This window comes from Anopheles nili, chromosome 3 (genome assembly GCF_943737925.1).
Source record: "Anopheles nili chromosome 3, idAnoNiliSN_F5_01, whole genome shotgun sequence".
Classification (NCBI taxonomy): Eukaryota; Metazoa; Arthropoda; class Insecta; order Diptera; family Culicidae; genus Anopheles; species Anopheles nili.
The window spans coordinates 12,333,191-12,473,471 of NC_071292.1; the positions used below are offsets into that span (position 1 = coordinate 12,333,191).

The 140,281-nt window shown below is 45.2% G+C and overlaps 12 protein-coding genes and 1 long non-coding RNA gene across 14 annotated transcripts; 4 read left to right on the forward strand and 9 right to left on the reverse strand.

The window, feature by feature from the left end:
* The first annotated feature begins 218 nt into the window (after positions 1 to 218).
* Positions 219 to 1,842, forward strand: LOC128726769 (dynein assembly factor with WDR repeat domains 1). The gene is made up of 6 exons (XM_053820594.1): positions 219 to 258; positions 325 to 397; positions 488 to 691; positions 762 to 884; positions 960 to 1,277; positions 1,347 to 1,842. Exons 1-6 carry the CDS (start codon positions 219 to 221, stop codon positions 1,840 to 1,842), a joined length of 1,254 nt encoding a protein of 417 aa, XP_053676569.1.
* Positions 1,843 to 9,511: 7,669 nt separating this feature from the next.
* Positions 9,512 to 10,796, reverse strand: LOC128722764 (glycosyltransferase-like domain-containing protein 1-like). The gene is made up of 4 exons (XM_053816443.1): positions 10,724 to 10,796; positions 10,177 to 10,663; positions 9,834 to 10,118; positions 9,512 to 9,761 (listed from the first exon to the last, which is right to left on the reverse strand). Exons 1-4 carry the CDS (start codon positions 10,794 to 10,796, stop codon positions 9,512 to 9,514), a joined length of 1,095 nt encoding a protein of 364 aa, XP_053672418.1.
* A 611-nt stretch (positions 10,797 to 11,407) lies between these two features.
* On the reverse strand, positions 11,408 to 12,049 carry LOC128727241 (40S ribosomal protein S15Aa). The gene has a single exon (XM_053821129.1). The coding sequence runs from the start codon at positions 11,981 to 11,983 to the stop codon at positions 11,591 to 11,593; it is 393 nt and encodes a 130-aa protein (XP_053677104.1). The 5' UTR covers positions 11,984 to 12,049; the 3' UTR covers positions 11,408 to 11,590.
* Positions 12,050 to 12,641: 592 nt separating this feature from the next.
* LOC128725204 (importin-13) lies at positions 12,642 to 16,619 on the forward strand. The gene is made up of 8 exons (XM_053818928.1): positions 12,642 to 12,959; positions 13,030 to 13,509; positions 13,572 to 15,116; positions 15,304 to 15,396; positions 15,463 to 15,595; positions 15,669 to 15,824; positions 15,909 to 16,080; positions 16,154 to 16,619. Exons 1-8 carry the CDS (start codon positions 12,642 to 12,644, stop codon positions 16,239 to 16,241), a joined length of 2,985 nt encoding a protein of 994 aa, XP_053674903.1. The 3' UTR covers positions 16,242 to 16,619.
* Positions 16,620 to 16,663: 44 nt separating this feature from the next.
* Positions 16,664 to 18,501, reverse strand: LOC128723413 (RNA-binding protein with serine-rich domain 1-A). The gene is made up of 3 exons (XM_053817149.1): positions 18,380 to 18,501; positions 18,186 to 18,302; positions 16,664 to 17,890 (listed from the first exon to the last, which is right to left on the reverse strand). Coding segments are annotated over exons 1-3 (966 nt in total). The 5' UTR covers positions 18,382 to 18,501; the 3' UTR covers positions 16,664 to 17,043.
* A 250-nt stretch (positions 18,502 to 18,751) lies between these two features.
* On the forward strand, positions 18,752 to 20,885 carry LOC128723289 (syntenin-1-like). Its single transcript, XM_053817012.1, has 4 exons — positions 18,752 to 18,876; positions 19,331 to 19,785; positions 19,866 to 20,101; positions 20,183 to 20,885. The coding sequence occupies exons 2-4, from the start codon at positions 19,339 to 19,341 to the stop codon at positions 20,499 to 20,501; spliced, it is 1,002 nt and encodes a 333-aa protein (XP_053672987.1). The 5' UTR covers positions 18,752 to 18,876; positions 19,331 to 19,338; the 3' UTR covers positions 20,502 to 20,885.
* Positions 20,886 to 21,008: 123 nt separating this feature from the next.
* LOC128725114 (dynein axonemal heavy chain 7) lies at positions 21,009 to 34,854 on the reverse strand. Its single transcript, XM_053818834.1, has 19 exons — positions 34,554 to 34,854; positions 33,901 to 34,484; positions 33,594 to 33,827; positions 33,325 to 33,516; positions 32,167 to 33,261; positions 31,686 to 32,098; positions 27,401 to 31,604; positions 27,035 to 27,331; positions 26,598 to 26,944; positions 25,800 to 26,535; positions 25,235 to 25,704; positions 23,870 to 25,134; positions 22,799 to 23,793; positions 22,700 to 22,708; positions 22,554 to 22,571; positions 22,415 to 22,432; positions 22,070 to 22,204; positions 21,455 to 21,985; positions 21,009 to 21,374 (listed from the first exon to the last, which is right to left on the reverse strand). Exons 1-19 carry the CDS (start codon positions 34,852 to 34,854, stop codon positions 21,162 to 21,164), a joined length of 12,057 nt encoding a protein of 4,018 aa, XP_053674809.1. The 3' UTR covers positions 21,009 to 21,161.
* Positions 34,855 to 37,830: 2,976 nt separating this feature from the next.
* LOC128725948 (mitochondrial inner membrane protease ATP23 homolog) lies at positions 37,831 to 38,785 on the reverse strand. The gene is made up of 3 exons (XM_053819722.1): positions 38,496 to 38,785; positions 38,118 to 38,424; positions 37,831 to 38,036 (listed from the first exon to the last, which is right to left on the reverse strand). The coding sequence occupies exons 1-3, from the start codon at positions 38,783 to 38,785 to the stop codon at positions 37,836 to 37,838; spliced, it is 798 nt and encodes a 265-aa protein (XP_053675697.1). The 3' UTR covers positions 37,831 to 37,835.
* Positions 38,786 to 50,808: 12,023 nt separating this feature from the next.
* LOC128722769 (zinc finger protein 271-like) lies at positions 50,809 to 85,296 on the reverse strand. Its single transcript, XM_053816449.1, has 20 exons — positions 85,007 to 85,296; positions 83,727 to 83,907; positions 82,269 to 82,352; positions 80,339 to 80,422; positions 78,723 to 78,806; positions 76,705 to 76,788; positions 73,297 to 73,380; positions 68,841 to 68,924; positions 68,344 to 68,427; positions 67,677 to 67,760; positions 64,779 to 64,862; positions 64,278 to 64,361; positions 63,237 to 63,320; positions 61,009 to 61,092; positions 57,542 to 57,625; positions 54,879 to 55,046; positions 54,403 to 54,743; positions 51,571 to 51,842; positions 51,270 to 51,465; positions 50,809 to 51,044 (listed from the first exon to the last, which is right to left on the reverse strand). The coding sequence occupies exons 1-20, from the start codon at positions 85,248 to 85,250 to the stop codon at positions 50,809 to 50,811; spliced, it is 2,730 nt and encodes a 909-aa protein (XP_053672424.1). The 5' UTR covers positions 85,251 to 85,296.
* A 184-nt stretch (positions 85,297 to 85,480) lies between these two features.
* On the reverse strand, positions 85,481 to 86,077 carry LOC128727118 (uncharacterized). Its single transcript, XR_008410834.1, has 3 exons — positions 85,941 to 86,077; positions 85,655 to 85,752; positions 85,481 to 85,545 (listed from the first exon to the last, which is right to left on the reverse strand). It is a non-coding gene; the product is annotated as an uncharacterized LOC128727118 (long non-coding RNA).
* A 21,552-nt stretch (positions 86,078 to 107,629) lies between these two features.
* LOC128725207 (inhibitor of nuclear factor kappa-B kinase subunit epsilon) lies at positions 107,630 to 110,311 on the reverse strand. Its single transcript, XM_053818932.1, has 5 exons — positions 109,198 to 110,311; positions 108,854 to 109,133; positions 108,690 to 108,765; positions 107,924 to 108,607; positions 107,630 to 107,842 (listed from the first exon to the last, which is right to left on the reverse strand). The coding sequence occupies exons 1-5, from the start codon at positions 110,309 to 110,311 to the stop codon at positions 107,732 to 107,734; spliced, it is 2,265 nt and encodes a 754-aa protein (XP_053674907.1). The 3' UTR covers positions 107,630 to 107,731.
* Positions 110,312 to 111,432: 1,121 nt separating this feature from the next.
* On the forward strand, positions 111,433 to 114,111 carry LOC128722472 (myotubularin-related protein 2). Of its 2 annotated transcripts, none has more exons than XM_053816137.1 (5): positions 111,433 to 111,760; positions 111,847 to 112,860; positions 113,044 to 113,214; positions 113,291 to 113,498; positions 113,573 to 114,111. In XM_053816137.1, the coding sequence occupies exons 1-5, from the start codon at positions 111,653 to 111,655 to the stop codon at positions 113,863 to 113,865; spliced, it is 1,794 nt and encodes a 597-aa protein (XP_053672112.1). In that variant the 5' UTR covers positions 111,433 to 111,652; the 3' UTR covers positions 113,866 to 114,111. The 2 variants fall into 2 exon arrangements, with proteins under 2 accessions (XP_053672112.1, XP_053672111.1); XM_053816136.1 differs by having other exon boundaries at positions 111,433 to 111,751; positions 111,835 to 112,860.
* Positions 114,112 to 114,266: 155 nt separating this feature from the next.
* On the reverse strand, positions 114,267 to 129,965 carry LOC128722471 (beta-1,3-glucosyltransferase). Its single transcript, XM_053816135.1, has 7 exons — positions 129,884 to 129,965; positions 121,133 to 121,242; positions 119,457 to 119,675; positions 118,236 to 118,607; positions 117,227 to 117,365; positions 116,975 to 117,137; positions 114,267 to 115,455 (listed from the first exon to the last, which is right to left on the reverse strand). Exons 1-7 carry the CDS (start codon positions 129,963 to 129,965, stop codon positions 114,591 to 114,593), a joined length of 1,950 nt encoding a protein of 649 aa, XP_053672110.1. The 3' UTR covers positions 114,267 to 114,590.
* Positions 129,966 to 140,281: the final 10,316 nt, after the last annotated feature.

Consider the following 140,281-nt stretch of genomic DNA (forward strand, 5'->3'; position numbering starts at 1 on the left):
CCAAAATTCAGAGTTCCACCAGGTCGTCCGTTACCTTGGACGGTCTGCATCGATACGCTGCGCTTATCGATCCAACGGGCTGGACAAAAAATTTTCAGTTCAGTTCCAGTTCTCCCTCGGTTCGGATGTTATTTTTCTGTTACTCGAGCCAGCTTTGTTCCGTCGTCTTAATTTTGCCAGCTAACCAGTGAACGAACTAGAACTCTCCCCCGGTTCCGATGAGGCTGATCAAGATCTACCTACGTTACTATCCGCCAGGTGAGAAACCGCCACGGAAGGGTACGTTTGGCGATGGTTAACCCACTTTACACAATGAAACTACAGGAATTGCCCTTAACTACCAGAAGAAAGGCATCGAGGGAACCAAAATGATAGATTTGTTCGATCTTACCCCAAGGTTAGTGTAGCCAGCGCTGATCATTTCATGCAAATTCAACTGACAGCTAATCAAATTGCTCGCTGGAATATCAATCCTTCCCTCTTCAAGCTGTGATCTCCAAGTGCTAACGAAGCAAATTGCCTCCACCGAACCGTTAATTACGCAAGAAGTGTTCCCCCAGGTCACGGAAATACTCGAGAAGCTGCAGAAGAAGCTGAAGGAACCGGTTAAGACAAAGTTTTACCTCTTCAAAACGCTGCAAACGCACATTTTACCGCTGACGAACGTGTGCTTCGACAAATCCGGGAAGAAGTAAGCGTAAAGCATCTCCAATATTTCTGGGGTGGTGGCTAATCGGCTTCCTGGGAGTCCTTTTTTCTAGATGCATCACGGGCTCGTACGATCGAACCTGCCGTATATGGAACGTGGAAAGCGGTGATGAAGAGAAGGTACTCAAAGGACACGAGAACGTGGTGTTCTCGGTGGCTTACAACTATCCACGATGGTGCGTGTTTGCTTGGGTTTCTACGCTCCAGCGGTTCACGTAACTTCTCATCCTTCGTCCTTGTTTGCCCCCTAGCGATCGAATACTCACCGGATCGTTCGATAAAACCGCCAAAATATGGAACCCCGTCTCAGGGAACTGCGTCACCACGCTGTGGGGCCATACGGCGGAGATCGTCGGTGCCGAATTCAACCCAAACCAGTGCGAGCTGCTGGCTACCTGCAGTATGGACAACACGGCGCGTGTCTTCCACTCCGAAACCGGCCAGGAAGTGAACCTATTTGCGGACCACACGGCCGAGGTTGTTTCGGCACGGTTCAACAAGGACGGGAACCTTCTGCTGACGGCTTCATTCGACGAAACGGCCACCGTTTGGGACATGCGATCGAAAGAGTAAGTATCCATGTATCAGGTCACATGGCAATGTGTCATTTTTTCTCCTTTTTCGCTTTGGAAACGCAGACACGTCGTCGTCATCCGTGGACACGATGCGGAACTGAGCAACGCCGTGTGGAACTTCCAGTGTAACTTGATCGCGACAAGTTCGCTCGATCGGACGGCCAAAATTTGGGATCTCCGACGGTTGGATGATGCTCAGGCAACTGCCAGCCACAAGGACGAAGTGCTCGACGTCACGTTCAACTGTACCGGCACACGGATGGCCACGGGTAGTGCCGATTGTACCGCAAAGGTGTGGGATGTCACCGGGAACTTCGAACTGGTCACCATAATGGCGGGTCACGCGGACGAGGTGTCGAAGGTGACATTCAGCCCACCAGGTGGGCTTCTGCTAACAGCATCCGCGGACAAAACGGCTCGCATCTGGAACTCGGGCACAGGCACCTGCACACAAACGCTAACCGGGCACGATGGTGAGGTGTTTTCTTGCTCGTTCAACTACTCCGGGGATGCCATCATCACCGCGTCGAAGGACAACACGTGTAAGATATGGAGATGATACGACTGGTTCTCCGGGCAGGCCTTTAAAGTATGTAACTGTATGAACGTCATTTCCAATTTCAAGCATCTCAAACTGTAGCCCTTTAGCCCGTAGCAGCAGTAGAATCGCGTAGTACGTAACTGCCATACTAACACACTCAGCCATTATTGTCTCGCTCGCCGTGCATCAGGATTCCATCCAGGGGAACGTATTGGGGATTGCAAATAGTCCCTCACCCTCAGCCCCAGCCACGGCACATACACACACACACTGCCATTCCCCTTGTTGCCAGTAGTTGTATTTTAGAGCGATCCTGTTTAGCTGCCCCACGAAAACGCGCCTCTCCCGTAGCTGGTTTCGAAGGGGTCACAAAAAGGTGCTGTGCCGTTTTGAAAAAAGTGCAATAAAAATACTCGCCCATCGTTTCGCTTGTCGTAGAGAATATGCATTTTTCGATGCTCAGCTGATTTGCATTTCAATTTCATCTCATTTGCGCTCTAACCCACATGGGGTTTGTTTTTTTTTCAACCTCCTCATTTTTAGTGTCTTCATCCCTCCCATTACCCATTAACCCCCATTGTGGGTGTTTGCTTTTCGTTCGTTCGTTTGTTGAGTGTTTTTTTTTTGCCATTTTCCCGCCCCACTTGCTCTATTGCTTGTTCTCTTCGCTCACTAATTTCGGTAACAACTGCTAACCTTCCGCCGGCGCCCACTCGCGGTCAAAAGGGCCCACCCAAGAAGCAGAAGCCGCGGTACAGTGTGGCATATAGCAACCGGGAGGCCGAACACTGGACCAAGTTTTTACTGCGAAGCTGAGCACTTCTTGCAGCAGTAGCAACAGCAACAGCAGCATCAGCAGGAACAGCGCTGGATGTAGGAGGTGGTGGTTCACTCGAACCGATAGGTGGTAGAGGTCCTTCTTCAGGCCATGGAATGGGCGGATGGGGTGTTTTTTTTTTGTATCCTCCCGCGTGGAAAGCTCGTTACACGTTCCAGCGGTGATTAGAAACATGAGAAGCTGATTAATGAAAATACGGAACGGCGCTGTGCATTTAATGAAACTCGCGAGGGGATCGAATTTTCACAACCCATTTGGTGGTAAAACGGGAGTTTTCTGCTGCAGATATAGCTGACCAGTAGATGTCGTAGAGCTTGTGCAAAGTACATGCCGTTGATTAGGTTGCACAAGGCGCGTAGAGAAATAGCATAGCCCAGAGCCCATGTATTGTTCGCTAAAAGAGAGCAACAAAAATTCCTCGTAGACTGTGAGTGTTACCTAACATAATAACATATGATTGTGTTGTTTTTAAGTGCTTGTTCAACATTTTCACCATCTATGTTTAACAGAACTAACTCAACTAATAATACATCATACTGAAAACCCCATTAAACAATAGAATCATAACGAATGTTTTTTTTTCAAATCAAGGATTTGATCTTTTTTTTTGCAAGGTCGCAAGCTGTTTTAATATTTTCATGAAAATCATCTACGTATAACATTTTTTTACATTTTGTTTTAATTTTTACAAACAGCAAATCGACCACATTCACTCAGAAAAGATTTCGAATGTTTTTTTGGAATGAAAACACGTTCACAAATTGCTGGAAGCAACGTTTTTCGATAAGACCTTTTATTTGACCCTTAGCATATTTTGTGTTGGCAAAGATTGTTTTTTTCAAAGCAAACAAAAAAGAGAGAGAGATACCACCGATAAATGAATAAACAATTGGTTTTTTTTGTCGTTGTTGTTCAAAGGTTTAACAAATTGAAATGCGTTGTTTTCATTGCGAAATACATTCGAAACTCTAGGTGTCATGAACGCATTTTAACTTAAGAGGAATCAAATCACCTGCCCTGAAGAAACGGATGCTGTTAGCTTACATATATGTGCACCTATGCATTCTTCTGCATTTTTCTGCATCTGTTTTGTCATGCTTTCTTCTCTCCCTATCGCATTAGTTTAGTGTACTTGCGCTTCTTCAACCACATAGCTGAAGCAGTTAGAACCACGAAACAAAAAGCTACAAACATACGAACGGTTATTAAAACATTCCTCGTACTATTCCATCCATCCCAACCCTCAGGTCGACGTGGTCCAATTCATACAACCAATTTACGCAAAACCGCCGCACGCTGGCAAAAGCGGTGACAAACATTAGCATTAGCCGAACAAAAAATATATAAATCAATTTTTCGCATAAACTAAATCTGACTTTTAAAGCATAAAAAAACAAAGCAAAAAAAAATGTTAAACAAATCGAACCACCCACACATAAACTGCGCCTAACACCGCGATCGATCTCGCGCTCATTTGTCCGACTCGAAAGAACTCGAATTTCAAACACACACAACCCCACGGAAAGTGAGTATTGCCATCGATTGTAATCGCATCCTTGCATTTGCAACATCCTTTCCATCCTACATTCCCATCTCACCCCATTCACGGATCACTCGCGGGCGTGGGAGCGGCAACATAAGCGTAGCATACGGTTTGGTCCCATTTCCCCCGGACGAAAATGCAAACTAAAATGACCTACTGCCATCGTCAAGGACCTCTTTTTCGTTTCTGGCGCTCGTCAACCGACCTTTTCGCTTCTAAATTGTGCGTTTTTGTCCCCGCAGTAGTAGCATTGGAACCTTAACCACCCTAACATTACTTCTTTGCCCCGGTAATATCCTGCGCCTCCCCGTCCCCCCCAGCGAATGGTAGTTCACTCTTCTAGTTGGCATTTTACGGTTTGGTTGGTTGGTTTTTTTTTTTCGTTACCATCTCTCTTCATCGTCGTCCATCCCACGCAAAAGCTAAATTTAAAAAGGCACCAATCCTTGTGCCCTGTACTCCTATGCGCTTAATCCACATCCTGGATGGATCCTGGTTTTTTTTTTTTGCAGATTCTGCTGCGCCAAAAGTGCATCAAAATACTGGACTAGCCTGCGGAGTGGCCATCCGGGAGATGGCGTGCAGCTTTCGAGTAATGATGGCCTGAGTGAAACGTGGAGCTGTTGTTGTACACGGAAACGGAAATCATGTGCAATTATGTTGCAGCTCTGCTGGCAGAAGGATAACGAAGCGCGTTTAGAAGTGTTTGAAACGATATTTATTATACGTTCACGTTACCGTACGTTAGTTTACACGTTTTCAAGAGAATTTATGCAGGCGTTGTTAGTTAGTTAGTTTGTTGAATGTTACAATTTACATCTTTAAACGTATCTCCTGTTTCCTTCGTTACGTTTTGCTGTTGTTCGTGTGTAATAAGAGATAGAATTTGCTAGGGTTCAAAAGGAGTGTCAGATTTATAACGATCGTTGATGTATAGGTATATTTTAGAGGTAGCATTTAGTGAAAAGACGGTGTTCATATAGTACGTAATTCTGTTATAAGCCCAACGAAAGCTGAAAGTTGTACACGTCAACTGGTCTTTCACAATAAATTGCTCTCAAGGATAATCGACCCGTGTGTGTGTTTTGCTTCAACGATGACATCGGACCTTTTGATCTGTTCGCCTTATTGCCCCCCTGCAATGGGTTTGTTTGCCGAATGTTTCTTGAAATCGATTCTTTCGTCGATAAGGACACCCACCCCATCGCGGGCACATAAATCCTGCAAAGCACACATCCCACGCCAGGAAGGATGAGACCAGCGACACAAATTGCTCGCCTACACGAATGGCAGCAGAACCGGTCCCAAAAACTCCGGCACAAGCGCCATCATCCTTGGCGTACCGTACACCTCGCTCAAAGCAAATAAACAATCCATGTTTGATTTCGTTTCTTACGGCTTCTTGTTCTTTTCGCTGGCTCCTCCTGGTGTCCTCGGAGCTGTTGGGGATTCGCCAACCGCGCCAGCAAGGAGCATGTCCTTTTTGGCTGGCTGGCATCCTTCGATCAGTTTGGCAATCGCTTTCTCTCTCTCTCTCTCTCTCTCGATTGTTGGCGAAACATCTGTCTGGGGCTCACACGGCTCGCTTCACACGGATCTCTGGATGGACGGGAGGATCGTCAGGACACCTTCAAACCATCCACATCTGGGAGGGTGGGAAACTGAGACATTTGGCTGGGCTTTTCATCCCCATGGCACGCGAGAACCGTTTTCCCGAATGACGTGGTTGCTTAGCCGTTTTATTTATCAATTTTCCCTCTCGTGGATCAGGGAAAGCCGTCGTCGTATCCTGGCCCTTTGGCGAGCATAATAATAATATCACAGTTCATATATTCCATCGAAAGTAAGCTAAAGGTGTAATAAAACGACTAGAAAGAAATATTTCTGCGTATTTGATATACCACTCCCTATACTGGGCCAAAGAAAACGCGCGCGCTTCAAAAACGCGCACGAATTCGCAGCATCTCCGTCGACGTCCCAAAATCGCTAAAATCAGTCGCCGCCGAAAACGAAGTTTGCGCACCGCCAGAAACCATAAAGTACTAGGAGAACATGCGTTCAGCAGGTAACACGGGCATTCCAAAATTGCCCGATATTCCTTCCCGCTCTAACGTATTGCCGCAAACGGCGCATTGCTAGCTGTTTCCTTCAACCAGTTTCGCAACACTATCGGCAGCTCTTTCTGGCACGTGATCGCCCGCGATCCGTCTCCTTCTGACTCGATCGCCGGTAATCCGCGTGCACTATGGGATATCGATATCCAACGCAATGGGAATATACTTTTGCACATCAGCAAAATATGTGATACGAAAATTAATATCTGGCGCTTTTTCAGCGCCGCCAGATAATTTGAATAACGCGTTTTTGTGATATGTGATTTTTGTGATATGTAATAACCAGCTTGTGTGGCCATAAGCATCTCAATACACAAATTGAAACAAAATAAAACAACAAAGTTTAAATTATGGCCCCTCAATCTGGGGCAGTCCCGTAGTGCGGCATTGATTTATTGACCCAATCACGTCCGTCGGTTCATGAGAGAGTAAGCTGTCTTCCTTCTCGTTTTGGAGCACTCGCGATAAAGTGTGATGAGCTGGTGTGCAGATAACGGCACTGCCGATGGATATCGTGCGTTTGCGAAAAAGCCCCCGTCGCGTTCGCATGGCTTCAACATCGTAGGGGGCATCGGTAGTACCAGGCGATCATGTGAGGAGGTACCTCGAATATATCGAGCCAGGGTGCTATTTTACTCGCTCTAACTCTTGAGACGAGCTGGTGATCTCTCGCTGCGCCGATAAGCCGATCTACCATCGCATTTTTCTTCATGGTGGTGTGTGACATATTTGTAATGGCCAAAGTGCAAAAATGAACCTCAACTCATGGGAGGGACTACAGCGACCTGAATACTAATGGAGTCTCGTTAACAATTCTGCCTTTCAACTCTAACCTAAGTTGGAACGGTGAGCCTATATCTAAAAAAACGCTATCAGTTTCCGCGATAAATGATAATTACTTGTATCATTTGATGTGCAAACTAAACCGGCATCGAAACTAACGAAATTTGCTGCTGAGTAGACACACTCTTCTCGAACCATGCCTTATGCCACTCGATCTTTCGATGTGCTTCGTTCATTCGCCGGCATCTTTCCATCGCTCACTATTGCTGGCCGTTTTCTCGAAAACGCTCCAGCGCACGCAAGGACCCACCTAAAGGGCCTGCCTATCTCGCCTGGAAAAGCAAATGATGCTTTCGTTTTGTTTTTGATTTTCTTCCCCGCTGCTCGTCTCCTGCGGGTCAGTCAAGCGTACGGTCAGATAGCCCACCGGTTGACCATCCTGGCTGAGAGCCGGCATCATTTCTTTTGCGCCTTAACGTAGCTTTTCCGCTCTTGTACACACACACACACACACACACACATTAGAGCAAAGCGGGCATAATGCGCTCTATCGGTCTGCCCTAAGGACAACGCCACGGGACTGTCTGTTTCCGCAGAACGAGTCCTTGTCCGTGCCGGACATTCTGATTCGAACTTATTCATTCGAAAGTTGCGCTATGTGATACGCTCCGTTGAGCTGATCGGACTTCAGAGAGATGGTTTTTTTATTTTGGTTCTTCCTCTTCTCCCCTATGACTGACGAAAGACGTCCTTTCTTAGATGTTCGCTGTGAAACGCTGCTGGTGCTTCTTGGTAGGACCACCCGACACTTCCCTGGCGGCTGGCGTGGGACAATCCCGGCTGTTTCTGCTAAGACATACACTACCACCCACGGCCACGTCGTTTAGGATTAGTCAAAATGGTCATTGCAAAGGCGTTCGGTCAGCTGGAGCGGGATGTTTCTGAGAACGGCTTGACCAGCCTCCTAACAGGAAGAGCTGAGATTAAAAGGATGCATTCGTGCATACATCGGTCGTTTCAATGGACGCAAGTCTTAATAAACAATTATCGTAGCGTAATATAAATGAAACAAAACATACTAAAAATCCTTTCACTAAACTAAACAAACTATCTGAACGGCATTTAAGTTATAGCAGCAAACGATGGTGCCATTTGTTTAAGAAATAGTCAACCTTATCTACAATTTTCACACTTTTGCTTCTTCAATTATTCCGCTCACCATCCAACGAAAGGAACGATCAAATGTTTTGCTTTCGAGCGGCTTTCTATCGCCTACGTATCAAACAAAAACCGCCATTCTGGGATAGGCATCCTAGCTCGGGATTAAAAACAACTGTTTCGCCTCTCTAACCCCACGCCACTGGCACGGGGAAAAACATCCGAAAAGGATAAGGAATATAAACGATCAAACGAAACAAATGCCTACCGTACTAGGGCCCTCGCCACCCCACCGGTTGCCACAAACGAAAGGAGTAAAAGTCTCCGAGAGCAGGAATTATACTCGAGTCACTGAAGCGTAAAAGCACGTCCGAGAATCGCCCTCACGGGAGTGCCGAGGGAGGCCGAGGGCAGCCACATTTCTTCACTTTTGTGACCGACAAATCTGACGCACCCGCCATAGGGAGAGGACCGAGTGCCGTCGGGTTCGGGGTCCGGTCTTTCGATGTGGTTTCGTTTTCTTGTGTTTATTTACACTGACACCGTGCAGCAGCTGGATGGATCGGCCGGAAGACGAGTGAAGGGGGCACGGTGCACACTTCGGTCTAAGACCAACGACTTGATATTTAATGCGACATGTTAGCGCCTCGATTCAAGGGCCTCGTTCTCGCACGTTTCCGTAGGTTTTGGCGGAGGTAGAGTTCCGTTTGGTCGTGCCGAAGAGAATATCTTCTCCGTTCGCCCCGTTAAGCAAATTGCAAATATCAACACTGTCGGCACCCTGGGAAGCTGGCTCGTTTGACGTGGACGAAGACCGGCCGCTTGAGGCAGTGAGAAAGGGGATGTTTTCTTAAGCCTAGTGCTATTTGTTTCTTAAGGCTTTTGAACTTCTCTGGCAAAGGTTTTTTTTCTTTTCGCCTCAGCATCTCCATTTGTCCCTTTATATTGGAATAATGAAGGCTGGGATCGAAAACGTCTGTAGAAAACAAAAGGCAAAAAAAAGTAAGAAATAGCCGCTGGTTATGTATGAAACTTTCTGATAGGATAATCAATACTTACGGTTTAATGGGGATAATTGGGGATAATCATGAATCCCTTTATATCGGCTAACAAGTCCAAATTGTTTTTACAGTTTTATGAAAGCTGCATTTAGTAGCTAAATTTGCATATGCTCGGATAGATTTAAAGCATGTGCCATACAGTCAAATTCTCCATGAGCATGTTTTTCTTTATCTACTCGATTGTCTACGACTACGTAGACTCTTTTCGAATCAATGAGACAAACTTTGGAACTAGCTCTTCTGAAGAGTAAATATCCAGCTTGATTTCGCTGAAAAATGCATCTCGATGTCTTCGGAAAAGTGCTTGATTTCGGCACCAATTGTACAATTGTTTAACTAACTGCGCTGTCGTGTTAAACAGTTTGTCCTTTGGATATAGCTCCGGATACACCAGACGATTCGGTGCCAGTGGGACACATCCACTGTAAACAGCTTCGAGCCTTAGAAAGAGAAATTGAAACAAAAAGTGGCATTATTATGAACTTTAAACTAGATATTGATTTTCGACCTACATTGCTACACCGTAGAACTCGTGCAGTGCCGTAGAAAGGACTACGTCTCCGTCAACTAACGTTTTGTGATATTCTTCTTTAGACAGGGGACCAAAATTGATCACCTTGCCTTGTAATCGGTCCTGCAGATTTAGGAAACATTCCGGGATAGTTTCAAACCGTTCACCCAGTATAGAAACTTGAAAATTTACGCCTTTCTCTTGCAAAGTTAACAAGGCATCCACAAGCTGTTGTGGATTTTTGTCATGCTCCCATCGGTGAGGCCATATTATGTGCAGAGGTTTTCTAAAAAAAAGCACCTCATTAGTGTTTGCATTAGCGATCGTTAAATAAATTGCCCTACTGTTTGGCTGCCTCTTGCTCCATAGATCTCGTCGGGATGTTCCGAAATAGAATCGGAAAGTACAGCACGTCGCATTTGGGAGCAATTTTCTCGCGCAGTGCTTTAAAACTCATGTTTGGCACGATATTCAAAAATGTTGAAATACTTTCCAAAAACGAGCGCAAATTGTACCACGAGTTGAAAAGAACGATATCAGCACTCATGCATGCTGTAATCTGGTTGATTCCGTACTGAACGTCCCGTTGTTTCACATCCCTCACCGGATAGCACAGCTGATTTTCGTGAAAGTAAATTACTTTGCGGCACCTTACTAAATCTGGTCGTATTCCAATCAGCTCCGAAAGGTTAAGAACGGAACTGCAGAAAAGAGTGTTGTATCGATGTGCGGTAGGAATCCGTTCGGCAAAGTGCAAAGCACTCATCCTTGCACACCAGTGCCATTTTTTCGCAGGAATGGTAAATAAATCGTACTCCTCTGCATTGAAATCTGCAATAAACCATGTATCATTTAATCTGAATGCACACTTTAACAAATATGTTTCCATACTTTCCAACAGAAGATCAATCAATTGTTTGTGCGATCCACCATAGAATGGCTCCAGGAAAAGGATGCGCGCCATGTGATGGCCAAATATCAATCTCACTTATGAAAAACGTGCACTACACTTTCGTTCGCTATAATTTTATATTATTTCGTGCGAACATCGCTGGCTGTCTATAGTAGCGCTTGTATTTACGTGAAATATAATGTTGATTCATCATTATTTCCATTTGAACTGTTGAACGGTAGCGGTTAATGCAACAATATTACCTTCGAATCGCTTTTACCGTGTGCTTTCGCGTTTGTTTTCATCCAAATCCGTTTTCCTCTCGAATGTCATATTTACCGGTGTGTTTATCATTCTGTATTCGAAGTTTGATTTCAGCCAGCTGTCGATGAAATTTTAGAGGTTATGTGTGCCTATACAGTGCAAATATGTGTACACATTTGCTCATGTTAGCTTTAATTGTTTATCCTTTAGTCAGAGATGTTTAATGCAATTGCTTACCGATTCAACCCACTTTACTAAAATGTATGAAATGTGAATTAATATAATCTACTGGCGACCACAGGGCTGCAATCACATTGATTGATTCAGACATATTAGCCCCGAATGGCAAGCATTACAGTGACGCTTTTTCGAATTTTCTCGATATCCTGAACATAATTAAACTTCTAACACGATGCATAGACGTTCATTTTGGACATTTCCTTTTATTTACTTCCGCATTTTCTCGCTTATAACTAAGCTTTTCCGATCATCCGGTGAGGTTGTTTACATTCCAAATATCGGTGCAGAATGCGTATGTTTATAAAACAATTTTTCCTGAAGATGAACCAGGTTTTCTTCAATTTTCCGCCCCATGCTTACGCTTAGAAGAAATATCCCAGAATCTTGCCACCGAGATGCTTCCGACGGGCTTCTTCGTGATCCATAATGCCACCGCTAGTGGTGAGCACGACGTAGCCGAACTGACGGGAAGGCAGCAGGTTGTTGGTCCAGCGTTCAAGATCGTTCACCTTAGTGTCGAACCGGGGCGAGATGATTCCAGCCTTGTTCAGACGGCCAGTAAGATTGACGACAACTTTTCCGCTACGGTGGTCATCCACGATCTCGAACTCACCGATGTAGCCATGCTTCATCATCACGGTCAGGAAACGGATGACGACCTTTGAGTTGGGGCGGATCAGGACCTGGCGCTTGCCGCGCTTCTCCGCGTTGTTGATGCACTTCAGCGCATCGGCTAGGACGCTGATTCGGACCATTGTTTTAATGAATTAACAACGTTCACGTGTAATTCGAGCGCAAGCACAATGTACTTCGGCCAAGCCTCGTTTTCAAAAGAAGGAGGAAAAGGAGGAACGTCAATTTTCTCGTCTTGACAGCCACGCGACAGCTAAAATCTACAAGATTTATATAGCAAAGATATTTGACCGAATTACACATAGTTTTGATATTTTTAGACCTGCAAAAGGGCATAGTTTGTAATAATTTTGAAATTGTTTTAACTGTACTATTTTTTAGATATCTGGTCATTTTACTTGCATGTTTAGTTTTGTTAAAAGAAAACAAAAGCAAAACTCTATTAGAAATTATTTGAACAGATTATGCCTATAGCATCCTTGTGCCTTTTGACATCATCCACCCACACAAAACTGTCAGTGCTAGGAAACCGAAACAACACAACTTTTCTGCTCCTGTGACGACTGTGTAAAATTATTTCAATTTTACACTGCAGTGTTGTGCAAACAAGCAACATAACTTGCTACATGCAGCGCAAAAATCATGGGCTGTAGATGAATATCAACAAAAATACCCTGGTGCTCTGTACACGGAATATATCGACACGTTGAGCACTCTTCCGTAGAGCATTGAACGTAAGGCACAGCAAGATTCGTCACTGGCACAGAAAATCATATAAAAATGGACGAAGTTCAAACGATCGAAGCCGCAGTTTTGTCATTTTACCGGGGTGGATCAGAACAGCAAAAGGAAACGCATAAATGGCTTCAGCAAGTGCAGCACAGCCCGCAAGCTTGGTCCTTCTGTTGGGAGCTTATGCAGCTGAACAAATCGTCCGAGATACAGTTCTTCGGTGCAATCACGCTCAATTCCAAGCTACGCAACGATTGGGCAGAAGTGCCCAAGGAAGCGCACCATGAGTTAAAACAGAAGCTGCTAGAAACGATCGTAGTTTTTGGTAATGGTCCGAAAATCGTTCTCAATAGGTTATGTATATCGGTAAGTCCTATTACACTGCACAGTTATGTCCGTTATAAAACATTTCACTGACGTTAAACTGGTTTTTCAGCTTGGCCTCTTCATCGTACACATGCTGCGCCACCCAACCGTCATCGAGGAAGTAACCAATATGTTCTTGAACGAGCAGCTAGCAAACCTTGCAAAGGTCACCCAGATAGAGATTCTGATGGCCGTGCTGGAAGTTATTCCGGAGGAAGTTAAAAGCATACGCACCCAGATTCCCCGTCCGGTGGTTTGTGAAGAACTGAATCGCAATGCAGAATTCGTCATGCAAACCGTCGTCACGTACCTGAACGATAAGTTGAACCATAGCGCAGTGGAACCGCACGATATGAACGGATTGATCAATGCTGCCAAATGCACCGGCACTTGGGTTGCTCATGGTAACGTGCACCTAAACGACCGTGAAGCCATGATACAAACATTACTAAAGGCCGTCCACTACTGCTACTGGAAGGAACCGAAAGACGAAGGCTGCTTGATGCCAGAAGAGAACGAGCTAGCCGAAACGGCTTTAAAGTCGTTGGCGGTAGGATCATGTTTCTTCATCGTTCAAAGTGCTCGTTTAAAAACCTTTTCATACATTTACAGAACATCATCTCTTCGTATGCGACGCAAAATGCAAAATACTCATTCACCATCATAAACTACATGAAGCTGTTTCTTGACGTACTCGTTCCGATTCTCGATGCCGAATATAAAGAGAACAATGAGAATGAAAATCTTGCCCTTATGATTTATGCTCTCTTTATCTCGACGCTCGAGTGCTTTTCCTCGGCCATATTTGCCGGCATCGTCACGGATTCGGACGAAGTTGCTAAGGTGTATACGCGTACCGTCGACATGCTGATCAAGTGTACCGACAAACCGGGAACCTACCCGGTGGACGAATCGTGTAGTACGTATGCGATGGAGTTTTGGTACATGCTGCAGGAAGAGGTCCTTTCGATGGACAACGGAGAGCACAAGAAACGGTGCCTGGAGGCAATCAAGCCGGTCTATGCACACGTGGTTAAAGTATTGGTAAGGAAATCGCAACTACCGGCCGAATCCTCGCTACACAAGTGGAACGATGACGACCTGGAAGCGTTCCGATGTTACCGGCAGGACATTGGTGATACCCTTCTGTCCTGCCACGACGTCCTGAATGATCTTATGCTGGACGTGCTGTCGGAGGCACTGGACGAATCGATCATGTACCTCAGCTATGATCCGCAATCAACGGAAAGCTGGACTCTTCTCGAAGCGACCATTCACGCCTTCTGTTCAATCGCACAAAAGATCGAATATACCGAACACCAACAGATCGTGAAGCTGCTCAAGGTACTGAACGAGATACCGTACGAGAAGTACAACGACCGGCTGTTCGGAATGGCACTCGAAACAGTTGGGGCGTATAGCGAGTGGATCGGAGACAATCCCAAATACCTACCGTCCGCCATCACGCTGCTAGTGAAGGGCCTCAACTCGACAAAGGCTTCCCAGGCGACCCTTGGCCTGAAGGATCTCACGTCCGAGTGTCAAAAGGAAGTCATTCCGTACGCACTACCCTTGCTAGACGCCTGCCGGACGGCGCTACAGGAAGGTCACCTGAAAAATGCGGAAATGATCCGCCTAATGTATACGGTCGGCAACATACTTAGTGTGATTTCGTACGAAAACATCATCCTCTACCTAGACGTTATGGTTTCTCCCTGCTTCGAAGAACTGCAAATGCACGTACAAAACAACGATCTTAGCGAATCGACAAAAGCACGCGTTGTGTTGCGACTCGAAATGATTTCGAAGCTGTTTTCCTCCCTCAACATTCGCAAACCGACGGAAAATGAAGAGGAAAAAGTCCTCGGCACCGTAGCACCGCCCGGTGGCCAAAAGCTCGCCTTTCCCGGGTCCTCACCGGTCGGGCCCGTGCAACCCATACTGCTGATACTGGAAAAAACTATGGGTTTATTGAAGAACCTATGCACTCTGTGGATCCACGATGAAACGGTTATCGATACGTTGTGCAAAGCGTTGCAACAGGCTTTGACGAATCTGATGGACGACATTAAACCCCTGCTCACGGAGATGTGCTGTTTGGTGCTGTCGATTCTCAACACCAACTGCGTCGTATCCGCGGCGGATATTGCAGGCAACGTAAGTGGGGCAGATTACTTATTAATCTCATTATCCGGCCCCCTACAACCGCTTAATGGTCTTGGTTTTTTAACTTTATCTCGATATAAACTTACCACGTGGTATCTAACCACGTGGGCGACCTAAGAGGGCTTTACGAAGTGGCGAATGGCTCTCAGTATTTATTGGGCGTTTCTTATTCTTGCAGTTCATACTCATGTTCTACAAAGATCAGGACTGCCGGCAGCTCATGGTTCAGCTGTTTACCGCAATCATGGACTACAACTTTAACCAGATGCAGGTTTGTGTGGTTTGTCCATAGAATGAGCTATGAATGTGTTTGACTGACCACTTGTGGCCCTTCCAGATGAACCTGGGTAAGCTGTCGCGGATAGCGGACCTGATAGAAACTTTCTACGCGTTCAACACGAGAATATCGAAAAAGATTCCGATCTGCTACAGTGAGGTGCAAGTCGACTGCATGAAACTGGTGGATTATGGTACGAATTGCTAAATGTGTTTCATTTCTCAAAGAAGTAGTTCGAAAACTAACACCACACTTCCTTTTTCCAGCCACAAAATGTATGATGCTTCCGGAAACGGGTCCGATGAAGAAGAGCGTCGCATTCATCACGATGTTTGTGAAGGAATCCGTCAATCACCCGGTTATGATGGGTGTTATCCTGGCGCAGGGTGAGAACATCGTTCGATCCACGTTTTTGTGCATTGGTAAGTGTCGTAATATCGCAGTTTTCTTCTCTCTCCAACATTGTGCTCGAACCTTTGCAACCGATCATTTGTTTTTTATTTCAGGAGGGACAGCGCTTCGAACGCAGGTGGAGATCTTCGCGGAAATTTTCCTCGCCCTCAACTTCCGATATCCCACCGAGTTCATCCAGTGGATTAAGTTGCTGGAAATGCCAAACTTCCCTACCGCATACGTGAATGCCGCAGACAAGGAACAATTTATGCGCAAAATTATCAGGTAAATATGTTTGCCAGATGGTTAGGGATGGTATTGTTTTTCTGAACAATCATTTTTTCCCCCCACTCACCAGGGAACGCGTCAACAAACGTCTCGTGCAAGATCACGTGCGAAAGTTTGCTGCTCTTTGCCGAAACATTGTTGAATATGAAAGCAAATAAACATAAAGTTGCCGCTAAGTGAAGAGATATAGAGCGAGAGAGAGAGAGAGAGAGAGAGAGAGAGAGAGAGAGAGAGAGAGAGAGTATCTTTCGATCTAACCAATGTGATTTTTAGCCTGTAGTGGAGAAAAATGTATGTACAAATATTCCTCCATATAAGAGAAATGGCCGACGTAACCGGGGGAAGCAGCAGACAGGAAAATCGTTTAGCTTTCCCAACCGGCATATCCTTACCGGCTCGTGGACTCTTCGTACTAATGAGTCCTGCGATTGCGTGTGTCCACGTGTTTGCGTGCCAACAGAGATCGATGGCCAATCTTTGAAGCCATTCAAAATTACGTGCACATGGCTTGCACTTTTCTCTTGAAACACGAATAAAGTGACAGCGATTTTATTTTACTCCATTGTGTATTATTCTATGTTTAATGGGGGAGGGTTTACATGTAAATGAACAGGATACACATCGTCAACGGTATTGCAGTCCTTATCCTGTCGGTATCGTGTAGCTCCTGGCTGGTGAAGGTGGTTCTTCCAGCGTCGACCATGAACAGATAAAATCAATTCGTATCGATGCGAATCGAAAAAAATTACAACTGTTCGTGCCACATGGGCAAATGAAAACGTAAAGGAAAACGAGACGATGATTTGGTTGGGGTTTGGTGCTGCAATTCACACGCAAACGCAATAAAATACGGTTTCCTTTAGTGCAGAGTTCGGTTGACAATTCAAGCATCAACCCAAATAAGACAAGTCGATTAATCCTACGGGCTAGCAGCATGTGGGTGTGGCCCTTGTTATGTCCCTAACGAGAACTATCCGAGCTGTTGCTCTGGCGCCGTCTTCGGATCGGGCTGCGGGAACGTCTACGTCGCGGGCTGCGCCGGATGGACGGACGACGTCGGTAACGCATCGGGGACGCTCGCCAACGGGGCATGGGCCGATTGTTGCGCATGATTGGTGACGGACGCCTCGGTGGTGGCCGCGTTTTCGGTACCAACACAGGCGAGGCCGTAATTTCTTGCCCATCGATCTGCCCACCGTCCATGTGCTTCATTGCGTTTTCCGCTCCATCCGGGTCGACATACTCGACGTAGCAAAACCCGCGCCCAAACGGCTGGAAGCGATCCATCGGGAAGTCGACCTTGCTTATATCCCCGTACGAGCTGAAAATTTCCATTATGTGATCCCGGTTGACGTTACGCGTTAGCCGCCCGATGTGGATGCGAATCGGGCGCGGCGTAACGGACCGTTCCCGGCGTTTCCTCTTCGATGAGCCGGACCGCGAACGGCGACTGCGTGACTCTTTGTTGGATTTCTCGGCCGACGATGCGCGGCCCTGTTTGTTCTCCTTGTCGTTATCCCGCGGTTCGGAGCTACGACGTTCCACCTTTTCCTTCGACTTAGCTCGCACATTTGGACCTCCCTTCGGTGGTGCTTCCTTGTTGTTCAGTGGGGATTCTTTCTCCCAGTTCTGAGCCGCCACGGGACTCTTGCTGCGCGATCGCGAACGAGTGTTGGTTTTGCGCTTCGTTCGGGACCGCTCCGCCTCGCTGCTGGACGACGAGGACGAGCTCGAGGACGATGAGCTGCTGCTGGATGAGCTCGAACGTGACCCCGAACTGCTGCGAGACGAGCTACTGTCGGAAGAGCTGTAAACGGCGAAAGTAGGTTGAGATAATCCGTCAACTTGTATTTCATACACCCCCAAGGATCCGAAGGAAACAACGCGCATGCACACATCCTCGTGAGACATCAAGAGAACGTGCCACTAGCAAGCATTGCTGGCTTTCCAACATTGCCGGTTCCGCCGCTAGAAGCACTCACGCATACACACACACACACTCACACGCACGGCAAACAGGCTTGCTTCATCGATCGAAACATCCTTTCTAGAGCCACTCTCGAAATAAAGGATTGCTGCGTTTATCTAATAACTGTGCATACCTTCCACTGCTATCGCTGCTGGTGGAACTCCGCTTTTTACGTTCCTTATCCCGGCCGCGTTGCTTTTTGTCGGCCTTTTCCGATTCCTCCGACTCGGAGCGATTCTTCGAGCGTGTCCTGTCAGGGTAAAAACAAAATTAAGCACCATAAAACGTGAGAACCGCACCGTGCGCGTTTGTGCTGCCTTTACTTACATGACAGTAGAAATGCGACGATCGTGTTTTTCCTTTCAGCGAGATTAAATTCCCTATTCGTTTGTAAATTCGCTACAGACGCTTCTCGGGAGCAAGCTGCTTAGCTTTTTTTTCCACTCTGCTGCCGAAGTTGTCAAAAATGGGGTTGGCCCAAGGTGCGTACAGTTTGCTACATAAGCCCCGGCTTTGAGAGCCTTTGACGTTTGCGCTTGGCAATAGTGGTAGTGTTGGGATCTAAGCAATCCGGCACTCGCTGCACTCACACGCTCTCTGTGCGGAGTAAATAAACATTCCCCATGTGTTTGTTTGCTTCGCCAAGCGGGGGTGATTCATATTTCGCTGCTGGGGACTGCATTCAGCTTAACACGCAGATCACGCGTTAAATTTAGTTTTCCGCAGCATCAACATATTCGCACATTGTGTCCGTGGTGCCCAAAGTAAACGGTCCTTAATTTCAAGCATCACTCCTGAATAACACACGAGCCACAACAAAAACTGTAAGTAACAACGTGCAGCACTGCCAAGAACATAATGCGCCGTAGTGCATCGAAGGGATTTTGGGACGTAGAGAAAAAAGAAGGGTTTCTTCTTATCTTTATCATCTGGTTCTTGGCAGGAGCATTCCAGCCAACAAAGAACTAAAACAAAGAGTTGCGCTGCCACGTCAGAGTGTCCTTAAGTGTGCAGGCTACTCGATGCAAGGATTCTTTCTTGTCTGACGACAGTAGTTTGAGTTTTTCTTCGGTGGCAAGCTACAGCTTTGGTGGTGCTACATTCCTAGTCACGTTTTCCAGCACGCGTCTTGGTGATTCACATTTGATTGTCTGACTCACCATCAGCAATCTTCATCAAGAGAGTTTTTGATAACCGCTGCTGCTTTCAAGCCTACCCTTATCAGTCGTTTCACTCTAGCCGCTTTCACTTATTCTCGATCCGTTTTTGCTTGTGCAGTGCCCACGATGTCGCTGTATCCGTCGCTTGAGGACATGCTTGTGGATAAGATGGTGCAATCCCAGAATAATATGGTGGCCACCGTCGCAGCTCAACAGCAGCAGCAGCTTAATTACGCTCCGTCAGCACCGAACAGCGCCGCAAAGGGACCGCCCGAGTACAGCCTGTATCCTACCTTCACGAACGGGCATGATACGAAGCAGACCGATGTCCACCACTCTGGAGGTGCTGGTTTCATGTATCCGAACCTGTACGAGTACATGGGGCTAGAGTTGTCGAAGGAAATGATCGAGGCAAACCTGCCCCAGTTCATGCCCCAACCATCCGGTGGTGCTACTGCCATCGTCCCCCAGCAGTCGACGGTGGCCATCGTGAACAATGCAAACATGGTGGCACCCGTCTCCGGGCACTCTGTCGGGCTGCAGCGTGGCCAGGTGACCAATGGAATTCGTGAGGTAATGCAATGGTGGGCAGGGCAATTGGTGCGATGACGTCGTTTAGCTAAACTCGATTTCTTCATCTACTTCCTACACAGCTGATATTGTGCAAGGGCGCGGACAAGAAAGTAGGCCTTCGTGTTCAAGCCATCAACAAGGGCGTTTTTGTGTGTCTGGTCATCAAGAACAGCCCGGCGGCCTTGGTGGGTTTGCGGTTTGGCGATCAGATTTTACAGATCAACGGTACACTCGTGGCGGGATTTTCCACCGATGACGTCCACAAGCTGCTGAAGAAGAGCGACAAGAACAACATTTCGGTGGTGGTGCGCGACCGGTAAATATGCTCGCAATTTTACTGAAAAATTGCATCATTTAACCTTCCAATTGATCATACTATCTTTGACCCACGAATTAGACCGTTCGAGAGGGCCGTTACCCTGCACAAGGACTCGTCCGGGACCTTCGGATTCCAGTTTAGCGACGGCACTATCACGGCCATTGTGAAGGACTCGTCGGCTGCCCGCAACGGGCTGCTGGTCGATCAGCAGTTGCTGGAGATAAACGGTCAGAACGTCATCGCCATGAAGGACAAGGAGATTCGACAGCTGCTCAGCCAGTCCGAGTCGGTAACGACGATCACGATCGTGCCGAAGGTTATCTACGACGTGATGATAAAGAAGCTTTCCACCTCATGGCTGCGGGGAATTATGGATCACTCGGTGCCGGATTTTTAAACCCGTAGATCGCTCTCGTGCAATATCAAATTGCAACAACAAAACACCCAGTCTTACAAAGTTAAACAGTTTTCCAATTAAAAAAAAAGAAAGTTAAAGAAGAACCTCAACAGAGTAGTGAACCAAAAAGACCTAAACCACTTTACAATCCTATCAAATTACGCCCAGATAAATCTGACAGAGGAAGTCTCAGTTGGTCGTACGTCGCGAAGAATCTGCGCTGGCGACTCGAACATATATGTTTCATTAATTGTTAATCTAAACTAAAACTATTCAACCGTATCTGCCATCTATGATTGCAAATCATGTATTATCGTATATTATTATACTATTCCACCCCCTATATATTATCGGTGCACTTTTATATACTATGTTTTAATAATAAATAAAAAAAAGCAAAATTTATGATTTTCTACAATTTTTTGAAAAGCCCCTTTTTGACTGCACAAGACTCGCCAAATCGTACTCGATTTCCAACACTTATGTTTATTCGTTTCTTTTATTTGTTCGAAAAAGGGTATATTTGACTACTGGAAATTTGTTTACGCTACTTTTACTACAATTTTCTCTTAAACACTCCCATCCTCTCTGTCGCAAAACGTCGTGACTAATCGAGAGGTGCGGAAAGTGTTATGTTCCCCGAGCGTATAGAAAAACCAGTTAATGACTAAGCTGACACAGCATAGCGGCCCCACGCATCACCCAGTGATCCGGTCTCATGGCGGGATCGCAGTTGAGCAGCAATGAAATGACAAAGTTGGTGCTATGCCCGGTCGTAGACAGCGTACCGCGTCTCTCGGCCGTCTTATACACTGGACATTGGTACGTATGCTTCGGTACAAAGTCCTCCTTCTTCATCGGTTTCAGCAAGATCTAGAAATGAAGCAATGAAGTGATAATAGAGATGATAAAATCATTTCGCGCTAAACCTAAGTGTTGCTCGTAATGCTCACATAAGGTACGGTATCGAAAAGTACACGTGGTATCGACTCTTGCAGGCAACCCTTTTCGCGATCCCATCGAGTCCCTTCCAGAAACAAACCATACACAAACACGCCGTCCTCAGGGGGCTCGGTGATTTCCGTCTCTCTCAGCACCTCATTATCGAACACTAGCAGATCGATTGGGATGACGTACTTTCGTGCATAGTTTTGCTGCGCACCGGTCAGGAAGGCCTGGGTGAAGAAAAATCCCGACACCCAGAACGTGGCCGGTGGACCTTCGTCGTACCATTTCTGCAGGAACTCTAGGCGGGCGATGAAGTCAATGATGTACGATCCAAGAGGCTTCAGACTCGGGTATGATCGTTTAGCCCACACGGAAGGGATTTTTCCGATCAGCACCGCTCCGACCACCTCCTCAACCGTCGGTGACATGGCCACGAGACCCTGCATGGCTTTGCGAGCCGTCAGGAGGCTTCCTCGGATGCAGGATAGAAGATTGTTAAACCGGACCATCTCCTGTACCAGCACCGTATTCATGCTCTGGATGGGGTGGAAATGGTATTATAGTTTACAGGAAATTTTTCAAACCATGGTTGCCATGTCATAGACGTGAATGTACTTTACCTGGTGATAGTCTGTAGGGTATTTATCTAGCGCAGCATCGCGATCAAATTCTGGCGGCAACCGCAACAAAATGTCCGAGGATACGCGGATCACCAACTCGGCAGGAGTTTCCTTAAACACACCGGTCGATGTGTTCTGCAATCAAATTAAGGACTCGTTATAGTCGTGATGTTAACATTTGTATCTCTGGTATACAAAGCACAAGAAACGATCGCGAGAGAAAATGGACGATAGTCCTTAGCAAAATGTATACAGCGTAAAACAATAACTAACTAAAATATCATAAATCAGATAAACTTTTATAAAAACTCCACAATTTTGGACGAGAACAAATTTAGTACAAACCTTTTGATCCTCAAGGATCTTTGTCAATGCCAATTGATAAGCGAGTGCCAATGGATTGTAAGAACAAAAAATAGTTATCCTTTTTTTCGTATACCAGTAGGTAAGATTAAATCTCGGATATTATTACTAAGTACCTTACCTTCATAAGCAGTAAATCCTATCACAGCATCATTGTAACAAGAGCGAAAAATATTAGTTCATATTGTTTGCTTTTTAAATCCCTTTAAATCACTTTATAGCCTTTCGGATTTACAGCTTCCATACTTAGCCATATCGTTTACTTACCGTTCGATCCTGATGACAGCGTTTGATAAGAGGTAAAATTTTGAATACGAATACGATTACGGTGATAATAAAAGGACGTGAACAAAAATGCCTCAATACCTGTGTCTTAAGCGCACTATTCAAAAGAGTGTCGGTTTCCTTCTGATCCTTTAGCATGTCCGCGTTCTCGTGCAACCCAAATACGCCCGGTCGCGCAATGACAGGAAGATCGCGTATGAAGGCTACAAACTCCTCGTGCTCCCTCAGCTCTGGCACCGGATATTGTCCAACTTCGTCAAAGATGTACTCCTCGTTCTGCACCACCTGGGGGTTGTAAAACTTTGCAAGGATCGTGTTCAAACACCGCCGATCCCAATCGTCGGTTACACGTCCACCGTAGTTACACTCTCCCGTCAGATAGCAAAGCGCCACAAAGGGAACTTCCTCATACTCGTCCAAGAACATGCGCAACTGTGTCAGGCTGATGCTGAGATCGGTCTCGTTGAACTCGTACGGAATATTCCAACCGATCGGCCCAAACTGACGGCGCTCTTGTACGATGCCGTGGAAAAAGCACAAGCTGAAAAGCAATTTCTTAAAGCTGGCCGGATGCTTACACGCCTCAAACCACTCCACGTTCGAGATCGGATCGGTCATGAACGAGCGGGTTACGTTCATGCGCAACCCCTTCGGCGGCTCGTTCGTGATCTTGATCCCATTCTGCAGCACCACCACCGGGAAGTGCTCCGTCGGATAGGAGGTTAGCCAGAGCCGGAAGTCGGGATGAGTAGTGTCTGGCTGGAAGCTCTCGCAGATCTTCTCAAGCGTCGGCATCCAGCTCTGGGCCAGGTGGCAGTTTTGCAGCAGAATCCAAAGGCCAGATTTGGTACCTTTGTCGATCAGCTTGGTAGCGATCGGGCCTTGACCCTGACCAAGGGACAACGAAAGCAGCCGTTCCCCACCAAGGCCCTGCGAATCAGCGAACTTGATCAGTGTGGCCGTCGGATCGGTTCCGGGTGTTAGCACAAAGATCAGCGGCACACAGCAGTTCGACTCATCGTATGAGGCACCCAAGTTAAACGGAGGAGGTTCCACGTACTTCGGTTCCATCGTTTCTGCAAGTCGGGAAGTCAGAACCAAACCAATGTTACGTTTAGACCAATCATACCCGAAAGAGAACACACTACTTACTTGCTACGTACAACTCGATGGCCGGCACCAGCTTATCCGCTCGGAAGCAACGAAGAACCAGCAGTTTCTGGAAGGGAGACAACTGAGCGTTCCACGGTTCTGGAATGCTCGCTTCATGTGGCGTATCACCATCGAAGTATTGCTTCCAGCCCTTCAGATTTTCCACCACATGTCGCTGCAGGTCACCGAACACTTGAAACGACGTCGTCAACCGGCATATTTCGTCCCAGTTTTTGTCGGGCAACCAACCAGCGCCCGGATTTGGCTCAGGATTGTCCAGCCCAACGCCTCCGGTAAGTAGAAACATCAGCTCGGCCATACTGAGCTGCCCGGCATCCTGCTGCAGGTTGGTGGCCAACAGCAGCGAGAACAGTATCTTATCCTTTTCGAACAAACTGCGGCAGATATTTTCGTACAGGCTGTACGTGAAGTAGGTCCTAAGGTCCTCCAAGCGGGCCGGCACCTCGTCCACCTTCTCGGTGTTGTCTATAGCCGCGGTGAAGAGGTTCACGAACCAGGTCAGGCTATACTGATACATCGGATCGATGGAGGCCAAGTCGGCAATGGTAAAGAACAGCACCGTGGAGTGTGCCGCGATCGGCGTGTACTGCAGACGGGCCACATCGATCTGACGCTCGGTTACCTCCGCAATGATTTGCTTCTCGTTGATCTCGTTGGCCAGCGTTTTCGACGAGCTTAGGACCGACACAGCCGTTTCGTCCTCGAGGATGTTTCCCTCGGACGAAAGCACCTGCAGGATCTTGTCTTCGATCTCCTGCAGCTGCCGCTTGTTCTCTGCCCCCTGCACGATGAGCGAGTTCTTCTCCGTCTCCAGATCGGGCCTCTCGCGGGCCACCGTTATCGAGAGCAGCTGATCTTGCAACCCGGTCTGAGTGATCATGAAATTGAGCAGCGTCACTTTGACGGCAATTTCCGGCAGATAGTGCGGACTTCGGAGCTTCGTTGTGATGTAAAACTTGAACGAATCGTTGTACTCGATGATCGAGTCGCCCAACTTGATGCACATTGTTCCACCTTGGCGGAAGATTTGCTTCAAGAGAATTGGCTCCAACATCGGTTCGATTTCTTCACCGACGTTTTCCAGCAACACCGGCAGACCAAACTGGATGGCGTTTTCTAGCACACGCGTATAGTCCGGCTGGGTGAGGCGTATGATGCAGATGCGGTTCGCTTTCTCCATGTTGCGCACCCATTTATTGGCTTGACCCTGCGGGTCAATCATTAACGGCCATCGGCGGGCATTGCTACAAGTAGAAGAAAAACATACAGCAACACACAATAATACTCGGCTTTCAACCCTTCAAGACCTGACCCACACCGAATGCAAGTTCCCAAATATCTTACTGAATGATGATAGCACTCTCAACAGAAAACGCATCGCTTGGTAAACCGAAAATGTTCCACGCCCGAATGTCAACCGGATTGCCAAGCACATTCACGAGCTGAAAGTCCTGCGAGCAGATGATACCGCGATCGGTGCACCGTTCTATCCACTGGACGATCTGCTGCGCACGGAACTGCATCGTGAAGGGTCCCAGGTAGGCGACAACACCCGACGCAATCAGCACGTCACCGGTTAACGTGTCGTAGATTTGTGCCAGAGTATCTGCGGCCGTTTGCCAGCGATCCTTCTCTCCACCCAGCCCGGTTATGATTTCTGTAGCTCGTTCGAGCTTCTTCATGCACAGCTCCACATTTGCCTGCAGTTTCGCGTGCTGCGCTATCTGCTCGTCTAGTTTGCGTTGGAGATCGGCCAGGTTCTCCTCCACGATGCGCAGCTGTTCTAGCTTCGCGTTTAGTATCGTCATGGCGGACTAGAACAGAAAGTGCAAAGAAAATTGAACAACACGTTAGAAGGCTTGTCCCCATTTCCAGCGTAATTTGACGAGAGCAACCCCATTAATCCTACATTGTAGCTCGCTTGTGCTTCAGCCAACGCCGCCTTCTTCGGTGCGATCTCCTTTGCCACCTTGTCGTACTTGGAGATGGCGATGATCCACTTGCACAGCCCCTCCGCAGCTGTCGAGGCAGCCTTCACCTTTTCAGGATCAAAATTTTCATTGGTAAAGATGCGCTCCTCCAGCTTCTGGATGACTTTCGGAGGAATGTCATCCTTCTCGAAGTTGAGCAGCCCATCCATGAACTTCATATCGCCCAGGACACGTTTCGAGGGCCCCCAGTAGTCCTCCACCATGCCCATGCCGGACGGGTTCTGGACGCGATCCGGTTTTAGATCCTTTAGAATGCAAACCGCCTCCATGACAACCTTCACACCGATCGGGGGGCTTTTCATCGTCTTCACGATCGTGATGTCAGCCGGCGTGAGCGTGTTGAGAGCTTCCATCGCGGCGTCCAGGATAGGCATCGCATCGGCTAGCTTAGCATCGCACACCTCCTTAATGGCGTTAGCAGCTGCAGCTTGCTCCTGGGCGGCAGCTTCATCCTTTTCCACCATTTGCTTCTGTTCGGCGGCTACTTCGCTATCCGCTTGGACTTTGGCCATTTGCTGAGCAACCGTTTCAGCAGCGATCTTCATTTGCGGTTGCACTGCTTCCAGTTGCTCCTGCATCACGCCAATTTGCTGGGCGGCAATCTCCAGCTGCTTCAAACCCGTCAAATAACGATTCTTTCCGGTTAACACCTCGCTAAAAAAAACGAAACATTCGCATGAACGGTTGCAATCAAACGCAAAAAAAAACATACTCACGTTCGTTTCTTGTCGAGCAACGTCTTGAAGGTATGGATCATCTCCAAGTACGACGTCGGGGTCACATAGTTGTACCGCTTCAACCGTATCAGGAATTCATCCGACAACTGCTGAGTGGTGGTGTGGAACTCCATGCACATATCAATACAGCACTGGCGCTCCATGTCCGTCATTTCTACTGAGGACAAAAACTTTGTTGCCACTGCCGTGAGGGCGTCCTTTGGCCACGACTGGAACCAGTCGATGGTGCAGCAGTTTACGATGGACGGAAACTTTCGGACCCGATTCCGGAAGGCATCTCCAATCGGTGACATGGACAGCACGATGTGCAGTTGGTCGCGTATTATCTGCATTTAGAATAGCCACAGATCGTACATTAGATGTTACTGCAGGAAAGATCCACATATGCTAATACATTCTCGCAAACAAACACTCACCGTGACGAACAGATTGAACAACGCCACCAAGCTGCCATCCGTCTGTTGGCTCTTTTCCTTTTGCCGATCCATCTGGCGCATCTTTTCAATTATTTCCGACTTTTCCTCATTTGTAAACAGGTTGGGAATCTCCCCGGAATTGAGCAAATTGTTGATGTCCTCCAGGAAGCCTTCCTCCTTCACTTGCGTGTCCGTGAACAGGAAGCAAATGTGCTGATCCGAGCTGCAAACTTTTTTGAGCAAATTTTTCATATCCTCGCGCCACTCGGTCATGCCGTACTGACGGGATATTTCAACCTACACGAGAAATGTACTTCAGTCAGGAAAGAAGCAGAGCAGCCTTCTACCATCCGCAAATTCAGTTACCTGGTAAAGCTCATAGGAGCAGATGTGGGATGCGATTCGAGCCAACGACTGCCTACCAGAACCACCGACTCCTACAAGCAATGCGTGACTTCGCGGCTGCTTGATGATGCGACAAATGCGCGAAAGATGCTCGATCGCGAACCGGAACAGCACCAACGACATCGGTTTCTTCGACATGTTGTTGAACTCCACCAGGTACGACTCCACCACGAAGCTCAGCTCCTCAATATCCACCACCTCGAGGTACAATTTGGTGTCCGCCTTGGGATTGGTGAAGTCACAAAACATCAACCCCCGCAGCGAGGACTCCGTCAGCTCGTTTCCTTCCACGAACCGATCGAACAGGTCCTTAGGGTCTTCCTTCATGTACTCCCGCACGACGGTGCACAACTCCTGGAACAACCACTCACGATCACTGTCATCCACCAGACGATCACCGTACACGCGCAGGATCTCGTGAGCCCACAGACGTCGCATGGAGTTGAGCGTTTCCGTGCCCTCAGGCACTGACAACAGCACGCCCTGAATGACGCGCGAAAAATCACGCAAATTGAACAAATAGTGACACTTAGCTGGCGTTGGTAGCAGGACAGCTCGCGCCTGGCGATAAATCTGCAACGTGGACAGCACAATCTCGTCGATGCAAGGATCAAACTCCTTCGAAAAGCCGCGCGTATCCAAATGCCACAGGACTATCTTGCTGAAAATACCGATCAGCGTCGGGTCGTCGAACTCGTCCATCGCGACCGAGTTGAAGTGCTGGGAAAACCGAGGTGATACCGTATTTCCCGTGCTTGGAGGTCCCATCGCACACATCAGCTGCAGATCAACCAGCTTCATCGCCGTCACGTCCTTCCGATCATACCACAGGTTGTGATCCAGCCACATGCGCACGATCTCGATCGGTGGTTGAGCGCCGTACGTTTCCTTCAACGGCATCGACACGTCGTCGATGAAGACGACACACTTCTTCCCCAACGGTGGTCCAAACACACCCTTGCGGCGTTTATCCAACTTCGACATGATGATGTCCTGCACCTGGTTGGCGGACGTCTGCGCCGAGAAGCTGATCAGGAGCGGCTTGAAGACGTTGGTATCGTTGCGCTTCAGCAGGAAGTCGATCGTGTACACGCTCTTTCCGGTACCCGTGGGACCGACGAGCAGCAGACACTTGCCGTGCTGCACCAGCAGTTCCAGCAGCGCATCGATGCGTATCGTTTCGATCGTCGGCACGATCACCTGATTCACCGGCACGTCTCGCTGGATGCTGGTGCTCTGACCGATCTCCTCGGCCCACGGGCGCCATTTGCCTTTGCCCTCCTTCGTGAAGCGGTAGTCGAACACGGTGCCACCCTTCGGGATCTGGAAGATGAATGGCTTCGAAAGTGGCTGCACCTGCAGATGCTCCGGTATGCGGAACTTTTCGTTTAGCTCCGGCGGGAACACCTTCTCGGTCAGTGCGCGGAAGAGCTCGCTGAACCGGGCCCGGCTGTCGGTCTCGAGCGGGCCGCCAATAGCCCAAATGCAGGAAAAGAAGAACACACCCTCTAGCTGCGCCCGCACGTCCACCTCTGAGACGGCCTTCATGTACGTCTCGTTCCGGTAGTCGTCCATGAAGCAGTCGAACAGATGCATCACGGATAGTACCAGGTTCGCGTCGCTTGTCGGCATCATCTCACGCAATGATCCGCCTCTGCGGACGAACCACAATAGCAGCGGACAGAAGCGGTGGAACATCTGTGTGATCACCTGCTTGTTCATCGAATGCAGCGCCGGTGGGAGCGTGTTTTTCCACGATTCCAGCACCGGTTCCCAACCCAACGAGGACGGTTCCATGTAGATCATACCACATCGGGACACCGTCGCCGGTGAAGCGGCGTCCAAGTCCATCACCTCAAATATCAGATTCGTCGTAGAAGAGAGCTGTATGATTTCGCCCGACATCAGGCACAACTTCTTGTTGTCATCCAGCACGGTGTTCATGTTCTCGATCCAGATCGCATCCACTGGACCATCGAAAATCAACCACTTGCGATCGGTGCTGGTACTCTGCGCGTATTGTCGATAGCTCACCGCCAGGATCCCGTCACTCCACTCATGCGAAACAGGATCAAACTGACCGTACAGTTGGCCCATGGTGATGGCCTTCGGGTTCATCACCGTGTACTGAGCGCGATGTTCGCCCATCTCACCCAACTCCTCAATCATCGCCAACGCCTCAGCCAGCACACGATAGGCGGACGTTTTTCCGCCCAGCGGTGGACCCACGATCATCAGCCCGTGTCGAACTACAATCATCTCGTACAGCTGCTGCACCTTCTCGAGGAAGAACGGCGTGAACTGCTTGTTCTGCTTGGCGCACGCCTTCTGCACCGCGACATCGAACACTGCGTAGTCCGGCTTCGGAAGCACCACGCCCGGGAACAGATCCGAGATGATGCCCTGGAACAGGGGCACATCTTGGTTGAGGAATTTCGCCAAATTTACGTCCTTTATCGAACGCAGCACCAATATGTCTTCCGATTCGTCCGGGTAGCGCAGCTTCAGGGCACCGGCCGCCTTCAGTACCGATTTTACCGCGCGCATACCGTAGTCGTAGTGCGGTTGCGAGCTCAGCTGCTCCGAGCATAGTCGATACGTGGCGACGATCTTCACCGCTAGTGGCTTTGCGTTCAGGAAGCCGTACGCGTACAGCTCAATCTCAGAGATCAGCACGTAATCTGGGACCATCATGGCGACCGAACGAAACAGTGCCTTCAAGTTGTCCGGCAGCTCCGAACGACCGGCGTAGCCTGGATTCATCGTGATGAACACCGCACAAGATGGATCGAGCTTGATTTCCGTCCCCTCGAACTCCATCTTGGGTGAACCAGAATTAATACCCCGCTGAATGGTCAGTATCTGTTGGGCAACGACCGACAGGACCTCCAGATCGATGCGGTTGAACTCGTCAAAGCACGACCAAGCTCCACACGATGCTAGGCCCTTGAAAAATTTCCCCAGAGCAATGTAGTCCAGCCCGTCGGAACAGTTGAACACGACGCACTGTTTTGCGACGGCTTTCGCTAAATCTTTGGTCGTTTCCGTTTTGCCCGTACCCGCAGGACCTTCGGGAGCGCCTCCCAAATGCAAATGAAGTGCTCCAAAGAGCGTACGGAAGCACCGATCCGTCAGTGGTGTGATGACCAACCGCGCCGTGTTACCGAGGTACTCGTAGCCGTACATCAGCGTCGAGTTGATCATACGCGTGGCCAAATTTTGCTCCTCGAAGTAGTACCTCAGCTGGGCGAGCCAGTTGAAATCATCCACCTGGCAGGTTTTCTTCTCAATCATGTCGGACAGGACGTCACGAGCGTGCACATCCAGCACCACCAGCGCACCCAACGTGAGGCGGTTCTGCATGGCTAGCTTTCCGCGGACCAAGTCCACAATGAAGGCGATTTGAACCTTGCACGTTTCCAAGTACTCCTCCAACGCAGCCAGAGGCTCCTCGCTGTCGAAGCACATTGTGGTTTCGAGCGTCCAAAAGGCGCACGAAATGCTCTGGATGCACTGGCCCGGCCACATTAGCACCCACTTGTGGCGTTCCGTCTCCGTGTACGCCTCGTACGATTTGGCCACCTTCAGGCGGATGCTCTTCTTCATCGATTCCTCCAAATCCAGCAACCACTTTTCGACCTGACCCTTCGCCTTGCTCGTCGAGACCTGCTCGATCAAATCGACTTCTTCGCCTTCGCTCGACCGCATGACGGTGATGTCCAGCGCGTCGGTGAAGTTCAGCGAAGCAATGCCCTCGAAGCACTTCTTCAAGTGCGGCTGAACGCGGGTGGGATCCTTCGTTTCCGACAGGATCTCGAGCAGCTCGTCGTTCGACAGGAAGAAGAAGCGGGGGAAGTAAATCCGCTTCTTTTCCAGGTACTCGTTCAGGCCCTTCTGGATCACCTCCAGCAGGCCGTAGGATTTCTTCAGTTTCTCCGACATTTTGTCTATTTCCAGCACCACCAAAACCTTGGTGTCAGCCTGGACCGACTTCATCAGATCCTTCCAGATCTTGTCGACCGCGCTGAACCGGCGACCCTCTTCCGGCATCTGCGATTGAATGTCCGGGCTCGAAAAGATCGGCTCCAAGTACATCCAGGTTGCCTGCACCTTTAGCCAATCATCTAGGATGTCTTGCAGCAGCATCAGCTTCTTTTCCCAAGCGCTAGAATCGACAGCAGTGATTAACGGATCCACCAAATCTCCCACCAACATGTACGGGAAGCATGCAATGGTGCGTACTTACATAATGTCTTTCTCGAAAGGTTTAATGTACAGCGAGCTTTTCATCGTCTGCGTCTTGATGATGTGATCATCCAGCAGCACCTGGATGTCGTCGATCGCTGACAAAATGTACGTACCAGTGTCCCGGTAGGGCAACACCACAAATGCCATATCACTCCACTCGTTAACCATCTTAATCATGGCCTTCTCTAGGTTATTCTCCTTCGTGGCGCTCTCGGAAATGGTTTCAAAGCGCTGTATGTAGTCATCCAATCCGTAGTCGATCACGCGTTCTAACGTTAGCTCGGCCGATATGCGTATCGGAAAGCCTATGATTTCGGACACTTGCTCCCAGTGTCGTTCCTTCATGCCAGGATTACCCAACGTCTGTACGATCGGCATATGTGTTTTAAACTGATCGATTCGATTTTTGATCTAAAAAACAACATGGCATTCAGCGACATGGAGTGCATCGTGCACCGCATTACAACTACTCAACTTACATCATGTGCAAGACGTTGTGTTTGGTAAGAGTCTGAGAAATGTTTCTCCAGCTTATACACCGTACGATAGAGCGTTCCCACCGTATCGTCGATTTGTTCCGGATCGTGGGAGCCAACCTGCGAGTGCATCCATAGATCATGTTTGTCCATAAATTCCTGCCCAGCATCGTATAGCTGTTTGTACGGTGCCAGCTTATCGTGACATTGCTTCCGTGTCGGATATTGCGAAAGCTCCCAACCATACGCCGTCTCTTCTTCGTTGATGTGATCGATCTTGTCCATTGCCGCCACGAGTTTGCTGTCCAGCGCCGTGGCTTTCTTTTTGAACTTTTGTAAATTTTTAATGTCTCCCCAAGAGTCGTACTCCTTCACCTGCTGCCAGAAGAGCTCCAGATCGCGCCGGAAACTCTCGATACGTCGCTTTAGCGCATCCTGGTACTCAATTACCTTTTCGGCGATAATGTTCTTGTGGTCCTGGAAGATCGTGGGCATCTTCATGTACCACTGGAAGGTGTTGTTGTTTTGCTTAATCTCCAGTGGCGTGAATATCGTGTAATCTGTGAGATACAGCAGATGGTGCAGGTTCTTCTTTAGCCGTTCCTCCATCTCGGGTATCGTCGTTTCTTCCATCCGAATTGCGTACGCCTTCAGCGTCATCAACTCAACCGTGTCTTTTGGGATCGTTATAATCTTCGTCGAAATAGCCTCGTACTCGATCGCTAGCTGGTGGGCCCCACTCTGCTGATCAGCCGTCATTTTCGCGATCAACTCTTGCTGCATAAACTTGGCCAACCCTTCCAGGGTGTCGATAAGACCTTCGCGATGAAATTCATAGAACCCCATGGACAAAACGCCGTAAATTTCTCGCGCAACGTCGTTCTCCATCTTTTTGTAGCGCTGTATGTACGTACAGTACTCCTCAAAACTGGGACGTTTCTCCATAAATCGCTCGATGTCATCGATGTCGGATCCGTTCATCAGAGTCATGTAGTTGTCGAAGTCCTGCATGCGCAGCTCGGGTCCAATTCGTTGCTCCTCCAGAATGTCGTGGATTTTTTCTTTGCACACATTTATCACTTCAGGAGGTATTTCAGGCTGCAAAAAAAAATTAATCATGTTTAAAAGTGCTTAACTATTGTAGCGATTATTGCCACTTACCCTCAAGGTTTCATGTGGGCACGGGAGGTCAGGATAAATTTGCCTTTCGATCCTTGGAAAACTTTTGACTGACTTCACTATATTGTCGATGATTTTTAAAATTTCTATCTGAAATCTGGAAAAGCTAGGAATGAAGGAGAGCGTGTCCTGATTTTCCAACAAAATGGTAAGCCGAAATCCTTGGTTCGAGCGCTGCAAGAACAAATAAAAAACAAGCAAAAATAAACATCCAGAAAATAAGTACAACTGCGATGAAAACACATGCTTACACCAACGTCACAGATGTAATGGGTGTACGATTCGATGCTGCTAATGCACAAGTTTTGCAACTGCCTCGTCATCAGTGTCGCTAAAGAGTTGAAAAACTTTTTCAGCATCTTGGGCTTGGAATCATCCGGGATGAGCTTCTTCTTGACGCCTTTATGAAAAATGGTCTTGATCGCACCGTACCATTTTTCGGAAAGCGTTAGTCTTATTTCTTCAATTTGCTGATTCACCGTCGACTGCGGAATAAAATTCCATTAAGTTTCAAACATGCAATCGAACACCGTTGCTGTATCCCATCCCATAGCATACCGTAAACTCCGTCAAATCGTACGCCTCGCCTTTCGCCTCCAGCTCCTTTACGTTCACCATTAGCAGCTTTTTAAAGGTCGTATCCCACAGTTCCAGAATTTGCTCCGAACAGGCGTTGATCGAGAAAAGATTGCGTCTGATCTTGCTCTGATTCTCATCGTACCGATGTTTCCACTTCAGGCGCAGCTCCTTAATCTCCAACCGACCGGGCGTGATGTCCTCCTTACGCGCGTACTTGGTCATAGCGTCAGCAAGGACGAAATCAACCACCGCCTTCCGAACGGCGAACGAGTAGTCTTCCTTGATTTCACCGATGATATCACGTAGCGCTTGTTTCCACTTAGTCAAGTGCTTCGGAATCAACCGGAGAATCCGCTGCAACACTCGCTTATCGACGGGCGACACGTGCACGGTATCGATACCATGCCGGATGTAATGGTAATATCGCAGCAGCTCACGTTCTTCCACGTTCGGGAACGTGTTTTCCGGATCGTCCTTCTCGTGTTCCTTGCGCACGATCAACCGCACAAGTCTGCGACGAAAATCTTCGCGATCCTTCCTCAACGCGGTGTACGAACGAATTTCTACCAAATGAAGTAACATTAGCCACGTGTTTTGTTGCTCTTTAAGATTAACCCATTGCAAATAGTTACTCTTTTTATCAGCATTCCGGTCAGGCTTCGGACGGGCCAGAGGAGAAGGTCGCATCTTGGGATTGTGCCGCAGCAACTTCTCAGGCAGACTAAACACATTCGGCCCAATAAAATCGCAATCCGTGGGCATGTTAAGCTCGCGCCAAATTTGCTTAGTGTTGTGTTCTGGGTGAGCCCTACGGTTTATGCGCAACGAGCCCGAGGGTCCTGGTACGTCTATACTTCCCGCGATTGAACGAGAGCCATCATGAGTCCGTTTTCGTACCGGGGCCGATGCCCTTCGATCCGAGCTGGGTTTCATGGCTCTAGGAGTGAGGGACGTTTTTTTTTTGAGAAAACTAACAATCAATAAGGTGAAACGGCTGTTCAATGACCTCTCAACTGAACAGCTGGAAGGATATCCCAGGCGTTAGATAAAAAATGCTCTACATATCAATGTCACGGCACCATTGGTAACGGATTACCAAGCGCGGTAAACATGTTTCTATGGTATTGAACTAAACATCTAGGGGTGTTAGTGAAAATTTCCTATTAGGAAAAGATATTATTTCACATAAAATCCATTTAACGTAGGCAATAGATTTAATCAAACGCTTCAAATTCAATTCAAGAGTAAAGATGGAAGTTTGCTGAGAAGTGTACCGTAGTAAACATGCACTCATGTGACAAAGAATACGGAAAATAACAAGATGACATATTTTAGAGTACATCATTTGTATCTAATGTTGCAGTGTTCACGGTGAAACTAAAACATTTCCACAAATTACTTACCTTTAAATTATTAAGAAAACTTCTTCATTCGTTACACAATTATGGTACTGTGCCAATGTGAACAAAAAATAGTAACAAAAAAAAATTAATGCAATATCTCAAAAAGACACTTCCGGGATGCACTACCAACTCCGAAGACGGCTTAGCATAAACTAAAGCAAAGCCTACTCCGATTTCCTGAACAAGTTTCCTGAGCTGAAACGATCGATTTTGGTAAATATTTAGAAACCACGGTTACTAACACCGGATTGTGTTGCTACGTTTGTAACGACCTTTTAGTAACCACATGTTCTGTGATTTTGAACCTGTTGCATTTTCCCCCCTGGGTTGCTATGTTCGATGACTTTGTTAAGGGGAACGGAATTAAAATGTACATTGTAAATAGCAACAAGTACGCCAACTCTCAACGGGTCATCGGGTCATCCAGCGGCACCAGGTGTAGTTTCATTCCACAACAAATGGTTGAGTAAATATCAACAGGTGCTCCAAGCTGCTACTGGCATTTTTGAGTTTGTTACCGATGCACTGCCCCGAAATCAATGCCAATGGCAATAACGATATCACGGTATTTATTTTTTTCGGTACGACCCTGGAAGTTGATACACGCAACGATGGTGGAGTGTTTGTCAAGGTCAAACCATGTATTTAACGCTGTTGCTTGCATATGCGAGTATTTAGCATTTTAATAATGCGTTAAATTTTCCGTATATTTGTATTTTACGATAATTACTTCCGGTATTCATTCATGGAAGATTAACCAAAGCCGTTTGTTCCGCGTGGTGAACAGCTGCTCCGAACTGCACTGAAATGATTAAAACTACCGCAAGTACTACATTCCATAAACCATTCGCTCGCCGTTATTAGTAAGGCACACAGGTTCCATTTGATTTGATATCCTTTTTCTGCGAAAGGACACGGTAAAATGTGTGAATATCTGCCGGCTCTGTGTGAAATGATTGCGGCTATTATATTCGGGAGTAAGAACGTAAATGGATCATATCTAACAACTTGTGCTTAAAGTTAATTCAAACGCTCTTCAATTTCAGTGTTTTATCTCATTTTCTTTCTGTTTTTATTCCATTCACAGACACGGACCCAATCGACGAGGAGTACTATAATTATGACGAAAATCTGTCCACCAGTACGGTAACAACCAATAATTTATGAGAAGTAGCAGGGCGTTTGTGAATTTTATGCAGTATGTGATTATTGAAAATAAATTGAATGGTTTTGTTACAATATTTTGGACCATGTTTTGTTCCATAGTTTAAGTAACATTCATGTTCACGCTATAGTACCCTAGACCAACAAATGGCTGCCTATTTTGACGGCCATTGCTACTGCGGCAACACTAACATTTTCATTCTAGATCAGTGCCATTTTTCCCCCTCGCATAACGAAAAGAGGGAGGATATACTCAAAAACTAGCATGGGTGATCGGCGTTATCAATGCGGTAAGAGACACATGATCAATGAGAGAACAGGACAACCCGACCATCGATAAGTGCGAGCTTGTGTTACCCATTTGCTGCATGATCGCCTGGTAGAACCATTGCTAGCCGCGGTCACAATATGCGAAAATTGTGGTGACTCTTCGGAAGCATTTGGCGTCATCTGCACAATGCGTAGGAAGATGTTTTCTCTCGTTCTGGTCAAGCGCCGTGATTGGTGCTATCATACATCGCCCGCACTATGGAGCAATGTTTGCCAAACGAGCTCATTCATTCTTCATTAATAATTTCATTTGATTTTACTGAAAAAATGTTCTCTGTGCTATGAGGAACGTCGATTTATAGCGCAGAAATTTATCACACACATCTTTCTTCTTTGCTTGGTGTTCGAAATCATACTTTTGTGAGGGGTTAAATAAATTACGCCCGATTAAATCCTCTTGATTTTTAGCCACTAAAATCCCACAGTGTGGGTGGAGCAATAACCGACCGATGGCAAAGGAGATAGCATGCGGATAATCCGATAGCGGATCCGCATCCGAAGCCGATGCGGATCGATAACGTTAGAGCGAGCTAGCAATCAAATTTGGCATGTTTGCCTCTGCGAAGCATGATCTCCTGTTACTTTACGTCGGTTTTGGGTATCAAACCGTGATGCCGAAAATCTTCGCTCAACGAGAAAAATTTGATTTCAAGAATCGAGATGCACGACTTTTGAGGTTATGTTTTGCTGCGCGGTTTTGATTGGGTTTTTGAAGATAAATGTGTACATTTTTGCTGTTCATTCGATATTTTACTAGCGTATTTATTAAATTTTAGTTAAATCGGTTATTATTTGCATGTCTTATCAATTTATTTCAATAGCTATTTGATTTTCTTTCAATAACTGTATCAATTTCTTTCAATAACCTTACTCGAAAGCTTTTGATGAAACTGTGATATTTATATTTCTTTAATAAATTGTACAGATACTCCGCGTTTTAACCTTTTGGTAACTACTACGATCATCGTTCTATTGTTCAAAAACAAGCCAAATAAAACATTAACAACACGCTCCACGCTAGTCCACATCGTACCCGTACATCGGTCCTTCCATATACGCTTTATACATGTCTTTGGAATTTCGACGTATCCGGCGACCGATCGGTTCCAGATCGTTATAGCATTTGGGAAATACACGCTCCACGGCGGCGATGGCCTCTTCGGGAGTCACCTTCCGAACGGCCAGGACAGAGTTTAGAGCTTTGGTTTTGACACAATCCTGCAAAAACGAAACAATTCGAGCATTAGCATCGTGAAATCACGTATGGAAACACATGCTTTTTGCAGCCCCATTACTTACCGCGTGTGCCTGTTTGATTTTAAACGGCGATGCGTCGCCCTGCGTGCACGCGCTCAAAAAAGAACAGTGGGTTAAATTGGCCGCCCGGATTTCCGTGCATGCCAGGTGATCGATATTTTTGAAATCCAAGTCGTTGTTACAGTAGTCGAACATGTGGATCATCTCGTGTGTTAACACTCCCTGTACGATGCCCTCGTTGCGGGCAATGTTCTGGCAAACTACGACCTGATTCAGTACGGGATCGTATCCTCCGCTGACGGACGCGTCGCACACTTCACATGCTATGTGACGGCGGATATCGATTTCGCTGCAAGAAACGAGTACAAACAATTTTCATCTCATCGTTACGGTACCAACTACATCGCTAACTCAGCTTACCATCCGGAACTTTTAAGCGCGCCCATCATCAGCTTCACCATCGGGCTTTTCTTCACGCATGCATAAACGTTTCGCTCGCATTTAATTTTGTCCAACTGTTCTGTGCCCTCCATACCGAGCAGCACACGGCCCCAGCTAGGCTTGAACTTTTCGCCGCGCCGTTCCGGGTAGAGATCGTAGCCCCACTGCTTCTCTTCCCCATTGCTTCTATCGATCACAGCATTTGGGATTGGCGGAGATCGAGGCTCCGTTGGATTGGGTGAATCCTTATCGGTCGTTTTGGAAGTCATCTTGATAGAACGCCTTGAACCTTAAATAAATAAACCCGATGCTAGCTGCTGACGAATGGATACACGGCTTCAAGCCCCTGTGAACATCTGATGTAACCGAATAACACCGGCTACTTCTTCTTCTTCCACCACTCGAACAGGCTGCCAGGCTGTTCCCACAGGCCCTGATGTCAACACCAAGCCAGGTGTAACACGTTGTACTATAAGGAACAAATCCTTTTATACAAAACTTCCTTTTTTTGTACTGTTTAGGAAATAAAATAGGAATTGTACGATGCCGATTACTGTCTGTTTATTGCTCATCACTTAGCTTTGCATGCTTTATTATGACATTCATGCTAGGCTGAAGTGCTTGTTCATACTGCACGGTTGGGAAATACAGTACTTACGTGGATTTTATTTTACCGTCAATATTGTTTGATGATTTATAAGTAAACTGATATTAAAAGGCTTTTAAAAAGCTTCTAATTTTTTATTTTTCTACATTTGTAAGCATGAAATTTAAAAATTTCGTCAATTCACGCGTTGTTAGTTCATGCAAGTAGCACTACCAGACACTTTGCAACCAAACTGCAATAAACTGCAGTAATACCAAATGATAGCTTTTGGCGCGTAGCAAATCGTGTTCTTTGAAGGGACATGAAGAACAACTATTAAATAATGATTCAATCATTCTCGCGTTCAATTTGCTGTTCCATGCTCCAGCAAATCGAAGCTCAATGCAATAACTCAATTTGTATTCAAAACATTTATTAATTTTGATCATATAATTCATACTTTGAAACATTAAGGGTACATTGTTCTGGCTGCTGTTGTTTGTTTTACAATCAAACTAAAATCATGTAAACGTATATTCAACTAAACAGCACTTTATCTAGAAACGGGAACCGCTAACTTAAATTTAAACTCAATGTTCATCTTTTGGTTTGATTGTTTTTGAATCCATTTTCTTGTTCTTCCCTCCTTTTCGACTCTGCTGGTGCGGCACTAAACTTGTCTACTTACATTTGCCGCATACGCCCGCAATTTTAGCGTAAGTGTTACTGATGATTTTTTTGTTTCATTTTTCACTGTTAATAATCACTACCACTAGACATGTGTACAATAGTTTTTGTACGTGTTTTTTAATGTTTCTTGTTTTCGTTCCTATCCCCTCTCATCTACGTTTAAATGTGGCATTTCTTTTAGCGCATCCTTAGCTGTTCGTATATATGTTTGTGAGTATCTTTCTCGTGCGTGTTGTAACTGCGGCATGGCGAAACGAAGAAATAAAAGCGTACATGTACAAAACGAATCGTACTTATGTTACACATTTCAATCAACCTATCTTCCACTAATCACGTTATACACATATGTTTCTGCGAACAGCGTTTATTCATGGGTGTTACTTTGTACCTCTTTTTCCTATTAGTTTTGCATGAACAAGTAAATAAATACTGGTACGAAACTGAAGCAGATTTGTCCTTCGTATTTCGAGTTCACCATTCATTCGAATCTTCTTGCGCTCCATTCTCATCATGAGCGCAATTGCGGTGAGCTGCACACTGCGGTCAGCCCTGAATGCATCCACTTTCTGGATGGTTTCCTGCATTACTGTCCGACGTAACGGGTTAGGTAAGTGTTTTATTGCGATTTCTCTCCATTTTTTACATTATTGTTATCTCTTCTTTCCACCAGCTGTGTTCGTATAAAAATGAAATAAAAATATATATATATATCCTCTTCACTTACTGCCTACCCTTAGGTGTACGGAAATTGTCTTACGTGTACGGGCGACGTTTTATGTAGCGCCGTTTCCCTCCTTATATATGTTATGCGCTGCGTTTTCAACTTTCTCATACTATGGCTATGAATGTATATGTATTTCTATTATTGTGTTTTGTTTGCTGTTTTGTTGTATCTCTATGTTATCATTCATAATGTTTCATACTTTCATCAGTGGGTGGTTTTGTTCTGTTTTGCTTTCTTTAACCGTATCCTAGTGTACGGCAGTTTGGGAGATAGAAATGTGAGATTTCTTGTGTGTGGTATGAGCGAGTGTGTAAATGGGTGTAAGAGCATTGCGTTTTTTTGTTCTCGTTGAATGTCCTAAATCAGCAAGATTCCCTAAAGCCATCTCACCTTCTCGGGTTCCACGTGCGTCTCCGCACGTCGTCCAGAAGCAGGAAGTAATTATTTTCAATAGAGTATCCTTTATCTCGGGCTAGTTTCTGACTTTCGGTTCCCGTTTGCATCCGCTGTGGTTTGTGAGGATAAAATTTGCGCGATTTGGTTTGTTTCTAGTTTGTGGAGCCACATCTCGTGCTGATGGTACAATGAAAATAACGTTTTCCTGCTTCGTGGTGCTATCGTTCGTTTATGTACGTAACTGATTGTATTAATCAGGCATTATCCACGTCCGGAATTCTCTTATAACTTTGTATCAATTGTTTGGTGTTGCGTCTCTACTTTGCTTCATTTGATCCTTTAACGTATTAGAGGTTTATGTCTGCTGCATACTCATTTTCTTCGGTTCTTTCCGGTCTTTCACTCACTTTTGCTTAACTGATTTTTGCGGTGTATGCGTTTGGGTTAGGTTAGGATTGATAACAAGCCTTCAGTTTACGAGATTTACAGCTGTGTATACGGAAGGAGCTTGAAGGCAAACTACTTTCCATAATCGTTGATCCGTTTGTGTAAGCACAACAAAAATGCTGTAATTTTATGTTTTCGTATTAGTTAATTCACGTAAGCTATCACAAATGAATGGCCAATAATCACTAAAAGAGAAACTGAAACAATTTCACGAACAGCACTCGTCGTACAATACTATTCTTTTCCAAATATTTTTTTAGGCTTTCCCATTTTTGCCTAATCCTGTCTCGAGCCAAAACATTGAACTGATACCCTTTGTTTCTTTACCTTATGCTTCAGTTTGGGCCTGATCGGTACCTTTTCTCTAGCCACATATATACGATAGCGCGGTGTGTGCACATTTTCAGCGACGAATACAATGCGTTTGAAGATTGAACGACCGATTTTATACAACGGAATCGGAGCGATCCGATCCGAACATTCATCCATCGATTTATGTTCGCATTCTTTTCATTTTTTATCATCTTTCGAAACATTATTCTCTACCAGACCTGCTTGCTTAGTCGAATATTACTAATTTACGATTAGTGCTTTTTTGGTTTCTTTACTACACACGATTCTTTTTTATTTTCTTTACTTTGCCTGCACATCCTTTTCTAACCATATAATTTCGAGTCTTATCATTGTTCCTGCTTGCGTGTTTGCCTTTGCCTACATTAACTAATACCGTAACGTTCATCCTTGGGAGGAAACAAATTCTTATAAAGAACAATCAAAAATCAAAAGAGCTCTCGTTTTTTTTTTATTCAAAACTGTTTTACTTTCTGTTTTCATAATAAAGAATAAAACAAAAAAGCTAAAAAGACACATAAGGAAACAATTTATAGTAGTAGAAAATAGTAGAAATGTTTAAAATTATACAGAAAACCTACGTCTGCTTCAACATCACATCATCACCGAATGTTCCGATCCGTATCCCTCCTCTACTAACCTATACACACCGCAATGTACTACCAAGAAATGCATTGCTCGTACAAATGCGATTATGATCGCCGTCGGGCGATACCTTCACCCTTCTCGAACCCGTACGATTAAAAAAATAAACCTTTCCACCTTTTAGCTGTGTCCAATTTTTTTAAATAGAAAATTCGTATAAAATGCAGCTATGCTGCATATGATTTGTATTAAGATTTGTGTGTATGCTTTTTATACTTCTCAAAGACTTATCATTCGTTTTCCTTCTTGTTATAGCGCACCCGCCTGTTCGCCATCGAGAGCTTTCTTCTTGTTCCTGTGTGCCTTAAGCGACGGTCCCTAGATATTGCTGCTACAGGGACTGTAGTTTGATTTTCCCTTACGCGCCTTAGCGCACCGCTTTATTGTTATTTCGTTTAGTTTTCGCTCTTCTACTTCTCACAGCTTCCACGCACTTAGAACGCAAACATTTTTGAAGAAAAAAGAAAAACTCCTTTCATTTCACAATCTGCATACAATTTATACATTCCTTTGCCTTTCTGGTTTTGTTAGCTTTTCCTGTTTATTGTTATTCCGTGTGTGGTTGTAAATTTTCTGCTTTCTACTCGCTTTTCCAGCTTTCGCATTCTCTTTACAAAACGGCGCTTTCTTGAACACATAATTGTATATCTTTTTGGACACAAACGTGCAAACGTGCTTTTCCCAATTTTCTCCCGTGTCCTCGCAGCCTCCAGATCTCAGTCACAATAACCTAATAAGGAATCCATTCGTTCCTTCGTATGTACAGGCAAGCATTGTTTGCCACTTTTTCGACCATTTCCCAACTAATTTTAGCGCTTTTCACACATAGACACACGTACCCTCGCATACACTTGCAATAGACCCTCAACATCGGTCCGCCGTTTGGTTTGTCTCCTAAAAAAATTTCCACAAACGTCTTCCCTTTTCTCGCACCATTAGCAGTCGTTTTACTGTTCCGAATGCCTTCACATGTTTAGATCACTAGCGACGACATCACGTATTTTAACTTACTTCATTTTGTTCTTTTTTATTACTAATTTACGTTCCCTATCGTGTTGCGCGCGCATTTCGCCAAAACTCGTTCCTACTAGTTGTTTTTATATCACCTTGCAGTAAGTATTGTTTGCTTCGGAACTAAGGGCACAAGAATATCGTTATCCAAAATATTCAAAGCGAAAGAGGAGCGTCCACCGCTTCGCGAAGCTGTATGCCTCGAGAAAAAGGCATCATTTTCCTGCTTTTCAACAACTGTCGCTTTTTACCATCTGTTATACCGTTGTTTCTGGTCAATGATCTTTCTTGCTGTTTCATTTTTTTCTCTACAATCACAAATAAAATAGACACAGAACAAGGAGAGAAGGAATGCTAAAAGTTGCACAGCGTTCTTACACGTGCTCCCCGTTGATTATCGATACGTAGATCATCAATCCTAAAGACCTGTTGAGATCGTTTTCGAAGCCATTGTTAAAAACGTACTACGATCTATTAAGGGGTGTTTACCACACTATGACTTTCCTTCGGTTTGTATTTTTATATCGGTTGTTTCAATTGAAATGTATTTTGTTCCTAAACCACACGCATGAGGGCGATATTGTTCTTCCAATGTTTGAACTGTTATTTTTTCGCTGTACAAGACTAGGAGAGGATCGTTTTACGTGCTCCGATTGAGGATCTGTTTTGTTTAGCGGATTCCTAAGACAACCGCTACGGGGCATCATCTAGCAGCGTCATGCATTACACGTGAGTTTAATGCCTGCCTGTCCTGTATGTATATACAGTTGCTACAACATCTTCACAACAAAATAGGTGTATCTAGCATTGTATGTATGTTGCGTGTTTGTTTCTGTATCGATTTCAGCCACAATTCCAGCAAACCAACTGAAAACATTTTTCTTTTTTTTCGCAGGAAAAGAAAACCAGCCGCAACCAGACGTTTCCTCGCATTGTGCTTGTCCACTATTCTTCCATGTCCTTTTTGCGTTTCCTTACAACGGTTCGACGAAAGTCTCATCCTCCTGCATCAATGCTTCGTTAAGTGCCAACTTTATACAGGCTCACGCTTTGCAAATACTTGGCAATGTGCAAACAATAACAATAATGGAATGGATGACGAACTTGTGCCGACGTAATCCTGTGCTTGTGGCGGTATGTTGAATGTGGGATTCGGTGTGATCTCCGCAGACGATGTTACAATCGCTTCAATGTGCGGAATTGGAAACGTTTCCAGGCGTACATCCACCATATAGGACATCACAACATTATACGTAACAAAGTAAGACGACACATGAACGTGTAATACTTCAGCAGCGAGAGATACTGGGATGGAAGTGAGATGAACAATAAATCGTGAAGTAAACGAATCAGTTTGAAAAACATGATAGATAAGCTTAAACTGTGCGCTTCTTTCATTGACTAGATGCTCGTTTTAAGTTCAGGCAACGATCGAAAAGGTTTCATGTCACAATCAGTGGAGCATTTCAAACGGTAATGAACTATCGTGTACTACAGTAGATGATTCTGAAAAATAAAAACGGCAAAATAAATAAATAATTAATAACACCGCACTGTCTGTTGCAAAGCTACAATACAACATTTCTCAAAACTAGACCATCTTCCCTGGACACAAACACAACACAAAAGTGAACAAAACAAGAATTACGAAAAAAGAAAAGAAATAAACATACCAACAAAAAAGTGTAGTCTTTTAAATCATCTCTATTGTTAGGTTTTTCATATTTGTATCCATTTTCTACGATTTTCGCATCCATATTTTTTTAGCTGCTGTTTTATATGGCGTTTACAAACACAAAATATGCACTATTTCTGAAACGCAGCTCTTCAGTCCGTGTTGTGTATAGGTAGGTTTGGGTGAAAAACACTACATCATAACCACATTTTCATGTGGTTTTTTTCTTTATAATTCTCAGACCTATGAAATATTGTTAACTCGCAGTTTAAGGCGATAAGCCCACTAATAAAACTGTGTTGTTCCTAAGTTTGTATCGATCTGAGAAAAAATTACCGAGGATATCTCGAATAGTACCCGCCCATTTACTGTGTATGGACTAAACGCTTTTATGCAAAGAAAAAAAATAACATCCCTTCTCTGACTCTGGTACATGGCTTCCATGTTCATAGTTGTACTGTAATGCATTCGCTCTCTAACCGGCATTCTGCGTGCTGTTTTGCTACATCCGGTCGAAAGGTTCATCTAGGATGAATTATATTCGCCGTTGCTTGCTTGCCACGTGTCGAATTTTCCAGCACGTTAAACGCATTTTTACTTGACGTGTTTGCTTGCGATACGCTACTAACTGATTGTTTCATGAAAAGAGGAGTTCAAAGAACTCGTGCCTGCTTACGATGGGCAATATACATTTGTTTTTGTTACCATACACGTACAAATATTGTATTTCATAATTACACGAGTATACACATACACTAACTGTAGATCATTAAAAAACACTGTGTCGTTATTAATGCTACACAAATTATAGTTAGATAAATGAATAACCGCGTACCTAATCGCTATAATGCACTCAATGGATGAAAGGAAAAACAAAACAAAATATGTGCTTAGGTGAAGCAGGGATTAGGGATATTATAGATTTGATGTAAATATAGACAACGCTCAACTGATTCTTTCCCTACAATCAATTGCCACGAACGAAAACAAACACTAAAATTAAACGTACGAACTTACTTTTTACGGTAGATAGCACGATCGTTCCAGTAACCCCCACAAGAAGTTACATTTTACCGTTTGATCTATTACTCCCGGGAAGGAGCACATCACAATCCCACCCAGATCTTTAGCTTCGACAATTATCGAACTCCTTCTTTCTTCACCTGCTGCCATCACCATCGCCCTAACGGAAGGACCGTCTAGGCGAAAACTCAGCACGGCGAGTAGCTGTGCTGTATGCATTATTGAAATGGCAATGAATTGTTACCAAAGGATCCAGCTCGTGTGTTTGGTATCGAATAATATGAAATCAAAGGCTTTTGTTTATCGGTTTGTGTCACTAGTGCTAACTTGTAGGTATTAATGTTTTGTTGATCGGGATTTGTGCATGGTATGATTTGCTGAGAAACACCGAGGGTGCCTTAGGTAATCTGTTCAGGATGAAATAGATCCGCCTGTGCGATCATTGTTCTGTCAATGAACGAGTGATACAGTATGAATGAAAAAGAAAAAAATAACTAAATCTGATTGAAAACGTGCTTTTCTTCCACACATACACACATTCATTGTCTAGCATCAAGTACATCAAAGAGTCATTTGAAAGTAGAAGCTTCGCTATGGACCTTTCTCCATGTTAGCGATTATTATGGAAAACTATTGCAATTCTATATCGTTCTATTGTAGCAGTAGTACACAAGCGCTATGGGTGATAATGATGATGTATTGAGATGATACTAGAATAGGTATTATAGTTTGTAGGAAAAAAACTTTTGATGCACTGTTTTATACAAACGCTGCACTGTCTGCACACTAGAATTGCTATAACATCAGAAGATGCGTAACAGTTAGAGTGCGAAACAATTTCTTAAAGAAATGCACGATAGTTTCAGTATGCACCAAAAAAATCAGAACTAGTTAAAAACAATAGCTCGACAGGAGAAAATGAAACTGATAATACTAAAATGAGAATTTAATCGAAAAAATCAACATGTGCCGTTGCTTAAATAGATATGTGGTGTGTAAGCGTGACTTATTCTTAGCATGTACTGCAAACAATCGCATTATGTATAGGCTATTGTAATATTTCTAGTATAGCATGACTGATAGACGGACTAACGCATTTTACGCAAAGAAAAGAATGGTGACCATAGTGTCGGATCAAGAACAATGATGAATTGGAGAGATTTTTTGAAATAGTTTTTGATGTCTGCTATTGCAACGTTGGTGTGGCATTGTTTAATGTTCAAAAGATATTCACGCTAAAAAACCAACACAGATAAATTGAATTTCTTAATTCACAACAAGAACAAAGCGGCATCTTGTAATGTATGTATATGGAGTTACGCTGTAGAGATGATGGTTTAGAATTATATCTGTACACTGTACTATACTTTCGAGCAGGGTGTATTGAGCTTACTGTACTTGAAGTTATGTGAAATTATGCTGTGTATGATCTGGATGGATTATAATAATAACTTGATGGATAAGAAATGTTATCAGCACTAATGCTCATTTTTTTTCTCTCCTGAGATTTCACTGCACGATTCTTAGGAAGCGACTTGAGCAGTATATGGATGCAAATGTGTTCCAAAGAAACCGTTTAAAATTATCTGCAGCTAATAAAGGAATATGCTTTGTTACGCAGCATTGAGTGCGCATTTTTGTGAGAAATCATAATGGGCCGATTCCTTATAGTGCATCTGACGGCTTGAGCACGCTGAACGTGTACACATGCGCTGAGTTCAATGCGAAATAAAATGTACACGGAAGCTACTCGAAAGCGGTTAGCGAAGATGCTGTGTCACCGACGTAGTAGAATAGTGGTAGAGATTCGTGAGAAACTGTAACTGTGGTGTACCATTGAGCACACGTTTAGTTTCTATCGTATATCACTTAAAAATTCACGTGTTCTCCTGCGGTTGCTGCTCTTGAAAGATTTTTTTTATCGATCTACTTTTTTTGTATAGTTTTTCACTTTTTTCGTTATTTTGTATCATTTTCTAAATGTACTTCTATGGTTTTTATCTTATACGCTTTAAATAAAGTTGTACTATTTGTCTCCCGCCAGAGTTGAGTTTTCTCTCGTCTCTTGGGTTGTGTTGTTCTTTTCCCATCTCTCCTTTTTTTCTGAATCGTACACACACCACGATGTTATTCTCTCATATACATCGTAATCATCGCAACACTTTCTACCACGAACGGCGGATAAGGATCAATATATGCCCGATTTTCAATAGGTTTGTTTTCCATTCTATCAACTTTCACGATTCTCGTCGTTCTTGCATATGCCTTGTTGTTATTTATGTAGCCCAATTATTGTAACCTGCTCTATACGATCATATCTCTAGCAGCACGCGTGTGATTTAGTCTTATCTTGCTTCTGATGTTCAATAGCTCCTTGCACCGTTCGTCGTAACAAATACGACCGATTTGTGGGTTCGTTTTCGCTCGAATTTTTTTTTCTTAGATGTTCCCTTTAGTGAAGTATGTATCTCTTATTTGTGTTCACTTTAACAACATTTGTAAAAGACCTCTCAACTTGTATTTTCTACATATTGTATTTTACTTACGCTATGTTTGTTTAGTAAACTAGTATATTTATATTTTCTTGCACGGGGAGTATACTAAAAACCAACCTTTCACTATCGTGTTCTCAACACCTTGCCTCGTGAACAGGTGCAGGCTTCGTTACAGGGAGTTGGTTTTCTAACGCGTTGTGTGGGTCTGTGTATGTGTGCCTGTGTGAATTTTTGTCTCTTCTCGCACTTTTTAGGATTTGTGCTGGTGTTTTACTTGCACGGCTGATGTTCCTGCGAAGGTTCTTTCTAGACGTTTACAACTGATTTTACACGCCATTGTCATTTATCACACTCCCGCTGTCTCCTTACTAGATGTGTCATTTGTTTTGTTTAAGATTATTTTGTTTATTTCTCACACTATTTCATCTATTTCAACAATTGTGTTAAGATTAAGTATTGATTTTCATGGTTCTCCTTCTTTTCCTAACCTCTTCTTGCACTGCCTTGGTGACGTCTCTTCCATGGTGATTACCTATAGCCTAAGTGTATATTTTGTGTGTTTTGTTTGTTTGAGTGTTCGATTGTATATTCCTTCATTAAATAGCATGCACTGTGGTGCAATTCACTGAAAGAATCTTGTATGTTGCACACCCATGTTTCGTTTTGTTAAAATCTGAACATAGTTCTGTGTTGTTTGCAATACCCCGCGCGCGTATAAGTGTATATATGGAGATATATGTTCTTTTGCATATAACTTTAGGACCACGCGGATCATATACACACACACAAAAAGTTTGAGGGCCGTTCAAAAACCATTTTGCTCTTCCGGAAAGGATTTGTATTCCTGTCTAAGACAAGCTTAACACCTTGCCTGCGAAAGCTTTGCAGATTTTGGCTATGCTAAGACGCAGAACCGAAAGAAAGAAAGGAAGGGGAGGAGGGATAGTCTCGTTAAATTTGTTCGATTACATCAATCGTCCTCCATCCTTTCAATGTTCCATTATTATTGAAGAACATTAGTATCGCGTTTGTTTCGATATTTGATATCGATTTGTGTATGTGTTTGTTATTATCTCTCTTCGCCTTCTCACATGACTGACCCCCTGCTGTTTGCTTCCATCTATGAGTTATTCTTGTATATATATAAAGATATATAGGTATGTATATAGAATTATGTGTATATAATATTTTAATACACTACTCACATTCATCTCTCTGAAAGTGGTACTCATTTCTTACCTATTAACTTCCATCCCTTGCCAACATTATCCCGCCTGTGTCAACCGTCTTAAATGTACACCACTTATCTAGGGCGTATCCATCATTTCCAGCTGTTTTTTTTTTTTCAATTTCTACATCTCCTATCACTAGACTATTAGACTTTTGTTCGTATTTGTTTTTTCCTTCCGTTGTTTTTTTGTTTCTTTTGTTAGTTCATACACAACGAAATTATTCCTCTCCATGCCTACTGCACAGTACTTTTTCTGGGGCGTAAAATTATTTTTTACTTATTTGTATTCACCTCTTCTCCGTGCATCTATTTCCGATGTTATTTCTTTACATTGTCTGAATATTACTGGTTTAACGTTTGTTCATACATTCTCGGATGCACGAGTTGTATAATTTCTACTTATCTGCTGTACTCCTATTATTTTGCTTGCATTTACCATGTACTTTACATATGCTTTCGCACCTCTCCTTGCGAGAGCTGATTTAAAAACTACTAATTGCATACTTCTTCAGCACTTTTTTCCATTCACTTATCGTTAGCGCCTACGAGTGCAAATCTTTCTTGTTAAATTTTTTTGTGTAATGTGATTCTTCGTTAAAAAACGATCCTATCAACGATCTAAACTGCTATTATAAACAGCTATACCCAGATAAGGGTAAACAAAAATTTTGTCGACTGTTATAACGCACCAACCAGCGGAGCACTGGTTGCTTACTTGGCCGTCAGTTAGCCACACTTGGCATGGATTACTGTGCCTAATGTTGCTGTCGCTGCTGCTGCTAGTCACTGGTTTTGCTTTTGCTCTACTTCTCACACATTTCAACTTTGAACGAACACGTTATCGAAAGTGTTGGCGGAATCTATGCGCATACGAGGGTAGGTAATCCAGGAAATATAGTGCAGCTACAAATGATTAAATTCTGTATCTGTTAAGACATTAAACCACCGCTCGCTTTCTAAAACTAACTTGAATTAAAGAAAAGAAATAAAATAAGCTGCCCACTTTCTCATGAGGCTGCTACAGCTGGGTTAGTGTTTTGTTGTGTTCTGACTTGAACAGCTGCTGAGACGGTTGCAATAGCGAATGTGGCTGATGTTGTTGCTGCTGTTGAAGCAAAGGCACCAGCGAGATAGGATGCTGCTGGTACGCATGCAGATTGGTCGCAACGTTTACCGACCCCTGTAGCACGTGACTACCAGCGACACTGCTGTCGGCCACGCTTCCTCCACGTGTGCCACCACCGGTGAAGGTAACTGTGGGAACGATTAGCTCAACATTGCCACCACCGACGCGGGTCGGAGCAGCTGGCCCGTTGCTGCTGTTGATTGGCTTATTGCTGCTGTTTACGCTGTTACGTGACCTGCTCCTGTCCGTGCCAGTACCACCACCAACGCCACCATTACCGTTGTTTCAATAAACCACCGAATGCTCCTCCGCCGATTGTTGGGCGGCCGCGAGGTGATGCATCTGAATCGCACCTACGCGACTGTTGGCCGGACCGCCATCTACTACCGGCATGTTAGCCGGATTAATGCTTCCAGCATGGGTTATAATAGTAACCGGGACCGTATGGTGCTGAGGTGGAAGGGGTCCAGCTGGGCCCGGTCCCGGTTGCTGGTGGTTTTCCGGCGGCTGCTGCGGCTGCGGTTGCTGCTGCTGTGGATGCGGCGGCGGCTGATGTGATGTACGAGGGGATGGCTGGGTTCGTCCCGTTGAAGGCGAAGATTGCGGCTGCTGTTGCTGCTGCTGCTGTTGTTGCTGCTGATGCTGCTGTTGGACCTGATGATGGAGGGCGAGCGCTGCCAACTGCGGATTTGGCGGCGGCAGATGCATCGATGGCGGCGGCGGCGGGGGGCCCGCCGAGATGTGGTGGTGCAGCTGGTGAGCTGGATGCTGATGAGGAAGCGGAAGATGATGTATCTGAGATTTCTGTTCCATTTTCGGTTGAATGTGATGATGATGCTGCGATGGATGAGTATTGTTGGAGATAATCGACGTTATAGTTGACGTGGCCTGAGCCGGCGACGTCACCACGGACGCGGGCTGAGATACTGAGTTGGGAAAGAGAGAGAGAGAGAGTTGACATAACGAGAGAGAGACAGAGAGTGACAGAGAGATATATAGAGAGAGAGAGAGACACACAGACAAAGAGAGTGAACAACAGTATGATCGAGAGGGTGAGCGAGAAGCGAATTAGAGATCGACACAAGATAATGAATTCCAAATAGGTTTCAGATATATAAAAACCATAAACAAACAGTGATATTCCCCCAACACTAAGGAAAGGGGGACTGGGTTTTGTTTGGCTTGCTCACTTGAATAATTTTGCAAAAGTGTCCCTTTTCTACTTCTCTCCTCATGATCATCTTCATTATCTTGTTCAACGTGCTCCTCTTCGTTAATCATCAACAACATCTCGTTCATTATGTTAATAATACTTTGTACATGTACACGAAGACAATTCGATATAGTAAGGGATGCACAAAATGAATGGATGCGTTTTTTTTAACTGTGTGTGTGTGAGAGAGCGTAGTACGAAGACAGCAAACCCGATAGCAGGGGATTTGCCAACTTGCACTTTCAATTATGAGAGAAAACATAGAATGTAATAGCAATATCACGCCTTTCACAACAACAAGCTGATTGATTTGATAGTATGTTTTTATAAGGACAAAAAGATTATCATCTCCCTCTCTATGTTATCGCTATCATGCCGACTGAGCCTCTTCTCTTCTTTGCTTGACATTGTTGGAAGAAGATTCACATTTTTCTTTTGCAGGTATGTGGCTTTTCCAAATTGTGTGTAAATGTAATTTTGATGGGACAGAAATTAATGTTGTGTGTGTAGTAATGTGTGCGGGTGTGAGCAGAAGGAGGGAGGACTATATAAGTTGTCATTCTCAATTGTTATCATTTGCATTTCAAATGTAGATGAGCGGTGGGGAATATAATCTTTAAGTCGGGGAATACTCTTGTGATGTTCATCAAATGACAACAAATCAGAAAACTGTAGGTGAAAAACTGTTTGTGTGGCGGTGAAGTGTACAGATTTGACCTATTGCGTTCGTATGTGGATCTTGGTTCAACAACAGCTTCATAGGCCTGGGATTGTGTTTGCATCAACTTTAATTTTTTGCTCCTCGTCCATTCTCATCCTTTTTGCTAATACTCTTCCATCGAATTTGTCCGCCCCTCCGTCTAATGATTTTTGTTTTCATTCTTGTTGCATTTTCAGTGGACAACACTATAGAGTGTTTTGCGTTTAGATGTTCTTTTTTTTCGGGAGCCTCGTCGGGATGACGGTTGCGAGAACGCGCAATAGCAGGCTTGTTGGAAGAGCACAGTCCGAATCAATGCAACATGGGGTGTGTGATGGTGGGATGGATTCGGTTCGTTCCTTTTTAGTCCCATTTCCTCGGGAGGGGCGGGCGGGCATTATCTCAAATCACATTCAACCGAAACAATGGCTATGATTTATTTTTGGAAATTTAATTAAGTAATTTTGGACACGTTTGCACGTGCGGTTAAAACAACACTCAATAAATGGTAAATAGTATTACAAGATTCAACTCTAAAACACGCATAGTAAGTAAAAACTAAAATCAATTAAAGAACAATCTCATTGAACTAGTTTCTAACAGAAAGGACAGTAGGAGTAATGTGAGAGCGCAAAAAAGGAAAAAGTAAACTATAAAACTACCAAAATTAAAGGCAAGCAAATCAAGTACGGTGCCTATGCCAATAAAAAGAAGCTTTACCTAGAACAGGCAGCAAACGAAATTGTTTGCTAGTTAGTGTGTGTTGTTTTTGTGGCAGCCGTGAAAAATGATAATTTACATACTTAAAGATGATAAAACACTAAGGCAAAAGAGTCAGCTATTACTACGTTCGATAAAATAATCACTACAATAACGCATCCAGTCAGAGGAGGATCTCGATAGTGAAACGTTAGTTATGATTTAGAACATTTTTGACTGTGCTATGCGCTTTTGGCCACAGCTACAAATTGCAGCAAAAATGTTAATCTTCTTTTTGGAAAACAACTTTTTTTCCAATTATGCTTGATGTCATTCTTTTGATTATGCTGATTAACTGTTCATACAATTGAATATCGAGAAAGGTTTCACGCAAGTAGTTACAAATACAACAAACCTACAGCATCATATTTGGAGGACTCGAAGATTAAATGAACATGATTCATCTGAACATGTAAAGTTATAAGATGCGGCATTTTGATAAAACGTTTCACTTGTACACCCCACCCTAACAAAACAATCCTACAATAACGCTACAGTCGGCAACAAAAGATCTACAAAATCCTTATAAATTTACGTAAAAACGTAACTAGATACTCCAAACAAACAAAAAACAAAATAGAAAAGAGAGATAGATAGTGCGGATAGTTATTGAAAAATACTCAAAAACCGCTTTGGTATTGGTTGAACGACGAAAAAAAAAACATACATGTATGTGCTTACGTAACAACCAAATAGCATAAAACGAAGGAAAGGTCAAACCAGATGAAAATCCAAAAGCCAAGCAGGGTGTGGTTGATACGATTTGTTCAAACTAGTAGTAATGAAAAGTTCGACCCTACATTCGCTCACTTACCGGTAGACTTCGGTTCGACCTTAATGTGAGGCAACTTCGGCAGCACCGGAATAACCGCGTCCGGATGCGTTTTCTTCATGTGCCGCAGCATGTTGCCCCGCTCAACGTACGATTTGCTGCACTGCGGGCAATGGTGGTTCTTCTCGCCCGTATGCGACCGCTGGTGCGACACCAGGTGACCCTTGCAAATGAAGTCTTTGGGGCACATGTCGCATCGGAACGGCCGATCCATCGGCTGGCCCTTGGTGTGACTGCGTTGGTGGAACAGCAGGTTACCCTTTAATGGGAACGATTTACCGCACTCATCGCACTGGAATGGCCGCTCGCCAGTGTGGGATCGACTGAGGAGAGGAAAAAGCACAAACGACACAAGAGTAAGAAACATGGTAGGAAAAAGCATATGAAGATATCGTCCTAGTCCCGGGAGCGTCCCCATCAACTGTGTAGGTACTCCCAGCGGGTTTGCCAATACGTACCTCATGTGGTTGATCAGGTGCTCTTTCCGGGTGAACGTCTTGTTGCATACGTTGCAACAGTGCGGATTGTCGCCACTGTGCTGACGCATGTGATTGTTCAAATGTTCCTTCCGTGTGAACGTCTTGTTGCAGTACTCACATTTGTGCGGTGAATCCCCCGTATGGAGCCTGTGATTGCGGCATTCCCAGGGAAATTGCAAAAAAAGGAAGAGAATACACAAAAAACAGTAATGAATAAATAAGGTATCATCAACTTGAACAGTGACGAAAAATTTCCATTATGCTGCGATAGTTTGCGTGTTTTTGATGTTTAATATTTGTTTGTATACATTTGTAAAAAACAATATAATTTCAATATCAGTATGGAAAAATCTTGGACGATATTTTATATTCTTTTTTACGTGGACTAACAAATATCATCAAATATGTGTATTTAGTGTTGTAACGTTTCTGTATATGAAATAAATCTGTGAGTTACATGTGGATGAAAGCATGCATCTATTCTATACTGTATGAAGAATGTTAAGTGTGGCCTTGGATTCTGCTGGTGGATGTTTTCATGAGAACATGTTATCAACTGAACACACAAATAAAGGATAAATATTCGATTTACGTCAAGGAAATGGAAAGAGCAACAGCGCTATTTAGTAGCAGCAGGAATGTAAGCTGAGGCTGTTACTAGGAATATTTTGCTACAATAGGAAAATTTGTATATCAAATAATGGCAATACGGAGTACACAAGGACAACATAAAATACATAAACTGATGAACTAACTTGTGACAGTGGTTGGTGAAAATGAATTTTCATAGTAGGAAGGATTATGGATGTGATGATTCACGGATTGATAAAAAGGACACTTGTTACTTATTACTTTAGTAACGTACTATTGATTTTATACCAACGTGAGATATGAATTAAAACTGAACTACAAATTACAACGACATCTCCATAAACTTTTGTTACCGATTCGATCTGATTATATGAATGCCATGGTTTTTGGAGCGAACCCTCAGCAAGACATTATTGTACGCACAAAATGTACAATGTTTCTCCGCAAGTGTATTTGTTAACATGAGACTGCGACGGCAGCTGATATGGCCGGTTCACATTACCAATTGAATTATTCTCGCTCCGGCACATCATTAATAATGTAGTAATCTAATTAGTTCTTCACCACAAAGCCTGATCCTTGTCCTGTAGACATTAAAATCCAATTTTCGCCTCAAGAAGAGAATTGGATAAATTCAAAGTTGGCGTTTTATGAACATCAGAGGGCACAAACAATTTTTTCTTCACGCATTAGTTGTGTTCATTCATCAACATTGTTAAACGTCAATAAACAATCAAGTTGACAATGAACAATGAATGCAAGAACTGATTATAAGCTCTTATTTTTATAAGTTCTTATAAGAACATTTACCAAGCTCGTCGTCTACTTTTGACTATATCCATAACATAAAGCAAGAAAAAACAAAAAGAGCACCTTCTAGAAATCATCCCCTACCCTTAGACATTCCCTACCCTAGAGAAATGCCTAATTCCCCTAAGACTAGAGAAATGCATTTTATGCCTGATGAACACTGCAATGAGATCTTACTCACATGATTGATGATGATTTTTAGGGTATATATGTGTGATTGCGCACTTAACAGAACATTTACAATCATAAGAATCAAAGGGAATAAATTATAAATGAATCACACGTACAGTCATATTGGCATTGAAGAACAAGAAAGTGTTGTGCGATTAAAACATGATTAGTAGAAGATGCTTCTGCTTAGTGATTTGAATGAATTGTAATCTCATTGCGGATGATCATTATCAATTTTGTTTTCTATTGCAACATGAAACAACGTACACAAACAGGTGAGTAGAGGAAGACAGAAGGAGAGCATGAGAGAGACATGATGAAAATAAAACCGGCCCTCACCTGACGTGATTCTTGAGGTGCTCTTTTCTGGTGAAGGACTTGTTACAGTACGAACACCGATAGGGAGACTCTCCGGTATGCAATCTGTTGATAAAGCAACAAATGTAACAAAAGCAAAAAACACGCACGTACACACATATCTTGCCGCTGAGAGTTATTTTGCAATGGTGATAATTCTCCATGCTTTTCAAAAGCAAACTCTTCATTTGAAATGCAAAACATTGCTTTATTAGCAAATAGCCAAATTTTTCGTTCAATGTGCAGTGTACTAAACATACACATACAACACTAATGTTGAGAAACAAAACTTATAACAGAAAACTTCTCAATTCGATGACAGTATTTTGTCATTAATAGTATTAATTTGTATCAACATTCCATCATTTACTTTCATCAAAGAAAAATGCATTCTGGCAAAAGAATGATAAAATCAATATTGCGATTGAAATGGATTTACAAAAGTCTATGGAGCACGTTGCAAAACATTTCCGTTTTTGACTAAGGCTGGTCAAATCCGGTCGAATAAAAGTGAACAATTTTTTATTCGGGTTAAATATTCTAAATGAATCGTACTGTTTCTCAGGGAAGAATAAGAAAATCAAAGGGAAAACGTTAATGGAAAACCCTAAAGCTGTCAACTAAAGGCTCTTGAATTGGTTCATGTAGGTTCGTTGTCAGTTTTTAAGTTAGTGGTCTTTGGGGGTGTTTTGATTTTATTTGTTTTCCCTCACCTGACGTGATTTGTTAAATGCTCTTTTCGGGTGAATTTCTTCCCGCAATACGTGCACTGATAGGGAGTTTCTCCGGTGTGCAATCTGTTTGAGGAATAGATACATACAAATAATAGAGAGACAAAGACAAAAGAGACAAGACAGAAGAGAAAACAAAAAAGAAAAAAAAAACACAATCAGTAATAGGCAAACAGTTGGTGATCGAGTAAGACAAAAGTTGAATGAAAGGCAGGCAGTATGTGTGTGTGTGTGTGGAATGATAGAGGCCAGGGACCGAGCAATAGTATGAAAGGGGATGTTTTTTAGCAACTTGTTGCAATTTGTAAAACATATAAGGCACAGATATCGAATGCAAACAAGAAAATCTTGTGATTGCATAAAACAACATATTGTCCCATCTCTCTAACCATTAGATCGCAATCGTTAGGTATTATTTTATCACGAACGTACTCTTTATCGATAGAAATAAATTCAACTCCATCAAATGCCACTGGATGATAACACTAACAAAAATATTTAATTTTGATTATCTCTTCGAAATGAACAATTCAATACAATTTCGAGAAAAATCAATCTTACAAATAAGGTATTATATTTGAAATAAAATGTATTAAAACGGAGCCAGATGAAACTACAGATCAAATCATAAATCAATAACTGAGAATGAAACGTAATATACAGATAGCCGAGGGCGATTGGAGCAATCCAATAATAAACGCATTTAAATTGCATCTCAATATCCACGCATTGCATCATTCACCTACCACAGAAAAACTACGCTGCTTCTACATTCTTTTCTTTCTCACGTTTTTCGGAACGTTGTAACCAAGCTTGTATTGTAATTTTGTTCAGTTTTCATTTAACAATAAAGTGATTGATTGATTTTTGCCGATTGACTAATTGCCGGTCTTTCTATGTGTATGGTTGTGTTATGTATGCCATGATTTGTTTCTTCTAAATGCGGATAAAGGTGACCGAGAAGAGGTTTTGGAAAAGATAATGTTCTTGTTCCGAGGTATATGAAGGAAATGATGGAAGTGTTTAAAGGACATCTGACAAAAATGAACATTTTTCAGAAATGAAGATTTATAATCCTTGCGTATCTTTTCTTGCTCACGTTACACATTTCGCGAGCTGATGTGCAAATTCCTCATCACAAAATTTGTCCCGCAACAGCCTAAACAAAATTGTATGTATTTCGAGTATTGCGATTGTCTGTATGCGTGTTTGAGCAGGCACAATATTCGAGGAACAGTATTTTGGAGGGGACTAGTTAATGGGTGAATTTGCCTTAACCATTTATTTATAATCCTTATAAATATTTAAATCTAAAACCGTTACAAATGTACATTAACATCCTCTGAGGAGAATATTACCATTCCCGAAATATAGTTATATACAGCATATGTAACAGTTATGTACAAAAAATCGTGAAACAAGAGACCGTTGGATAAGGGAATGATGGGATGATATGTTCACAGGGAAAGGACACGAGATGATGGAAAAATAAATATATAAAAAATAAAGAAACAAAAATCAACAACAAAAACGTAGCGTAGGTATATAAATGCAACAGTAATGAAAAATAGTAGTATGGTAATAGAAGCAATACTAGTAGCATTGGCGACAGTAGACCATTGGATGATAAATACTACGTGGATAAGAAGGACTCATAAGAAATAGCAGGGTAAAAACAATGCACAACTATAAACAACAAACACACTAGTCGTCCGCTGTCGTTCGACATTATCGCTCTCACCTGATATGATTTGTTAGGTGTTCTTTGCGCATAAACTTCTTCTCGCAATAGGTGCAATGATACGGAGTCTCTCCCGTGTGTAATCTGTCGAGTAGAAATTGGTTAGTAGAAAAACAGAAGAAAACAGGACACAACAAGGAAGGAGGGAAATGGTGAGGAGATGTTATTGAACGACCAGGTCAATGTAGGGCGATAATGATGGTGACAGAGAGCGGAGCAGGACATTAGGAGAAAGGAAAGATGGATGTAGATATGAAGGGCAACACAACGTACGCTAAATAATTATGGATGTTAGTTTTCTAATGTTTTCTAAATAATATTATTCTTGCGGCAACGTCAACAACGCAACAACAGCGCAACTAAACAAAGGTAGTACCGGATATAAAATGTAGTGGGTAGTAGCAAAAAAAAAGCGAAACGCGGAACCCGACAAGATGTTGTTGTTTATTTTCCTTCTTTTTTTGCTATTCTAACTGTGAAAACAAAAATTCGTGTACCAATTCTAATTTTTATAACGCCAATTGACGATATTTTGAAAATGGTTTGTTTAGTCATGCACACACACATTCACGTCTTGCTCGACGGATGGCAGACAGGGCACACAGTTAATTAATAAACTTAGTTCCTTTTATTTGGCGTTACTGTAATGTAGTGAACTGATTTGGTGATTGGACAGAGTATGTGGCTGGTATGTAAATCGATCGTGTAAATACGGAAGGAACAGAACGGAGGATAGGATCATTTACTTTTTCACTAAACAAATATCGCTAGCTCGTTGGTAGTGAGAAAAGTAAGTACTTTATGCAAGTAAAGTATTTGACAAGCTCCCCTTCAAAATGTTATCGATACACTCAGATATAGAACGCGAAGATACACTAACAAATAAATGGTTTATAAATTAGGGGTTCTTTTTCACGTTCTTCTAATAGTGTTTGTACAGGAGGTATAAATTAATTAGGTTCCAAGTACTACGTAGAAAACTCACTATATTTTTACAATGTTTTAGTAATATTACAACAACAAAAACATGTTAGAAAAGTCAATACTAGGAACTGCTTTTGGCTTTCCTAGAACGAAACATTGTATAAATGTTTGTTCTAGGAAAGAATTATGTGAAGGGTTACTGCGGATTTTTATTGATACAACACGCGGTCGCGTTTAAGGATAATTAAGAAAATGTTCTATCTGATTGAATCGTTTTGTACATGTACTGATCAAACAAACTCAACCATGAGAAACACAATGAAATAAAACAAAAAGGATTACAAGTGCGACAAATAATATTGTTTCAAAGTCTTTGGTCCACAAATTTGCATCCAATAGCCGTCGATGTTGTTGCCTCATGTACGCGCTGCAGCATGACTTTAGAAGAGATGATGTTATGATGCATGTTTGTGGGGAGAGGAAGAAGCATGAATTGTTTGTTTCAATTGACCGCCGGTCTCATATTTACGTGATCTTTTTTCTCTCTGAAGGAGATTAATATTGGCAAGAAGAGTTCGTGCTCAGAAACCTTAGAATTAATAACTGGCCTTTGCGGTGGTAGGAAAATGAGGAAAACGTTTCGCAAACACAAAAAGACAAACACAAACGCCTATGAAGGTAGCTTCGACAGATGAATGGGTGTAGCGCGACGGTTAGAACTGGCAGGATGGAGATGTAACGGACCGAAAAAAGGAGAGTTTGTAGAAAAAGTAAACATCCTCACCTGGTATGGTTTGTCAAATGCTCTTTTCTCGTAAACTTCTTCTGGCAATACGTGCACTGGAAGGGAGTCTCGCCAGTGTGCAATCTGGTTGGTTCGTGGTGGTTGGATAGTAGTGATAGAAGAGTAGTAGTAGTAGTGGTAGTAGAAGTAGTAGCAGTAATAGAAGTGGTATCAGAAGAATAGCCGTGATGGTGATAATGGTAGTAATAATAATGGTACAGATTGTAGTTAACAACGAAAGTACAGGCGCACATCGGAACACGTGATAATATGATCCGGATGCAACGGATTTTTAAGGAATGTTTTTTTAATGATGAAAGTCATTACAAAGTTTCATTCCGATATCATTTGAAGAAGTAATGATAAAGAGTAAAAAAGAAGGAAAAATACAAATAATTTAGAATTTGCGCGAAATAAAACATCTGCTAGTTTCGTATGCTACTGTCTTAAAAATAGTCTTACTGGTAGAGTTAATAATTATAAATAGGAAAGGATAAACCTAGAGGACTGGTTTACTAAATCGATAAAAAATAAGACCCCGCAGAATGGGTAAGACGTTTTGTTCTCAGAAACTTAAGGTTGTTAATAAAATATCGCCAGTAGCATCAATAAGATAGTAAACGCATTGAATACATTCAATCAATACACGCCCGCTCTCTAAGGTGTTGATCATAACACGAGAAAAGAGACATTACAGGTTAAACTAACAATAGTTAGGTGAGGAGTTGTGAAGAGCAAGCTATACAAAAAATTACTACATACTACATATGGGCTGATGTAAAAGGGAACGAATCTGTCGCCATCAATCAAAAAAATATAATATATCAAATGCACTAGTAAACATCTAAAAACGCCATTCAACGGGGGTCTTATAATGTATCGATGAAATATGATACTACTTTTAAATACTAAAATATGTATCTGGAATTAAGGGAAGGGAAGAAGGAAAGTTTGTGGGAAAGCAATTACAAGTACAAGGTAAATCATATTGTTTATCCAACCATCTGACACTTTGTTTTGTTTTATGTTTAAGAAATAAAATTTATGAAATAATAAATGACAAAGAATACGAGGATACATACACAGAGTATCCCCGAACTATCAAAAGAGCTGACTAATATTGTTGATGTTGTTGTTTCTCCATGCATTTCGCTATCAATCAATATATCTATCACTTGATACTAAACCAATCAACGGGAAGGCGAGGAGCCACATTAAATTCCTAATACAATTGCAAATTTCAGTTTTCATACTATAACTACGTCGCATGATCGTGTGATGGTTCAAGGGAAAACAGGCTATTACTTAACGATCGAGTAATGTTTTCGATCGGCCGGCTTAACCTCCCTCCCGGTAGATTGCATTTTGATTCACGGTAGGTCGTTTTCAGTGTAACCTGGTTGGACGTGGTGTGAACCACTCTACATATCCGTCATCCATCAAGAAAAAGAAGCATTTTAGACCATTACGAGGTCATTGCTTCCTATTATCAATAAGCTATCCGAGAAAAAAGCCTAATATCGAAAGGCTTTAGGCGTTTTTAAAGGGTCATAACTTGTTCCAGTTCATACCAAGGTTAATTGATTCTTCATTCTATTCATAGAACACCATATATTATACGCTTCTTACACATTCATATTCGAGTCATATTGTTTCAAAACAGATGCTTCAAAAGAAACCCAAACAGAGCAACACTTTGTCAGCTCATGTGCCTTTTTTGATTTCTAGAAGACTACACAATTTTATGTTATTTAACAGTGAAAAGTTTAACGAAAAACGTAATCTACTACCGGATCATCAATAAATCGAATACAAACAAGCGCACAGAACGTCTTAACCAATGAAAGTAATCTTTGCTCTGCATCAATCCCAACCCCCTAAAGACGCTAACGCATGAATGCAGAGAAAAGACACGCGCTGGGCGACAAAATAATGCGCAGTATAAACGACAAGTTGTACGAAGAAAAATCAAACAAAACAACATCAGATGATTGGACCAACAATGTGATTAGGTGTTTTTCGCACTCTATATTCCACGGCCACCTGGCGATGATTTCCAAATCCTTACACGTGTGATTGCCGTGGAGAGAACTTTTTGGCGGGTGGAATTGTGTTTGGATTTGAAGGACTTTTCTACGACACTGGATAAGTTCAGGTTTGTAGGGCTGAGGGAGGGGAGTTGTTTTAAATACATTTAAAAAGTAATTAATAATCAAATAGTCCCTCACCTGAGGTGATTCGTCAAATGTTCTTTACGCGTGAACTTCTTCTGACAATAGGTACACGTGTAGGGAGTCTCACCAGTATGCAGTCTACATCGGTTATCATTGATGAGAGAGAGCAACGGTGAGCGAAAGAGATCGAGAGAGTAGGAAGATGATGCCATTTCATGAAGCCGACCAAGATGGCGTCCACGGTGGTACCGGTGGGTGGAGAACACAAAACCAATGGGTGGCATTATCATTATCGTTAACGCTCACACGCCAACCCCAACAACATTCAAGTACAACCGAACGAGTGATCACAAACGTAGTAGTTGAAAAAAGCGATGATTTCGAAGATTTCACACACAATCATTGTTGACGGATCGACCGATCGATCATCCGAGCAAACAGCGTGAAAAGGACACAATAATCACACATTCGACACAATAATAGCAAATATGATCACGCAAAGATAGGCAGGTGGTGGGGATTCAGATCAGTGCGCAATCAAACCCCCGTCGTTGATTAGGTGGGTGTGAAGAAGAAATTGGAAGAAAAAAGAAACGCAGCATTAGATTATGAAAATGATTTTGTTTTCGTTACTCCTCTGCAATAAGGACGAAAAACGAAGTAGCAATGCGAGGAAGAACGTGAGGAAGACGAAAATATCCTTACACTAAGAGGACACAACCACAACGAGAACATAGAGCAACATTCGGGATAAAACACGTATGTGGTCCTTTAAGAAAAATATCGCCTCGAAGGAATCGTATGCTTAAGAAGCAAATGAGTTGTGACGCGTGCCATGGAAAACGAAAAAACGAAATGCTGTGATTGGAAATATTCTAACAAATAATTTCCACGAATAGCTCCTCTCGTCTTTGTGATTTACGTTGCCCTTTTTTTGTAACATATTTTGATCAACAAAACAAATCGCTCACAAACTCCATTTTCGTCTTTATCGCAGAGAACTGACAGCACACACAGGAATGGGGGGGGAGGAAACGCGGCTAGATCAAATTTTAAGCGTCGTTGATGAGGGAGGATGGTGGAAGCGATTCTCACCTGACGTGATTCGTAAGGTGTTCTTTGCGAGTAAACTTCTTCTGGCAATAAGAACACTGGTAAGGAGTTTCGCCCGTATGCAATCTACCGGTGGTGTATGTACACGATCAATCGACAATAGTATGTGTGTATATTGTAGTTGTGCGTATATTCATGGATTTGTAGGTTATTTTTGTCGTGTAAACAGGTACGTAGATCCGAAGAGATAATAGTAACAGTATTAAAGAGAAGAAAGTACAGAAAAATTGAAAATTCATTAGTACCCTAATACGCAACGATAGCAACAACAAAAATAGGAAAGAAGTTTCTTCCAACTCAACATCAATTCATCAATTTTAACATTACTTTGAAACAAAAATCAAAGCGAACGTCACGCTAAATTAAAATTAGAAAAATAATACTTCTTATTGGTTTTTCCTAGAAACAAAAATGGATGAAGGAAGCGAGTGGAAGATTGATTTTCCTGTTGTTTTTTCTGTCTTCGTGACGTTTTTTTCTCACCTGGTGTGATTCGTTAAATGCTCTTTTCTCGTGAATTTCTTCTGGCAGTACGTACATTGGTAAGGGGTTTCTCCGGTATGCAATCTGGCACAAATGACGATGATAAACATTCGGTAGAGAGAAGATAGACGGAGAGAGAGATAGGAAATGCATGGAAACGTAATTAGACAACAACCGAAAGGGACCTAAAAGCTATTGCCTGGAACCGAAGTTCGGTGAGCATAAAGGGAAGCGAATAACAGCGCTTTAGTAGCAACAATTTCGGAACGTGCATGACGTAATGCGAATACGAAATATGTTACACACGCACGTTCCCCATTAATCGCGCACTCTCTTCGGTTGTCATTCTTCCACTTTGTGTCACCTCAATGGTTCGCACGGATTGGATGAGCAAATAAAGCGGCAACAACAACGACAAAGTGAGTGTATGTAATGTTGCACATGATTTAAAACAAACTCGTGTTTACGAGGAATGATATATATATATGGTTAAAAATGAGTGTTTTGCTAACTACTTTACGTAGTATTACACGAAATCAACTTCGAAAATGACCAACAAACTATTATACCCGCACGACATACGGAAAGCTGATGGTTTTTGGATTTTGGAGGGGGATTCGAAGATGATAGAGTAGAAAACAATATATTTTCTTTTAGTTATTTAATAGCAGCATGCTTTATGTGTTAAAGTTAATTTTATGTCCACATACTATAGCAAACGAAAGAATGAAATAATGATGAAATTAATACAACAAGACACGATGACAATGTTAAATGAAATGGTAAACGGTGTGGCGGTCTAGGCCACCTCTACTACACTTGATTTATGATACAATGCAAAGGATGCAAAGTGTATAAAATAAATATATTTCTTACGAAACATCCCTGCTCTTGTGCTCATCCTCTTGACGGAGGAGAGGAGTGAGCTTAAGTTGCAGACGACCACCCTTGGTCACACTCACTTATTAATTTTGCACGTTAATAGATACACTACGCGGTTTAGTACATCATAGATATGAATTTCGAGTCATATGAATCCCTAAGTTAATTTGGACAAACCCGATCATAACCGATTCTATCTCACCCTTGTACAAAAAGCCGAAATGTAAGACGTTTTGTACGATAGCGACTATTACGCTAATTTTTCCCAATTGGCCTATGAGTGTGAACAAAGGTACGAGTGGTTGGAACGAAATTAGTCCATGAAATGAATCAACACTAACCAACAAATTCACTAGAATGAAGTGTGAAAGGTAAGTAACAACATTCATGCTTGGGTGAGAGAGCGACCTGTAGAGTTACTGTAACAGCAGGAGGAGGTTTGAGCATGTACAGAGCGAAGAAACAACAATAAAGGGGCTAGGAATGCAATCGTTCTCATATTTTTAGTTCAAACTAAACAACCGTTAACATTGACTGAGTATTGTAATTTTGAACTAAGAGTCTAATGTACAAATGCCAATACTGTCGTCAACGTTAACATTATTTGTTGCTAATATATAATTTTAGTTAGTGTCTAATTTTGCCAATAAATCAATTTTGTTTATGTCTAGGAATCAATCTTCTCTGCCAAAAAGAGAGCAAAATGATTCGAAATGAATGGACTGATTGCACCGCTGTTTGAAAATTAAAAAGCGGAAAATATAAATAACCTAAAGATCGCTTTTAGTTCTAAAACGATGAAGCACAACAAAGAACACATCCAACAGAGCAGCATAGGTCGCACCAAAAGTGAAACAATCAACAGCGGTAGTGGAAAAATGAACTGTGATATGCTAATGAACAAGAGGGAGTGCCTCAGTGGGGCGATGCATTGCGAAGGGTGAGCGTATGAATGATAAACAACAACATCTCCGGGTGACATATTTGGCTCCCGTAGCCCAAACGGTACACATTAAAAGAAAAGGAAAAATATGATACTCCAAGTAGAGCTAGAAACTGAGTGGCAAAATTTGAACATTACAAGAGCAACTGCACAGTGTATGTGTGTGTGTGTGTGCGTGTGAGGATTATAGAGAAAAACATAACACCCTCCCCCGTAATGAAAGATTCTTCTGCTCGCACAGCACAACCCTCTCACCTGATATGGTTCTTTAAATGTTCTTTGCGCATAAATTTCTTCTCGCAATAGGTGCAATGATAGGGAGTTTCTCCGGTGTGCAATCTGTCGAGAACGGTAAAAGTAGAAGGGAGAAGAAACGCAGCAATACGCCCCCGGCCCCCGGTGAGTATCCCCGCGCGATTAATATTAATTGGTTCGTTTGCGCCAAACGTACGCGAATCTCGGACAACATATGATTTGTCGTTGCAATTGCGTTGCGGTTATGAATTAATGTTACTCTACGTCGTGATTGGGGTTTGGTGGGAATAGGAAAAAGCAAAGTGGGGAAGGGAGATGAATAATTTAGATAGGTTCCGAGCAACTAATACTAGCCGTTCTCTAAATATATTTTAAATACGTTGCCATCAACTCTTAAAGGTGTTAGTTTTAACGATATGTCTCTTCATTACAATCAACGAAACAAAGCGAAAATCTTGAGTCTAATTCAATGGCGACAGAAGAAAAGGAGGCTACTGTGGAACTTCAAAGATATCGAACCAATGCAATCCATCACCACAAACGGGAGTTAATTATCTTCTTCTATCTCCTATCCTCGAAAATCAAAATGATCGCTTTATCTCGATTGCAATCTATCTAACAAATTTCCACAAACAACAAATTAGCTAATTCGAGATTGGAATGGATTGAGAAGAACGGGATGTACAAGGATAGTGGCTTTCAGTGTTATAAGAGCAGTAGTGGATCTTGGTAGTGGGTTGCATGGATAGACGACGTTCATCAACGTTAAAACAAACGTGTGATCGAACGCAATCAAACGCGAATTAAACGACGCTCACCTCGTATGGTTAGTCAAATGTTCTTTTCGAGTAAACTTCTTGTCACAGTACGTGCACTGATAAGGGGTTTCCCCCGTGTGCAACCTGTCCAGAAACAAATAAAAAATTATAATTGCGGAAAGGGACGGGCAGGATTTTTTTAACAGAATTGGATCGGAGGGGAATTGCAAGGGAACATAAAAGCAATAGGATATGGCAGGCAAGGTGTCCGAAGTGTGTGGATAAATATAATGAGTATTACGTAGACCATGTAAGAGAAAAAAAAATAAAAGAGAAAGAGAAAGAGAGAAAGAAATCATGTATAAATAGGCAGCTCGATTCACGCAACAACAGACTTGTGGAATTTAATGGCTTATGCGTCGAAAAAATGGGCGCACCACATTGTCTCAGAATGCACGCTTGGAGAGAAGAAAATCGTCTTCAATGTAAATCTAAGACGGACAGCTCAATGTTAGAAACACTATTTGATTGCAAACAATTTAAAAATCATAATTAACGTCAAACGTCTTGTACATGAGATCAAACTATGATAGCACCTCAATACGTCTACCAGAGATAGAAAGCGACTATCCCAGACAATGGGTAGCGCACACATTTCGCCCGACGCATAAATGGGTTTTTGTTGTGGTTTATAAAGTAACTAAAAAATGACGAACGATTCTCTCACCTGACATGATTGGTAAGGTGTTCTTTACGAGTGAACTTCTTTTCACAGTACGTGCACGGGTATGGAGTTTCGCCAGTGTGCAGTCTGTGTTCAAGAATTCACGTTATATGCATCACGAACACGATCGATGGGAGAATGTAGGGATAAAAAAAAATAAACAGAATATATGTAACGGAAGTAGAAAGAATCGATGTTTGCACGTAACGTTTCATCCAATAAGCTTTTTATTGGGAATGAATAAAACAAACGCAAGGATGTCAATCATACACGCGAATCTCCAAAATTATTCCAATTATTGCATTATCTGTATATAAGAACATTTGCACATTTCCTAACTGATACATAGAAAATTACGACCAATCCTACATTATTTCTAAAACTAATTTAAAAATTCTTTTTAAAAACAGAGGCGATTAATTGACATCCAATCGTAAGCGTTTTGTTCTATTAATTCGTTTACGTGAAATAAATTCGCGGCTACGTTTGGTTTTTCTCACCTGACGTGATTCGTGAGATGCTCTTTGCGAGTGAATTTCTTCTCACAGTACGTACACTGATAGGGAGTTTCGCCGGTATGTAACCTGTTTTAATTTGTTACGATCGATTTTCGTAGGTTTCATCGCGAAAAATATCACCACGAGTAGAGGGATTGTCAGAAAAGGATATGAAAAGAACGCATTTATAAGTTTGTAGAGAAAGGTGAAAACTGTTTTCGCTAGAATACAGTCACGTAAGCTTCATAAAATGTAATGATGAGTCAAATGATAAACATGATTTAAGTTGTTGATGTATGAGAGAACGATAATGAGTTGCTAGTTTAACATCGCAAGGTAAGGATAATTATTGATTTGTTTTTCTATTTTTGTAACACAAAACAAACACTCATTTTAGCATTTGTTCTCATCAAGCTTCTCTTGGGAAGTATAACGTAAATAAATCGACGACGAGTAGTACATTTTTTATATTTCCCAACCCAAATTCAATACAAGTTTTCGTTGTTCTAAACCTTTAGCTGAGTATGAAATGCAATATTTATCGTACCTGGTCACATATGCGAACAATACTAGGTACGACAAGATTTTTGCAGATGAAAAATTACACGATAGCAAATTTAAAACATCAGTTTAATCCCAATAGTATAAAGATGGAGTATGTATCCAGGATTGAAGAGTAACACTTGACGATACGTAAAACGAACCATAAAGCAGGGATGTATGTCTGATGATTCAGAATATTACAAGGGAATGAGCCTTACAGTACCAAATGGAGAGGCCCACCCTTGAAGCATAGTTAAGTTGTCTCCCCGTAAATTACAAATCTTCTGCTACCTCAGACGCTAGGCTGAACAAAGATATTTCAATGCCATTTATCAACTTAACGATAATTGTCTTGAGTATATATTAACGTTTGGTATGATCGTAGAAGGAAAAAAATATAGCTTTCATTTTTATCCCAAAAACAAACAACATAAGACAAACAAAAACTAACTCAAATTAGATGGTAAATTAAATTCAACAACACGGTGTGTCAGATGGCTAGACAAATTGAAATATATTAACAATAACATTTGAGGGAATAAAATACAGTCCTGCAAAGTGTGGTATTTTTGGCATAATCAATTTCAAATGTGTCACAATAAGGAAGACAAAATCGGGAGCAATAGGATATTAGAGAAGAAAATGGGGAAGGAACAATTAGCAGAGTAAAAATAATCAATCAGTTTTTGATAGTATCAGCTGCAGCGTGTACAATTATTATGCAAAATATATTCATTTCATATTGCATAATTCCAGATCATTTCTGAAAATTGCAGATAACACAACTTCAGACTTTTTAAGATAAAATCACACATATTTCATATAAATCAGTAACAATTATTGAAGTAAATTATTTTAATTGCAAAATTGTGAACATTCAGTGAGGATGCATATCAATTTACATATAACTGATACTTAATATAGTCTTAATTATACATCGCTGCAATTTTTGCTTCATTTAAAGGTTAGAATTTTTGTATATTTTACAATATTTTGATATCCGAGATCAATCAAAATCACATTTATTGGTAGGATGATGGAAAGGTAGGGAGATAAAGGTAAAGAAAAATGTGTTCAGGAGAAGTATTTTGCCTTTACATGTGTAGATTGGTGATGATGGTTAATAATGAAGAATGTGTCATGGTTTTTGTGTGTGTAATCATATTTCTGTATCGAACTGTAGTTTTCTTAGTTCATATTGTATTTAATTTAAGTAATGGGGTAATATGTAGGTGTGTATACACAGCACCATCAATATAATAGCAATTTGGTTTGTAATTTATCAGATTTCTTTGCATAATGGGATAAAACAGGTGATGGCTTTGTATATTGTGAAAAAATAAGTCTGTTGGAACAGCGCTCACCTTATGTGATACGTTAAACGTTCTTTTCGGCTAAATTTTTTATCACAATACGTGCATGCGTACGGAGTCTCTCCGGTATGGATTCTGTTTGGTTTGGAAGAGTGAAGAAAAAGTGATTTTAACAGAAGAGAGAGAAAGAGAAAGAGAAAAAAACGGTTGGCATTAAAACAATGTTGGCTAGATAAGAAGAATATGAGTTGTTGTTTGGTTGTTGTTTTGGTTTTTCTCTATCATATCTTGTTTTTTTTTCAGTTTAGGATTAGTGGAATATGTATTTCTTTCTGATACTCCTGCATATTTTAGCTTGAAATTCTGTTATTTGGCTTGCTGCTAAACATACTAAACAATACCATCCTATCCTAATGCTGATCTACAAGAAAAGCAAGTATTCTCTTCAAAAATAAAAGAATAAAACGAAAAAAACACGTCTCCTTTGATTACTACAATTCTGTTAAAACAGACACTGCGTAAAGTGAACCAGGCATAAACAAAGTTTGCAAATAAATTATAAACAATTTTGTACCGACACTGCATTTATCTCAATTGCAAACTATTTCATAGAAAAATAACTTCTTTCAACAGAAAATTGAAATATATTAAGCTACTGGGGCTGACAACAAATGGAAAATATATTCAATAGGTAAGATGTTGCTAATTATTCTGCTTAAACCAGCAAGTGGTTACAGCATCCGAAAAATCAATGTCTTCCCCCCTTTGTGAATGAAATTAGCTAATAACGTTACAAAACAATATTTTCAACGGCATTATCCCGTTCTCCAATCAACATAAGACATCGAAAGGACAGAAAACGACTCTATGACGTATATCTGCCGAAACAAAATTACATTTGGGCTCTCGCACGTAGTTTTGTTTGGGCTCATCTACTCGATTACACTCGGGGGAGGTTCCTCCTTGATTTGGCTTGTTGTTCAAGGGTTTTCTTCGTTTTCGACTCTAGCAAGGCACAGCTCGATTACAACCAGCAGAGCAGTACGTGGAAGCGAACACCAACCAACACAAGATGGGAGCAGAAGCGTAAGAGCAGCACGCCAAATGGAGAAGAGAATGATTCCGTCCGTTGTAGCTTTCTTTTTTACTTCGAATAGCAAACGAAACGAACTGACGATAGGGACTCTCTAGTTTTTCCTTTGACAGTTTTCCTTTGACATGTTCCTTTCGGAAACTTGATTTTTTGTTTGTTCGATTTCTTTTTCTGGACAGATCAAATAAAATAAATCAAATGCAAACGCTCACCTTGTGTGAATCGTTAATCGTTCTCTTCTACTGAATTTCTTTTCGCAATATGTGCATTGATAAGGGGTCTCTCCTGTGTGCAATCTGTAGAAGAGAAAGATATTGATAGAGAGAAAGAAAGACTGCGATGGGGAAGCGAGAAGGGCGAGTGGTAACGACGGAAGGGGGGTTTGTCCTTTTGGATGTGATAAGAGGACAAGTTAAGGATTAAAAATTGACAGGGAGTTTTTTTTTCTCAGAGGAAACACAATATTAAGCACAAACGATAGGACGCGCTGGAGAAAAGAGTAAAATCGAAATCAAGAAGGATCATCAAATTACAACGGTGTCATTGAACTTTGATACTAGAATAACAACCATTAGTATTCGCGTAAAGGTTTGACGAATGTAGGGGTTAAACTTTCGTTTGCTTTTGGATTGTTTGAATTATTATGCAGAAGAAATCCGATAGATTCGTTTGGGCTAAAATTGAAACGTTTTTCATCAAATAAATATGATAGAAATACAAAATCTTTACAAGATTTAAAAAAACTGCATAAATAAAACATTGAATTGAAAATAAGTCATTAATCACGACGGATCCATAAGTTGTAAGATGTGACAGATGTATGATACATAGTTCCTTGAGAAGAGGAACAATATTCAGCTTAACATAACATCTTTTTTTAAAATAATGTTTCCCAATCTGTATAACCTTTCTTAATGTTGATTTGCATGCAACAGCGAATAGCACTTATAGTGAAACGAATTAGATCGACCAAACACCAACACGAGGAACATTCGAACCGCGAAAGCGAATATCAAGACCACCAAAAGAAAACGAAAGACACAACCCACAAAAACACAGTTCAATGACGACCGGGGACAGATTTTATCTGATGAGGATGCTGATTGATCGGAACGCTGTAAGATATTACCGTCAGACGATTGCCTGATAGATTGAACCAAGAAGGAAGAGGAAAGGCGAAGGATTTGTTTTGGTGTTTTCTTTTTGCTCCATCGGTTTCGCGCCCAGACGCACGCCTTTCTTCTCTACTGTCTCTGAGAGGACCGAGGGGATGGAAAAGGAACACCAGGCGAGCATAGCCGGTGTGGAGTCGATGCTGAGAGGGGAAGGTGGCTCAGCTCAAGTGACGTTATTAAACAACAAACAACAAACAATCAAACAATCAATTTAAGAATAGCACCAAAGGCGCCACACTGATGCCAGTGTTCGCGGTGGGGCAGAGCCCATCACACCCAGCATCTTGGGGATGGATGAGTGGATGTGTTTGTGTGTGTGTGTATGTGTCTCTCACCTGACATGATTCGTAAGGTGCTCTTTGCGGGCGAACTTTTTCTCGCAATACGTGCAATGGTAGGGAGTCTCTCCCGTATGCCATCTGCGCGATGATGGGAGCCGAGGAGGCCGCGGTCGACGTTCGGTGGTGGTGGGCAGGAAGACATCGCGTTGCATTGCGCCGTCAACAGGAAAAGGATCAGGAAAAGGAAAAGCGAGAGGAGACGGGGGGGCGAGAAGGATTCCCCATTCATTACAGAACAGGACACACAAAACGGAAGATACAACGATGACGCGAGACACAGATAGAGGTGGGAAAATAGAAAGAATCACGCGGTGTATGGTGTATACATGTTGACGATGCAATGAATGCAACACGGATGGTGTAAAGAGAAAATAAAAAAAGAAAAAACAAGTTGTTTAAAAAACTGTGTCTCGATAAGCCCACGATGAGCAGCGACTGCCGGAAAGGAAGAAGGACGCAACTGGATCTCGTGAACGGAACACACACTGACACATAGCACGTGTATGTATCCGTGTGTCCTTCGTTCCCCGCCGCTCCAAGTTCTCTTCCCCTGTTTTACGAATGTTTGCCACACCATTCGAATCCTTTCGCGTCTCCTAGAGGAATGCTGGAATACGGGTTAGAATTGCTAATCGTGGTGTTATGGTCAACGGAGCGAGTGGGAGTGTATTCACACTTCTAACCCCACACCCTCAGGAATGAAAGATGATCCAGGAAAACCATACTTCCACTGTGCCAGACAACAGAGGAACGTACCTTTTCGGTTTCCTCTGAACCGTCTTTACCCGTTTGACGGTCGGTTATTATGATGAAGTGGTTAATGGTACAAGAAACCAAATTATGAAGAGAGAGAGAAAAAAACCACACGCATCAGTAATTAACGGAGAGAAGTTAGCTAAGTATTGCACAAAATTTTGATCAATTAACCTTTTTATATCTCTCCGCCCAAGCATTGACCAAGGGGAAAATCGTTTAACCAAACGCTAAAATGCAACGCGAAACGTAACATCGCATCACAATTTTTAATTGTAGCAGCATGGAAAAGAATGCTTTTAAATAAATCCTAATCGTTATTTGTTTGTTTGAAGAAAATTTTGTCCATCGTCATTTTGCTGTAATTGGTTCGTGCGCGTATTTGTTTGTTGGTAATGCCCCAAATGTGTAGTGTTGTGCTCAGCAGAGTCCCATTGCGAATGAATTTAGCCCATCCTTTCGTTCTTCGTTTTGAGAAGAGTCAAAGCTTTGAGTCTAGAATTTTGAATTTGGAAATTCCCCTCGATCAAGGATGTTCTAAAGAGATACACACCTTCTCCAGCTACGCCTCTTCTCACCTGATTTGCCACTCATTCAAATGAACAATGAGGTAATGCCGAAATCTCATGTTTTTACTAATAATTTTGTTGCTTAACTCATTAAAACAAACAATTTTGAGTGTTGAAATGAGTAAGTATGATTCGTGGCATGGTACAAACTAGTAGCAGGTGAGAAACAGTGTAGATCGTAAGCCGGTAATGAGTGATCGTATACCTTCATCGAGGGAATGTATGCCGTGAAAAAAAGGACATTTATAAGCCAAATATTGTTTTTGCCAAAATAGTTGGGCGCCTCCTTTCGGTGCTACTGTGTGAGAATCGCAACGTGACCACATCGAAGCTTCGTCAAGTTGATAGCCATGTTTAAAAGTTCAAGTCTACTTATTTGTAGATCATTTTAATTTTGTTATCGTTTTCCGTTCAGTAAATCATCGAATATCGTACCGAAGTATACGGTTGTCATTTAGTTTATATTGTGCAGTAAAGTACATTTTGTCCACAATTTTGAAACAATAATGAGAACAAATAAATAACATAAAGCAAGCCCGGCCAGGTTTAATGATTTTTCCGTTCGTCAAACTTTTCAAAGGCAACATGATTGTGGTAAACTAGATTATGCCAAATAATTTTTGTAACTGTAAGAGCGTGTTGATTTTTTATAATCCCTTTTTACAAATTATCATCTATTTATGAAACTATGTAAACTCTATTTTAGAACAAAGAAGAATTAGAAAGTGATCATTATCTAGAGAAGATGTTACTGAGTGCCGTCTCCAACAATTGGAGATCCACCAGAGATGAAGATAGTAAAGAGACTCTGGCAGCGGCAAAAAAAGTTGATTACTGAGATAACGAATTAGAATAATAATTATAGCAGTGAGTAATATACGATAAGTAGGGTTAAGATCGAAGCGGTGTGTGCCTTGGCCGAAGCGCTCACCTTATGTGATACGTTAAACGTTCTTTTCTGGTAAATTTCTTCTCACAATACGTGCACCGATAGGGAGTCTCTCCAGTGTGTATTCTGTTTCGGATTAACGGTTGAGAATATATAAGAAAAAGATAGATAAAGAGAGAAGAAAGAGAGAAAGAGAAGGAGAGAAAAACAATGGGACACAACATTAATTAAAACACACCAACTTCGGAAACAGAGACGAACGGATAATGATGATCTTTTTTTTTTGCTTTGTTTTGCTTGTTCTCGGGGCATATGAGGAGGAGGCTTCAGTACTGATAAGCGATAGTAACTGCAAGTAGAAGTCTCATCTTTCCATGGCAAGAGAGACTCTTGGGATCTTTTTATACTATTTAATATTCATCTATACTCTCTCGTTTGGATAACAGTTTTGAATTCATCCGGAATTTTTCTTCTAGCTCTCAACTCAAGGATACAACTTGACAAATTAGCAAGTTGGGCCAACGTTCCATTCAATTAGCTTTGGTGTATGTAGCCTCTGTTTCACGAACTACCCATTTACGTTCACAATGCTACCGTTGCCATATCGGAAGAGGAAAAGTCTGAAAATAATTATTTTTGTGCACCACAAACCCGAACGCGGACTATGCAATTTTGAATTAAATATTTACATTGAGACAGGGAATATATCACCTTCACTTGGTAAGTTAATTAGTGCAAATTTGAGATTCTAAACAAGTGCTGTATGTTTCTACCAAACATACTATATACAAGTTTGTAACTACCAGGTATTACAAACACTGCCACCTGAGAAAAGCGATTTCTCTCAGACGTGTGTTAACAGTAATCCATAATCTTCAATGACACCTTCTTACAGCAGATCCAACTGACTAGAGCAAATTGAAAGGAAATGATAATGAACAAATTCAGTTTCTCGAGGGGATAGTTAACTCTCCCATACATGTTCAACCTTCATTAAGCCCCCGAAAGATTGTTTTTTTTTCTCGGCAGCTGAAGGAATTTGCACCTCATTGGAAATTACATTCATACCCACAGTCCCACAACTCGAAGGATTTGCGACATTCGTAAAGGGGAGACGCGCAAGGGCGGACGCGGAGAAACGAAAAACGAACTAAGAGACCACCGGGCGTGCAAACGCGCACGTTCTCTCACCTGACATGGTTCGTGAGGTGCTCTTTGCGAGTGAACTTCTTGTCGCAGTAGGTACACTGATAAGGAGTTTCGCCAGTATGTAACCTGTTTAAGAAGGCGATTAAGATAAAGGTAGTGTAGAGGAGATGGAAAGAGGATTTAACAGGAACAAAGGAAGGGAAATAATAGAATGGAATGGGAATGAATGTTTAATTCAACATTAGTTTCACTTTAATAGCGCTCCGTAAACACACACATACGAACGGTGGAAAATCTCGAGTGTGATACTATATGGTTCGCACATGGGTTACTTTTCGCCTCCGGGAAACACGATTTTGTTGTGACTGGAGAACAAATTTTCGACCAAACAAGAGATGAAAATCATTTGCATCTACTGATAATCCGAAACTGCACGTTTTATACTGCAAGGATATTTGCAAAACTCATCGAAAAGATACCTGATGATATTGATGCAATGCAAGTATATTTTAACACCGACATTAAAAATTATTTTTCGATGAACTTTCCTTCACAGAATTGCAGTTTTCATCATGCTACTCAGAGAAAAAAGACACGAAATTTGAGAGAGGAAGAAGAAAAGCGGACTTCAAAGACCAACGAAAACTGAGGAAAACGACGAGAGGAGCCGCAAAACAGGCTAAACAGAGATATTTAAATATAAGCGATCGCAACCCCCATTGAGAAAGCAAAACACAACTGTCACCCTGTATCTTTTGTTTGAAACGTCTCAAGACGCATCCTCTCAACCAGACGCCAAACTTTATACGAGCCCCTAATACTCATACGAATGGGTGGAAAATTGTACCCTTTCTCATTCCTATCGGAGATTATCGTTTCAGAAAAGGCTACTAAATATAGCAATGAAGATCACAAATAAAAAAACATGCTAATTTGATGGATCCATATTTTGCAGTTTCCACCAACGGCTTTATTATACACCTTTACGCCGTTATAATAAATCCGTAACACCAATTCGAGACAAAGCGCATTACGATAGCTAACACAAATTGCAAGCAACATTAACCGTTGGGAAAAGATCAGGATACAATTTTCACACCCACACTAAGAGCAGAGTATTGCAGACCCTGCATTGCAATGAGCAAGTGTAAAAGGAATCTTTTGTTTTGTTGCCGTTTAAAATAATTTGCAGAGAAGAAGCTTTTCGCAACGGGTGGCTAGATTTGACGCCACACATTAGATCGATTCAGTTGGCGGCGGTAGGTATATGTGAGATCGGTAGTTTAGAAATGATCGATTTAAACAAAATCGTAGACACAATCCGCATACGTAGCTGATTTCTCATTTCCATCATTTTTAGAATTACATTATTCATTATTATTAAAAAACATACTTTTGCACTAATCGCATCCTCCCGCGAAACACCACGACATCCGAGAGAAAACATCAAACATATCCCCCGGAGTCGTTGACGAGAGGAATGGTGGTACAGAAAACGCGTAAGAGAAGAATCAACAACATACGGTTGTTTTTCCGAGGAATGCAAAGCCCAGAAAAAAGGAAACTATAATAAAACTGAACATAAAAATATCTACAAAGCCGAATCCAACTGATTCCCTGCAACACGAACAACGCATCCTCGCTGAAAGCAAACCAAACAAATTCTCTTTCCTACTATACTCCTTGCAGCAGCGGTAGCAGTAACAAACGTACAAAGATGGAGCAACCTGTGTCTTCCTTTCCGAGGGGGTACGATCCACTCTCGGATCACTTTTCCTGTTTTCCTTGTTCTTGATCTATTGCCCTGCTTTTATATTTTCTCTCTCTCTCTTTCTCTCTTTCCCTTTGTCTATTTTCAATTTGGCCAGTTTTATTTTCCATTCATAAAAAAATACGGTTTCACATTCTGCATAGTGCATACTTTTCCAATATCTTAATGGAAAAGTTGAAGCAATGCAATGCGGAAGCAAAAGAAACTGTACTTAGAGAGAGAGAGAGATAATACATGTGTGTATGTGTGTGTGTGAGACAGAGGGAGATAAATGAAAGCGATCGCTCACCTGACGTGGTTCGTCAAATGTTCTTTACGAGTAAACTTCTTCTGACAATAAGAACATTGAAAAGGAGTCTCGCCGGTATGTAACCTGTCGAAGAAGGGAGAGTGGGATTTTATGATTAGTGTCTCGAGCGTCAGCAGCGCCATTCTTCTTCCTTGCGATCAAGAAAAGAAGAAACGCATACGCGTTTTTAAGCGTTTGTCCTCCCCTAAAGGATGACGATCGCACGCAAAGATCGCGTAGGGAAAACACATTATCCTTCGATCAGTGATTAATAAAAAAAACGCAAATTCGTTTGCTTGAAAATATGATAACATCCGAAAAAGTACATAAAAATGAGAAATTTTTCGGGAAGGGAGAGAGCGACGTAAAACCCCGAACATAATGAATCAAGTAATTTTTTGGATGTTCTTAGAACATACCTCTAATCATTCTATGTTGAGCCTACCAGATAAAATTATATTTTTTCGATCCTACACTATTGAAGCGGTGCAGTACATCCTAGCGAACTGGGAAAATGTCCTAACATCTAAAGATACTCCATCCCTCTATTAGGGACAAGAAACAATATCAGTACTCGAAGGACTCGCACATATCCCCGAGCTGCAATGTATAATTTCATTTTTCGTAGTTCGATCATATTTTCAAGAACGCGTTTGCCTTTTTTCCTCTTGATCAAGAGATAGAGAAAAAATGTAACTAAAATAAGTGAAAAAATAGAACACAAATCGTAATGGCATCGGCGATACCATTACTCTTGAGCGATCGCTCACCTGACGTGGTACGTTAAATGTTCTTTGCGAGTGAACTTCTTCTGGCAATAAGAACACTGAAAAGGTGTCTCGCCCGTGTGCAACCTGTCGAAGAAGGGAGATCAGGATGGATTTCATTAGTAACACCGCACAACACGCGCGCGCGTCATTATTGCTTCTCCAATCTATGAATTGCTTGTGAAAATCGAAAAAAACAGGAAAGTGGGATCGCAAAGGATATTTGGGGGGAGAATCATTGACATATATTCGCAAGGACAATGGAAAGAGTGTGCGGATTAAAGGAAGAAACTAACACATCGACGGTTGTCTGAAAAAATGCAACCAATCATGGAAAATACGAAACCTTTCACAGCAAGGATCGCCTACTGCTCCAAGGACTTCCGAACAAGTCGATGCAAAGCCAACAAAGAAGAGGAACCAGAGATTGAATAAAATAAATTATTTGAATGGTCGATTTAGACGAGATTTCATCGAGACCAAGAAAGAGACACCACCCACAGTGTCCCAATCGAAAACGACGCCTAAGCGTTATATCATTTTGTAATACCCTTCTGTCGCTGTCTGTATATATTTGACACCAGAAGTTGACCGCGAGTCAGAGGTACCGCACACCTTGTAGCAAGGTATTCATATTTCTTCCAAGATCTCAATTCAAAGCAACTTTCAACATACAACATAACTCTTCAACTTTTTTAGGAAACCAGGACACTGCGGGGACGCGCGAAAGTTTGTTTGTGAATGTGTTTGTGTGTCTATGTATAGAGATAGTCAAAAAAGTGGACGTATTCTTTTGTTTCGGGAGGGAAATGATAGTGTATGTTTTTATATGCTTGAGCGATCGCTCACCTGACGTGGTTCGTTAAATGCTCTTTCCGAGTGAACTTTTTCTGACAATAAGAACATTGGAAAGGAGTTTCGCCGGTGTGCAACCTGCCGAGGAAAAAGGGAGAGCGGGATTTTTCGATTAGTACACACGAACCGGTCGACGGAACAGAGATTCGACAAACGGACCAACAATCTAGCCGACAGTAAATACAGTTTTTTTTCTGTTGTACATTTTACTCGAAGGAGATACAACCAGAATAGGACAACGAGATATGCACATCGACAAATATGAAAGAAAATAAAATCAATGACTTGAAACATCCAACCGGAGAAGAGACGAGATGGCAAAAAAACATTCCATATAACAAAACTCAATGCCATATTCAAATAGCCGAAACCCTGAAAATAATTTCAGAAACATCGAGCACACGAACTTTCCGACTGTTCCGTCCCTCCCCAAAATAAATAATCCGCTCGCGAACGAAGACGACTAAAAAAGAGCGTAGGTCGTTCTGTAAAGGAAAAGCTGTGATTAGGAAATTTGCGGCCAAACTCTTCTTGGATGCATTTTCTTCTTCTCGGGCTGGGTTTCTTCCCCATCGGCGATGATGATCTGAAAGCTTTTGATTTTAAATCCTAAAAGCTCTGCCGGAACTGGTTTCTCGCGCTTGATGAAACAGAAAAGCTTAATATTTTATAAATGATAAAACAAAATCTGCAATAGGTTCAAACACGGTTTATCTGCTCTTTACGTATATATCGATCGCACTTTTCTCGGTTGTTTGCTTTATATTGCCAGTAGTGCGAGTTTGGTGCACTAAAAAAATGCTCACCTCGTGTGATTAGTCAAATGCTCTTTGCGAGTGAATTTCTTCTCACAGTAAGTGCACTGAAATGGTGTTTCACCGGTATGCAACCTGCAGTCAGTGATGAATATATGTGTGTATGTGTGTGCATGGGTGATGAAAAGGAGCGCGTTATATATTTTTTAACGAGAGTAGGTATTTGGTCAATTTATTCGTTCAACAAATGAGAATATCGATCCATTATGCCACGCGCACGCGAGAGGATCGTCGAAGCACACGAATTAAAATTGGAGATGGTGGCACATGAAAATGTTATTTGTTATTGTTCATTGTGCGAAATTATGACGAATGCGGAGGTAAGGAAATGGATGAAATGTTGTTTGACATTTTGTGTATGATTTAATTTAAATTATCATTTTATTATTTTTTGCAGCGGCACGCAGACATCGGGGGGTAAACGATGAAAAATGGAAAAGAGAGAGAGAAGAAAAACAACAAAATGCATCTATTAGAAACTGCCCTTTCTCAACACGCCAGGAACGACGGCAAGCATTCTCGGGTACTCCAGGAAAATAAGGAACACTCTCTCACAAGGTTGAGAGCGAATTCACAGGGGTCAAGTTTCAATTAGAAAAAAAAACATTACAGAAATTTTGAGGCATTCGGTCAAAGGAAATAACCGTCTGCACCACCCTGTCCCTCGATAAACACTTGTCGCGCGGAAGAGGTCACGCTAATAAAAACAATAGGGACACACGTATCATGATTTCAACTACATTGGAAGGTAAACAATACACTTCCGGACTTGTTTCTCTTTTCCATCACTTGCCTGGCAAATCATTTTGATCCTTGAGTTGTTCAGATAATGCGCGCAGTCTTACTAAGAATCAAACGAAGAAGAAATGTTGTATGTTTACGTTGAGGAGAAATGGAAACAAACGATCCCTTTAAACGGGTGTAATAATTCATACGTTACAGTTTCAGCCTCTCAACGGTTTCGTGGAGGAATGTGCTGCACTACCATTCCCTCACCGGAAACCAATAAAAAATATACTCTTGAGGGTGGGTGGTGGAAAAAAACGGGGCACACGCAAATCGTGAGAATGGAAGCAATCATTAGCAAGAAGAAGGAAGCGTTCTCTCACCTGACATGATTGGTAAGGTGTTCTTTTCTCGTGAACTTCTTCCCGCAGTATGTGCACTGGTAGGGTGTTTCGCCTGTGTGCAATCTGTTCGAGGAAGATACAAAGAGAGGAAAAGAGAGAGAAACAGCGTGAATCAATCAAAGATATCCTTGGATATTGGTTTCGTCGTGTTCAATTTGTTTTGCAATGCCTCTCGATTGTACTAGCACAAAATATTACTTTCCTCTCAACACAGTGCACACACATACATTTAGGAGTGAAAAGGGACAAAAAACACAGAACAAGGGCGCCGGAAACACATTGCTGGAAGCGCCAACGGTTGAGAAAAAGATTCACTTTCACCCGTGTCGCAGTGAGTATTTCAAATTCTTTTTTTTTTCAACTTAGCACAGTAATAAAATCAAATTGGATATGTTTTCATTAAAGCTAAACTAAATACTCGATGAAATTATGACGAAGCGACAGTCTTCCACGAAATCCCTAGATCATTTCTCAACGCTGCCTTCAAGCAACACCTCTTTGATAGAGACGTTGTTACACGAACAGAACAACAAAGTTTTTAATCGAATCATGAAACGCCTAATTCAGCGCCGAACTGTCAAACGTAACCGTCGTGCTAAAGTCGGCAGCACTAAAAGGCCTACTGCGTCAGTGCTGCGAGCAACTATTAAGGATGTAAGCGACTGGCAGCATCGAACACAGAGAATGCTTTTCCGGCCGTTTCCTTTGCTGACGTCAGTTCTTGGTCGAAATCCCTACCCCGAACAAATGTACAGCTGATCGAAGGAAGAGACACGGCGACTGACTTTGGAATCAATCAAAATACACAGAAAGGAAAAATTCCTGACAAATTGGCGAAAAAATAACTGAAGAAGGTAGACGAGGACACATACAAAAGCCACATGATTATTTCGATTATTGTTGTTAAATCCTTCGAGCATTTATCGCATGAAGGCAGAAAATTGAAAATTAACTGTATGATAAACTGTAGCAACTCGAAGGGTCTACTGTTATAAAATGGTTTGTACGATCCCTTTCTGCCGGTTTAAGAACGAGTATTTACAATCACAGAATTACAATGGAGAAATATTAACAGCTAAATCGTTTCAATTAAGTATGCACCAAAATATTAGACTGGATCGAAAGTTCAATTGCGCCAAATGGAATTCGATGACACACATCCAAAGACCGAGAGACAGACAAAGAAGAAAGTGTGTGGATTTGTTCGGAAAGGATGATTGTTTGGTTGTTGCTATTTGTCCAATATCAATTTGCAAAAAAAGGCAAATGATCTTTCACAGGTATCGTTAAACTTATAAAAAGAGAGAGAGACAAAGAGAGAAAATCTTGACTGGGACGGAAGAGGGAGGAGAAGAACTCGCATTGGAAGCAAAACAATTTTTTAATTTTTGTTTTTTTTTCTTTTTTGTTTCAATTTTGGCAAACGATAACACTCACCTTACGTGGTTTGTTAGATGCTCCTTGCGGGTGAACGTCTTGCCACAGTACGGACATCGGTAAGGCGATTCACCGGTATGCTGGCGAACGTGATTGGTCAGGTGTTCTTTGCGGGTGAAGCTCTTTGCGCAGTAGCTACATTTGAACGGAGATTCCCCCGTATGCTGACGGATGTGGTTCACTGCTTATGGTTTTCGTTGTTTTAAAAGCACCATTCGCGGAACACAAGGACACGCACGTCAAAGAATTCGATTGCGCAATTACGTAATACACAATGCGAACGCACACAGGCATACCACAGATGTGTTTGATTTTCACGAAAAAAGAAAAGAGAGACAAATAGATAATACACAATTAGAGAAAAATGTCAATAATCTAAGGTTTCATGAAAAAAAAACTATCAATTCCTAACACGGAACGAAAAACCAACAAACAAAAAAGCAACAAGAGTTGACAACGACCAAAAAGTACAAGACAAAAAAACAAAATTTCGCCTTGTGTTCTTGAATTTGGAGTAAACTATAAGGTTCTGAAGCACCTATGTTTGAGCTTATTTACATCTCAAGAATGCGTAAGTTATGACACAACATATTTTGGTATTATTTTAGAAGATCCTATCCAATTCAAAACAGATGAAAACCCTTCGTTTAAAAACACCATCATTGGGCAGGGAATATTTTTAACATGAACGAACGTTACATCGAGGATTGATTGTCGTATTCCAAGGATATCTATGATATTTGATTCACGCTTTTCTTTTATATGGTTTTCATATAAAATATATGTAACATGTATGATTTGCCTTCCTCCTATTCGCAATTAGCTGAAACATTATAATACTAAATAAACTTTTATATCTACAAACAGTTAAGAAAGCCTACACCTTTAGACTCTATTATGTTATCCGTTAGTACTACAATATATTGAATAGTATATATTTATGAGCTCAATAATAGCTACAACTGTTTATTACTTGATGTTGAACTTTAATTGTAAAAATGAATGAAAAACACTTTTCTGTAATAAACACTTTCACAGTTAGAAATATAACAGTGAATATGGCATATAGAAATGCCATATTGTAACTCGTTAAAATGGTTTAATAATGGTTTAACGTTAATGGTTAAATCGTGTTTCATGTTTTTTTTTTCATATCTATATTACCAACAAATTTGTACGTCGTGATCGTTTAAAATAAACGAAAACGGGATTTACACGGGGGTTACTACATTCGCTACAGCTACCAATGTATTGTATAGAGTGAATTTTTGGTGACTCACATTTACCGTTACTATGCGCACTAGTCGTCGCCGTGTTGGTAGAGGATGATGGCACTAGGCTAGCGGAAGGGCCCGTTAGCATGTCGGAAGGCAGTTTTCCGAAGACCTCATGGTACGATAGAAACTGGCTGAGATCCTCGATGTTCACCTTCAGCATTTCGACGTTGTTCGGCGGTTTGCTCGGATCGTGATGCTCTGGCATGTTGATCTTGACAAGCGACCCGTCCGGACCGCGCACGTCCATCAGGTGAGCCGGAATCGGTGGCACCTTGAACTCCGGTTTCACAATCGGGATCGGTTGCGGCGGAGGCGGATGAGCGGACTGCGGTGGTCCTTGACCTGGCGGTGGAGGAGGATGATGCCCTCCGCTGCCACTGTGAGCGGGATGCACCTGCAAGTAGAGAAACAATAAGCCATTGATTAGAAATGCCACCAATTTGCGACCAGGCAATGGAAACAGTACTAACGACACCTACCTGCATGTTGCCCAAATACTGTAATTTTGTATGATCCGTAAGGACTCCAGACCCGTGGAGTTGCTGGAGAAAAAGTCAGATTAAAAGATAGATGGGAGTTAGCAAACGCAAAATGCACAGAATAATCTTGACGCCGATGATATCTCGCTTAGCTGCGAGTGGGTAGTCTTACCTGAAGGTGCGACCCCGGAGGAGGAGGAAGGTGGCCTGTGCTGCCCCTGCTACTATGAGTAGCAGCAGGGCCAGACAGGTTGGTTAGGTGTGACGACCCTGTGAACAAATAGAAAGCCATCGGTTAGTGGAAATGAATAAACATTCTTCTTCTCTCTTTCAAATTTGGCTATCTTTCGACGTAATCAGCTAACGTCAGGATATGCAACAGCTGTCACATTTTGCTGATGATAAATGCTCAACATTATCCTCAGCAAAGCCAACCAAGCCTAGAAAAATGTGCTTACCTATTGTGGAAGGAATGATGGCGCCTTTTAAGTTCCAACACCTGCCGGTGCCGGAACTGCCGCGCCAAACGGAAAAAGGTCACGGGTAGCTACCCGGAAAAAGGGAGTGGCCCGGCGCTGCCGGTCCTACTCAGGGTGATGTAAAACTAGGAAAGCTTTGGAGCTTCGCCTCGGACTATGGTGCCAAGGACTCCAAGGACGTTCGAAGGGTAAAATATCTTCTTCTGCCACACGTGAGGTTTGCCACGTGAAATCAGCAATAACAAATTGTCACTGTTATATCCGTCGTGAGATCATCTGGAAAGGGAAAACAAGACAATTGTTAGAAAATGCCTGGCAACGTTCAAAATGAATAGCAGACTTTCACTTACCTGATTAATAAAAATAATAATTATTAAAAAAAATTGTCACATCAATTGAATCTACAATTGAATGTGCCCCCGTCCGGTTGGCTTCAACTGCGAACCGTAGTTCTTCGTTATCTGCTCTACTCGCAACACTTTGAGTGTTTTCATTAATAAAATCCCGCGGCAAGGCTTCTGCAGACGAGCCAATTATCGACAGTAATGGTGTGAAGAAAAAAAAACACTGTAATGAAAAGAACGAAATGCAGAGGAACTATTAGCAAATGTACAGTGTAATGTAAATAAACATAAGGTTTCTTTATACATCTGCTAGAGGTTATTTGATTCATCATATATTCTGTATTTCTCAGTTCGCATACGGCAACATTTTTTTTTTCGAATTGAAAACATCCATAATGCCACCACGTGTGCTACGTAAAGTTGGCACACTCAACCCACCCAAGCAGTAGTACACCAAAACGCTTCATTTTCGCGCCAATTTTCAACCATCGCTTATGCAAAAGCGCCCGTGTGTGCTGACGCCATCCATCGGGTTCGCTAGGAAGAAAACAAGCTCCCCATGATGAACCCCGCGCAACAATCATCCTCCTCTCCTCACAACCCACCCAAAACGGAGTGGGTGGGTATTGGTTACAGATCCGACACGCCACCATAAACTTTCTCGCCCCGTGTGACGACTTATCGTGCAGTCTCGCGACTGCTGTTTTCATACAAAATATGTTCCCAAAGTAAACGCGCGCTTTTCTACCGGCTTTCCATGTGCGCATCTCTTTTTTCTTGGGCACGAGGGAAAGCCAACCAAAATCGCGCCAAACGCGCCAAAGTCCAGAAACAATATTCCTAACGCTGTTCTCCCACATCCCGTGCATCCCTGAAGGGGTGGTTTTGAAGGGGCTGCATGAGAGAGCGAGACAGCGCGAAAGCTAAAGCCACCCAAAGGCAACCCCCGCCGGCGAATGCTTCATCCAGTGGCACCAAAACGCCGGCTCCCACATCCCTACCATAAGGTCAATCTCCCTCTAGGGGGAGGGGATTCGTTCGCCAATATGTCCGCACGGCCACCCACACAACCAACACAAGAAGTGCCGGAGAAGAAGGAAGGAAACGATCACCGCACCACCGTCGGTGGTCCGTCGACGGTGGCGGCGGCGCTTGTTGGGTGGAGAACCGGCGACTGTCCGGTGGGTGGTCGTCCGGACAGTCGCCGGCAAAAGGAAATTGTGGAGCGACTGAGAGGAGGACGTGAACGAAAGCAGAAAAAAAACGACGCTCCGTGAGGTGGTCCGTGAACGAGATGGAGCTATTTCGCGGCCACGAAACACAGACGCATCCACACACACACGTACAACACACGTTTGCGCGCCAAACCGCGGAATAAACCAAATACAAAATACCCCCCGGTCGTCGTCGTCGTCGTTGTTCCACCAACCCCGCAGCAGCAAAAAAAGGGGGGGGACACGGCTTTCCTCACTAAGTGTGTGTACATGGGTGTGTGTGTGTGTGTGTGCGTTCGTGTGGAGCCAACAGCAGTCCTCGCCCCCCCGGAATGAAGATGATTATTAATTTCGCGGAGAAAAAGCGCGCGCACACGCGAGAGAGAGCATGCGCATTTTCGTCGTCGGTGGTGAGTTTCGCGCGTTTCTCTCGAGCTAAGTGGGGGGATGGATGATGATGATTTTCTTCTCTGCCTGCACGGGAAACATCGACCATGAAAACGGCGACAAGCCGGGCATGCGCACACAAAAAGGGAGCCCGCCGTCTGTGTTGGCTCTGTTGGTTTCTTCTAATACGCGTCCCTCTGTCTCGCTTGCGTGATTTAGAGGGCGCGCGCAGGAGAATCCTCGTCCTCGTAACCCCCAAGAGACTATCATTCGTGTTTTCGGCTGTGGGGAGAGAGAGAGAAAACCCCACTTTCGAACACACACACACACGTACGTACGTACACGCGCTGGCGTCCTCCTCCAGGATGTCTCAATCACGGTTTTCACAGCCCATCAATATATGGTTTGGAAGGCGTTATGATGGGACGGAGCGGCGCAGGAGAATAACGATACGCCATCCACCCCCCCCTTTGGCTGCCTTTTCATTTTCCCTTTCTATTCAGCAAATGCAGGAAACACGTGCACGTGAATGCATTTCGCGGCTAAAAGCATTGGTATGACGTTGTTGCGTTCAAAACCGCGGACAGTTCGGTGTGATTTGTTTTGGATTTGTAGCAGCAATTCGTGGCCAGCTGAACGATGAAACATGCTGGGCAATTGCGTAAGGTGTTCGTTAACTTGTAAACAGAGGGACTCTGATGCTTCAAAAATTACAAACAATGACATTAAGCATACAAAAAAGCAGTGCGCTTAAAATTGGAAAGCAATGATTCACATTTTTTGAATGCCACGTGTATAAAGCTTTTCTTTCTTTTGCTCATGGTTTGAAGTAAAAGGGTCTGGTTTTCTTTTCGCCCACATTATAATCTTCCAGAGGCACATGAAGAAGCGGCAAAAATAATGCATGAGGGCATGCAGCGATAAGGCAAAAAAAAAGCGCAAAAAATAATAATTGAACACCACCGTCGTCCTCGTCGTCCTCGTCGTCGTCGTCGTCGTTGGCGATTACATTTGCGGTAAAGGAGGAGCAGCAGAAGAATGCAACACCAACAACCCCGGGGGCAAGAAACACACAACATGATAACGAAACGATGGTTCCCCAACCAAGCGCCAAAAAGCGCGCGAAATGCGAAGCGAGGAGAATCAAAAGGAGAGCCCGATATAAAAATCGCTTTGCAATTTCAATTCAATTACCGGATTCGCGCACACACACACACACACGCGCGCGCGACGACAGTCCGAGTATCGAACCGGTCGCGAAAAGCGATGAAAAATGGTACATTAAAAAAAAACCAACCCCAGCCGCACCAAAAGCTAAAATCGCGCGCGCCAAAATTCGACCAACTCCAAACCGCGCGCTCTCGTTGCTGGGCGTTGGGAGGGAGAGGGGGCGGGGGGGGGGGGGAATCGAACAAAAGCAAAACGAAGACGTCAATGGGAAGAAGCACATATCTCCTCGCCAGAAGAAGACGCGGGACAGAGGTTTGCGCGCGTTTTCCTTTTTTTTTGATTCCCAAACCCGGGGGGGGAGAAGTTGTATAGATTTTTTAATTTCCTCCCGCCACACATACACACACACACACACCGCTGGGGACACACCCCCACCCCTCTGGCATAGAATGAAGGAAGGAAAGGAGCCCCCAACAAACACACCCGCAGGAGAAGAGAACCGATCGCGCGACACAGCAGGAGGGAGTTTTTTTCTCGTCATCATTTTGGAGAACCCCACAGGCAATCGCGTTCTCTTTCGCTCTCTTTCTCAGCGGGAGATCAACGCGGCGATGGGTGAGAAGCTGGCTGGCTGGCTGGCTGATGGCGACAGGGGAAGGGGGGGGGAGGTACATGGACCATTCTTCTGACCCCTACCCCCCCATACTGTTCCCTTCTCAGACGAGCACAGTAATTCATCACGGCGGGGAGCATGGTTGGAAAATAAGAATAATAATAAAAGGGAAAACTCCCCGGGGCTGCCAGGCTGGGTTCTGTGGTTGGAGACCCATCCGTGTGTGTGTGTGTGTGGCCAGAACAGAGACGTGGAATGGGCGAGCGCGGCAAGCGAGACAATATCATCTTTGTCGCTGTGCGGGGCAAGGAAAGGGAGAGAAGTGACGCTAAGAGGGGACGGGGGGGGGGGAGTCGAAAAACCATGGCGCGCGCTGTGTTTTGTGCAATAAAAGCGAACCGACATTACACACCGATTTTCTTTCATTTCGGTTCTACCACGTTTCGGTTGGGCCTTTTCCCGCGCACCCGAGCGGGCTATATTTCTCTCTCGCTTTTTTTCCCATTTGCTTCCTCTTCACGCTCGAAAGGACATTGCCATTGCCCCTGTCGGTTCCTCTCTCCGCTCCTACCACACCACATACCGTAAAACGCTGTTCAGCATCAGTGAGCATCACCCCTCCGCCCCCCCCACCCATGCTTCTTTCAAGGGGGGATGGGTGGTGGCTGCAGCACAGCACATATATTTTATGGTCCACACCCCCCCACCCGGCATTCGACAAGACTTATTGTTCTTGCAAAACTTTATTGTTCCATTGTCTTCTTCCTTGAAGCGCACACACGCACACACACACAGCGCCACTGCTTATTTATTGTTATTTAGTTCGATTGTTTCTCTCTGCCCCAAAAGGGGTCGTTAGGAACGGTTTTATCAAGGAAGGGACGGGGGGGAACACCGTTCTCGTGTACATAAATTGATTGAATTTTCATTATTTGAAACCCCCTCCCCCTCCCCCGCTTCTCGTCACCTTCCTCTTAAGGTTCGATAAGATCTACCACTCCCCCATCACACGACGCGCGTTCGCGAATTCACTTCATCGGTGTGCGCGTGAAGCGTGTGTGTGTGAGTGTTTGGAAGAAAAAAAACGCCGGCCGGGCCCTGCTTCCCTGCGTTAGCTTAGTCTCATTTTACAGCACACATTAGATTGAGCCGCATAAAAGCACACAGCAGTTGGGAACCCGAAAGAAGGAAGAAGGGGTGTGTATGTGTGTGGCGACGCGCGCTCGTACAAAGCCATTAAGAAGTCGTTTCGCAAACGCCAACACTTCAACGACAGCAGGGGGTGGTGTTGTGTGATGGTGGTGGTGGAGATGGAATAAAAGCATGGAAAAACGTGTTGCATATGGTACAACACGCCGGGACGGTGAAGAAACGCGCACCAGAAGCGGGGCAAAAGAAAATAAAGGCACGAAAAACCACGACCCACTGTTTTATCCCCCGCCCAGCTCGCTTTCTCTCGCTCTCGCTCTCGCCGGGAATCCATACATGGAATGAGTACGGAATTGTGCGCTTCCTTATGCTAAAGAACATAACACATACGCTGCTTTGCTGCTGATGCGCGGCGCATTAGTTGTGTTGTGTTAGTGGGGTGCGTTTTGATGAAAAACAACACCACCCCCACGAGCGCGCGAACGCGACTGCCTATTTCGTGCAGCTGAACGCGAGAGATTAAAAGTCGCGAGAGAAACAATGTATCACGAGGGTTGTGGTGGGGGCTCTTTCGTGACATTCAATAGAAGCCTCATTCTGCTCCCTCTGCGGAAGAGCACGAATGGTTGATCGACATAAAGGGGGGGGGTGGCAATGGGAGGGGAGGGGGAGCAATAATCACCCTCCCTTGTTTCATCCACATTGGGGGGGGAGAAGCTCTCTTTACCAGTCTCTCTCTCTCTCTCTCTCTCTCAATTCTTTTGTTGCTTTTGCCTGGTCCCCAGCAACTCCACCAACGCCGCCCGCCACCAAATAATCTGCTGAATATGCTGAATAAGAAATCCAGCGAGTGGGGGGCCTACGGAATTAGGTGGTGGCGGCAACAAAAAAAAAAAGGCAAAACAAAACAAAACCTTCAAAACGCCGGCATAATGCGAAGGAAAGGCGGTGGGCTCGCTGGCTGGCTGGAGAGTTATTGCACCCTTCCACTTCCCTGCACACGGCGCGGTAGCATAAAAACCGGGGAGCTCCATTCCCTGCTCTCTCGGCTCTGATACCTCCTTTCCTAAAAGAAGTTTCTGTGCTTTTTTTTCGAGGCCCTCAAACATCCCTCGCTACAAAAAGGAATGATAGATGAAGACGGTGGTTGGTGGTGATTCCTAAAAGAGACGACCCGGCTCTTTTTTACTTGCTCGTTCATGTGTATGGGGCAGTCGTGTTTCCTATGCTCACACCACCATTGCTCGTTTGCCTTCTTCTACGGGGTTTTAACTCCCCCCCCCCCCCCACCAACCAGCAGGAAACGCGCGTCGTTTCTTTGTCAAATTGGACGCTTTTGTTGCTACACACAGCCGCCAAGCCAACAAAGAGGGGAGGCTATTTTCCCGCCTTCGAGGTGTCGCATCATCTACAAAAGACGATGCCGCGCCGTGGGGGTGTTCTTATCCCCCCCCCCCCCCACCCGAAAAAGGACGGTAAAGAAGAAAACAGCTCCGGTTCCAAAATATCCCACACCCATTTTTACACTTTTTGCGCAGGGTCGATTTTCTTTCCATTTTCCCAAACAACTCACTTGGTGAGTGTTTCTGGAGGAACGTTCTCTCGTTTCCTAACGGCATATGTTTTGTTTACATCTTACTTGAGCAATTGTTCACAAGACTTAAAAAACAGGCAATACCTCCTTAATTCTAATGGAAATAAACCCATACGAAACGCAGCTCATATGAGACTCATTTTTGTAAGTACTTTCAAACAGCTAAGATTGCACTAGCCTTGCTTCAGGTGGTTTCTTTACAAAAACTGTGCCTTTTTAAGGTATAAAATTTATAGTGATAGACCAAAGAATCTAATACTAGCTGCTTGAGATCTGAGTTCAATAAAGCATGACAGATTCATTATATTTTGAGCTCCATACCCAGCATAAAAGGGAGTATATATGCGTCACCACTCACGTACTGCTTCGCATGCACCACACAATTTATTAGGATTAAAATTCAAATCCACAAAAATTAATAAAACTTTGATCGATCGATCACGTATCGAATGAGTGGCTGGGTGGGTGGAGATCGATGCGGTGCGGGACAAAAGGACGAGATAATGATGCTGACTGCGACTGCGAGAGCAAGCGACACGGATGTAGAGAGGAGGATCGATTACAACAAACCGAAGCCGCACTTGTTGTTAATAAAAAAAAGCCCAACTCCCTCCAGCTGAATTACTTCTGCCAGCCAACGAGGGAAAAACGTCTCTTCGAAATGGCAATGAAAACTAACCGCCGTCGGCGCCGCCAACGACCAACCAGTGGAGCAAAATAATTTTCGCGGCAAAAGGCGGTACAGCCCGCCCTTGGGAGTGTTGTGGTGTGCTAGCGATATTCGCGGTCAAATTTGCAGTTAAACGGAGGGAATGAGACAACAACAAGAAGAAAAAAACCGCAATAGCACCGCCTCTAACCGTAGCGAGAGTGTGTCTTGCTTTGCCCAAATCGATGCAACGATGGAAGCAAGAGCGCCGCGGCCGCCATTTCGCTCGTTTCCGCGGAATAATCCGCGGCTGTGCGTGTGTCCGTGTGTGTGTGTGTGTGTGTGTTTGTGAGCCAGTGTTTGGTGACGACGAAAACGATGACGGTCGGTGCTGTACGCAACCAACCACACACCAACCAGACCACCAGCTCGCTCGCTCGCATGCTCCATCAACGAAATATTTTGTGCGTCGCGCGCTTCACTGCACGCGGCTGCTAGTGATGGTGGTGAGTGCGAGCGCGAGATATTGTGCGTAAGCGAGTGAAATAGAAAAACAAGAAGATAAAGACGAGAGGGAGCAGCACTAGCGAGTGATTTACATCATACGCGGAGCTGCTGAATAGCGGGATGGCTGCGTGCGGAGGGCATTGCCAGTGACTGGTTGCGTGCTGCACGATGCTGTTCTTCCGTCAAACATAGAGGATGCATCCTAATGCCATGCTCTTAAAATATAAACAAATGCACTGCATCCCTGAACTGAATCTGAGATATTATTCCCATGTGGAGCCAATGTTAAACACAAATGGCGGTAAAATCGTAACTTTAGCCAATCAATACATCAATGTAGCAGTCTGTTTCTTTTTCTACCCAACACTTTTAGATCAATTGAGATGATTAACGTCTCTTGGAAGGTCTGGGAAGGTCGAATATTATCTGTACTTTGTGATTTTAAAAGTACTTATCTCACATTCAGATAAGTTCTCACTAACTACCTCGTGTTCGTTAAAATGGAAGATTGTTTCCATTCTTCCTGTGATCGTGCAGTAGGAATTGTTCAAATCTCGACCAAACTTCTCTTATGTTTAAAAATCAAACAGCAACAACGCAACCTGCTCTGGCAGACCACGTTCACTCACCGGTATGTGCGTGTGATTGTTTATCAAATTCTCGTCACCCTTGCGCTCCACGAAAGCCGTAAGTAGCCCTTCAACGGAACAGATGGTGGGTTCATCAAAAATCGGCTCTCAAATCCAGAAGGAAGCAAGCGGCAACCACTGCACTCTGGACGACGCTTTCTTCGAAGCACGGCAAACCACCACCAACAAAATCGCGCGTCGTTAAACACACTCTCACTGCACTTAGCACGATAATAATAAAAAAAAAATAATAAAATCAAATAAAACGCACACGATGCACACGCTAATCTTCTGGGGAGGCTGGCTGCAGGATTCGTGGGGGATGATGCACTTTTCCAAACCGCTGCTGCTGCTGCAGGGCACGCCTCTGCTTCTCTCCTCGGTCTCTCTCTCTTTCTCTCTCTCTTTCTCTCGGTGATCCCTCGCCCCGCACTCACGCACAAGCACACGGGCTACACACACTAGCAAAGCCTCGCTCTCGATGCTGATGCTGATGCTGCTGCTGCTGCATTCGCATTCACACACGCGTGATCGACCTGTACTGACCACACTACACACACCCCAACCGAGGCTACTCTGCCCTCTGCTTCCTGTGCACTTTCACTGGCTTTAAGGAGTGGGTGATGGTTTGAGGAACCATCTACCGAATGTGAAGAAGAGAAAATAGAAACAGCAACAAATTAGCTCACTTTGCCACCAACTGGGTGATAATTCGATCACTCGCTTCCGCTCTGACGCTGTTGGGTGGTGGTGGGCAGTAAATTAATTAGAACACATGCGGTTACAACCGGAAAACGGATAAGAGGGTGTATGTACCTAGGCTAGTGGTAGCGATGGAAGGCTTTCTGTGGGGCTAACGAAAAAAAAACTGCATTTTCGCTGTGGCCCTCCCTCCCTTGCATTACTGATAATGATGCGGGTGCAGTCGCATCAACACACACACACACTCATGATGTGTATATGGAATAGGGGCGAAAGAAGTAGAGAGCGGAAATGAAGAAGAAAAAATGCGTTCTATACGCAGCCCACTCCCGTTTCGTCTCTTTGTGTACAACGAACCACACCATCATCATTGCCTGATTCCAGTAACATCAGGCTAAATGATGCTGGCGACCGCGAGACGGTGATGACGAGAGGGTGGATGTGGTGGTGGCGAACAGAACTGAATGTTTATGTGTCTGTTCCCGGGAGGGTGAAGGGGGCTGGCCCTGCTCATCCATCCATTCTCCTCTTCTCCGGCCTTCCCTTCCATGCACACAATAAAACGACTCATGGTGGGTTGGTGGTGACGACGATTAGCAGCACACACAACACCACCCTAAGGGCAAGCGAGGGTAACGCGTGAATGCAATGGTGGTGGTGCGGTGACGCGCTCTCTCTCTCTCTCTCTCTCTCTCTCTCTCTCACGCAAAGGGAAAATACCGCACGGACCCCACCCCAATCGCAACTGCACTTGTACAAACACACGCACAGGCGCGAGCACGCACCCTTTACCGTCCCTCGGCCATAATGGCTTCTTCCCCTGCTTCCCTCAGCCATATCCTCCACCCCACCCCCGGGGGAAGAAGAAGAATGCGTGTGGGGGGCGGGGAGGGAGAGAATGCATTCGGCTGCGTATGTGTGAACTCCCCCGCTGGAGTTTTCTGAAAAGGACAAACCGGAAGAAGGGATTCCTCGCAGTAAGTTGTTGCGCGAAAAACCAACATCCAAATCGCAGAAAAACCGTTTCGCACTTACATGCTGCACCCATAGAAGAAGCATACATATGTTGCTGCAGCACACCCACAAAATGCGCCTCTTCCCACGCGCGCGTATGCACAACTTAATGGCTTAAGTGGTGGGTTGAGGAGAGCAAACGCCACAACACACCTTTTTTTTTTCTGCTTATAATTGCTCTGCGCACAAAATAAAAACAGCCCCAAATTGCATTCGGCCGCACTCGGGGTGTCATTAAAATAAAATTAGACGCCCGCTTCTTCCTCCGACTGGGGGGGGGGGGGGGTTCAGGAAAATTAACATAATTGAAAAAAAAAGCCAGCCAGCCCCTAGTGGGGGGTGGAATTTACCCCGTCGGGGGTTGCACCCGTCCGTTGCAAATTACGGAAGCTGACGACGCTCGGGGTTAAAATAAATTGCAATTTTTACGCCTACTTTTCGGTGGTGTGTACCCCCCCCCCACCGCTGCTACTGTTCAGAAATAATTTTAATATTTCGCGCATTTTAAAATACATCAGTCGTCTCCCTCTCTCTCTCTCTCGTTCACGCACTGCTGCCAAGACTTCACATCAACCCAACCCAGAAGAGCAGCATGCGGGTCTTCTCACAGGCAAGTCTAGAAAGAACGAAAAATGCACACCAAAATGGACGAAAGCGAGACGACGAGCAGCGAGAGCGTGCGCGGGAGAGAAAAAGAGAAGGAAGTAATAGAAGAGGAATAGATCTTGTCGAGCCCCGCGCGACTGCCGCCTGCTGGTGTGTAAAATATAAATTCTAAATCTATTTTTAAACACACTTCCTTCGCTCCGATCCCAGTGAGCTGGGAGCGAGACGATGAGAGAGAATAAGAGAGAGCGAGAGCGAGAGTGCGAGAGGCGGGGGTCAAATTATAGGACATAAAAAAAAAGAACTAACACAAAAAGCCTTAATTAGATGAGGGGGCATGGAAAAACGAAAACGCGTGCTTTTCCAGCTACAAAAATGATAATTAATGAAGAAAAACGTTCGCCGGCGAAAGAAAGATATGCATCGAAGCAAGCGCCACTCGCCGACGAATGAATTTATGCTGCGTGGTAGCATAGGACGACACCGTCTTTTTTTTTTCACCGCCGCCTATGCACACACGCGACCGTTGCACATTTTCAAGCTCGCACACGGAAATAAAAGGGTTCGTGCGGGATTTTAGGGGGAGAAAAAGTCCTTTTTCCCGACCACGGTCAGTCGTCGTCCCATCAACGAGGACCAGCAGCAGAAAATACAGTACAGAGATGCGGTGCAAAGAATGAAACTAAAAGGAAACGAAACACCACACCCGCATGCAGACACACGCACACGAGAGGGGGGGGGGGGTGAGGTTGGTAACGGCAACGCAATTTCACCAAGCTCTCCTTCCTTCCCACCACACACCATCTATCTCAAAAGCTCCAACAACCACGCACCATCTTCACGGCGAGAATTTCTTTTCCCAATTCACTTGAAAAGCACGGGTTTCCGAGGGGGGGACGAGAAGTAAAGAAAATAATGCACACAAACACACACACACACACACATACGCATACACACGCAGCCCTAGACAGGTTTCCCTGGCGCACCAGGTTACAATCGAAAGTCAACCTCAAGCGCCCCGCGAACAGGTAAAAAGGCAAATGGCGACGCTCCTCTCTATGCACACGGCATCTCCCACGGGTAGGTAGAGACAAGGGCGAGCGAAGGTGCGAGGGACGAGAAAGCGCACCGCGGGAGGTGGAAGGCGCAGCACCAGCCTGTCGCTGTCCACCAACCAACCAACCAACCATCCCTGCTTATAGGTAAAAGTAGCAGCAGAAAGCAGCGCCGCTAGCCCAGAAAGGCACACACTGGCCTAGGTACACCATCAATAACACCAATAGCAATAGCAAGAGCAACAGCAGCAGCAATGGCAGCGGCAGTAGCAGCAGCAGCAGCACCACCAGTGGGTAATCTCCAAGCACTCACAGAACACGAAAATCCTAGACGGCGGTGCGCGGCAGAGTGTGGTGAGAAACTGCTCTCTAGACCCGCGCCGCGATCGCTTCGAACCCGGCGAGTACCCGACGCGCCGGTTCGCCCAGAGAGTGTGAGAGAGAGCGCGCGCGCAGGGAAACCGAAGCTCTGACATCAGAGCCGCGACATCTCCCGCACGCTACAGGCCGGCCGCAGCCACTGACGCTGACGATGCCGATCATCGGTCTCTCTCTCTCTCGCACACACCATTGCTCGAGCAGCGCGTGCTCTTGGCACCTAGCGCGCTCGTCCGGCCCTCACTTGCTCTCTCTCTGGCGCGCGCGCATTAAGCGCACGGCCAGGCGGAAAGCGGGCTTCAATTGACTGCCGCGCTCTCCGCTCTCACACTGCGTCTCTTGGACCGGGGCCTGGTCGCCATTGGCTGGCGCGTTGTCGCTTTCCGTTCTAGCGAAGAGGAATGCGCGCGCGAGCACGACCAGAGCGCCTCCCTCGCTCACGCGCTCACTCTCTCTGTCTCTCTCGCTCACTCTCACTCGAGCGTCGCCTACTGTTCTGTTCTCGCGTGCGCCATGCTTTGCATCGACCGAGCGGTCGGTGCGTATGCGCGAGCCCCGCGGGAAGCTCTCGCACACGTTTGCCACACGCACACACAGCGTTCGCTCTCTTTCTCTCTGGCGCGCGCACGCAGCCCACCGACCGCAGCCAGAGCGTTTTTCAGCCACTCGCGATCCGTTCGGACGCAACCGGTTCGCGACGCGCGCGCACCCCGTTCTTCTGTGCGCTCTCCTCAGCACGGGGTTTTCTTCTTCTCTTCGCTCGTTCGACGAGACGGCGTTCAACCGTGTCGGATAGCATTTTCCCTTCTCGTCGTCGTTCCCTTCTTCCCTTATGATACGCGAGCGCGCGCGCACGTGTGTGTGTGTGTTTGTGCATGCGACATTTGTACACGCACGCACACCGTTCTTTTTTTCCGCTTTTATTAGCCCCCACCACTGCAGCCGTGCGCGCACGGGAATACGAAAAGAATTTCGGAACGCAGCCCTAAAAGGGCCCTCCCGCTGCAACTAGAAAATGAAAATTATCTGCACCCCTTCCGGAAAATAATCAAAACCCAACCAACGGGAACGGCACACACTCGGGGTAGGTTTGGGAAGCTCTTTTGCACCTTTACCATTCCTTTCTGTGCGCTTTCGTTAGGGATATGCATATACGCAGCAATTGCATTTGCATTTCCCCCGCAGGGTAGGACCGGAAAGCAAAATCGGTATTGCGTGGGAAGTGCAGTCAGACCACCATATCTCTTACACGATGGCAGCCGCGAAAGAACGTACCCAGACGGTCATTGCATCCACCGAAAAGTGCTTTTTATTTATTGCACGCACATCTCTCCCCAACTTCAGTGTAGTAGACGGTCCTCTCTTGGCCGTGTCTGCGGGGGAGGGTGGGTGCATGAGAAGAAAATTCGGGTCCCTCGAGTACCGATGAAAACTCGTTCCGTTTAACGAAGGATGAGCCGCCATTGCTGTGCGCGGCAGGCGGTGGTGGTGACGACACGACGGCGGCCACAAACTCGTCGCACCAAAAACCATCCGACCTACCACCACACGTTCGCTCTTGTACGGACACGCACATGCACATTGGGTAGAGTGCGGTGCGCGTCCCTTCCTGCGCGCTGGGACATTTCAATCGACGATGGTGCTTTTTTTTCTTAAACTACTTCCCGACGCAAAGGGCGCCCATATATCCTGCCATTTCGAAGAGTCCAGGCAAACGACCAAAAAGGGGGATTTTTCTCTCTTCGTCCTGAGGAGACGGACTCCTTCTTCTCCTTCGGAAGGGTTTGGCTTTCATTGCATGGTGTAAAGGACCTCTCTCTCTCTCGCTCGTTCGTTTTGATTCCTTTTCTAACAAGTGCACATCGGTGGACGCCCGCATCGAGCATCGCCTGCGAGCATAACCCAGAGCAAACACTTTCCCATTCACACACACACACACGCGCGAGAGAGAGGGCGCGCATGCTTTCCACGCCGGGGCCAAGAAGGCGAAGAGAATCGCCGGGAATTTTACTGCTGGCCGGATGGCGGCACCTTCTACTCGAAGGGCTCGGCAATGTAAACACACGGCCACACACCTACGGAATCAGGGAAAGGGGGAGGAAGACCGTCGCGATGGGTCAAGATTTCTCCCATTTTTTTTTCTTTTCCCCTTTCGAAGGGAGGAAAAAACAGGCGCACCCTTTGCTGCAAACGGTCGCGTCGATATCGTGCAAACGAGACAACATTTACATCACCGGCACACACGCACGGTGCACTTTGTGGGAGAAGAAAACCTTCGCAACTGAAGCCACGTTGAGGAAGTGTGGCGAAATAATAGTGTCCTTGGACATAGTGCGAGAAAAGCCCATAACAGGACGTTTTTTCATTAATTATTATCTCACGAATGCAGTACACAGTAACGCAGCTTCAAAAATAAATTCTAAAGTTGAAAAAAAAACAAAAATACCGACTTCCTTTAGACTAGGAAAAAAAACAATAATCTCTGACATGCGTGACATATGTGCGTTCATCCTTCCGTCAACGCGGAATGTCAAAATACTCATTACAATCAGGTGGAATGCTACAGCCTGCTTCGATACAAATAGTTGCAATTTGTTTTTTCTCCCTGAAATACATCCAAAAGTCTACGGTGCATCCTGAGAGAAGCATTATACCTGTTTCTTCAGCCCGTAGCCATAGTTCATGAAAATTGCATAATGAAATAGAAACGCGCCAAAATCGAACTCCCGCGCGAAAGAAAGTGAAAATTCCACCCGACTTTGGCGGCGACTTCGGGTCATAGCTCTTCCTCGTGCATTTCACTGCACATAACAGCATAATGACCGGGAAAGGAATGTAAAACCCTCGCAGCACCTTACTCCTTTGCTCCTAAAAGCTATGCTGGAGGACATCCCTTGACAGCGCAGATGGAAAAGAAGGACGCATTACATTCACCATGCCCTTTCTTAGATTGAAAACATGTCCTACGATGCACTGCGGAGGCGCCCTTCAGGAAATAAAAAAAAAACATCCACCTTCTGTTTTGAAGAAAGAACAGAGGGCGACAAGAATCGGTGGTGACGGCGGCGATCAAAAGACATCGCCGACAGAGGCAGAAAGGGCTGCTGTCTTTGGTTGGTGGTTGAAATTTTCTCCAGCACAGCAACATTCACACATAACGCTCCCACCAGCCGAAGGGTTCAGCAGCTCCCCCAGCACCGCCGACGGGGCACGGGCGAACTAAACTCGCGGGCCTGCCTCACCATGTCCTGGAAAGGAACCGGCTTCGATGGACAGAGACGGCGAACGGAACCGTGCGAAGGTTCACACCGTTTGACGGCTAGACGCGAGCGCGCGCGCGCGCGATGAAAACGTCAGAAAAGGGCGGAAGTATTGCACGCTGTCCTAGCAGCCATGTAAAGGCGCACGTGTGCGAGAGAGCAAGAGCACACGATTGGGGGGCTCGAATTGTCGCCATCATGATGGAACCCTGCCGTACCCAAACCATCACCTCCAATCGACCGAAAAACAGGACGATGAAAGCAGTCGAGGGCTGTTCCGCGGAATTTATGCACTCTGTCGCACGCGCCACCCTGCGAGGAGGTGAACATCACACCAAAATACAATAAACTTCACGTATTTATGCTCCCGTATGTCATCGCCGCGTGCTGCCGTCTGATGCGCACGATCGAAAAATACACCCGAAATGAGGCGCGCGAGACACGAGATTGGTCCTGCCGGCAGGCGAGAAGGAGAGCAAAAGAGCTCCCCCTTCCATCAGGAGCTGCAGGCACGGGAATAAAACGGTGACGAGAAAAATGACCGGAACAGGGAGCGAAAAATCGAAGCAAAAATAAAATTTAACACACATTTCAACTTTCGAAAACGTGGCCTCCGACAAACCTCAGGCGGGAATCAAGTAAATACCCCCCTACATACACACACAGCAAGCAGATATGGTTATAGGAAAAACATTCTTCATTCTGTGCATTAACACGCGTTCATCGCGAGGCGGCGTTTTTTTTGTCTTCCTTACATCAGCTTCAGTCTAGCAGGCGATTTGCGGGCTTTCATCGCCACCTTCGATCGCAGGAATCGCACCGTGGTGTGAATTTTGCTCGCCGGGCGTTAATTATTTTACCGGAACGAAGCCCACGCCACCCGAGACTCTGGTAGAGAGGGCTTTCACACAGGCAAATAGTAAGGACGTGTGAATAAACTTTAGCATACGCAAGAACACGCCTTTTGCTGAATCACCACACAAAACGACGGGCCTTTGCTGGGCCTAATTTTATGGAATTTTGCAACAACAAAAAAAACACACACTCCAGTATCGTCACAGCACGTGCACGCCACCACCAGATAGGTGTCCTTTTTCCCCCCCGGCCCAAGTCACACTGCACAGCACTGTCGGAAGCGAAAACTAATCCGGGAGAATGTGGCCGTTTCACCATGCGCCAATATTAATTTGTTTACGCGCCCCACGAAACCGCGTTACCGATGCCGATAAGATAAATAAAATACACTCGAAACGCTCTCTATACGGTTGCATTTTAAGGCGCGAAAACGCACGTCAATATACCGGTGGCGGGGCCAGTCTTTTAGTCGCCAACCGAAGGGAAACTACACAAGGACGCGCGGAATTTCCTCCCACGAAACGGCTAAATCCACGTGTGGAAAGTTCACTTTTTCCTGCTACTGTCTGCCTGCGTTCGAAACAACCGTAGAGGCGATACCAGCAACCACCGTCTGCGTCGGTGTCCTTGAGCCGGTGGTGGTGTACAACCTGCACTTCCTTCTTTCGGCACTTGACCCTAAAAATTTTCCTTCCGCTTTTCCGGAAAATTTCACCTGCACCCTTTCGCGCCACCTTGCTTTTACGGGTGTACACCCCGAGAGGAAGCCTGGCGCGTCTCGTGTTACACCGGTACGGACGAGCACAAAAAGGATACCGTGGTGTCTCTCGCTGCCGCCCTTGTACGATATCCAGCTGCTGTTGCTGCATCCGAAAAAGGGCCACAAAACTCGCACCTTACGGCCAGAAAAAGGGCGCTCCTCTGGCTCGGTGGCGGTGGCACACAGCAGAAGGGATTCCCTCTTTTCTTTTCTTTTTTTTGCCTTCTTTCTTCCTTCTCGACACCACTAACCGAACCGACCCGCGCTAACCGACACCGATTACTAGATTGGCGAGAAAAAGGTGCACGCACAAGGAGCCGCCGCTGTCGCCGCCTGCCGCAGTTACAGGCCCGGTGAGAGCAAGGCGGAGGGAATTCAGCAAAATGACGCCCTCACTCCACACTGGGGCACCACCAACACATCAGAGGCAGAGACAGAACGGGGGGATAGAGAGAGAGGGGAGGGGGGGGGTACCAGAAGGGCCCGTGTTGAGGGCGGAGGTTTGCGTTTCCTTAGCGCACTTCGCCCGGCCGGCGGCTTAAGCTCAGCTTCTGCTTTTAGCAGCTATTCCCGCAAGGAGCAGCAACCCGCGACGAGCTTGGGTGCAGGAGACTGTCATGGCGACCTTTTCGCTTTCCTTCGACACGCGCGCGCACACCAACACACACACACGCGCGCGCGCGCGCACACACCGGCAGCCGTGCACTCGCCGCAACGCTCTCTCGTCGACCTGTACCGCACGCGCGAGAGCGAAAGAGAGAGAGAGAGAGAGAGAGAGAGAGCCTCTTCGAAAGGAGTGTGTGGTGGTGCACACCGCACCCGGCACTGTCATGGTTGCCGCTGAATTCGCTTGCTAGGGAGCGGAATGGCCGGCGACAACGGCGACGAAGATTTTTGGATTTTTGCTTCCTCTTGCTGAAGCCCCGCGATCGAGGGACGCGCGAGGAACTTGAAACACACACACACACACGAACACAAACACACTCACTCGCCAAATAATGCATGCAAACGCGCGCGCGGGACTAAATTCCGCTCCAGTTGAATGTGGCGCGATGCCGAAATAATCGGGTGGCTAATTTTCCGCGTTTCCACGACGGATGCGGAAATGCGACCATATTTCCAACCACACACCCAACTCTAAGAACGGTGATTCCGTGCCGACACAAAAAGCGAATTGGGCCGGCAGCAGCCCATTAACCACCGGGAAGATTTGCCTATCGAAAGGGCGTATGGAAGGTCTCCGGTGGTACACGCGGGCGCCAGGTAGCCGCGAAAGGAAATAAAAAACTTGATAGACAACAAGGGCGCAAGCAAGAAGAAAAAAGCAGACGTAAGGCGAAAAAAAATAAACGAACCAAAACACTCACATTTCAATTGCACGGCCTACTGCTGTAGCTGCTACCGACCACCGCCACTGCTGCTGCTGCTGCTGCTGCTGCTCCGGATTGCTGAAGCTCTTCTCTTCCTGCTTCACTGTCACGCACTACCTTGTGCGACGGGGGTTTACGGGGGTATTATGTCCGGGATGGCCGCATAACAAAACTTTTATCGACACAAGCGCGACCGACGCGCACGGAGGCAGCGTGAGAGAGTCGTACGCCGTGCGCCGTTGCGCCGCTATTCAGCAACCCCGCGTACGGGTATGGGCAAAGAGCGAAGCAGCGGGAGAAAAAAAACGCACACACACTCGCACTCACACAAAAATCTGCTCACCCCGTCTCCCAGGCATGCCGGTCGTTTGCGAGAGAAAGAGCGAACAATAGAGCTCACGAGAGTACGGTGCGACGCAGAGAATCTGGCGCTTGGTCGGAGTGGCTGCGTACGTGCAAGCGGCGCTTGACAGCAGATTTGCAGATGGCTGCGGTGGGACGTTTGTTGATATTATGTCATTTTCGGAACCGCAACCATATGACTTCGCTGCGAAAGGGTGTAATTAAAACCGCTGGCTTGCAACCCATTCCGCGGTAGCCATTTACCTGCATCCCTTTTGGGGCCGTGCGTCACGAGCAGCATCGATTAGTCTCCCGGGTACGGGAGCTCCTCTTCTCACTGTCCTCCACCGGTCCGGTGTGTGCGTGTGCGTTGTGGGCAGGCGCTCTTCTCGTCTTTCGTCGTTCGCGGGGAGCGCGCGCGTCACCACCGCACACAAAATGTCGGCCACCATGCACAGCGGTGCGGTGGTGGTGGTGAGAGAGCAGACCGAGCGAACAAAAAAAAACGCCACCCCTGTGCCGGTCGGTCGAAAGGGGGTAGTGGCGCTGGCGCTACCCTATTATTGCTCATTAATTTACCGGCCGGAACACCCCCACCTCTTGCAGAGGTGTGACCGGACAGTAGCGCGGGCTCGGCGGTGAAGGTTATCGCAGTTACTGCTGAATTTTTAATACGCCGGTTCCGTCCGCCACCCCGAGAAACGCGGGGGTTGTTTCCACCCCACTAGCCACGGCTAAACGGGACGTACTTGCTCGCTGTTCCGGCTCACGCACACATGTTCTCTTTCGCTCTCTTGAGAAAAAAAAGGTGCGAAAATTTGCCACCCCACCCACCGGAAGGGTGGCGTGCGCATATTCAGCTGCATAGCATCTTCTCGTAGCTCTTCTTTCCATCAAGGGGGTGTTTTTGAGCGGGAGTGAAGAAAAAGCAAAGAAAACAAACACCTCGCTATCGCAGTAGCCTCTGTTTTGCCGAATTTCTCTCTTTTCCCTCGCTGCAGGTTTTCTTCCGCCCAAAAGAAAACGCGGCTTTTTTATGCCGGCCTATTAAATATCTCACGAGATTTTGTACTGTTGCAAGTGGTAATTCTATTGGTTTACGGGTATTTTTTACCTATGAATTTTGTTCGTACCACAGGACATGAAAAATGTCCTTGGCGCCGTACCTGTCACTATTTGCTGAATACTTTGCACCTTCCTGTACATCGACAGGTTCACAGGACATTCCTAGGCTGCCACATTGCCTCTCATTTACTTGCCTCGTTCAACCCTCATCGCTTCCTGGCTTACCTGACCTAGCGACATGCTTGCGCAATTTAAATTCCACTGCCACGTGCAGTTGACCGTTACATGCAAGTGCGAATGCGGAAAGGGAATATAATAAACATACACCCAAAAAAAAAAACAAAGTAACCTGCTGAACAAAAATCTCGCTCACCTTTCGAGTCCTTTTTCGAGGACTTTCGCAGTCATCCCTTGTTTTGGTACAATAACTGCGCACACTACCACAGTTACAAAAAGGACCCTTGCAGAAGGAGAAAGTGATACTCCTGAGCGAGTCCCTGATTGGGTGTTTTTTTTTATTTTTTAGTTTTTGCCCTCCACATCGCTCACTCTTTTCCTTCCCTCCTCGTGTACGAAAGACTCAAGATCTCTCGCCTTTCAAAGGGCGCTCTATGTCCTTTCTTGGCAAGAAACCTTTCTTATAACCGCCTTCATTGCCACCGTACGTATGCATGTGGCTTCTAATCGTCTCTCTCACGTCTGGGGAAAAAAATCCAAAATTCCCCGGGCCTTTAACCGCGACCTTAGTCATTCGTCGGTTACTTCTGTATCTTCTTATCTCTTTCTCTTTTGCTCTCTTTATCTTTCTCCGCTCGCTGGATTTTCCACCCGTGTAGCCAGCGGCTACACGGCTAGCAGGAAAAGAAAAGTGAGAGGAAAAAAAAGCACAGGTCATAAAAATGGCTTGCAAAGAATTCCGCATCCTGTCTGGCGTGTGGCGGCGGGCCAACCGACTCCCATGATTGCCGATGGTGGGATGGAAGGTTGTGGCTTTGTTGTCCTTGCCAGCGGCCGAAACCACCGCGACGGGTTGAGTATGCGAGCCTTTTTGACCTTGCCGAGATAACGGAATTGAAGGCGTGCGAAACGTGTATCATCTGTTCTAGGGATTTAAAAGTCTGGCTTTGCAGGCGTTTTTTGTGCTGTACAGATTTTTTCAACCACAATGGCAAGCGCTCTGGCAGAATTAGCTCAGGAAGCGTAATTAGATAAATATTAAAAGAGATATATATCTTTGAAATCGGTAACAAAGTACATAATGCTGAAATTGTGCGTACGGAAAACAGAAAATTTATCTTGCATTTGATTGCTTTTTTCTGATTTACTGTCTATTTCATAAATTTTTCTAATGAATGTTTTAATTTGATCGCGAACAAAATATTCGATAAAATCCTGATTATGAGTAAGTCTAAAATTTAGATTAAAACACGAACGAGGTTTCATTCCCATGCGTATTGGTGGCGGCGTTAAACATGCGTATGGCTGGAAAATTCATCGCCGAAGTGTGAAAAAATCGATATCTGAAACGTTTTTCCAGCTGTTGTACCACACCACCACCACCAGTGGTCTGTGGATTCAGGACGGCAATTATGCCCTTTGAGAGAGAGAGAGAGAGCCGATCGATTGGGCAAGGAAAAAAGAGAGATGGGCAGGGCAATTTTTCAACTGAGAGAACACTCTGACGGATATATGAGCTCGGCGTCTGCACCAACGTAGGTGTGGTTGATATATAGGTTTTCTGTGACATTTTATCCGTGAAATTGGTACTTAAATTTTCCCAATTTCAGTATACGAATTTAAATAATAAAACAATCTTACTACACCCGTGAATGAGTCACAAAAGCTTTAAGCAAAAATCTACACTAATTCATATGCTTTTCGGAAGAATTCAAAGCTGTGTTATAGAGAGAAATGTAGAAAAATATATGAATTATATATTCAACATAGGGACGAGCCCCGTAATAGACACTAACAGAATACTGCAGCGTTAGGATTGTATGTACACAAATGTTCATTTTAAAGCCTATATCTTACTAGCCTTACGGATGAAAAACGCACGATCATTTTTATACACTTTGATTTTTTTTCAATTTGGTCCAAACCTGTTCTACGTCGTACTCCTTTCCACGGTGTCAGGCAGCAACAGTTGAGTTGCCGCCAGGATATCACTGTTTTGTTGAAGCATTTTCTTCACTTCCTTGATTTGCTTGTACATGTTCTGGGAGAGTGGAGAGAAAATGAAAGGATAATGAATATCAATAACGCTCCCAAGTGGCTGTTCTAAACCAGTGGCATTTACCATGAAGCACATCAAGTTATACTGATTTTGGAGTGCCGTTACACCCTTTTCGCCACCATGGACACCGGCATCTCCTTCACCACCCACCATCGGGATCGTGCTTGCCGTCGATGGTATCGGTTTGCCGGCGATCGTTGTCGATACCTCCCCGTCGGTGGTAATCTCCTCCTTCAGGTCCTCCCGGTGCTGTTTCAACTGTTCGCGTATATCGTACAGTGCGTCCACGTACGCACTGACGTCCTTCATGAGAAACTGCGTCTGCAGGAAGATCGTCTGTGCTTTTTTGTACCAATCGGCCAAACACTCTGCCTCCTGCTCGACCGCCAACCGGACGCCCTCGTTCAACAGGCTCTTGAGACGTTTGCCCGTTTCCGCGATCTTTACCTTTTCCAGCACGTGGAACTGCTCGTCGTTGTAGGTCAGCGAGCGTGTTGCCCGATCGCGGAGCATGTGTTGCCAGGAATCGCGCAATCGATCGACGAGGGACTTTGCCTTTTCGCTGTCGCGGTTCTTGTTGGGAGTGCGTAACGCACGGTAGCCAGAGTTCCACTCCCGCACAAGCGATTCTTCTTTCACGAAGCGCCCGTACAACTGCTGGATGGGCTCTGAGACGCGCTGGAAGTCGACCTTTTGCTTATCGTAACTCGTCAGGATGTTTGCGCCATCCTTTTGATAGGTCTCGTGCTGTGAGATCGCAGGAAGAACGGATAAAAAACATGTAAAATCGAGCATTTTTTCTTACGCGCTCGCGTAACGAAAGGCTTACATTAGAAGCGGCGACTTCAAACATCTTTGCCAGCTCACAGATCAGCCCCTCAATATCGTCCAGATGGCGGGTTCGTCTAGCGACAGAAAGGACAAAGTTAAGTACACTTTTTCCAAAATGAAGCCTAATGCGTTAGCTTCGAGTGTGATCCATTTGGGTCGTACTTGAGAAGTTTCACCAGCAGACTGGACAAAAAGCCGGAAAACTGGTGCACCGATTTGTTCATCAGCGTATCCAGCAGCGAAAGGTTTTCAACGCGCCGTTTACACTCGTGCCCAACGCTGCACGCTACTTTCGCTAGGCTCGCGTCGTTCTCCACCGAAATGCCGTTCGGGAATGTAGGAAATTTAGGCAAATCCCACTCCGTCGGCAAGATGACGTTGTAGTTCTCGATGTTGAACAGCATCACCGGATTGACGGCTTCCGTGGGTGGGTAACCACGAGCTACAACAAGCAAGACAAGAGTCAATTGGTGTGCAAATTCGCGCACCCTTCTGACAGAACCTACCGCTCGTATTGGCGTCGACTTTGGTGGCAAACAGTTCGTTGTCGAGTAGCAGCAGTTGGGACACTTGCGGAACGTCCGTCTGCGCTAGGATGTGCTCGCGTAAATGCATAAGCGTCTGGTCCGGTTCCAGGTACACCTCGATAGAGGTCGCCCGGTTCACGTAGAAGATGTGCAGCACCGTTTTGTTGAGAATGTTTTGTACCTCGAGGAAGAACTTGTCGAATGACCACATACGACCCTGGTTTTCCTCCAGCAGACCAGCCATCAGTGGTGTCACGAGACATTTAAGGCCCTCCTTCAGCTGGCAGTGAGCCGGCAACTGCTTCGACCACTCGATCGGGCCGTTTTCGCTCGTTTGCGTGCCGGATATAACGCCAGGCGCCTTCTTTGTGGTGATGTGATACATCGTCTCTTTGTTCTTCCGACCACCGTACGGGCGGAATGGCAAATTGCCTGTCGCTACGTGGTACAGCGTCACACCGATCGACCACAGGTCCACGTTGGCGGTGAAGCTCCGGTTTATTGACTTCCGGAGCACCGCTCGCTCGTACATGTCCGGATGCAGGTACTCCTCTGTGCCGTACAGCGAGGCGAACTGTTGATTCTCGCCTAGCTCCCGAGCCGCGCCGAAATCGGTTAACTTGTAAATCGTCTGGCCATCTTCGGAGATGTACTTCATGATGTTGCCTGGCTTAAGATCACGATGCACCAGGTTGTTATCGCGCAGGTGCTTCATGCCTGCGGACAAGTGCTCTAGCACGAGCAGGAACTCCTTCTGCGGTAGACCGTACGTGTTTTCCGGATCGTCCAGTATGTTGAACAAACTGCCGCCCGTACAGAGCTCCATCACGATAACCTTTCCGCGGCCCTCCTGATCGTCCTCGATGTCCAACAGCTTCACGATGTTGTTATGATTCACCTTCCGCAGCACCTCGAACTCGCGCATCTGCACATCCTGCGGTCGCATGTGGCTGAGCTGGTTGAACGTCTTCACCGCCACCGGTTCGCCGTTGTGTTTGTTAACACCCTGGAAGACAGCCCCAGTCGAACCCTTGCCCAGCACACTAGTCGTGCACCAGACGTAGTTCATCGATCCACGTAGGAACGAGTTCATGTTGGCGACCTTAGCGGGTCAAGGTGCGGTGAGTGGAAAGGAATTTTCACTGCACAAACAAACGGACAATGTGCTGCGTTTCGGGGGTTCCGTCGATGTGCGAATAGTCTGTCTGAGTTATTTTTCGCAGGAATCGGAGCCACGTAGACGGGAACACACATCTAACCACAATTTAAAGATGCACTTTCATTAAAACTAGTCCACTAAAAAGCTTCCAACCATCAACAACAGTGTTGCATTTTCTCCCTTTCATTTACAGTTGTTTCTGTTCCCTTTGCTTTATCAGTTGTCAGCTGCAGGCACCCGAGATGTGTAGAGCTTAGCTGTCCTACCCAGCTGACAGTCGCGCTTCGCTACTGTAGTACTCGGCTGGGCGATATAACCATACGACCGAAGTAAGCGCGACCTATGACGGCCGAAGCAGACAACAACAAAGTGGATCACGTTCAGAGAGCAGTGAAATAGATTTAAGTTTAGGTTAATAGGAATAGTAAAATACCGGATACGATCCCGAAACAAATCCGGACGCATGAAGCATTTGCACCGGGCCTTGAGAAAATAGCCTTACGTTTAGATAGCAACCTGGATTCAATTCAAGTTTCCATCGGTATAGTCGTTCGCTGTGGTTACCATTCCCGCTGGCTAGAGATTGCTGGCTTGTTTTTCACGGAAAATATAAACCAGTCCCAAAGACGGACCAGTTCGGATTGCGCGAACGTGGAAGCGGCCTAATTCATTTTGACTTTCGTAAAGTTTTTAGAGGTGTTTTCGTCACCTTTGTCACGCAACGGCTTGTTACAATTGCGGCGAGCTGACGTCAGTGCGTGGTGCGGGTCATAAGCTAGGGACAAGGGAAGGGACAACACCAGAGGAAGGGATTTCGTTCCGCGAATTGATGGCCCTGATTGGCCACCGAAGTGGCGATAGTGTGTAGGGCAACGGGCGGTGCTTACGCAGCACGGAAAAGCGGCTCGGAAAAGTGAACATTCCACGCGTGAAATTTTTCCCCTCAATGACGCGGAATGGGTAGAACGTACAGGGGCACGAGGAAAACCAGCGCGATAAGAAAGTAGCACCATCTTCTCCACTTGTTCGTTCCCTCCCGGGGGGGTTTTATTCGATCCAATTAGTGGGACGTGAACTGTGTGTGGCATCAGCGATAGTGGCAGTGGGTGTGACCGTCAAATAAAGTAGCCGAAAAAAATCCTGCCCCGCTTGCTGCAGTTCGATTCGTCTAACCTGCTCGGATCGCAACGGTGGCGAACGTTTGTAAACATCTCAAATAAACGCAACGACCAAACACACTGCCACTCACGTACGGACGCACGTGCGAGAAGCGCCATGGAACACCACGGGACGGATTTTCACCGTAGCTCAAATTCGCTCGATTCCGACTCGAAGTCCAGTTCGCTCAACTCCAAGCATGGGATGGACACGATCGTACGTACCGCGTGAACGAATCCCCTGCATCACCATGGCAACGGCATACTAACATCATTCTATGATTACTCGATCGTTTTTAGGTGGCAAATGAGAACGGGTTCACGTACCTGTCCGGGGAGAACATGCAGGACCGCAAGAGCGACGTGTCGTACATATGCCCGTACAGCGGACCAGCGATCGGTACGCTGACCATCACGAACTACCGGCTGCACTTTCGATCGCAGCCTGCCTCCGATAAGGATCCCGCCGTCGTTGTCGACTGTCCGCTTGGGGCGGTGAGCCGCATCGAAAAGGTCGGCGGTGCCAGCTCGCGGGGTGAAAATTCCTACGGTATCGACATATTCTGCAAGGACATGCGCAACTTGCGGTTCGCACACAAGCAGGAGAACCATTCCCGGCGGACCGTGTTCGAAAAGCTGCAGCTATACGCGTTTCCGCGCGCGAACGATGGTCCGCTGTTCGCGTTCAACTACCGGGAAAAGTTCCCCGAGGACGGCTGGACGGTATACGAACCGGTGGCCGAGTTGCGTCGGATGGGCGTAAACAGCGCGAACAACGATACCTGGCGCATAACACGGCTAAACGAGGGGTACGAGATCTGCGACAGCTACCCATCGGTGTGGGCCGTACCGAAAACGGCCAAAGACGACCTGCTAAAGCAGGTGGCCGCGTTCCGATCGCGCAACCGGCTACCGGTGCTGTGCTGGATTCACCCAAAGTCGCTCGCGACCATCACGCGTTGTTCCCAGCCGCTGGTCGGTGTCGGTGGCAAGCGCAGCGAGGCGGACGAAACGTACATCAATCTCATCATGGAGGCGAACGCGCAGTCGGACAAGCTGTCGATCATAGATGCGCGCCCAAGCGCTAATGCAATTGCAAACAAAGCGAAGGGCGGCGGGTACGAGTCGGAGGATGCGTACAAGAACGTAGAACTGATGTTCCTGGACATCCACAACATACACGTGATGCGGGAGAGCCTGCGCAAGCTGAAAGAGATTTGCTTTCCGGCCAACGACGACCACAAATGGTTGTCGGCGGTCGAGAGTACGCTTTGGTTGAAGCACATCAAGTGCATACTGGGCGGTGCCGTGCGTATCGTCGACAGGGTGAGTGATCGGTTGGGGTGATAAATTAGCATATGGAGGGTTACATTTGGCCACGATAAAGCAGCGATGAATCATCGTTTGCTCGCGGTTGATATCAGATAGCAGCAGGCAAACGGGACCACCTGTACTGGTTAGTAAGCGAACAATTATGCAACTCTCTTTCTCGCTCGTTGGCGAATTTAGATCGAAAACATGCGCATGTCGGTGGTGGTGCACTGTTCCGACGGATGGGACCGTACGTCCCAGTTGACGGCACTCTCGATGCTGCTGCTTGACCCATACTACCGCACGCTCAAAGGATTCCAGGTGCTGATCGAGAAGGAATGGCTCAGCTTTGGCCATAAGTTCGAACAGGTTGTTAACAAAATTGGGTTTTCTTTCTCCACGAACCTCGACAGTAATTCTTTTCCGTACTCTATGACTCCCGTAGCGTATTGGCCACGGTGATAATCACCATTCGGATGCGGACCGATCGCCGGTCTTCCTGCAGTTCATTGACTGCGTGTGGCAGATATCGAAGCAGTTCCCGCACGCGCTTGAATTTAATGAGTATTTCCTCATCACAATCCTGGATCATCTTTACTCCTGCCGGTTCGGAACGTTCCTGTACAACACCGAGCGTGAGCGCTTCGCCAACGGTAAGTGTAACAAAACGAAGAGGATCCGTTTCCGATCTCAACCCGATCGTTCTTTTCACCGCACGCGCTTTTAGATCTCAAAAATCGAACCGTCTCGCTGTGGTCGTTCATCAACTCATCGCACGAGGAGTACCGCAACTCGTTGTACGGCGGGCTCAGCAACTACTTCACTTCGATGCCGGTGCAGACGGTGTTGCGGCCGGTTGTCAGCATGCGGCACATCCGCCTCTGGAAGGGTCTGTACTGTCGGTGGAATCCGAGCATGCGGCAGCAGGACCCGATCTACCAGCGTACGCGCGAACTGCTGGCACTGCAGGCTGAGCTGATAAAGCAGCTCGAAGATTGTCGAACGGAGCGGGTCAACTAAGCATCCTGTTTTCGACAGTAGGACGGTTTTGTTTTGTTGGCGCAACTCATCTTCCCCTCAGCCACGGCTGAATGGTAACTGAATTAGGTGTAGCATTTCGGCGATCAAACAAGCGGTATTTATGTTGTTAACAGGCCAAACAAAATCGTTAAGTTGATGCAAAATTATAGTAAACGTAAGCCCCACTGTATTTGGTTTCTGCGTACGCTATGTGCGAAAACACTGTATAATTATTAAAGTAACTAAAACCGTATTTGCTAGATTTTTAGTTTTTGTTTCGAGCTGAATGCTTTTTGAAAGAAAGCACATATCTAAAACCTCTCCAAAAATAACATGCTTCAAACCGCACGTGAAAGAAATACATGCTTACAAATATTATACCAGCTTTTTACAGCACACGCTCGCGCGTTAATCTTTATTTTATCGTATAAGCAAGTCACGTCCTCTTTGATGTGGACCTACGCGGTGTCCCCGCAAGGTTTTAGGGGATGTGGCTTTCGGGTTGTTCCTTTTTTTGTCGTCCTCTCGAAAGCACATTAAACCACCCCATTTCATACGAGCCTCCGTGCGTGGTGGATTTCCACCACACGTACGCAGGCCCCCCTTTCCGACGTGACGCTTTTCACAGTCCCTTCCGCTTCGTGATATGTTTCCACCGCCGAATGTTCGCCGATTAATTTCGGCGGTTCCGAGGCGCACCCGTATCCTGCCACGCCACGGGCCCCCTACAAATCGGTGTGTTTGATTATGTTTGTCGACTCTTGGAGGTTTTGCGGCCTCAGCAAAAGGTCGCCATTTGATTGAAGCTCATTACTTGCGCACAACTTGCGCGTGCTGCGTGCGAGTCCGTGTTGTTCGGGCGGTTCGGTTTGGGTTGGCCTGGCCGGTCCCACACGCTTGGGGTTTTCCCGATCGAACCACTGCGGGTGTGCGTTCGTGGCCAAGGATCGTGCCGGATGCGGATGTGGCAGCTGCCCGTCACGGTTGGGTTGATGCGGTGGTGTCATTTTATGCTCCGGCTCTCCATCCGGGGAACCCAACTCGCGCACACTGTTATTCTCGTTGCGGGCGCCTAAGTGCCGTGGTAGCCGAAGGCAAGGATCAGCCCCGTTCGTGAGCCGATTTGGGTGTTGGAAAAGCGCCCCCATAACGGTCGGTGGGCAGGAGTCGAATGGACGCGCCACGTGGCGTTCGAAATGGCGCTCATCCTGCTGCCGGAACCACCTGTTGTACACCTGCTGCGGGTCGATCTGCCAGTGTTTGTGGAAGGACACCGTGTGGTGACGATCGAGCACCTCAGGAGGATAGTCGGAAGGTCGGGCTTGATGGAAGAGTGGTGAGTGGATGGGACGGACGCCAAGCCGTTGCAGGCACGCCGCCAGGATCATGTCGTCGGGTGAGGACGCCGATGGGCACTCGCACGTACGCTGCAATGCGTCCAGGATGGCCACACTAAGGACGATTCCACCACCACCGGTCACGTAGCTGTAGCCACCGTCTGAACCCATCAGATGGTAACCGTAACGTTCGCCAAGGTACAGATCCCTGTTCGGGTCGTAGCTGCTCAGGAACCGCGCCAATGAGGACGAACTGTCGAAAGGACACAAAAAAAAAGAGACAGAAACTAAAGCACCATTAAGCGAGATGAAACGTGGCGGGATGGAAGAGAATGACGTTGCGTGTTGGGGTTCTATTGCGACATTTGGCCCGGAAGTGGCAGCTTACGGTCGAACGACAAATTGTTGAGGCAACCGTCGAACGGTTTCAGTCGGGTAACACGTGGTCGAGTTCGGATCGAGTTAGTGCCCAGTCTGTGAATAATGCTAAAATATTCAGTTGAAAAAATGTACATTTACCACATTTAAACGTAACAGGAACCGTTAAGAGCAAAATAAATAAAAATTGACAAGACATCATGGCCTCCTGAGACAAGGATTCCAGCGTAGCAACCAACGCGATTCACATCCACACATGTACGGCAATAAAACAATGCCTTGTCTGATTGATATGTTCAATGTTATTTTTGTTTTGCACCGTAAGCGCCCAAAGGCATTTAATTAATAATAACACGAAGGAAAAACAACGCACCAATCTCACTCCCATGCGTGACATAATTCAGCAAATCGTTTTTCCACCCCCTGCCAGTCGGAAAACTCAAGGAGCAAGGTGCGCCCATCTCCGCCATACAGTGAAACCCTCTACGATGGATCGCGCCCCTTGGGACGGTAAATTAAATTGTGCCCCCCGGAAGTCGCGCTGCTGATTCCATACATCAAAACTGCCATCCTGTCGCATCCTGGCATCCGTGCCAGCAGGGCGGAAATGGGATGGTTGGATTTTTTCGCCCATTTCTTATTCTTCTTTTTCTTCCTGCTCCGTGCGGTAGTCCTTCCGCGGGCTGGACCACGAGTGGGTCGGAGTTCGAGCCAGAATTATCGCCGGAAACGTGGCAGTAAACGTGTGGTAGGTGTCAGTTGGAGTATTGCGCGTTGAATATTTCATGAGTGCCGCATTGGTTCGCCGTTTCAGTTCGGAAAGGGACCTGCCGCCACCCCCCCATCTCCACACACACACACCGGGTTGGGTGAAATTTACCGATGCCTTGAAGGATTTTTGATAAAGCATTTGACCGTGGTCCTGGCCGCGGGCACCGAGGCACCGGATTTGTGAGCTATTTCAGGAATTATGGTTTCATAAATTGACCACCCCCACGTGCGCTCTCCAGTTGGTGCGGGTTATGGTTCGGTGCTTGAGGAGGTCTGGGCAATGCGCCAGGCGACCAGCGGTGACCAAACCCACCTGTTCGAGGCACGGATCCATGTGTCCGGCATGCGCCGTAATGCATCGTTTGTAATTCAAACGCTCGGGCAAGGGTATGGAAACGGGCTTTTCGTGGTGATTTCGTGCGCCACTAATCAGAGCTCGCCCGGGCAGACCGTTCAACTTCATCATCAGCTTCGTAAATCAATCTGTCTGTCGGCGATAAAGTATTTAGCTGCTTCATCAAGCAGCCAACGTTTGGTTCTTTTGCGGGCAGCTTTAATTAGATTTGCATATGTAAATGCTCTCTTCCCGCTTACCTCAGCTACACAGCACACTTCAGACTCACCTCAGAATCGTGTCGTCGTCGACAAGCATTACCCAGCGTACCGGATGCAAGCTGCTGTTGAACCGAAGCTCATCCCCGATCAGCTGCAGAATCTCGAGCGTCTTGGCACAGTGGCCCGCGCTGGAGTTAGGCACGGATGTCACGACCGTCGGGATGGATGGATCTGTGAAGCGGATAGATGGACGTTGGAGCCCGAATTAAGCTCTTGGGGATCGAAACCACCCACGGGGTGAAATTGCACTCGGAACTTACCGTCGGTGTCGCTAAAGTACCGCAGATGCTGCACGTACTTGGTCCAGGTGTTCTTCAGGGCGGGTATACGATCCTTGTGGTACTTGTGGCATGTTTTTACGGCAAACATGATATGATCGACATCGGTGGAGGTATCGGACTGGGAATGCAGGAAAGTGAAACAGCCAGAAATGTTAAATTTACTTCGAAGCTCGCAGAATTGCTCGCTTCTGCGTTAACCGTGCAAGAGCGATGCCAAAGTTTGGTTAGCAGGGGTTTCCGTTTTAATTAATTCCTGTAAAACATACTTTCAATGAATGTACGCCACGTCCCAGTCCCATTTTAGATGATTGAATGTCAATCAACTGCGTTCTGCTTTTGATCATTGAAATTGGTCCCATTACGACCCCAGGACGGCAGGATTGAAACACGTTTCATGTTATTTGTTTTACAGCTAGGGTCTATGGGGGAAACATTCTCGGAAATTCTAACTCTAGCGTACTCATGTCTTAGCAATGTAGCACTTTATCGACGCAATTTAATTTAATATAATTTCTACGAGGCAAGGATTTGCAATTGCGCTTTCCCCCAATGAAAGGCGATACTTATCCGCCTTACCAACCAACCGCCACCGCACAAAAACAAAGCCTGCTTTGTGGAAAGAAAATATGCGTCAAAATCTCCGTCGCAGCAGGCTTTGTCGGATTATGGTTCAGGGTTGTCTCCCCTGGTTTAGCCTCATCTGGAAGCTCCCGGTGGCTTTTTCTGGGATTATGTGACAGTCAGAACCAAAAAAAACAGCATAAAAAATATGAGCAGCATACATTACACAAATTTCGCAATGAAGAAACCGTGCATTCCCACCGCACGGCTGCAGTGGTGTTGGGATACACGTGCGGATTTCCGCTCCGGAGTTTTGTGACGTTAAATAGACCGGCGTTAAATGAGGCTCGTGCCCGCGATGCCTTCCGATGGTGGACTTTCCCTATGTCCTTGCGCTCCCGATCAAACCACCGGCCTTGATACTCACACTGATACTCTCGTTGTCATCGTCCGAATGGCGCGTCGAGGGAAGTCCTTCGTGGTTCCACGCTGCGCCATGGATCGCACAATGTGGTTGGGCTTTGGCGCAAAGGTAACGCCTTGGTTGAAGCGGATAACCCTTGCCACGTTGCCAGACGAGCAGGGCAAACTCGTGGGCGGCGTCGATGAAGAAATCGGACAGTGCTGGCCGCGGTGCCCCATCCGGAAGCAGCTCGAGGAGATGATCCACCAAGGGCACGGTTAGGGCGATGCCTGCCCTAAGGTACGGGTAAAGGAAGCTGGTTGGGTTTTTGAAGAACGCGAAATGATGAATGATGGTCGCTTCCCGATCGTACAGTGGGTAACCGAGGAAAAGCTTCTGCTGGCGCGACGATCATCGGGAAATTACGTGGAGAATGAAACACGAGAGAGAGAGAGAGAGAGAGAGAGAGAGAGAGAAAGAGAGTGAGAGAAAAAAAAGGAACCAGTCGTGGGGTTAGAAGGATGTTTTTTCGTATATTCTTTCGCTCAAAGAAGTAATGCGAGCCATCACGTGCGGACAGGCGGTCGCTGTCCGGTTGATGGAAAGCGACGTGTCCTGGCGTCCGGGAACGGGGAATCCGTTTTAGTTCCGGCGCGAGGATGCTGGCCAGCTTCAGGAGGGATTTTCACTGTGCTGGATTGATACGTTTATGGGCATGCTGCACTCCCGGGAGCCCGAAATAACACATTGTTCTCAAATATTTGAAAGCTTCACAAGAAGTATACTAATCTAGTGGTGTTTGATGATTTTTCCTAATTTGAAACTGTGATAGTAAAATTGTATGAAAATATTTCAACTGTTAAAAACCATAATAATACATAATTTTTTTCACTTAACATTAAAATTATTTGTTATGTCTTTAAAATTGCTGAATTTATATTATTTAATACATCAATTGTGCTAAAAAAATCATAATATTTAATTTTTATTCATCTAACAGGAAATTTAATTAATGTCCTTGTAATCACTGCACTCAAGTTTTACGCAGCCATGTTTGGCTTATTTTTATACGGATTTTTTTCAATTCCACAACGAGTTTGTGATAAGCCACATAATAAGCTATGTTTCTTGATTATGTTGTTGAAGATTGTGGCTTCTTCCAAAACTGTATCAATCCACGCACCGGCTAAAAGAGTAAAAAAATACAACCCTCCCCCCCCTCCTACGACCCACAGTTTCACCTACCTCCCGGTAATCCTCCTCGGCCAAATGGTGCGCTAATAGACTCACGTTGACGTGGCTCTGCTCCTCGCACACGATCAGCCAGCGGGCGGTCCGGTGCGCCGACTTCAGCACCGCGGTCCGGATGTGGCCAAGGATCGGTGTAATCGCCCACGCGCCCTCCCGCTCGGGGAAAAGCTCGTGCGTGAGGAACACGTTGTCCGGCTCATTGGGTGCAATTTCCTGGTGAAAGAAAAAAATGAAAAACACCACGCCGAGTATGAAACCAACCCAAGTTGGCAGCGTGTCGAATGAGAGAAGCAACGGTTAGGGCATGGAAAAGCAAAAAAAAAAACATACAGACAACAAAAAATGGGCCCAAAGCCGCCACACCAATATCCCCACGCAACGGAGGGATAATCAATTTTTGCATATTTTATGAACATCCCACCCTGCAAAACGCATCCTGCGTAACCGCGGAGGGTTTTGTGCGAAAATCCCCCAGCGCTACCGCCGATAAATTGTCCCAAAACTAAAATGCAGATAGCGTGCGTGAGTGGGAAAGGGAAATAATAACAATTAATAAAAGAACAAAAAAAAATGGAGGCACACCGAAAAAAAAACCTCCCCAGCGAGCCATTTAGAAGGTGCGCGACCGGTAGCATAAATTACACGGAACACGGTGGGCGTCGTTGACAAATGGCGGTTGGGAAAACGTTTGTGGCGCGCGGTCGGAAACGGTTCAACCGCCGGTTTGTTGCCGCGAAACTTTTCGCGTATGATTTAAGCGATCCACCGGTCCCGGCAGGGTGCTTGATTGGTGGAAATATAAAAAAAACAGGAACACACGATCGGCATCGGCTGGTTTGGGTATTTGGTTACAAATTAGCGTTAGTTCGCCCGGTGAAAGCCAATTGATTTCTGCGGTAGTGCGCTTCTTGGAATTGGTTTGCTCGTGAAATTCGAATGCACTTTTCGGTGAAAAACCGTGGAAATTCATCCGTTGCACTAACGTTCGAGCTGAGCCCTGTATTAGGGGTTGCGGGAAAACCACAAGCTCGATTTTTCCATCGCTCCAGCACTGGCACGTCGGTATGTAATCAATACATTTATCCGAGCGAATCGCGGGGTTTTTTTACTGAACGGTTATGCTGACGCCAGTGCTTTTTTCCCATCCGAAAAGAATGTGTGCTTTTCGACCAATCAATTACACAGGCGATTTGTTAACAGTGCCATCACGGGTGATGATGAGTTTGTAAAATGTAGCGCCATTAGTGTGGTCAAATGAACTCGACCGGTCATTTACTGATGGTGCTAGTTAGGGAGTTCTTTGTCCAAACGTTATTATTGGATTTTTTAATGAGCTACTATTTATATCTGAATAAATTTACTTTTATATACGTATGCAAAACAGATAGGCTTTAAATGATTAATATGTTTTACATTTTAACAGTAAAACGTGGAGATAAAATACAAAAAATAAAACCTTTGAAAAAATAGAATCTCTTCTGAACCCTTCAAAATTAAGCTTGGTTTGAATTTTTAACAAAAAGCCATTTGAAAACTGATATTTTTTTATAAAATATGCATTAAAAAACCAAATCCCTTAACATGATCTCGTACGTACTCGCTAGCGCTACCGAAGGACAAATAACTCACGGCGGAAGTTCGATCCCGAGCCACCGGTTGGGGGTCCTTACCTGGTCCAGTTCCCTTATCTGGTCGATGATGCTCCGCCGCAGATGCCGGGCCCGCGCTGCATTGTACCGGGCCGGTTGGCTTAGCACCAGGAACGATAATTCATGGGCGGCTGTAAATAATACGGCATGCGAAATGGGGTTCCGAGTGTTAGAGTGAGTTTTACCAGCGCACCGTACGTACGATGGGTACGTATCCCCCTTCGGGGCAGTTTTCCACGGAGTGGCTCAGCTTTCACGGAGCGGAACCCTTCGCATCGAAAGGCGGTGGCTGTGTGAGATACCGTCCCGTGGAGAGCGGAGCATAAAGGAAAATCGCAAAGAACGTAACGCACACAAATCTCGCTGCATTATCCGTGTTAAATATAAGGCAGTTTTAAAAGGATCTTGGGACGATCGGACGAACTCGACGGTTGGAAAGAGGTATCGACGCACGGAGCTTTTAAGAAGGGAGAATGATTTTAATTCCATTCGGTTTATTTACGTCCATTCGGGACGATGCATTGTGTCGTTTTAGTTATTTGCTGGACGGAAAGAAGCAGCCGTAGTATTCTAATGGACAAATGTTTCCGTAACGCTTAACGGATATATTAAAATTTTATTGTATTTAATATTGATGTAAATTTATCACAATTTACATAACGAAATAGAAGACGTAGTTAATGGTTTGAACATGTGTTGCGTTTCGCTCGACTAACCAGCGAAAGTATCCTTTTCGTAAACCCACCATTACCGTGCTGCTGTTAGTACATTTTCCCTAATTCGAAAGTGGTGGATTTCCCATAATTGAGATCATTCCATTTTCCACTGAACTAAACCGATTAAAGCATAACTAAACCGATTTCCAACTAGAACCGATTTAAATTTGACGGCTCCTAATGTGGCGGGAACGATTACAACGGAAACATCTGTCCTGTTCCGACTCGTCTTCCACTCACCCTCAACTGGAAATGTAAAGAGCGCACTCACAGTGCAACGTGGGGACGTGAAACAAAAAAAAAGCAAGAAAAGAAATTGCCCTAAATCTTCGTGTCTCGAGCAGGGAAGTTTGAAAGTTTTGTGAAAACTCGCGGTGCATTAAAGGAAGTTTCGATGTGAAAAGTTGCCCTGGCGATATACGCCTCCCAGAAACGCCCGCATCCCCTTAACTCCCTAAATGCAGCTGGGTCCGAAATTCGATAACAAAGTGCAACGGGTACGTCCCATTTGCAACCAACCCGGAAACCCCAGCAAAACCCATATGTGCGCGTTGAGTTGGGAAAATGGTTGTTAAAGTTGCGATTAAAACTATCACGCAAAGCAACCCGTAAGCGAAGCGAAAGCTCACCGAACGGAAGCTAATTCCATCCTGCTGCATCTGGGCACGAAACTCGGGACGTAAACCTGATCTGTCGGGCTAATTGTGGTCGAATTCCGGCCTCCACCTCCCGATGGAGAGAAAGAACGAGGGTGCCGCTGTTTGTACACTTCATTTACATTGTGCCTGGCGGAAGGGTGGCTGAAAACTTTCCGCTGCAAAGTTAATGCCGACTGTTTATTTAGATTGCTTTTATCCGACTGATTGTGTTTGGTCCGACCGGTGGTCAGCTACTGGCACTTGCGGATGCGCTTTCGGGCACTTGTTTAAATCGAGCACTCGGTGCACTTTTGGTTACCACATTTGATGTTGCATAGTTACTTGGATTGCGCGCTGTTTATACTGGCGTGTTGCGTGATCGAGCGTTTCGAGCTTCAAAACTTCTCTCTGCTTGCATAAGAATATTCTAAGCGTTATCAAAACACCCATCGGTGGCTTAAAATTGTTGACGTCTTGCCATTAGCTACCCAGTCTGCAGCGTTCGAACGTGTTCGTTCGCTTGCCTTTGGTCAACCGGTCGCATTATTTATGCAACGAGTCCCTACAAGCCTACCCGAAACCCGTCGCTGTTGTGTCCTTGTCGAAGCTAAAGTCTCTCGTCAGGCACCGTTGTCCTTGGGAGCATCTTTTGACCCTTACCGAAGCACACCGGGCGAGCAACCAGCCGGAATGCCGGAACGTGAAGCAGAAATTAGTGCAAATTAATATCGATAAAATTATGCTTCCCCAATCGCGGGGGCGGCGCTGGTTCGTGATAATGGAAAACAGACCGGCCAAAGGGCGAAAGTTTTACATACGGTAACTGAGAAAGCCTTACGGTAACGGCTCCTTCCCTTCCCAGCGTGTGGAGCGTTCGATTACAAACAAAAGCAAAAAAAAAAAAAAATAAACACGTCGAAAGCACCCGAGTGCCTCCGGAGGGGATTGAAATTATCATACCGAAGCTTCACCGTTGCGGTGGTAGTTTTCCAGGACAAGCCACCGGAAAAGCGACCTCCGACCGGTCGGTTGGCAGGCAGGCATCGGTATCGTACGGTGGCCACCGCGGGATTCCCGATTGGGCACCCACCGGTGGTCCAAAAGTCCATTAAAACCGAATCGTAAACGCAGACGATGTCCTTCGATGTCACCGGCAGGGGGACTCGGGTGTGGGTGGCTCATCAGGGCGCGCGTGGAATGCGAAAGCATACCCGCGACGGGAAAACATTCCAGTGCCAGAAGCGGCCCCGGTGCCAGTGCTTTTGACAGGTTTTGTTGAGCGGAACGGCTGCTGTGGAGCTATTTAAACGTTCTTTAATGTTCTTAACGGTGGGTTGGGCTATTTTTGGGTTGTTTAATGTCTTGTATTGAAGCTAGTGTGAAATTGGAGCTGGGATGGAGAAGGGGAAACTCAAATAGGGAAAGAGCATGCACGAAAATTAGGATCCATATTTGTTATCGACTGTCGTGTGAAAAGCTTTCAATTTGTTCAGTTATGTATAATTTATTAAAATGTAAAGTAATATAGAAGAAATGAAAAATAACAAATTTGTTACGTAAAATAATGCGCCATTACGATAGTTTAATTGATCATTTAAACGAAACATTTAATATAATATTTGGAGTTTATTAACATGTTAGTAAATAATAACCAATAAATAAAATAAGATTAGCGAAATGGATGATTGCATAATTAACGTATAAAACACGATTTCACACCTGTTATAATTAGATCCCTGTAGTTTGCTATTACTACTCTAATATAACACGAATTAAAACTCATATTGCGTTTGAAATCGTTCAAACACGTTGACAGTAGGTTATAATAAACTTTTCATTATCCAATATTTACTTCGCCATGCAAAAAAAAACCGAGTGACACCGTACATATCAATATCACAAATAATTCCAACTCTTTCGCCGGTTGCATTAAGGCCAGTAAGCTCGATTTCCCGTGCCAAACTATCAGGATTCACATCCACCCAACTAAAAAAAAGAAAGAAAGAAACCCAAACGCTCCTTTCACGGGCTTTCAAAGCGGGAATAAAAAGAAGCATCCCGGTTTTTTTACAACGAAAAGGTTCGCCTGTTCCTGCAAGCGAAGGGAAAATTGCGCACATTTTTGCCAGTGACAGCACAAAGCGCCAATGCCACCGGCTTCCCGGGCTGGGGCATTTTCATCCCTATCCCTTTTTTCCTCCCCAGCAAACCCCACAGATACCGGCTTATTGGTGGTGAAGTTGCAAACATTCCGCCCGCGTGCCGGGGTTCGCTTGCACTGCGGTGGCTGGATCATGATGGAAAATGATAACCGATAGTTTCGGTAATCGCTGCAGATATCGTCCGGGAAGCTGGAACCCAACATGAGCAAGGAAAACGACAGGAAAATCGGTCCCCAACATCGGTCGTGGACATGGGTATCAATTTTCGTTTCAAACTTAAAGTTATCGCCACCCGTCGCGTGTGGGATTAACGCGGATCACAAGGTTTCAGGGCCTTGGCGCGTTTGGATGGCGTACATTTTGGAAGCTTCCCTGTTTCCTGGAAGATGCGGCTGGATCACACAAGATAACGCGGTTCGTTAATCCCCCCAACGATGGTTCGCGTCATCGTTTATCGCCACCCAGGCGGAGATGATGCGTTTTACCGCTTCGATTTGCACGGTCGTGGCAGCAACAATGGCTTATCGTCACCGTGCACCCAGGGGGTCCTTTGGGATCGGTCTCATTATCAGGCTACCGGTGCATGCAACAAGCGCGTTGTCGGTGAACCGCATCTTGACGGCATTATCTCGTCGACGCCCTGTCGGGATGAGGGACCAGTGTGTGTACCTGACGCAAATTATTCAGCAAAGATTCGTGCCAGGTGACATGAAGCCACGTCCTGGAGCAGGCTCGGTGGCCATGGCCGGATTTGTTCGCACGCCCTGAAGCGGAACGCCAGCGAACGAACAAACGAACGACCAACCGAGCGAGCAAGCGAGCGATGATGATGATGATGATGAGGATGTTACCGAATCTTTTATGCTGACGTTGATTTTCGAGATTGCGAAGGTCGCTCACTGGGATGAGATAGTGCCGGGCAGGAAGATGCGAGAATAAAGCCACCATGGCGGAATGGTTTCGGAGTTGGGTTGCAGGACCTCAGGGCACATGCAGCAGGCGGCTCTAGTTGCATTGGCTCGGTGGCTCTGACGAACGTTTTGAGGTATTGCCCTCCGTCAGGCCGGTTTTTGGGCAAACATTTACCCACCGCCGGGGGGAGTCGATGGTCGAAATTTACCGGAAAAAGGTCGAGCTAATGCCATCCGAGCCAGCAGTGCATCGTTGCTTTCCTGCGTGCTTTTTTCCGAGGGAGGAAAATCCAAATGGGGGAGCAAATTTAGCATGACCATATTTACCGCTCAGCAGGGGTGCTTTAAAAGCTGCCGGAAAATTGCTCACCAAGCACGGGTTGGGGTTTTATACCGCTCTTTTAATCACGGTTGTTCGATCTTGTTTATGGGGTGCCCGTTCTGGGCGAAAGGTTTGCGGTGGGAAAATTGAAATCTACAAGGAGGGATTAAACCACGAACCTAATGGTGTAAATACACGCCGCCGGTGTGGTAATTGGGAAGCAAGCTGAAGTCGTGTCGAGCAACCGTTGTTCACACTTGCGCTTATCATTCGCCATCGCGAAACGCGGGTTTTCACCAACTACCAGCACCGAGCGCTCGAGGGAAAGGACGAAGTATTTATTGTTTCCACTTGTAAAATACCATAATTAGAATAACAAAAATAATTATCCCCCGTCGAGCTCGTGAGCCGGGCGCGTAAACGTCTCGCCAGTGAATAACAAAATGGCCGGCCTGCTTTGACCGGTGGATGTTTTCGCTGCACCGTGGGGCAGAGAAAATCCCAAAACGTGAAGTAAAAAAGAAAAAGGATCCCCTGCAATTCGTGTGAGTTTATTTTTTGTTCTCTACCCATCAGGCTCGCGGAAGCGAGAAGTGCGATAATAAATTCATTCAAATTAACATTTACCGCTTAATCTTTGGCGTTCGTGCTTCTGTGTGTGAGTGGGGTGGCTTTTTTTCTCTCTCTCCTCACAGTGCGTTCGTCACAGTAGTAATTCTCGGGCGTAAAATTGCACACAACCTGCCGACTGCAGACGGTGGCACAGGGAAGCGACCGTACACGAAATGCAGCTGCACATTGCTCTTATTTTTGTCGCCAGATAACGATCCCCGGTGCCGGTGAAAGGAGTGCGCTTATCCTTTTATTTACAACGATGTGCACGCCACATTATGCAACTGTTTAAAGAGAGAGAGCTCCAACGTGCGGATAGCAAACTCTTTAAAGGCTATTTTGCTTAAAAATGAAGACGTAAATATCATCAACAAAGCGAGCAGGTTTGTAATTGGCGTAACCCAATTCGCTCCACTTTACAGTACAATTAGCGATGTTTCGCTTACATAACACTTAACAAACATAACTACACGAGTGTGTTATTCTAGTTAGAAGGCACTAGAGGTCAGGCCAACCCGAGCCACGAACGACCGGTGCGGTTAATCGTGTGCGGCATGGCCAACGTTCTACTGACAGCCTTGGCCACCGAGCGACCGAGGTGGGGTTGAAAATTAAGAGCGTGAAATCGCACCCGCCTTGCGACGGGAATGGGCCACGGTAACGGTAACAACAAATGGAAAAACCGTTCCTTCCTGCCAAGGCACAAGCAAACGAACGCTGGCAAGCGCTGGCAGCAACCAAACCGAACCGAGTCAACGCGGAACGGGAGCAAGTTTTCATATCCCGTGTAAGCTAATTGAAGTGGAAATTTATGACCGCAGAAAACCCCCGAAATAAATTGTCAACGAACGCAAAATTTAGTGCGACCGTAGAGTAGAGGCGGAAAATGCGTCCCAAGGCGTGGCGTCACCTAGCCACCCGGTGTGCCCTGCGGCCCAGGTGTCCAACCAGGGCCTGGACGCACGGGCACGCATCCCTCGGGGTGCGGCGAACTCGGGCCACGATGGAGCCGCCTGGTCGCTCACGCTCGTACGTCATAACGAGCATTTTCCGGGGTGGCGGAAAATTACCCAAACCTCCGGCGCTCGGTTCGCGTGTCGGGAAAGTTATTCCCAACCCGGGCGAAGAACATGGAGGGCAAAATCAGAATCACCGTTTTCTTCACCTTCCGCAGCATTCCCCGACCCGGGTTCCCGTGCGCTTCGGTGGGTTTTCCGGGGCTGCGAGCAGGGAGTGTTTCGGTTACTATTTTGCAGGTACGTGAGCCACGCGCATCGAGGAAGCGGGACGACGGGTTTGTCCTAGCAGCCCCCCCCCCACCCTCGCACACCCTCTTCCTTTCCCCATCAGTACCTGCACAGCTTTGTGAGGGGAACTGCGGAACGAGTATGGCCGACGCGGATCGCGAAAGGCCGGCCTCGTTGCGAACGGAACGCAGCCTCGATGACAGCAGCCGAACCGAAGCGTTAGACCCTCCCACCTCCATTGGCGACTTTTATGATGTTAATTATGACTGCAATAAAACATGTAATTAAAACTAAAAAGTATAATTAGCTGAAGCGCGCCCACCGAACGGCTCGAATCGATTCCCGTCGGCCGAAAACCAGCGGCCTCAGTTACTGGGGATAGGGCCCCGTTTCACCTGTACCTGCATCTGAACCACCCCCGGTGGAACCGGTTATGTAACGAGTGCTGGCGCAGTTGCAACCTCAGCACAAAACGGCACTTGTTAGCTTTGGCGTGAGGAAATGGGGCGCTTGGAGCGAAAGTTTACATTCACCGCACCGAATTTGCATTCACCGGCTGGGGCAGGCGACCGCGGGGAGGTGCCAGAGGGTGGACTTTGTGACTTTAGTAATATTTCGTGCATTTCCTCGTTGGCCGTTGGCAGCAAAGGGGGAGAGAGCTGGCTGGTGCCGGTTCCCGCGATGTAACTGTCACTGTTAACTGCGCATTGTGCTCACGGCGGGTGAGCTAGTTTGTTTATCGTCCTTGCAGGTCCTGCACGATTCCGGGGCGTGGGGCAGGTTTCTGCATGCGGGGAAAACCCCACCTCGGGGGTTCGGAAGCGGAAGAAAAAAAGCTTGTGCTGTTGATTTTTTGTTTTCTTTTTCCGCTCGTGCCAGTTATATCACAACACTTTGACTTGTGTAATCGCATCGGGATCCCATCATTATGGACGGGGTTTTCCGTGCGGCCGTGGAAAAGGCAGCTCGTTTCGAGTGTTTCTATTCATGCCGGAGCAATTGTGCAGACGCCACGCAAAGTTACGGCTTAATTTGATCAGCTTTTGCGAGCGTACGTGCATGGTGAAATATTTTGTATCATACCAGCAAACGCATTTAATTGGTAGCCAAATGGCTCTGTAACATGCATACGTTTAATGCGTACTTGTTTTTTTTTTGTACATAAAAGGCTTTAAAAAAGAGAAAAAATTTAAAACAAACTTTTAAAATGGCTGTTTGAATTTTCAGAATTAGATTGATTCGAAAAAACCAGTACAATATAGCTACCGTTTATGATATTATGATTCAATTTTATAGCATTAATGATTCGCAATTTCATAAAAAACTAATCGGTATAAACTCGTTCGGTAGATACGCGCATAGTAGATTATTTTCATGTTTTCATTGAAATTTTCATTATAAATTGCGATGCATTAAACTGTTTAGCTGTAACTTCGTACGGTTAACCCACGCGGGTATTTTCTGGGAACCTGAAAATGCTCCTAAATATCTCCACTCGGAGAGGAGCCCATTTTGCGTAAACAGCATACAACATTCGGCACTTAGAAGGGTTCGTGATTACGAATTGAACCGCCGGGTTGATGGGCCTTTGAAAGCGTTCGAGCCGAAAACAATGAGCGCAATGGCATGGAACATCGGTACATCTGGTTCGATGTAGTGGAGAAGTGTCCTTTTTTGGGGGTTCGATGAAAATGTATCCCTTGCCCCAAAAGTAATTTTCAGAAATGAAAAGGTAGGTAAACATTCTACACGAAACAAATGCTGAGTTAGCTCAATATCATGTGTTGGATAAGCATGTTGCTAGTACGTAGATGTAAATGATTAAACCGCTTTCCTTACGCACCAATCACGGTGCCTTTTCCAGTCAACGGTAATGTCAACAAGCGTATAAGTAATAACGCTCATCAGCGCACTGAATGAATGCCAAATTAATTATATTCTTTCCCATCCCTGTGGTGGCTGGAGCCGAGAACTCGTTATGCACTTTTTCCTTGCCAGCTTCTCTCCATTACAGGATCCGTTCACCCTTCCCGAGCCGGAAAAGCTGTCAAGGAAAAACCGCAAACCCGTTGGACCAACACCGGGAAGTTCCGTGGCGTAATATCGGCTCGATGCCGACTCGATTCTCGTCCGTTCCCTGCCCACCGCAATCCGATGCACTTACCGAGTGCCGGCTCGACGAACGATGGCAACTGCACCAGCAGCAGCAGCACCACCACCGGAAGCAGCAATGCAACCCTATACATAATTGATTCGATTACGGGTCCAATTCATTTTCCATGCCACCGGGCTTCCCGGGAGCTCGCACCGCTGTTCCGCGCGCTCTGTTTGATGTGTGTTTGCGTGTGCTTCACGTTTGTTTTCCCGCTATTGATGTTTGGCGTGATTTAAACGTAAACGGCACCATCATCGAGGCAAACACGTGTCGCCGGTGGTGAGGCGTTTAAAGCCCGTGCGTTGAGTGCTCCACCCGGTTCTGTGCGGGTGGAGGCGAGTCCGTTCGTTAGTTTCACTTTTTAACTGGATAAATAATTAAAAATAATTACAACCGAGCGCTTTTCATTTCGTCAATAAACATCCCACTGCGCCACCGCGAGGTAACCACTGTGGAGAGCTTGCGGCCTACTACGACACTTTTATGGGCTCGAGTCAAGCCTGCTACGAACGAGGTCGCCGTGTTTTCCGGTCACAGTTTCTTGGACACTGAAGGGATCGTTTTGTAGGGGGGAAAATGTGTGCTTGTTTCGTGGAAAATTTGATCGCGTTTCTTTGTGGCACCTCGTGCGGGAAAAGCCTCCTCCCGATGTTGCGAGCGTGATAGATGTTGGTATGATGTTTCCGATGACCCGGTAAGTGGTAATTTTGCACGAGCAAGGGAATAATTTATGCTCCCACTAATTGCAGTGCGGTATCGAATGGTTCACAAATTAAGCAACAGATGCAGTTGGCTGTGAGCGGGTGCCGATGATCGATGGTGCACTTGTTAGGAATCACTCCGGTTGGATGAGCAAATTGGCTAAAATTAGGTGGTCACTTGCCGCGGTTGCAGTTACAGGCACGAATTCGTACTCGTTATCAGGCGCGTTGTTCTTAATGTTTCGACCCGTTACGATTTTGAAGCTCGGTTTGGTCGCTTATCAGCGCGAAATCCGTGAGGTGACGCAAACACACGGTCGGGTTTTGAAGGTCGCTATAAGAGGAGCGTCACTGGGTGTCACTTAAACCGACTACACGTTAATCTAAGCTCGCTAAGCTCACGCAAACCTTCCACAGGCACACGTACGGCCTGGTGGGCTTCACTTGGACGACTGCGAACCGAGGATGGCTTGCGACCACCGACTAGCAGCAACCGAGGCACGAATGTAAACAAATACGTTCATTTTGAGGACGTCTGTGCGCAGTCTCGTCGGTTGGTGCGTTGTTGCCGGCATTCACCCGAACGCGGGAGAAATGGCGGTTGTTTTTACTGCTCGTCTTTGATCTCACTGGCATCTGGAAGGCCGGATGAACCAAAACAAACAATCGGAGCGCGATAACCGGTGGGTTTTCGCGCGAACGAACCGTAGCTCGACGAACGAAGATGCTGAATTGAAGTAGGCGCACGTGTACGAGCCACGTTTCTGTTCGAAACATGCATTATTAGCAGCTACTAAACGGGGAGCTATGTTGTACTAAAATCTAATGGAGAAACATTAAGAGTGTTAACGTACAGTGTAAGAAGACATAATATCCATTCCACCTCGAAAAGCTGGTCAATATATGGTCTATTCTTTATTCTGCCACATTTTAGTACACCATGTTCTAAAACCGTTGACCACGTGGTTTGCTAAACATGCATTTTGTGAAAATTGTACAACAAAACCCATTTCACCCTAACCCTTATGCATACCTGTCCCCGATACATTGCTTGTCCCGTGACTCCTGCCATTGCTGCGAAACCATCGAACGGCATTACCCATTAACACCTCATTACACCCGGATCCAAGTGCGGATCCGTGCCTGCTGTCCACAGTGACCCTTAGGCGGCGTCTTCCTGGTGTAATGCTCCATTCGTTAAATTGGAATTTCTGATTCTCTTAACGGTCTTCCAGGGTGCGATTTCGGCACCGGCTAACGGCAAACCCATTAACCCTTAACGGCACTGCATTATTGCCGGAGTAATAGGTTCGGATCTGCCTCGGGAAAGCTCCGGTCGAGCAAGGGATGAAAGTTTCCAGTGAGGGGGGTTGAGGGTGTTTATTTTGGGTGAAATTAAAGCGAAAAGATTTAACCTAATCTTGCATTACCCGTGCACGAGGGTGGATTTAAATATTAATCCGTGCAGATGAAAAAGAGAAAGCAACGGAAAAGGAGATCCGGCTGATTTGATCGAAAAGTTTCTGGCAAGCATCTCTGTGCCACGTCAAGATTTGTTTTTCAATTCCCACTCTTACATTTTTCCAACGTTTCTTTCAGTTGCACGCCTCACCCGCGTGGCAAGAAACGCCACGGGAGTGGCTTCATTTGTTGGAAAACTTGGTCCCAGCTCGCTTTACGACGCGTTTCTTCCATTTCGCGCTCCAAATACATACAAACCCGTTCCTGCAGCCTCACTCGTCTTGCAGAAATGCTCCACTGGGGTGGTGGTATCAGAGCGCCATAAATTATGCAGTCCGTAAAAATCCTTTTTTCCACTTACCGAAAACGGAGCCACACCACGTGTGGAGTGGTATGGATGGGGGCATTTTTCCACGTGATTATTGCGGTTCCTTCTTTCCCGGAGTGGTGCGAGCTGCCGCTTCGTACGTCGTTGATGATATCTCCAGAATAGCGAGCGCGTTGGTGGGGAAATGCCCGAGAGTTCACAGTTACAGTTTGCATGGGTAACCTCAAAACCCACACGGCGCGGTTGTCACCTGGGCCACGTTTGTCGGCTCATATATCTTCGCTTCATTTTTTCCCATTTTCCCTCCCCACAGCCGCACAGGACCGCCTCGTGTCATGGGTTGAAACGTGGCTTTATCAGTTTTTTTTGCCTTCTTTCTTGCCAGAAACCCCTGCGGCGTTCGGCAATACACATCATCCAGCATTCAATGCCAATAATGACAGTGAAAGAGTTTATTTGCCGCCAGTCGTACCACGTTTTGATAGAGCCTTTTCAACCTTTTGTGAGAAAAAAATTCATAGCCGGGAGAAATGAAACAAAAACAAACAAAAATGCTCCACTCTTATTTTTATTTCCATCAGTAGGCCTACATTAACATCCACCCGTCAGGGAATCCTCGCAGTGGAAATAACACTAAAGAGAAGGGGGAAAATGTGACACGAAGAGGAAGCGTGGGTTGCATCAATCTTGCTTCCGGTTGTCAGAGGATGGAACACAAAAATGGGGATGTTTTCTAGGAAGCTAAAACATGAAACTTCTTAGGAAGCTCTTCGGATATAAGCTAAAGTACAGCTTCAGAAAGATTCCCTAGGAAAGAATATAGCAAACATCAAACGAGATGTTCAAATGTGTACTTATTCGTGATTTCCATTCGAATAATAACGGAATGATCCATTTGGTTTGGTTCTTTTATCACAAAAATTAAAATAATGTTGATTAGAATACTAATAGAATATTTTGTAAAAATCTACATGGATGAAAAGTAACAGCTCTTGATTAAAAATAACAAAAATCATGTTGTACGCAATGCATATTTTGTGCCTCATATTTTTTATGCATCCTGGAATTACCTACAATAATCTATAGTTCCATGGCCGTACTCCATTGGTATCAATTTCATCACTTTCTGGCTGCAAAATGTAATGTCCTTCACTCAAGATAGGCACTTCCGCAATGAAATTGGTTCCATGTTTGCTCTCGGTTTCGCACGGTTCCATACCGAACGTATCCTGACGCGCCGTAAGCCACGTGTGTGCGTGCAAAGCCAGCATTAAGTCCCGTTCCACAGTGGCTCATCCAGTTGGCCCCGAGACTACGTTTTCTTCCTAACCACTTGTGGGGGTTTGTGCAAATATAAATAGCATTAAAATAATGAAACAGGCGCTTGCTGGAGCTGCGTTACGAAGGGCCACCAGGATGATCCACAAAAGCGAAGGATATCTCACGCTACTTTCGAATGATGAAAAATCATTCCAGCTTGTTCCTATCAACTTTGGAAAACGACCGCAAATCATTCGCTTCGCCATTTTTTTTTCAACGAGCATCCTAGAGGTTTTAACACACCACAAAGCGGAACATCCTTAGGAAATCCATTTTTCATTCGCGAGGTTTCCATTTCTACAACAAGCGTGTCGGTTCGTCGAAGGGAAATCGATAATCCATTGAGCACGAGGAGCGGACGGGATCAGATCAAATTTAAATTAATCGGCTCTCGGAATTGAAATCAAATTATCGTAATCGGAGTCCGGCGGTTTTACGTTTAACATAATGATGCATAAGTAATGTTCACTTAATTCGTTCGTCCCACCGCCGGCAAAATAATCTCCGCCTCCTGCCGAAGGCACCACGATAATGACAAGGTAGGTCATTAGATGCCGAAGGGCCGTAAAGAACGTGGAAAAGCTTTCCGAGTGTTTCTTGGACCTGTGGGACCACCAGGTCGAAGGGGGGACCATCGTTCGCGAACGACCTCTCGATCTTGGTTCGTTTTTGGGCTCTGTTTGGGAAGGTTTTTGCGCTTTGTTTCATTTTGCGGGAAAACAGCCTCATTTCCGTTCCGTTCGAAGACACTCGCGCACTCCCCGGGCGGCACAATTTGCATGAAGAGGCCTTCTATTTGATCTGGTAAACGTCTCGTGCTGGTAGCGATTTGCATGCGATTAAAAAGTATCCTACTGGTTGTGCAAAATTGTGAGGAAAATGGAAAGAAGCCGTGGGTAACGTTTATGAATGAAACGGAGTACTGAAGGAAGCATTAATGGTTTGTATTAAACCAAAAATATTCATAACGTGCCCCAGTGCCGTCCATTTTCAGTGTTTCTCAAGATAGGTTTGATGAAAATCGCATGAAATTAAAAAAAAATGGAATCTCTTCAAAACCAAACGATTGCATTGAAAAATCAACAGGATGTATTAGGTAGCTTTTCTCCTTTCTTTTTATCGTTATCACGAACGTTATCGATCCACCCATTCATCGCAGTATTGCGAACGATTATGATGGCTTTCATTTCATCCCATTCACAGCGTTCGATCTCTTGACATTGCTCAATTATTCATCTAACGGCATCCTGACCGTCCAGTGGCACCGAGTCTAGTGAAGTGGCGAGTTTGTTTTCCATTTTGCAAGAGCTCCCGTAATGGAAAGACGGGAATGAATTGAAGCGTTCTCGCTGGCTTCCTTCCTTCCGGGCTCCTTTTTTCTTTTCTCATTCGGGCAGATTTTTTTACCGCTACGTTGTTGTCCCTTCAACGCAAAACCTGCCAGAAAGTCATTCGCAGTCGTTACCGGGCCGAGGTATGGTTCGAATCTAAGCACCCCAGACACTGAATGCAACGCGAGTGGTATTGCACTATCATGGAAATTCAATTAATATTGCTACGGGTCGATCGAGCATTTTCGAGTGATGGTCGATTTGCCGCGTCAAGATCTGAGGCATCGTTTCGTTTCGAGCCATTAGAGCATTTGCATGGGAAAAGCACAAAGCCGGAATGAGAGAAGAAAAATGGCGTTTTCAATGATCGACCCTCGCAGAGAATGATGGCACCGGAAGATGAAAAGGCGCCCCGAGAAGTGCGGTGCTTTGAGTAAATCAAATGAATTTACGATGAAAATCGGCAAATCAGGTTCCGGAGAGTTCTGCAGGCGGTAAGAGAACATCGAAGGAGCCAGTGCCTTTACCATTTTCCACAATTACGATAGCTCCGGTGGACTGCATCATCCGCTTGCTTCGATTGATTTCGTGGACGGTTGTATTTTTTTTCCCAATTTCCCTTCGTTTAATATTAGATTTACTCAAAGTTGGCATGGAAATTGAGCGTCGGAGAGTGGGGGGAAGAGCTGGCGAGAAATCCCAACCCCGCGGCTTTTGTCGATTCCATCGATTCCGCTCCGTCTCACGGAACCGTGCCGTGTCGTTCTTATCCCCACACCCATTTCCCATCGGAGAAAACAGCGAAAAGTGTGCCACATCCAACCACTTACAGGAACACACTCCATTTTCACCTCCTTCACGGGTCGCTTTGCATCGGGACCCATCAATCAAGGGGTCCGTTCGGGGTTCGTAGAAAAAGCAAAAAAAAGAAGAAAAGGCATCCTTTTCGGTTTACTTTGCGCCCCGGCGACAATGGCAAGGTGGAGGAAAAATGGTTCCACCGAAGTTCGTGACTTGGCAGTGGTTGCACTTTGTGAAACGATGCGAATACAAAGATCCAATTGGTGAAAGTGAAAAATCAATCAGTTTTCCAATTTGCGACGCATTACCCTCCGATATTGGATGAAGTTTTTTTCCCTCCGAGCTACCCTTTGGGGGTGAATTCTTGTGGCTTTGGCACGAGCGATCGTAAGATGAAATGGTGAAGGTGGTTGATAAAATGGATTTACACTACTTATTGTAAGTACAAACAATGTTGGCGGTCATGTTTGAGATAAGAAATTCCGTGTTTATGTAACATGTAACCTGTGTAGCGTAAAAAAGAATAGATTGTTTCTCTTTTTGTCGCAAATGTACTATTCCATTAATCATTATCAAGTTTTTACAGTTTTTATCTGCTCTGTTTAAATCAGATATAAATAATGTTTGATTCGTAGCAGATATTTAGTAGACCCACGTTTTTTGTAGATAGATTGTTAAGAAATGTTGCTAAATCTTCATAAAGGCTCATCCGTCATTCATTGATAATTTCAAACTCGTCTCTAAATAACAATTTATCAACTACAATTGCTGCCCACTAATCTCCGGAAAGCTCATATCAACAATCACTTATCTACAACAATCACGTTGGTGCTTTATCTTACCGCACAAATCGTCACTCATTCTCTCTCACACGCTCCCATATCATTTGCCTCATGCGCTTCCACAATCGATTAAAACAGATTGTCCAAAAACCGTCCACAAATCTGCACCGCAGCACTCGACTCATAACAAATGAGGTGGGAAAAACTGCTTCACATTTGCATTCCTTAGTGATCCATCTTGTCGCTCCGACCGATGCAACCAGGTGAAGCAATATCTTTTTATTTCACCGTCCCATTTTCGAGTCTCAGTCCGCCCCGCCAAACGTCAGAGGCCACGGGGGAAAATGTACGCCACTTCAAGGGTGAAAGGCATCGTTTCGTCCTCGCTATCGCCGTCGGTCGGGATTGGCGAGTGTAGCGTTTTCCTTGGGAATTTTTGGTTCGCTATTTCCGGCTCTCCAAGCAGCCGAGGGAAAGCAACGAAACGTCGGGTGGGAGAATTTGGGTCAGCAATGCAATGCAAATATCTTGATTTATGGTGCGAAACTGCAGAAACCGGCGTGCAGAGAGTGCAGCAGTGGTAGCAGTGTTTCGTCGGGCGGCACCTCGCAATAAAGGATCCTGCTTTTGTGGTGAGGCGATATCGAAAAGTGCCGAACTTTTCCGGTTGGCCCACGCGAGCCTTGGGGGTGAAATAGCGCTCGAGGAGTGCATAAGGGGGAACAGCTTAGAGCAACAATTTTAAAACGAAAGCACTGCCAACGATGAACTACGGGGGTGGACTTGTCGCAGGGACGCAGGAAGGATTTGAAGTTGAGCGATGTTTGCGATTGTACGGACAATAAATGTGTAAAAAATTTCTATTTTTATTGCGCAGTGAAAATATCACATCTCCCGGTGGGTGGCGTATTTCGAATTTTGAATAATAAAACACAATTACACACAGGCACATACGATACGATCTCTCCACCCACGAAACATATGCAACGCTCGTGTGCAAAAGTTCCGTCATGCATAGTTGCTACAATAAATGCAAACATAACGGTGAATCATTAAAATAACGGCCTTACTAAGCTTTTCCACGGTTCCACCTGGTGTCGGTGCCCGTTTCCCAATGTTTATTGCCACTGGTTTTTCCACTCCAGCATCCGGCATCACGCCAATTGCGATCGGGCAGGACGGTTTGTGGCGTTTGTGGTTCTGAAACCCACCCGACCTAGAACGGATGGTAAAGTTTTAATGAAAACGAAAAAGCCACCGCGATGAAGTTTTTTTCTTTGCTCTTTTTCGTGTTTTCCATCGCTGGGTGCTGCATTAGTAAAATGCCCCGTCCGAATGCGAATCAAAACCCGGAACTGGAATTTTCGCACGATCCGCTAGCACATTCGCGTTCATTCCCGTTCGCTTGGAATCGGTTTGGCAGGATGTGGGAGCAATTTTGCAGTGGATATGGCTGCGATAAACACAGTGAACGTCATTGACGAGCAACTGTTACTGCATGGTAGTTAGTTAGGGCGTTATTTCTTACCATTAAAGGATTGCAAGTGTTGCCGAAAGCCACCAGATACCGCCTTGAGTATTGAAAGACTTTACAGTTATATAAACAGGAATATACGTTAAAATTAATATATTGGTGATAATTATACAAAAAAAAATTAGTTGATTTTCAATTTTAAATTTATTACACTCGTTGATACGTGTCAACTGTCTTCTACCATTTTTTTACTATTCGATAGCCATATGTGCTAATGTACGAGTGCAGCTTCATGCTCAGTTTGTCGAGTATGGTAACCCAACCACAATACATTCCTTTGTGATGAGTGAGATCCTTATAAAAGTGTGCTTCTCCCTAGCAAATCAACTCCGAACACCGAGCGAAACTTTTCCATTCATTCCACTTTCCACGCTCCGGTCTATTGTGTTTAGTAACCCGTTTCGTTGGGTTTCCGTTCGTTTTTTTTTCTCTTGCCACTTTCATTCACTCTGCCGCTTTCCCACTTCACGCAAAAGTCTACTAAAACATCGACCAAACCACGGTGTGCCTTCGCCGCCGTTTGCTCGTGTTTAATTTTGGATATTTACACTCAAATCCACACCAGTCTCGTCCTTCCGAGGAAGCCTCGGGGAAGCAAAAGGAGTGCAGGGAACGCAAACTCAGACTTAACATGACTCGAAGGCCATGAGTTTCGCTTCTTTTATCATCACTAACCCTTCCATCAACGCGCGATCGGTGCGGCGAAAAGTTCTGTTTCCGTGCGAGAGGTGAAAAGATGCAAGTGAAACATAAATCAACGGTCCGAAGAGGGGCCAGAGTGTGAGCTGAAAGCAGCAATGACTCGGTAAGAATGCGAAATTGTACCCCCAAAAAGAGGTGTGCCCAGCGCCAGATAAGCATGCAAGGACCTTTTTGTGTGGGTTGGTAAATGGAGAAAATCGACTGTTTTTCGTGAAGGTTGCATAAAAGTAGGCGCCTTTTCCTTCCGGTCATGCTGACTTGGGGCCGTGCTTTTCTCGTAATGGTTGTTGATGGAGCAAAGTGGCTAAGGTAACGCAGTTCGACTTTTCATTGGGAAGCGTGCCACATCGAGCCATTAGTGTGGAGCATTCATTCACCCGAATAAGGTAATTTAAGTAATGCAAATTTTACTGCTCAAACGTTTCGTCCGCCTGTGGATGAAGTATCGGTGCTAACAAACCTGACTCGCTCAAGCACCGGGTCCGATGGAGAGCTCTTCAAATTAATCGCTCCTATCGATTTAAGGCCCGTGAATGGGCGCTTGGGCCACGGGCAGAAACAAATCATCCCAACGACCAAGCAGGCAAGCCCGCAATCCTCAATCTCCCACTTGGGCGATAACAATCTTGATGATGTTATCCAAACAAATCCACTTAACTTCTTCCACGTTGCTGCCTTCCAGCATCCTGCTGGTGTGGCTCGCACGGCGCCAGTTGTTGCGGCATCGTCCCGTTGCAATGCCTCAGCTCGGAAAGTTGATGACAAACTTCCACCAATTGTCTGCCGCCGGTGATTTATTGCTTTATGTTGTGCAAAATGGCAGACGGTAAGTTTCGCCGGCTTTCCCGTGCCGCGCGTCGATCGGGCCCGACACCCCGTGGGCGACAAAATGGCGAACGAAATCGGTAAATAATTTACTGGCGGAAAGTTAGGCCACCGTGGGCTCCGCCTGTGAAACACTCACGGCTAAGCGTTGAATAAATTATCACCGTTCGGGTGAGATTCGATGCCAAGGATCCGTACCGAGACCGTTTGCTTAAGGATGTCGGACGTGTGTGTGTGTTTGTGGATGTGGCTTTTTCCCCCATTTTTCCGTGGAAAAACCCTCGGACGCGTAAGATAAACGCCAGGCACGTGCGCACCCGAGGGCCATGGTGAAACTTTGCCCCAACTGCCACTTAAACAGGATCGCTTTGAATGAAGATCATCCGGCTTCAGTTTTGGTTCATTTCGTCGCACTTTGCGCTGCCATAGTAACGGCCATAGAACCATGCGGCACGGTTTGCTGCGATCGCCCCAGAGCGCGAAGGAGCAAAGTTGCACGGGCTGGGAAAACTTTTGCATTTCGTCCTCCCTGGGCGCCTTCAAGAGGGTGCATTTCGCTTTATTCCTTGCACCTACAAGCACGGAAAAGTTCGTGCGATTGGTTGCGAAATAATTTACTTAA

Excerpts from the sequence above, each read along its gene's own strand:
- LOC128726769 (XM_053820594.1), top strand. The coding sequence starts at position 219 with ATGAGGCTGATCAAGATCTACCTACGTTACTATCCGCCAG. Across the intron at positions 259-324 it reads CCTACGTTACTATCCGCCAG|GAATTGCCCTTAACTACCAG; the intron begins GTGAGAAACCGC and ends ATGAAACTACAG. Across the intron at positions 1,278-1,346 it reads TGGGACATGCGATCGAAAGA|ACACGTCGTCGTCATCCGTG; the intron begins GTAAGTATCCAT and ends TTGGAAACGCAG.
- LOC128722764 (XM_053816443.1), bottom strand. The coding sequence starts at position 10,796 with ATGGCGCGCATCCTTTTCCTGGAGCCATTCTATGGTGGATCGCACAAA. Across the intron at positions 10,664-10,723 it reads GATTGATCTTCTGTTGGAAA|ATTTCAATGCAGAGGAGTAC; the intron begins GTATGGAAACAT and ends GGTTTATTGCAG. Across the intron at positions 10,119-10,176 it reads GAGCAAGAGGCAGCCAAACA|AAAACCTCTGCACATAATAT; the intron begins GTAGGGCAATTT and ends GCTTTTTTTTAG.
- LOC128727241 (XM_053821129.1), bottom strand. The coding sequence starts at position 11,983 with ATGGTCCGAATCAGCGTCCTAGCCGATGCGCTGAAGTGCATCAACAAC.
- LOC128725204 (XM_053818928.1), top strand. The coding sequence starts at position 12,642 with ATGGACGAAGTTCAAACGATCGAAGCCGCAGTTTTGTCATTTTACCGG. Across the intron at positions 12,960-13,029 it reads TCAATAGGTTATGTATATCG|CTTGGCCTCTTCATCGTACA; the intron begins GTAAGTCCTATT and ends CTGGTTTTTCAG. Across the intron at positions 15,117-15,303 it reads CGGCGGATATTGCAGGCAAC|TTCATACTCATGTTCTACAA; the intron begins GTAAGTGGGGCA and ends TTATTCTTGCAG.
- LOC128723413 (XM_053817149.1), bottom strand. Across the intron at positions 17,891-18,185 it reads AGCAGCGATAGCAGTGGAAG|CTCTTCCGACAGTAGCTCGT; the intron begins GTATGCACAGTT and ends CGCCGTTTACAG.
- LOC128723289 (XM_053817012.1), top strand. The coding sequence starts at position 19,339 with ATGTCGCTGTATCCGTCGCTTGAGGACATGCTTGTGGATAAGATGGTG. Across the intron at positions 19,786-19,865 it reads TGACCAATGGAATTCGTGAG|CTGATATTGTGCAAGGGCGC; the intron begins GTAATGCAATGG and ends CTTCCTACACAG. Across the intron at positions 20,102-20,182 it reads TCGGTGGTGGTGCGCGACCG|ACCGTTCGAGAGGGCCGTTA; the intron begins GTAAATATGCTC and ends CCCACGAATTAG.
- LOC128725114 (XM_053818834.1), bottom strand. The coding sequence starts at position 34,854 with ATGAAACCCAGCTCGGATCGAAGGGCATCGGCCCCGGTACGAAAACGG. Across the intron at positions 25,135-25,234 it reads GAGAGTGCTATCATCATTCA|CAATGCCCGCCGATGGCCGT; the intron begins GTAAGATATTTG and ends TTCTACTTGTAG. Across the intron at positions 21,375-21,454 it reads TTTTCGATACCGTACCTTAT|ATCTTGCTGAAACCGATGAA; the intron begins GTGAGCATTACG and ends CTTCATTTCTAG.
- LOC128725948 (XM_053819722.1), bottom strand. The coding sequence starts at position 38,785 with ATGACTTCCAAAACGACCGATAAGGATTCACCCAATCCAACGGAGCCT. Across the intron at positions 38,425-38,495 it reads GCGCTTAAAAGTTCCGGATG|CGAAATCGATATCCGCCGTC; the intron begins GTAAGCTGAGTT and ends CGTTTCTTGCAG. Across the intron at positions 38,037-38,117 it reads AAATCAAACAGGCACACGCG|GATTGTGTCAAAACCAAAGC; the intron begins GTAAGTAATGGG and ends TCGTTTTTGCAG.
- LOC128722769 (XM_053816449.1), bottom strand. The coding sequence starts at position 85,250 with ATGGACGTGCGCGGTCCGGACGGGTCGCTTGTCAAGATCAACATGCCA. Across the intron at positions 64,362-64,778 it reads CATTTAACGAATCACACCAG|ATTGCATACGGGCGAAACTC; the intron begins GTGAGAAAAAAA and ends CACCACCGGTAG. Across the intron at positions 54,744-54,878 it reads CACCTGATCAACCACATGAG|TCGATCCCACACTGGCGAGC; the intron begins GTACGTATTGGC and ends TCCTCTCCTCAG.
- LOC128725207 (XM_053818932.1), bottom strand. The coding sequence starts at position 110,311 with ATGAACTCGTTCCTACGTGGATCGATGAACTACGTCTGGTGCACGACT. Across the intron at positions 109,134-109,197 it reads AGTCGACGCCAATACGAGCG|CTCGTGGTTACCCACCCACG; the intron begins GTAGGTTCTGTC and ends TGCTTGTTGTAG. Across the intron at positions 107,843-107,923 it reads ATAACTTGATGTGCTTCATG|AACATGTACAAGCAAATCAA; the intron begins GTAAATGCCACT and ends CCACTCTCCCAG.
- LOC128722472 (XM_053816136.1), top strand. The coding sequence starts at position 111,653 with ATGGAACACCACGGGACGGATTTTCACCGTAGCTCAAATTCGCTCGAT. Across the intron at positions 111,752-111,834 it reads AGCATGGGATGGACACGATC|GTGGCAAATGAGAACGGGTT; the intron begins GTACGTACCGCG and ends GATCGTTTTTAG. Across the intron at positions 113,215-113,290 it reads TTGGCCATAAGTTCGAACAG|CGTATTGGCCACGGTGATAA; the intron begins GTTGTTAACAAA and ends TGACTCCCGTAG.
- LOC128722471 (XM_053816135.1), bottom strand. The coding sequence starts at position 129,965 with ATGTATAGGGTTGCATTGCTGCTTCCGGTGGTGGTGCTGCTGCTGCTG. Across the intron at positions 117,366-118,235 it reads ATGACAACGAGAGTATCAGT|TCCGATACCTCCACCGATGT; the intron begins GTGAGTATCAAG and ends CTGCATTCCCAG. Across the intron at positions 115,456-116,974 it reads GACGACGACACGATTCTGAG|TTCGTCCTCATTGGCGCGGT; the intron begins GTGAGTCTGAAG and ends TCCTTTCGACAG.